Genomic DNA, 119604 nt, shown 5'->3' with positions numbered 1-119604 from the left:
GAGGGTGAGAGTGATGATTTCGCCAGAATCTCCCAATCATAAGGAATGTGTCTATGTCCATGAGCAATGGAATCTAATAATGTCCTCATATAAGGGGAGTTGAGTCCATATGCTTTACTCCCTCTTTCATATCTTTGAGCATTTTCATAGAAAATGACTCATGTGGCCTCAGCTAGGGGAGGCTCTCCCTCTTGGGCCCCTTCTCCAGGTTGTACCTAATATTACTCTAATATTACTGGGAACCTCAATATCTCCTTGTTTTCTTGCCTTGTCAATAATCTTATATAATGCACTACCCTGTCCACTAGGTGGTGATACAGGATTAAGTCTCATAGTGGGCGCTGAGGCTGTAGAGCCCTGCCCTGTGGTGCTGGAAACATTCCTGGCTGTCCATACTGATTTTCTGGGGGCAGCCGATACTGAAGTTCAGCTGGCGGCCAGTATTGATAGGCTACTGGCAGTTGGGTCTTATTTTCTACCGACTGTTATTGTGGATACTGTATTTGGATTGGCATTGCCGTGACAGAGACTCTGTCTTTCTCTATTTGATATTCTCTTGGGGTTTGGACTTGTCTAACCTGCATTTGAGGTTGTAATGTTACAGGCATCTGAACTGCTGGAAGAGGAGTTGGTCTTCGTGGTTTAGACTCTGATGGACCCACTAATTCTGGACCTTTTTCTTCTAATTTTAATGTTTCAGGGTATATTACCTCCTGTAATTGATTGTAGTCAACATTTTGCGTTGACCGAGCCATTACAGACTCTGCTACATATTTACAACGTAAACTTTCTGTTCCTTTCCAGGATTCTGTCCCTGCCTCTTCCTCACAATCTATTACACAGCTTTCAGGGGCATCAGAAACTGAAATGCTGTCTTCTCCTGTTTGAAACTATTCTAAAGGTATTTTAATAATGGCCCAATCATTCCATACTGTAAGTGCGACGATTTTACCCTCCCGACTTGCTTGTTTTAATTCTTTGCCAATTTTGTCCCAATCTTTTAGATCTAAAGTTCCCTGTTCTGAAAACCATAGGCAGAATTGTTCTGTCATTTGAGATAGTGTGATTATATTTTCTGTAGAGACTCTACCTCCCCCTCTTCTTAAAAGAATTTTAATTAAGCTGAGATAAGAGGCATATTTACTATCAGTTTGTTCTATTTTTACCCTGGGTTCTTCCGAGTGCACAAGCTTAACGCAAGGCTGACCATGGATGTACTTGGGAATCTCTTGTCGACTTGTCCTCGATGACCACGCTCTAGCGTATTTCACCCACGTTGGGCACCAGATGAAGGGGGCCAGCCCTTCCACACCTGTGGGTGTTTCTCATCAGGTGGGATGAGAGACTGAGAAAAGAAATAAGTCACAGAGACAATAGAGAAAGAAAAGTGGGTCCAGGGGACCAGCGCTCAGCATATAGAGGACCTGTGCCAGCACTGGTCTCTGAGTTCCCTCAGTATTAACTGATTACTCTCTACCATCTCAGAGAGGGGGTAGACTTTTACTAACCATACTGCCTTCAAACACATTTTTATCAAAGCACATCCTGCACAGCCCTAAATCCATTAAACCTTAAGTCAACAGAGCACATGTCTCTGCAGGCACAAGGCTGGGGTTAGGGTTACAGATTAACAGCATCTCAAGGCAGAAAATTTTCTGTAGTACAGAACAAAATGGAGTTTCTTATGTCTACTTCTTTCTACATAGACACAGTAACAGTCTGATCTCTCTTTCTTTTCCCCACAAGTGAGAGCAAATAGAAAAAAAAAAAAGCGTGGCCGGGCGCGGTGGCTCAAGCCTGTAATCCCAGTACTTTGGGAGGCCGAGGCGGGTGGATCACGAAGTCAGGAGATCGAGACCATCCTGGCTAACATGGTGAAACCCCGTCTCTACTAAAAATACAAAAAACTAGCCGGGCGTGGTGGCGGGCGCCTGTAGTCCCAGCTACTCGGAGGCTGAGGCAGGAGAATGGCGTAAACCCGGGAGGCGGAGCTTGCAGTGAGCCGAGATCGGGCCACTGCACTCCAGCCTGGGTGACACAGCGAGACTCCGTCTCAAAAAAAAAAAAAAAAAAAAGAAAAAAAAAGAAAAAAAAAAGCGTAATTCAACATTTTCAGAATACAGTGATTTTGCTAGTAATATGTAAGAAAAGAAACAGCCTCATTCACTACCCATGCCATTCAACAAACCAATACTAATGGATTGCTGATTGAAATTTACAACCAGATAATGCAATTTTGAGAATTACAAAATGAAATATTTGCTATGGTCTTAGAATCTGAGGATGTTTTATAAACAGTATGAAACACATTGATGATATGGGTGAAATGACAAATTAGAACATTAAATAAGAGTAGGCCGCCATCTCACACACACACACACACACACACACACACACACGCGTGTACACACAGCGGGGAGCATAGGTAGGAAGAGTTGTATGTAGCATAAAGAACACATATCACATAATATAATGAAGTATAGGGAAAACATTACATCAGAAACAAAAAAATGGAAATTGTCCAGTGAGTAGTAACTATGAGGAAAGTTTTGATGTCCTCAGTAATCATGAAACTTCAAATACCACCACCTGGTGCCATCATACGCCAACTAGAAGTCTAAAATTAAAATGGCAGGAAATACCAAGTTTTGGCAAACATGTGCCAGGAATTCCATGTGCTGCTGATGGGCGTTAAAATTGGCACAGGCATTTTGGAGAACTGTTTGGCAGTACCTACTTAAGTGGAACAGATACCAACCTCTGTCTCGACAATTCCCCTCTTATAAGTATGCCCCAAATGAATTTCTAAATATATCATCAAAAGACAAATTCCAGAATTTGTATATCAGCACTAGTCATAACAGTCCCAAACCAGAAGACCAACCACTTGCTCCCTCAGAATAGAATGATTCAAATATTTGATATTAACAGAAGGAATGTTATATATCAATGCTAATGGAAATCAATAGTACATTTGAAAAATCATAAAAATTTAAGAGCTAAATATAGACAGGTTCTTGCTGTATGATTTTATTTATATAAAAAACAAAACATACAAAAGCAATGTGACCTCTTAAATGTTGGAATAGATATAAACCTATGTCTCAACAATTCTGCTACTCAAATATACCCAACAGAACTATGCTCTTGGGGGTAGGAATTTAAGAATATGAAATCTTCTGCAATGTAAAAATTCAAATAACAGAAAAACGTGTCATGAGCCTGAGACTGATGTTCATATGTTATTAAACCAGAAGAAATAACACAAGGCATAAATGGTCCTGGCAATGTCATCTGATATCCATAATTAAAATATTACCTTTTCCTTTAATAAGTCCTTAACTTTAAGAGAAAATGCACTCTCCCATAATCATCAGAACATGGATACTTCATTATAGACACAGTTGTGACCTCCATTAACATAATAATAAACCTAGATTTATATAAAATATTTTTTATTCCAGAGATGAATTGACATCATGGTTTTTGTACAGGATTATGTAGTTCTTATAGTTCCATCCTAATCTTTCTTATAAACACATAGGCATTATAAATGTGACCGTAACAATAATTTTGAAAACGTAGTCTATAATTCAAGCAAGGCAATGTGAACAACCTGAATTATTTCATATTACAATTCTTAAGCATCTTCAAAATGAGATATGAGATTTTATCACTTGAATTATTCACTAACATCCTCAGTGAGAGTTTTATTAAATTATAATAGGAGCCATTGAGGACTGGCATATGGTCTAGGACGCCGGTCTTTTTACTAACCCGACTCAGAGCTAAGGTATTATTCCTCCTCCTTGACTGGCCTTGCCACTGAATCTGCTTCTACCCCAGAATACTCCCTTTGTAGACATGAGCATGTAGTAAGACTTCCTTTCCTTGCAGACTCTGCATCTCAGAGTGCAACAGAAAATACTCACTGGACTTCTTCCCTCTGCCAGGACAGTGAGCTCAGTGTGAAGGTTGTGACAGCCATTACATGAGGGAGGGAGGCAGCCACACCTCAAATAAAGGTTTGTGATTCTGTGACCTCACGTCCCCTCAGAACTGCAATTGTCACTTTACCTATAGGGTAAATGACAGTGAAGGCCTGGGGAGCTGAGAACACTTCTGAAATTTTGTTTCCCAGTTGCTAATTACCAACACCAATGACAAGTCTCTTATGTGTGTCTTCAAACAGGCTGCTGCAGTGTTTGGGAAAAGCTCTTACTTTTTCATGATCTCTAGAGGCACACAGGGTCTCATATGGAAGGAACAGGAAATACTGAGGTCTGACCCATGAGGGACCCGCAGAGAGATTTGTGTGTCTCACTGGGTTCCAGGCTTCCCTGAGTTCTACCCATTAGTTAGCTAGATTAGTTAACCCTTAATTTTCAGATGTCTGAGCTATACCACTTTTAAGTATTCAACAGATACACAGAATCGGAAAACGTTCCTGAGAAGGATGTCTCGTGAGGTAAGAGTAAAAGCAAGAACACAATGTCAGTAATTCACATTGGAGGTCACTGGACTTGTTTGTATAATTAAAGGCAAAATAACTTGAAAATGATTATATAGAAATATTCTAGAAAAATGTGCTCCACCAATATTGACCCCTGCAGAGATAAGAAATCGAGACAGAAATTTATCCCTAGAAGAAAGAAAGATGTATAGCATTCTCTCAGAGGTGAAAGCACCAGTATCAGACAGTTTAACCAGAAGATTACATCATTCTTTTAATTGTTACATAAGCCAACTCTACGTCTCAATTCAACAGCATGGAATTGTTATGAAAATTGTCACACTTATTTTTGCCAAAAAGTAAGGAGCATTCATTGGTTATGTAATTAATGAAGACGTGTAAAATTTAATCATCAAAATCAATCCTTTGGATTTTGCAACAGACAAATCTACATTTGACAAGGTCCACTATCTATTCCCTTCATGAGGATTTGTAGGCAAGCAAACTGTAGAAGAAACTCAGTTTTCACAAGGCCACCATTCCTTCTGACACCATTTGTAAGATTTCAGGTCCCCCAATTCACCCTCAGTATTGGTAATTCTCTGAAGGACACACAGAACTCACTGAGAGCTATTTTACTCACTATTCTGGGGAAAGGATACAGATTAAAATCAGCAATGGGAAGAAACATAGAAGACAGACTCCAGGACTAGTACCCAAAACGCTGAGTTTTCAGTTGTCCTCTCTCCATGTTGTCATGATATGTTACTTTATCAGCAGCAATATGAGATAATACTCATGAATGTTTTCATTCAGTAAATCTCTCCTAAGCCTTGGAGACCAGAGTTTTTTTCTGAAGCTTCAGTGCATACTGCCTGCTTGGCTGCCCTTAAGTCTACCTCCTCCAGAGGCTAAGCTGTTACTGTGAGACCCAAAGCCCCCACCATAAGGCAAATTCTTAGACTGTCTGATGGTCAAGCCCATGGGAAAACAAAAATACTTTCTTCAGGCACGACATATGAAAAAAATGGGCATCACCTCCAGGTAGGTAAGGGTAAAGGCCACACTTCCTGTTGGGAATGGTAAATGTTTTGCTACACAGGCCACCTCCAGGTCTCTGCCCACGACTTGTCTTACAGCCAAATGAGCATATTTGTCTGGGTATCTATGTTTAGTATAGCATTTACAGGACAGACATAGCAACTGTGTCATGTATTTCCAGTATGTGGATCAGCCTGCATGGGATAGAGAGTGATTTAAAGAAACAACTAATCAAGTAGGAAGTGGAGAAAGATATTTGAATAAGAGCCTCCATCAATCGTCCTCCCTGCAGGAATTGAGCAGCTATCCACACAAAAGAAGCAGCTTCATAAGAGCCAAAAATCAGGTGAGCAATTACAGTACCTGGTTTTTACTTCATATCACTGAAAGAGGCACTGAGTAGGGTAGAAAAAACAGTCTTGAATTGCCAACACCACCCCACCCCTTCCCCCAGCGGTGGCCGCGTGGTGCAAAGAGAGAACCTGTGCTCTTGGGTTGGGCAGAGAGAGTACAGTGATTGCGGGACTATGCATGTGAACTCAGCGCTGCTCTGTCACAGCAGCCAGCAACACTGAGCAGAACTTAGCTAGCACTCATGGATGAAGCATTTAGATCAGCCCTGGCTAGAATCTCCAGTTTTGTTCTTTTTGCTTAGGATCATTTTGACTATTCTGGGTCTTTTGTGTTTCCATATGAAAAACATAGGAAAACATTAAAAAACACAAATCCCATTTATAACAGCTGCAAATGAAACAAAATACTAGGAAATAACAAAACAAGTGAAAGATCTCTACAATCAAAAAGTATAAAACATTGATGCAAGATATTGAAAACACAAACAAATGTAAGATATTCCATGTTTAGGAATGAAAGAATTGACAGATTAAAATGTTCATACTACTTAAAGCAATCTACAGATTTAATGCAATTCCTCTCAAAATACCAATGACTTTCTCCACAGAAATAGGGAAGAAAAAACTAAAATTCATATGGGAACACAAAAGATCCAGAATAGCCAAAACCAACCTAAGCAAAAAGAACAAAACTGGAGGAATCACAACCTGACTTTAAATTATACCAGAGAGCTATAGTAACCAAAACACCATGCTACTGGCATAAAATCAGACACACAGATCAGTGGAACAGAATAGAGAATCCAGAGATAAATACATACATCTACAGTGAGCACATTTTTGACAAAGGTGCCAAGAACATACCTTGAGGAAAAGACAGTTATCGTCAATAAGTGATGCTGGGAAAACTGGATATTTATATTCAAAAGAATAAAACTGGGTACCTATTTCTCACTGTATACAAAATGTCAAGTAATAGGATTAAATACTTAAATCTAAGACCTCAACCTATGAAACTGCTATAAGAAAGCATTGTGGAAACTCACCAGAACATTGGTCAGTGGAAGATTTCTTAAGTAATACCCTACAAGCACAGCAACCAAAGCAAAAATGGACAAATGAGATCATGTCGAGTTAAAAACTTTGGCACAGCAAAGGAAACAATTAACAAAATGAAGAGAAAACCCACAGAATGGGAAAAATATTTGCAAACTACCCATGTGATAAGGGATTAATAACTAGAATATATAAAGAGCCCAAACAACTCTAGAGGGGGAATATCTAATAATCTGATTAAAAATGGCAAACGATCTGAATAGACATTTCCCAAAAGAAGACATACAAATGGCAAAGGGGTATATGGGAAGGTGATCAACATCAGTGATCATCAGAGAAACGTAAATCCAAAGTACAATGAGGTATCATTTCTCGCCAGTTAAAATGACTTATCCAAATGTCAGGCAATAACAAAATCTGGAGAGGATATGGAGAAAAGCGACCCTCATACACTGTTGGTAATAATGTAAATTAGTACATCCACTATGGAGAACAGTTTGGACGTTCCTCAAAAATCTAAAAATAGAGGTACCATATGATCCAGCAATCCCACTGCTAGCTGTGTATCCAAAAGAAAGGAAGTCAGTATACTGAAGACTTATCTGTACTTTCATATTTATTGTAACAGTATTCACAATAGTCAAAATTTGGAAGGAACCTAAGTGTCCACCAACAGATGAATGGATAAAGGAAATGTGGTACTTATACACAATGCAGTACTATTCAGCTATAAAAAAAGAATGAGATTCTGTCATTTGCAACAACATGGATGGAACTGGAGGCCATTATGCTAAGTGAAATAAGCCAGGCACAGAAAGACAAACTTCACATCTTCACTTATTTGTGGGATCTAAAAATTTAAATAATTGAACTCATGGAGATAGAGAGTAGAATAATGGTTATCAGAGGCTGAAAAGGATCGTAGTTTTGGGTGGGGGATATAGAGATGGTTAATGGATATAAAAATAGTTGGAAATAATTAGGCCTAGTATATGCTAGCACAGCAGGGTGACTCATCAAAAATAATTTATTGTACATTCTAAAATAATTACAAGAGTATCATCAGATTGCTTGTAACATGAAGGATAAATACTTGAGGGGATAGATACCTCATTTACCCTCATGTGATTATTACACATTATAAGCCTGTATCAAAATCTCTCATATAACCCATAAATATATATATATATCTTCTATGTACCCACAAAAGTTAAAAATAAAATTTTTTAAAAAGAGGATTGACTATTGCCTGTACAAGCCTATGTTAACTACAGTTCTTCCTGTGAGACAGCCAAACTATAAAGGGTGGAAATCTGTACAGGATCTCAGAACAATCAATAACATATTAATAACATATGGGGATGGACAGTACTATATGTAGTTCCTCTACATTCAACACTGAATAACACTATATGTAGGTAGCTGCCATCTTAGCTAATGGTTACTTTATGTAGTGCTCTTCTTAGCATTTCTGTTGATAGAGATTTAGTTACTACTTGGCTTCACATGGAAAGACGAACAATGGACATGGATGGTTGTGCCTCAGGGATATACTCAGAGTCCAACTTATTTCTCAGAAAAATTGAAACCAAATGTCTTGTATGCTGCATTTTTTGAAAACTACACTTTAATACAATATGTGGATGATTTCCTTCTTTTTTCAGAAGATGAGAAAGCTGCTATAAAAAGATGGGATTCACTTGTTACAAAAATTGCTTTCAAAGAGACATGGGGTCTCCAATAAAAAATCTTGAGTTCTGTCAACAATGAGTAAAATATTTAGAGTTATCTGTTATCCAAGAAAGGCCTTTTTATTGATCCAGATAGAATAAAACAAATATTTTCCCTGCTTACTCTAAAAACGAAGAAAACAACTAAGAGGATTTCTGGAACTGGAAAATTATTGCAGAAATTAGAGTCTGAATTTTTCATTAAAAGCTCACCTTTCAGGCCGGGCGCGGTGGCTCAAGCCTGTAATCCCAGCACTTTGGGAGGCCGAGACGGGCGGATCACGAGGTCAGGAGATCGAGACCATCCTGGCGAACACGGTGAAACCCCGTCTCTACTAAAAAACACAAAAAACTAGCCGGGCGAGGTGGCGGGCGCCTGTAGTCCCAGCTACTCGGGAGGCTGAGGCAGGAGAATGGCGTGAACCCGGGAGGCGGAGCTTGCAGTGAGCTGAGATCCGGCCACTGCACTCCAGCCCGGGCGACAGAGCGAGACTCCGTCTCAAAAAAAAAAAAAAAAAAAAAGCTCACCTTTCTATACTCTTTTAAAATGAGACAAGCAGACTCTCTGGATTGGACAGAAAAAAATCAATTAATGTTAGAAACAATTTAAAGATCTCATAGATGCCCCAGCACTGGAAAATCCAAATTATAAATTTTGTTTACATTGTTTGTACATGAAAATCAAGAAAACACCCTAGACATTCTGACCAAAAAACATGGGGCTCAAAATAGACCTACATAATACAATAGTCAGCAATTGGATTCAGTGGCTAGAGGACTACCAGCCTGCATGGGGTTAATACAGCAATCACCCTACTAGTAACCCTCCTGGGCTCAAGCAATCTTCCCACCTCAGCCTCCCACCTAGCTGGGACTTCAGGCCATGCACGCCACCATGCCTGGCTAATTTTTCAAATTTTTTTGTAGAGGCAGGGTGGTCTCCTTATGTTGCCCAGGCAGGTCTCAAACTCCTGAGCTCAAGAGAACCTCCTGCCTCAGCCTCCCAGTGTGCTGGGATTACAGGCATTAGCCACCACACCCAGCCTGGAAGCACTTTTAAATTCACTCCATGCTCAGAATTATTTAGTTAGCAGGCTGATACCTTCAGAAGTCCTACTTCTTTTTTTTTTTTTTTTTTTTTGAGATGGAGTCTGGCTCTGTCGCCCAGGCTGGAGTGCAGTGGCCGGATCTCAGCTCACTGTAAGCTCCGCCTCCCAGGTTTACGCCATTCTCCTGCCTCAGCCTCCCGAGTAGCTGGGACTACAGGCGCCCGCCACCTCGCCCGGCTAGTTTTTTTGTATTTTTTAGTAGAGACGGGGTTTCACCGTGTTCGCCAGGATGGTCTCGATCTCCTGACCTCGTGATCCGCCCGTCTCGGCCTCCCAAAGTGCTGGGATTACAGGCTTGAGCCACCGCGCCCAGCCCAGAAGCCCTACTTCTTTCTGCACCTCATATGACACTGCCCCTAAATTTGAATGAAATGCCTCATGATTGCATATAATTTTTTTTTTTTTTTTTTTTTTTTTGAGACAGAGTCTTGCTCTTGTCGCCCAGGCTGGAGTGCAATGGCATGATCTCGACTCACTGCAACTTCTGCCTCCTGGGTTCAAGTGATTCTCCTGCCTCAGCCTCCCAAGTAGCTGGGATTAAGGTGCCTGACACCATGCCCGGCTAATTTTTGTATTTTTAGTAGAGACGGGGTTTCACCATGTTGGCCAGGCTAGCCTCAGACTCCTGACCTCGTGATCCACCCACCTCAGTCTTACACGTATGAGCCACCGTGCCCAGCCTGAATTTTTGAGACATAAAATGTGACGTCATTGATCACTGAAGCCACTACCACACTCACTGCATTTATAAGTTTTTTCCTTTGGGCAAATTGTCTGCTCTCTCCTGAAGGCACATATGGAGCAAGAGACTGTTCCAAAAGAACTATGTTCCTATTTTCTAGGAGTCCACTGATATTTAATGATATCTGAGGAGTTATAGAGGCATTTTAAAACAATCACTGCATTAACAGGGTTTTCCTTATGTGTTCACAGTTTCACTTGTAAGAAGCTGCAATTCTTTGTGCAGGGATTTTCCACCTTCACCGAATTGACATTTCTCCCTTGTATTTTCTCATGTTTAATAACGCAAGGCTTGTAGACAAAAGCTGTCCCATTTGTGATACATTCAAAAATTCTCTCTCCTGTATGAATTCTTTGATGTACAATGAGCTGTGGCTTCCTATGAAAGCTTTCCCACATTCACTACATTCAGGAGTCATCTCTCCTTTATGAATTTTCTGGCATGTAATGACACATGACTTCTGAGAACAGGATCTTCCACATTCACTACATACAAAGGGAGTCTTGTCGATATGAAATCTCTGATGTGAAATGAGACCCAACTTCTGGATAAAACTTTGTCCACATTTACTGCATATACAGGGATTCTCTAGAGTAAAAGTTTCCTGCTGTACAATGAAACTGTCCTTTTGGGTGAAGCCTTTTCTGCAATCATTGCATATGCAGGGTTTCTCTCCAGTATGGATTTTCTGATGTAAAAGAAGATGTGATTTAATGAGGACAGCTTTCCACATTCAACGCATTGGTGGGTTTTTCTTCTCTTTTGTTTCTTTTGTGCATAATACATTCTTTCTATAACATTCATTGCCATATTCAGCACATTCATGGGATTTCTCTCCTGTATGCATTCTGTCATGTTCAGTGAACGTGGACTTTGGTGGTATACAGTTTCCCACATTCACAGCATACATGAGGTTTCTCAATTTGGGGAGCTCTCCAATGCTTAATAAATTGAGACTTCATGCTAATGGATTTTCTACGTCCAGGGAAAGTGATTTTGTATAAAATTTCTCATGCTGTGCATGGAGAAAGGATTTCCCATCTCCATTTCACTCATAAGAACTCTATTTCATGGCTTCCTGTTCTGTTTAAAATTTGAGTTTTTCCATGATTTTGCCTTAAAGGAAAATGATTCTGGCCCAGATGAACCATATTTTCAAAGGCATTATGTTCATAGCATTGTTCCATTCTCTTCAGACATTGTTGATTATCCAAATGTCCCTGAAAAAGATGACCAACATTTTTTATTTCTAGAAAAGGAAAAAACAATAAATGCAAAGGTGTGGATTGGCTCTTTACTGTCTACTACATGATCTCAGTATAATAATAATAATATTGTATAATATTTAATGATATTAGATTCCTTAACATAATAAAATACTTATATAACAATATATTAAGGAATCTAATATAATTAAATTTTATAATATTAATATTGTAATTACTATTTTTTTTAGATGGGGTCTTGCTCCATTGCCCCGGCTGGAGTACGGTGGTGCGATCTTGGCTCACTGCAACCTCCGCCTCCCAAGTTCAAGCGATTCTCCTGCCTCAGCCTCCTGAGTAGCTGGGATTACAGATGCATGCTACATGCCCAGCTAATTTTTGTATTTTTAGTAGAGACAGGGTTTCACTATGTTGGCCAGGCTGGTCTTGAACTCCTGACCTCATGATCTGCCTGCCTTGGCCTCCCAAAGGCCGTGAGCCACGGTACCCTGCCTATAAATACTATTTAATAATATTCCTTATCTATAGGCAACTGATAAATAAAAAAATTACACAAACCATGTGGCAAAAGCAGTAAGTATACAAGCAAGCTTAAATAACTCACAATGAATAAATATAGATTTGGCTACTTTCTAAATATCATCTTGAAAAACATGCAGAGTATTAAAACAAACAAGAAAATCACCTTTAGATGAGAGAAATAGAGGTTGAAGGAAAACCTGATCCAAAATTACGAGGGCTGCATTCAGTTATTCTACAAATCCTTATTAAATGCCCATCAAGTACTGGCCATGGTGCTGATGCTGGTGACACACAAACAAATTCTTTATTCTCAGTGAGCTTACGTTCTGGTTGGGGAAAACAAAATAAAAACACAAGCAAACTAAAAAATGAGGTATCTGCAAATTATGAGAAGTGGTCTGAAGGAGCAAAGGAGACAGACAGAGGGGGAAGAAAGAAGGATATATAATGGAGGAAGACAAGGCTCACTGATGAGTTCAAAATGAGGGGATGAAGAAAGTGAGGAATTAAGGTTTGCTCCTAAGTATTCTGCTTGAGTCAAGAGATAAGTGGAAACTGCGTTTGCGAGAGTGAATATTACTGAGGTTTGGAATGTAGGAGAAATAAGTATACTTTTAAAAATATATACATATTTAGATTTTTATTAGATATTAAAGTACAAAGTACCCAACTGGATACCTAAATGTTGAGAAAGGGCTTGAAAAGGGCAATGTGGAAAATATCAGGACATAAATATTTAAGGATAAAAGACTAGATGAGATCATGTTCAGAGAATGCCAAAACTGAATAAAAATTAAGGCAAAAAACCAAGATGTTAGCCATTTAAACATTTGGCTTGGAAAAGACCACTAAAGGGAACCAAACACTCATCAGGGAAATAAGCAGACACGCTTATTTTAAACAAATATCTTGAGAGAGTCAAGTCAGAATGTCAGATTTTGACTTCAACGTATCTGCGACACTCTTAGATGGTCATCCTGTTTTTAACATGTATCCCTTTTCTTCATTCTGTATCATCAAACTAATTTTCCCAAAGCACCAATCTCACATTTAGAGTGAAACTTATTCTCAGTGTTCAACCTCTAGCTTCACTGTGGGCACATTCTCCTGTGCTTCTAAAGAAAGAGGGAAATATAAGAAACAATGATCATTTGGAAATTTTGTAACAGGCCAATGAACCATGTTGATCTCTCCAGAAGCAGATGTGCTTCTGAATAGGATAAGATGTGTTACTGAATGGGTGCTGCTGCTGGTGCCCAGATGTGTTGTCTGTCACCTTCTTCAGTCACATTTGGCACGTGGTACCTACACAGATGTCACATCGGAATTTTTCCCATTTCATTATCCCTAATACACTGATCCCTTGTCATGTAACTAATAGCATCTTCTATAATTCTACAATTATGTCTTGGATGGCATCACACAAGGGGCCTAAGGGACCACCTTCTTCCTTTTAAACCAAGACTTATGCCACCTTTAAATATTTCTTAGAGGCCGGGCATGGTGGTTCATACCTGTAATCCCAGCACTTTGGGAGGCCAAGGCGGGTGGATCACCTGAGGTCTGGAGTTTGAGACCAACCTGGCCAACATGGTGAAACCCCAGCTCTACTAAAAATACAAAAAATTAGCTGGGTGTGGTTATGGGCACCTGTAATCCCAGCTACTAGGGAGGCTGAGGTGGGAGAATCGCTTGAACCCAGGAGGCGGAGGTTGCATTGAGCCAAGATCACACCATTGCACCAGCCTGGGGACAATAGCGAGACTCCATCTCAAAAAATATATGTAATTTGTATATATATATTTGTGTATATATATATTTATTTATACTTATATATGAAACTCTGGCTGTTCCTTATTATTGCATCATTACTGTCACTGCCTGAAAGATAAGACTACCCATAGGCTAGAAAAATACAAAAGAAACTTATCCCCTACCATGCTACCTCAATTACTAATACAAAATCCAGTCAGCCTGGCAATAAAAGTTAATGTTGCTATGGTTACCCCACTTATCCACATTTCCATTCTACTACTTTCCCTACAGACAGCTTCTAACATTGGCTTTCATATGGCTGGCTTCAGACCAAATCTTTTGGCAGTCTCCGCCATGGCCTGACAAATTTTCCATTTAATCTCTTCATTCTCTGCCCTTAATTCTCTTTATCCAAAATTTAGATATGCCTTTCACATATCATGCCATCATTCCCTATGCTCTATATATCACTTTAACCTTTATTTCCTTTACATTTCTACCATATTCCCTATCTTTGCTAATCATTTTTTAAACTGGCCTGATTTCCCCACAGAACTGATGTTAACAGTCTTTTTGAATAAATATAGACATTGACCCTCCTAGTCTTAAAGCTTGAAACTTATATTTGCCTTATCTGAGTTCGTTTCTCCTGAAACCAACCATCAGGGCTCCCAGATAGTATCAAGGAACTGAAACTTACCAGATCACTGCATCTAGACAATGAGATGGCGGACCTGTCATCCATCATGATTGCCTAACCGACCACCTGATTCCTGTTAGCCAACTCCCCTTCCTTACCCTTCCCTAATTCCTGTTTTATATTCCTTACCTGTTATATAAGCCACCAATTTCGGTTGGTTGTGGGGAGACAGATTTGATATTTATCTTCCTCTCCCACTTGATGTTACCCAAAAAAGGCTTTCTTCTCTCACAATACTCATTATCTCAGTGATTGTCTTTCTGTGTGGCAAGGAACAGGACCTAGACCAAACCCTTGGCATTTCAGTAATATCTTGACATGTAACTTCACACAACCTAGAATTCTAACAATACCTTGTGTTCAAATCCTGTATTAAATATAGATGTTTCATATTTTTTCTACAAAAAAATCATCACTATTAGAAGATATTTTCTTGTTTCTCACAAAATTCCATCCATTTTAGCATATATTAGGGCTGTGAGTTACCAAGTATGTCACAACAACATCCCCTAGAGAATTTTATCAACACTATCAGGGATTGTACTCCAAATCGAATCAACCCAGACTCTCAGAGGAATAGGCCTTAATACATGCATTAGGTAGGCATACTCCAGCAAATATTTGGATTTAAGAAATGCTTGACTAGGAGCAGTGGCTCATGCCTGTAATCCTAGCACTTTGGAGTCTGAGGCAGGTAATGCCTCAGGTGGATCACTTGGGCTCAGGAGTTCAAGACCAGCCTCGGCAACATGGTGAAACTTCATTTCTACAAAAAATAAAAAAATTAGCTGGGCATGGTGGCGAGTGCCTGTAGTCCCAGCTACTGAAGTGGGAGAATCCCTTGAGCCTGGGACATGGAGGTTGCAGTGAGCCAAGATCATACCACTGCACTCTAGCCTGGGCAACAGTGTGAGACTCTGTCTCAGTTTTTTAAAAAATGACTTCCTCTTCTAGAGGAATTATGAAAAAACAGTATAAGCTACTTAAGAATAAATATAACCATAAGGTCTAGGACATAAAATAGTGAACCACAAATCTTGGGGTGGGAACGGAAGAACTTGTGTAATTAAAGAATGAGAATGTTATATATAGAGAGAAAATATAGAAATAGAATTGAGTATTTTATACTTGTCAATTCCATCCTAATTAAGGCAAACATTTAATGTGACTCCATTTACTAAGCCACTGGTACAACCTTCTGATATGATACAGCCATTGAAAAATTTTATATGTAGTCCCAGCTACTTGGGAGGCTGAGCCAGGAGGATCCCTTAAGCCTAGGAGTTGAAGGTTACAGTGAGCTGATGGCACCACTGTACTCCAGGCTGGGAGACAGGGCAAGACTGACTCCCTCTGGATAGATAGATAGACAGACAGATAGATAGATAGATAGATAGAGACACATACATAGATAGATATATAGAGAGATATATACTATATATACATACATACATGTATGTATGTGATGAGAATTTAAGTGATGAAATCAAATATTTACCCAAAATATTGCAATTGTGAAAACTGTAGGAAGAAACGAAAAAAAAAAATGTTCCTCAATAAGAATCAGAAGTGTGGGTAATAGAGATTTTTTTCTTGTGTTGGAATAAATCTGAAAGAAAATATGAAACGACACGGTAAAGTTGGGAACTAAAGAGAAAAAAAACTCGACTTTAGTAGCAAACTCATAATTACCTCGTCCAGAAATTTGTAGACAGTGATATGAATATAGGAAGGGAAATGTTTTTCATTGTTATTTTTAAGACAGACTTGGACTTGAAGAACTAAACTGCATGTAGATCCACTAGGTAAATGTAGCTTTAATCACAACTGTAACCAGCAGTCAATTATTAAGCCTCAACCCACCCACTCTCCAGGGCCCTTGGGCCTCCAAAGCTCCAGCCTCCTCAGGCCCCTAAACCACAGACATGTACAGGCCTCCTCAAACATTGACTCCAAATTAAATCTGAAACCTCTCTCACCAAAACCTTCTCCAGCCCCAAGCTTCTCTATAACATTAAATTGCAAACCCGGACTGGACACCAAGTTCATTCATTGACACACACTTTCCTACTCCATTTCTCAACCACTGATTCCCACGGCATTCCCTCAACGACCATAAACCTTAACAGTTGGGCTATCGATCGTTAATATCTTCCAGTCTCTTAATTACTGACCACCAGTAGCCCTATCACCAAAGCCAGTCTTCTCCAATGAGTAAACCCAGGGAGAACCCCAGGACGCAGGGTCCCACATGGTCTCAGAACAGAGGGCTCCCCTTCATTGACCCCCACAGGCCTTTCACTTGGAGCCACATCCAGACCCCAACCCATCTGATCCTGAGTCTCTCCGGACTCCACCTAACGCTGGGACCAAACACTGAGCCTGCGTCCAAAACGACTTCCATCTCCCTCCGCAGCCGTTGCTAGGGACTTTGAGGGCCCTCGGCATCTGGTCGGGAAACCAGGCCTTCCCAGACGTCAGAGTTCCTCCCTCGGCCTCGCATTGTGACGTATCATGGCCACGCCCATCTCGGCGACTCCCACCAGAGAACCCGGAAGGAAAGGCTGTTACCACGGCGTTGGAAGACAGTGAATTAATTTCAGGGCACCTCAGTCACTGCGCAAACTGGATAAATTATCAGAAAATTATAAAAACTTTTAACAGACGGAGCAAAAAAGTAAGATGGCCGTGCGCTCTACTCCATACTGAGCCGTTAGGAAGAAGCATCATGGCTGCAGTTCATTTTAGGAGGTGTCAGTTTCCATTCAATAGAAAATACAATCTGTTGGGAGTTTAGGCCGAAATCGTATTTCTGAGGGCCTCTTCAGGACCAACAAGGTGTGCCAAAGGCGAATTGGCTGAAGGGGAATGGGGGACAGCGGTCACAGAGTGGACCAAATTTGTGGACATTGTGAATCTCCTTCAAGGGATGTAGAAAAGAATGGGCAAGGCTAGTCTAGCCGAAAATTGTCTTGAGGCCAAATACGGGGGCGATCTCTATGAGGATCAATGCCCACGTGCAACTGCATACAGTGTGTGGTTACCTGTAATAAGGAAAAAGGAATGAGGCCTCAAATTTAATCAAATATTTCCCTAAAACACATGAAGATGGAAATGGAGCATATAAGAGCGTTAAATTACTCAAGAGGCCGGGTGCCATGGCTCAAACCTGTAATCCCAGCAATTTGGGAGGTTAAGTTGGGAGGATCACTTATGCCCAGGAGTTGAGACCAGCCTGGGAAATATAGCAAGACCCTGCCTTTACAAAAAAAAAATAATAATAATACAAAAATTAGCAGAGTGTGGTGGCATGCACCTGTAGTCCCAGCCACTTTGGAGGCTGAGGTGGAAGAATGGCTTTTTTTTTTTTTTTTTTTTTTTTTTTTTTTTTTTGAGACGGAGTTTCACGCTGTTGCCCAGGCTGGAGTGCAGTGGCGCGATCTCGGCTCACTGCAAGCTCCGCCTCCCAGGTTCCCGCCATTCTCCTGCCTCAGCCTCCTGAGTAGCTGGGACTACAGGCGCCCGCCACCGCGCCCGGCTAATTTTTTGTATTTTTAGTAGAGACGGGGTTTCACTGTGGTCTCGATCTCCTGACCTTGTGATCCGCCCGCCTCGGCCTCCCAAAGTGCTGGGATTACAGGCTTGAGCCACCGCGCCCGGCCCGGAAGAATGGCTTTAGGCCAGGAGGTCAAGGCTTCAGTAAGCCATGATCAGGCCACTGCACTCCAGCCTGGGCGACAGACCACGACCCTGTCTCAAACAAAGCAAAACAAAAACAACTGTTTAAATTTTTAAAATTATTAAAATAATGCAGTCACCATTTGACAAACAGCACGCTTAATAAATGTCGGCTACAATTTTTATGAAGGAGAGGGGCGATATGCCTTTTGAAAGAGGCAACCTGGAATTGAGGACCCAGTTAAATTTATTTAGCTGGGATGCCAACTTCTGAAGTGAGTTCAACACCTGGTCCCAAGGACAGGCCTGGGCAGCCCAGTAGTGCACCCTAATTTATGTGTTCAGGGAGTAAGAAGATGCTACGACTGCTATGATAGGATGTGCAGATTCACAAGGCGAGAAATAGAATCTGAAGTCCAGGTTGAAGAAGAGTTCATTTCTTATACTCTTAACTGCAGAGCATCTGTACTGAATCCCTCCTGTTACAGGCCACTACTTTATATTTTGTTCATCAGTATATCCTGTGTGTACAAGTGTTTGCCACAGTGCAGATGCTCAAAAACTATTTGCTGTGATCACCCAATAACCCAGAGTTTGGGTTTCAATTGTGAGGCAGCCACTTTATGGCAAATTTCCAGTTTATTTTTCCTTGTGAGCAGGACTGTTTCTAACATGGACATATCTTTATTAGATCAAAGGAAGGAACTCTGAGTACAGGAGAGGACAAGGGTCTTAACCCCAGGTGAGAAGGAATGATGAAGATAAACCGTATGTTCCAATTCAGCATACCACAGAGGAGTCAGGATCTTTCAAACAGTAGCAACTCTCCAAGGTGAAAGATCTGTAGACAAATTTCAGGGTTCTTCTCCAAGATACCCAAAAGGATCTCACCTTTACTGATCTTACATGCTGTCCTTCATTTTTAGAGAATGAAGTTATTTTGTTATTTTAATTGGGGTTATTCTGTGAATCCTATTCCTTCTCTGTTCTGCCCCTCTTATGACAGAAATGAGTCTCTATTCAGGATTTTTTTTAAGTTTTTTTTTAGAATAATACTAATCCTTAGAATTTTTTTTGGGTCGCTCCTTTCCTTCAATGGCAAAAGTAATTTTATCAATTGTCCACTGGGTTATTCATGCACCTTCATTCATCTTCCAAATCTACATATAATTAATTTATATTTTGGTATCTGCTGTGGTATACAAAGTTCCTATCAAGGAATTTATAATTTAGGCAGAGATAAGACATGAACACTTTTTAGAAAACTATTTGTATTCTGTTTTATGTAAGGAAAATTGAGTCCTTTCCCCTTCCCACTCCAAATATGTCCCCTGAACAAGAAATTATCAGGACAATTTGATCTTTACATTGTACGTCTCTTTCAACGGATACAGGCATATGCATTTTTTAACTACAGCTGCTGGAGGGTAGAATAGCTACGTGCATATAATCCAGCTTTTTAAAAATGCTGGCTTGAAATTTTGCTTTGTTTCCCACTGCCATCATCCACAGTTCCTACATAAAGGAAACAGTTTCGGGTAAAGAAAATAGATCATTCAAACTATTCTGAATGGTGTTTATGCCAACAATAAGACAAACCACAAGGTTAGGATGAGGACTACCTTCTAAATTAAGAGCACGGCCAATTGGTTATTCACAAGTTTTGAACTTCATTCCTCTGGGGTGATACTTATAAACAGATCCAAACTTGTGTTACATGATTAAATTAAATACATTTTTTCCTTTTGAAGAGCTTCAGTAGTCTGAAATAACAAGTGAAGAAATTTGGAATCAAAGAAACATAAGAGCTAATCATATAATGATCTTGGTTGGGAATAGAAGACGCATATCAAAAAAGAAGGAAGAGGTACATTGTGTTATAAATTTAACCAATGATGTGTAACACTGACAACCCCTTTTAATTAGTCATTGACATATACTAGTGATTCAAGGTATATTGTCCTAAAATACACATCCTGTATATTATCTGCTGTATAATGATGTTAGATTTGTGATCGAAATCTCTAAAATATTCCTTTTCACAGGACTTACTTGCTCATGTGTTCTTCCATATTTTGCTTAAGATGTTCTAGTTACTATTTTCATAGTTTTATTTCTATGATTTCCTCTGAGGATAAGGCAGAATGTACCACTAGCAACCCTGCCAGATTCATAGCCTTCAAAGGTCTTCCAACAGTTTCCCTCCTGTGAAAACCCCCTGATACCTACTAGGGTATTATTTCTGAACAAGGACTTTTCCATGATCATTATATTTCTGCCAACTATAAACTCACTGATGATGTGATCTATGGTCACTGATGAGAGGATCTATCTTCCCATAAAAGACTTTCCCAGTCTCTACATCATACTATTTTTCTCTGTAGTATATGCTTATCAGCCATAAGGTTTTACTCAAGGGTTTTCCACCTTGAATGTATCACAGTTTGCTCCTGTTTTTTGTGACATAGATGTAATTGATCACTGAAAGCACTACCACATTCACTGCATTCATAAGGTTTTTATTCTGTGCAAATTCTACTATCTGCTGAGACTAAACTTCTGGCAACAGGCTGGCTCACAATGGCTACTTTGCTATCTGCTTGGAACTCACTGTTAGTTAATGAAGTCTGAGCTGCCACAGAAGGCATGTGCACAGTCACCATGTTAACAGAGTCTTTATCCTGTATGAGATCATTTGTATGTGATAAGCTATGACTCTCTGAGAAAGGATTTTCCAATTTGACTGAACTTACACGTTTCTCTCTTGCATGCAGCATTCCCTTATGATAAACAAGGCATGACAAGTGGGAGAAAGCTTTCCCACAATCAGAGCATCCATAGGGCCTCTCCCCTGTATGAGTTCTCCGATGTCTGTTGAGACATGATTTATCTCTGAAAGCTTTCCCACAGTCACTGCATGTATAGGGTTTTTCTCCTGTGTGAATTCTCTGGTGGTTAATGAGACCCGACTTGTGTGAACAGGATTTTCCACACTCAGTACATACAAAGGGTGTCTTTCCTGTGTGAAATCTCTGATGCGATATTAAGCATGTCTTCTGGCTGAAGCCTTTCCCACATTCATTGCATACATAGGGTTTCTCTCCAGTGTGAGTACGTCGATGAATAAGGAGATTACCCTTTTGGATGAAGCCTTTCCCACATTCATTGCATATATAGGGTTTTTCCCCAGTATGAATTCGCTGATGTACAATGAGATTTCCCTTCTGAATGAAGCCTTTTCCACAATCACTGCATATATATGACTTCTCTCCTGTGTGAGCTTTCTGATGCGCATTGAGCTGTGATTTCCAGCGGAATGCTTTGTCACACTCAGTGCATTCATAGGGTTTCTCTCCTGTATGAGTTCTCTGGTGTTCAGTGAGCCTGGACTTTTTGGAGAAGGCTTTCCCACACAGGCTGCATCCATGTGGTTTCTCTCCTGTATGAACTCTCTGATGATTAATGAGCCGAGACTTCTTGATGAAGCCTTTTCCACAATCACTGCATATATATGATTTCTCTCCTGTATGAATTTTCTGGTGCGCATTGAGCTGTGATTTCCAGCGGAATGCTTTGTCACATTCAGTGCATTCATAGGGTTTCTCTCCTGTGTGATTTCTCTGGTGTTCAGTAAGCCCGGACTTTCTGGAGAAGGCTTTCCCACATATACTGCATCCATGAGGTTTCTCTCCAGTGTGAACTCTCTGATGATAGATGAGGCGAGACTTCTTGAGGAAAGCCTTCCCGCACTCAGTGCATACATGGGGTTTATCTATTTTTTGAGTTTGCTGATGCTTAATGAATTGTGAATTTGTATTCACAGAATTTCCACCTTTGGGGAAGTTCATTTCATTATTAAACTGTTCATGCTTGGCATGAAGGAAGGATTTCCCATCTCCATTAACCCCCACAGACTTCTTGATTTCATACCTTTTGTTCTGGTTGATTAAACGTAAATTTGATTTCAGTATTTTCCCATGTAAGTCAAATGTATCATGATTTTGCCTTAAAGGAAAATCACTTTTCCTCTGATGAATGATGTTTCCAAATGCATTATGTTTATGGCATTGTTCCACTCTCTTCAGACATCTTTGGTTTTGTGAGTGCATCTGTAGATGATTGTCAACTTTCTTGATTTCTAGGAAAGAAGAGAACAATAAATCTTTGCATGAGCATGGAATAGAACTGTTTCACAAATAGCTTTGTACAGGCTGGCTCTACTGACCACACTATTTCCATGATTTAAAAAACTCCAAGTAGATATGCCTATTGTCACTTGGATAAGAATAAACCATTATAATTTAAACAAAGAAAACAAAAAATAAAAGCAGTCAGTGTATAAACAAGGTAAATTTCTCAGGAAATGGCAAGTTAATTCCTGCTCACACTCATGCCAGAAACCTTACTATTATCTTTCATTTGTATGTTTGTCTCACACCCTTTGTCTACTTCAACAGGAAATTCCATATGTCCTCTTTTATAAATATATAGTAATCCCTCATCTATGGGCGATATGTTCCAAGACCCCGCCGACCACGGATGTCTGAAACTTTGAATCACACTAAACCCTATATCCGTTATGTTTTTTCCTATACAGTGCATATACACCTATAATAAAGTTTATAAACTAGGCACAGCAAGAGATTAACAATAACAAATCATGAAATAGAAGAATTATAACAATAGGCCAGCATCACACTCTTGAGCATTGGAGACACTATTAAGTAAAACAAGGGTTACTTAAACACAAGCACTGTGATACCTTGACAGTTGATCTGATAACCAAGATGGCTACTAAGCGACACAGGTGGATAGGGTACACAGCATGGATATGCTGGACAAAAAAATGATTCCTGTTCTAGGATGGAGCAAGATGGTGCAAGATTTCATGCTCCTTGGAATGGTGAGCAATGTAATTAAGAATTGTTTATTTCTGGAATTTCCCATTTAACATTTCCAGGCCATAGTTGACTGCGGGTAACTGAAACTGTAGAAAGAGAAACTGTGGATAACAGGGGACTCCTGTATTCTGCAACTAACTAACACTCACCCCCTCTACCTAGGTGGAAGAGAATCACTCTGTCTGGTACTATAGCAATAGCCTCCCTAGTGGACTTCAGGTTTCAACCTCTGCCTTCTCCTGTATACTTTCTATAAAGTAGTCAAAGTGATCCTTTTAAATATAAATGACATCATGTCACTCTTCTACTCAAAACTCCCTCATGTTTCCTCATCTCATAATGTTTTTTTAAAAAGTCATGGCCGGATGTGGTGGCTCACGCCTGTAATCCCAGCACTTTGGGAGGCCAAGGCATGCAGATCAGAAGGTATGGAGATCAAGACCATCCTGGCCAACATGGTGAAACCCTGTCTCTACTAAAAATACAAAAATTAGCTGGGCATGGTGGCATGCAACTGTAGTCCCAGCTACTCGGGAGGCTGAGGCAGGAGAATTGCTTGAATCAGGTTGAATCACGGAGGCAGAGGTTACAATGAGCCGAGATCGTGCCACTGCACTCCAGCCTGGCGACAGAGAGAGAGACTGTCTCAAAAAAAAAAAAAAGAAAAAAAAAATCAAGTCATTAAAATGACTACCTCAAACTCCAGATCCCATCACACTGTCCTTACCTCCATATTATCTCCAACCACTGCCCCTCTTGTTCACTCCTCTGTATTCACACAGGCTTCCTTAAAAGTTTCTCAAACGCACACCTGCCTTGGGCCTTTGGACCTGCTATTTTGTCTACTTGGAAGGTAATTCACCTGAGGGATGTACTCACATCTCTCATACAGCTGCTCAAAGGCATCTCACCAAAGACCCATTCCCACTCCCAGCATCCCTCATTATGCTTTGTTATTGATCTTCCCAACATTTTTCACCACAAGACATTTATCCATTTTGATTAATTTCGTGCCTCTTCCTTTTAGCATGTAATCTCCAAGAAGAATTCTGTTGTTGTTTTAGATGTTCACAGCTGTCAGGGCCCGTATGTAATAGGCTATCAAAAAATATTTAAGGCAATGAAACAAGGAAAGTATGGGACACACTGGGGAGACTACTTCAAATGTAGCGCTTTAAATATAGTTGGCTTTGAATTTATGAAAATGAAAAGGAAAGCAAACTCTGTGTGAGCAAGATGATAACATATCATGGAGATTCAACTAGAATATCACTTGACAGATGAGAAATTTCCATCTTATATGACTGCTATGATTCACTGGGACTCAATGCCATCAGACTATGGTAAGAACAGAAAAGCTTTAAGGGAATAAGCCCAGCAATATAATTTAAGAGAAACTAAATAATGGGCAGAATTAATGATTCCAAAAGGAAATTGAAGCAAAGCAGGCGTGAGGTTTAGTAATCTGGTTTGGGTTGGAAAGAGAATGAGAATTCTTCAAAAATCAATTGAAAGAACAAGGACTTTAAATACGGGAGCTGAGGAGGCAGGGAAGTTTCAAGGTAGCCCTATGGTGGCCAGGTCGACTCAAGGAGTTGACATGCAAGTGGGTAAAAAATATGGTACAAACATGTAAGTTAGGAAATATTAAGGGAGATGTTAATCTGAGAGTCTCCATAGAGAACAAGAACTTAAGTAATCAGAATGAAGGAAACTTTTAAAGGATATGAGAACAGAGCAAAATAAATGGAAAACAGAACCTCTGGAGGACCTCAGAGTGGGAGAAAAAAGAGAAGCTAAGGAAGCAAATACATGCAAAGCAACAGACCAGGTTACTAAGGGGGCACTGAGTCCAAGATAGTGTGGGAAGACCTTAGGAAGAAAAATCAACATTATCTAAAGGGGCAGAAAGGTATAGTGGCCAGGAGAGAGTGCTGATATTCAAGATCACTCTTTGGAGACAGACATGGAAGGAGGAATTTCACAGCAAGAGAAGTAGAATGAACAGGTAGAGATGCTCTGATGGGGGAACAAGAAATGATGAGATTTGAGAATCCTAAAAAGGAAGAAACCTTGAGAAAAACAAATGAAACCTAGATTAAATGAAGACTGATGAGGCTGGGCGTGGTGGCTCACACCTATAATCCCAGCACTTCGGGAGGCTGAAGCAGGTGGATCACCAGAGGTCAGGAGTTCGAGATCATCCTGGTCAACTTGGTGAAACCCCATCTCCACTGAAAATACAAAAAAAACTTAGCTGGGTATAGTGGTGGGTGCCTGTGATCCCAGCTACTGGGGAGACTGAGACAGGAGAATTGCTGCAACTGGGAGGCAGAGGATGCAGTGAGCCAAGATTGCACCACTGGGCTCCAGCCTGGGTGACAGAGTGAGACTCCATCGCAAAAAAATAAAATAAAATAAATAAAAAATAAACAGTGATGAAATCCAAGAGGAGATAAAGAGGTAGATGTTCCTCTAAACACCTGAAGGAGAAAGAGCTTTTGTGTGGGGAGAGGGATACATGGAGGCCCTGTCCACACAGCCTCAGATGCCCTGACAGCTCAGACACTGCTGAACAACTATCATGTGACTTGCTAGCTACCCTCCTTGCTGGCTCTCACCCTGAACTCACCTGGACAGATTTGGCTGTGGATTTCATTTTCTACTGTCCATGGTTCTCCTTGTTCCAACTTGGAGAGTGCATCTGGCTTGCTGGCTTGATACCCTGTTCATAGGAAATGATAAGACAACTTAGGCTCACTGAATTAAGCTGTGGTCTATCAACATGGGACCATGTTCTGTTTTAGGAACTATGTAATTTATGTGTCTGCAAAGCAAAGGGATTTCCTCTCTGAAGGGGGCACATTATACTCTTTTATCTGGGGCTACGGAGAGGACAGATCTACCACTTGAGAGCAACACAGGCCCTCCACAGCTTTTGAAAGCTGAGAGAGCAAAGGCCTTTGACTGGGTACTCTCTGAGTGACACAGGGCAGCTGTCCTCACCCACTGACACCAGGTTGCTATAGTTCTCCAACATCACATCCCGGTACAGGTCCTTCTGAGCAGGGCCGAGGAGCTGCCACTCCTCCCAGGTGAACTCCACAGCCACATCCTCCAGGGTCAGTGATTCCTGTAATAAGAGAGTCCTGCTTAATATGAAGTATTTCTCTTATTTATATGGAAGCAATGTGAAGGACATTGTTCTGCTCATTTTCACCAAATAGTCTGCATCTATATATCTAGGTGCTGTGATTTTTTAAAAAATAACATTGTCAGCCGGGCGCGGTGGCTTACGCCTGTAATCCCAGCACTTTGGGAGGCCGAGACGGGCGGATCACGAGGTCAGGAGATCGAGACCATCCTGGCTAACACGGTGAAACCCCGTCTCTACTAAAAAAATACAAAAATTAGCCGGGCGCGGTGGCGGGCGCCTGTAGTCCCAGCTACACGGGAGGCTGAGGCAGGAGAATGGCTTGAACCTGGGAGGTGGAGCTTGCAGTGAGTGGAGATTGCGCCACTGCACTCCAGCCTGGGCGACAGAGCGAGACTCTGTCTCAAAAAAAAAAAAAAAAAAAAAAAAAATTGTCATAGAGGCAAAAATCCATCTCCAAAGTCTATCTATATTCAAAATCTATCTCTAGCAAAATATTCTGTAATTGTGTAATTATCTATCATTTAACAAATCAGAAGTTTCTATAAGAACCAATCATTTAATCTTCTTGCTAATCCTCTTTTTTTTTTTGAACACATATTTGCCAGACACTAAATATATTTTAGCAATATCAGGATGAATAAAGCATACTCCTTTATTCACCATGAATCTTCAATGAATCTTCATGTGCACTATCAGAATCAACCAGGAAGAAACCCCAAACACTACAAGATATTACATAATAAATAAGTGTATTTTATATGTTAGGAGGAATAAAAGAACCTTTCCAAAACATGTCCAAAGAACAAGAGACAATTAAGTATTATTACCCCCTACTGCTAAATGTGACTGGCTTAAAAAATAAATAAATAGGCCAGGCATGGTGGCTCACGCCTGTAATCCTAGCACCTTGGGAGGCCTAGGTGGACGGATCACCTGAGGTCAGCAGTTCGAGACCAGCTCGCCCAAAATGGCAAAACCCCATCTTTACTAAAAATACAAAAATTAGCCAGGCATGGTGGCACATGCCTGTAATCCCAGCTACTTGGGAGACTGAGGCAGGAGAATCACTTGAACCCAGGAGGCAAAGGTTGCAGTGAGCCGAGATCATGCCACTGTACTCCAGCCCGGGTGGCAGAGCGAGACTCCATCTCAAAATAAATAAATAAATAATAAAAAAATAAAAAATATTATTCAAAAACCATACACACACATATGGTTTTGAAGTATTTATATTTACATTATCAGGCATGTAAGCAGCCTAACTGAAGAGATAGTCAATGAACTGGTAAGTAGATCTGAAAAAACTACCAAAAATGCAACAAAAGGGCAGAATGATGCAATACATAAAAGACAGATTAATAAATACAGAGGATAGGTAAGGTCTAGCATGTACCAATTTAGTGAAAGAGCAAATACAAGATTCAATTCTGACACCAACTCCTGGAAGACCCATAGGTTAAGGTTTCAGTCCCACAAGACCAACCTTACTTCAGACACCAGTCACAAGTGTGAGGGCCCCAGGTTACAAAGACTTTTGTCCCTTGGCTACAAATGTGGGGATTTCTGCAACCCACCTTGAGGTTCAATAATCTACTAGAACAACTCACAGAACTCAGGAAAGCACTTTACTGTTACTGGTTTATTTACAACCCAGGAACAACCCAATGGAAAAGCTGCACAGGGCACGGTATGGTGGTGTATGGGCATAAATTTCCATGCTCTCTCTGCATGCACAAACCTCCCAGCACCTCAATGTGTTCACCAACCCAGCTCTCCAAACCCCGCTGTTGAGGGGTTTTTATGTTACACAGGCATGGTTGAATAAATCAGTGGCCACTGGTGACTGAACTCAATCTCCAGCCTCCCTCTACTCCCTGGAGATTAGGGGTAGGACTGAAAGTTCCAAGCTTCTAATCAAGGCTTGGTCTTTCTGGCAACCAGTCTCCGTACTAAAGCTACCTAGGGGTCCACTGAGAGTAGTCTCACTAGAAAAAAAGAGCACCAGGCATAGTGGCTCACAGCTGTAGTCCCAGAACTTTGGGAGGCCAAGGGAGACAGATTGCTTCAGCTCGGGAGTTAGAGACCAGTCTGTGCAACATGGTGAAACCCCATCTCTACAAGAAAAATACAAAAAATTAGCTGGGCCTGGTGGCACACAGTCCCAGCTAGTTGGGAGGCTGAGATGGGATGATTGCTTGAGCCCAGGAGGCAGAGGCTGCAGTGAGCCGAGATTGCACCACTGCACTCCAGCTGGGTGACAAAGTGAGACCCTGTCTCAAAAATAAAAAAAAAAAAAAAGACCCTTATCATTCAGGAAATTCCAAGGGTTTTAGGAGCTCTATGCCAGGAACTGCAGACAAAGACCAAATATCTTTCTATGATACCACATGTGAACAATATAGTCCCGATCCTACTTTGCCTAGATGTTGAAATTAAAATCTAAATTTACTGATGCACAAATCCTAGTTTACCAATTTATACTTTTTCACTTAATTCAGTTGACTTTTAAAGTCTTCCAGAAATCAATCATGTGATGAAGGAAAGAATAAAACAAACCAAAAGTCACCTGGGACTTGATCATTTTCTTCTGTTACTGGGAAATAGCCAGTAAGTAGGATGCTGTGTCTGGAGTCTCTCCTTGAGCTGCCCTCAATTTCTGGCTAGAAATCTTGGTCTCTGGTGAATTATATCCCTGCAAAAGATGGGATCCAGGTCCTGGAACCTCCTCCTCACCTCACTTGAAGTGTCTCGCCCCTGGAGTCAGGAACTGCGGGCTGAAGAGTAAATTTATTGGAGTGTACATTCCCTGCAGGCCCAGGTGCTGTCACTGCTGCTGTGTACTCACCTTAATGCAAGGCCATCTCTAACTGTCCCTTTATTTGGGGCCCCAGAAGTTTTTACCCATCCTGGGGCAACAACAAATCCTGGGACAACAAAATATAACACTCTATATGTATGACCAATACATTTACAAACTGTCTTTCTTCTGTGAAATGGAAGTGGGGTGACTGTGAGGAGAGTTGGGAAAGGAGAACCAGCAGCAACATGATGCTGCAACACGAAGACACTTCTTAGATCAGGTTTTAGAAAAAGGACAGAGAAGGTGAGGATTTGGATATTTATTTCTTTAAAACCACATGTCCACATGCCTGCTCAACAGTCATCATACACCTCACATGTAGGCACGCCTCAGTTTGAAGACAAACGTACTAAGCCAAGCAGAGGCACTGTCTTATTTCTCATTACTACCTACTGCGTTATATCCTTATAAGGTATCAATCATTATTTTTCATTCCAATATTGACCTAAGGCTTACAGATTGAACTATATTGTCCAAACACAGAAGTAAAATCTGAACCGACACGGCCTGTCTCCAAGGACATGACCTTAGCCACTCTGAATTCCTTTGGACCGCATACCGTCATCATACATCTTAGCTCTCTTTGCTACTACCTTGAGGGAGTTTCATTCATCATGGAAGATGGCCAGCGTCACGGACATATAATGTGACCTTCTGAAATCAGCACTGCCAACAGTGACACAGGCACAAAGACAAATGGAAAAGCTGCACGCTACACCCCTGGCCTGAAAGCAGCAGGTCAGAGAGTGGCAGCCCCAGAGGCTTTCTTTAGGCCCAATTCTAAAACTCAAGTAAGAGACTCACATGGTGAGAGCATCAACTTGATGGAGTCACCCTGAGCTTTCTTTCTACCTGGATGGAATCATTGTAGCAAGCTCCCGGTGGCCCTCCTGCATGCTCCAAACCCACAGGGCCTGCACTGACTCATCCTCTAACCCACAGCTACAAATGCTCCCCTTCCGTCTGCAGTCTCAGAAGCACATAATTGTGGCAAGAGATGTTTCACACTTTTCTTCTTAGAATGCCACCAGTGGAAAGGTGCGGAACCCAAATGATCTAATATTCCTGGGCAGGAGGCGGTGGATGCAACATTTCAGTGACATCCAGGGTATGCATTTCAAATGGCAAGGCTTCCTTTCCCATGAGCTTCCACAGCCCCTTTCCCAGGAACAGCTGAAGAGCTTCTACTTCATTTTTGACCCTTACGAGCTTTCTGGAGAATGTAATCACACCTGTTTGCTCCAGTGGCTAGGTCCTTTCCCTGGAGGAGTACATTTCCTGAAAACTCATGTATGTATAGGAAGCCATAAAGAAAATTTCCATAAATTCTAAAGCATCATTACCAAACAGGACATGTTCACAAATCATCATCATATGAAAGAAACAACAAAGAAAAGTATATTTAAAAAATTAAAAAACATAAAACAAGACTATGTATTAATTTTGGATATGTACACATTTAATAAAACATGTATTATATGAAATTAGTTCAAGAGAATAGTTATCCCTAGGGATGGAGGAGAAGAAAGGGGGTGGATTAGAGGATATCACTGAAGGTACACTTGCATCAGCTTATTTCTTTTTTAAAAGTACCAACAACAGAAAAAACAAAATCAAGTATACTGTGGAGGAAAATCTCATTGAGTGAAAATAGCAGAGTAGGTAGGTCCAAGAGTCCGCCCCTCTACATAAAAATCAAAAACTCAAGTAAAAACACTATCAAAAAATCAAGTAAAAACAATAAAAAATGAAACAAAAACTTGGTCAGGACTCTGAAAAATAGTCAAAGGTTCACAACAACAGAGCAAATGTTGAGTAAAAAAAAAAGGCAACTGGCCAGGCACAGTGGCTCATGCCTGCGTATAATCCTAGCACTTTGGGAGACGGAGGCAGGAGGATCACTTGAGGCCAGGAGTTCAAGACCAACCTGGCCAATATGGTGAAACCCCATCTCTACTAAAAATATAAAAAGTGGCCGGGTGTGGTGGCACATGTCTGTAGTCCCAGCTACTCAAGAGGCTGAGGCAGGAGAATCATTTGAACCTGGCAGGTGGAGGTTGCAGTGAGCTGAGATCACGCCACTGCACTCCAGTTTGGGCAACAGAGCTAGATTCCATCTCAGAGAAACAAAACAAACAACAACAAAACGGTGACTTAAAAATAGTAGGAAAGTTCTGGGCCATTTTTACTTGTCTTTGCTCCACCCCCTCCCCAGCTCAGTGATGGTCTTAAACATTGCGGCCAACATCCCCAATGTGGGATCCTGGATTCAGGCCCTGGAGGGAACAGAATAGGCTTTATTCACAAATAATTTTGTTTAGCTGGGTGGAGTGGCTCACGCCTGTAATCCCAGCACTTTGGGAGGTTGAGGTGGGAGGATCACTTGAGCCCAGGAGTTTGAGTCTGCGGTGAGCCATGATCTCGTCACTGTACTCCACCCTGGGTGACAGAGTGAGACCCTGTCTCAAAAATAAAAATAAAAAATTGATTGTTGTCTTTTCTAACTACCTGAAGGACCTACGCAACAGGCCCCTTCCTGTTTTGGAACTCACTCAGGGAGGAAAAGTAACGGGCATTTCTCAAAAACTTTGTGAAGCAGAACAACAACCTTCAGCTGCCTGGGGCAAAAGATTACACTTGAGCCATAGAGGAAAGGTTGAGAGAAAAAGCTAGGAGGAAAGTGTCTTGGGGAAATCATGCCATTCAAAAGCACTCGTATAGACTGAGGAATTTATAAAGCCACATGCATGCACAGGGGAGGATGTTGGCTGAGAAAAGACCTGAGAAGACTCTAAACGTTCCTTCTAGTTGATGTCTACAGGTTCAGTGCAAGCAGGAAGTGAAGGGTAAGGCAGGTTTACAGATGCCCTGGCTAATCATTAAAGGAGTAGCCCAGGCCGGGCGCGGTGGCTCAAGCCTGTAATCCCAGCACTTTGGGAGGCTGAGACGGGCGGATCACGAGGTCAGGAGATCGAGACCATGCTGGCTAACACAGTGAAACCCCATCTCTACTAAAAAATACAAAAAATTAGCCGGGTGAGGTGGTGGGCGCCTGTAGTCCCAGCTACTCGGGAGGCTGAGGCAGGAGAATGGCGTGAACCCGGGAGGCGGAGCTTGCAGTGAGCTGAGATCCGGCCACTGCACTCCAGCCTGGGCGACACAGCGAGACTCCGTCTCAAAAAAAAAAAAGGAGTAGCCCAGCACACAACCCACAACCACAAAAACATTATACTAAGTGAAAATGTCAGACACTCAGGTGCAGGAGCTCACACCTGTAATCCCAGCACTTTGGGAGGCCAAGGCGGGGAGATTGCTTTGAGCTCAAGAGTTCAAGACCAGCCTGGGCAACATGAAGAAACTCCATCTCTATAAAAAGTTAAAAAATTAGCCAAGCATGGTGGTGTGCGCCTGTAATCCCAGCTATTAGGGTGGCTGAGGCATGAGAATTGCTTGAGCCTAGAAGGCAGAGGTTGCAGTGAGCCAAGAGTACACCACTGCACTCCAGCCTGGGCAACAGAGTGAGACCCTGTCTCAAAAAAAAAAGAAAATATCAGACACTAAATGTCACATTATATGATTTCATTTATATAAAATACCCAGATTAGGTAAATGCATAGAGACAGAAAGCACACTGGCCGGGTGCGGTGGCTCATGCCTGTAATTCCAGGACTTTGGGAGGCCGAGGTGGGCAGATCATCTGAGATCAGGAGTTCGAGACCAGCCCGACCAACATAGAGAAACCCAGTCTCTACTAAAAATACAAAATTAGCCGGGTGTGGTGGGGGCATGCCTGTAATCCTAGTTGAGGCAGAATTGCTTGAACCCGGGAGGCAGAGGCTGCGGTGAGGTGAGATCAAGCCATTGCACTTCAGCCAGGGAAACCAGAGTGAAACTCTGTCTCAAAAAAAAAAAAAAATGTTGGGAGCTGAAAAGGCCAAAGGGATGGTGATCAACTCAGCATTCCACTGGAGGCTACATGATCAAACAGCAAACTGTTTATCATAAGTATAGAATGTGGGCAAACTTGCTTCTGTACCTGTCCCAGAAAGTTTGCTGAGGGCCATCACTCCCTGGCGCCAGGCTCCTTGAGGCCATCTACGGGGGCATCTAGAGTCTATTGTTAAAGGAATGCAGTCTCACAAGCCTGCTGTGAACCAAAGGGCCCGACTGACAATTACTCAACAATCACCTGCCTCCCCCGCAACCACTCCCACCGCCACCCCCCCTCCCCTCCCCCACCCCGCTTCTCTCTATCTCTTTTGGCTAATAAATACAGAGGGCTGCGTAAAGCTCAGGGCCCTTGTCCACTAGAGGCAAGGTGCCCCCACCCCTTCTTCCAAATATACTATTTTATCTTTGTCTTTTTGTTTGTTTGTTTGTTTTTTGAGACGGAGTCTCGCTCTGCCGCCCAGGCTGGAGTGCAGTGGCCGGATCTCAGCTCACTGCAAGCTCCGCCTCCCGGGTTCACGCCATTCTCCTGCCTCAGCCTCCCGAGGAGTAGCTGGGACTACAGGGGCCCGCCATCTCGCCCGGCTAGTTTTTTTTTTTATTTTTTAGTAGAGACGGGGTTTCACCGTGTTCACCAGGATGGTCTTGATCTCCTGACCTCGTGATCCGCCCGTCTCGGCCTCCCAAAGTGCTGGGATTACAGGCTTGAGCCACCGCGCCCGGCCTTATCTTTGTCTTTTATTCTAGCATTTGCCCCGCTTTGTTCAGTCCACCAGGGATTGTGGTCGGTTACAAGTGGCGCCCCGAACAGCGACAGAATCAGGCACTCTACAAAAAGAGACAGAAAGCACATGGGTGGTTGCCAGGGTCTACTGGAGGGGAGAATATGAAGTGACTGCAAGTAGTGGTTGTACAACAAAAGGGTACGGGGCTTCTTTTTAAGTGATGAAAATGTTCTAAAATTGACTTTGGTGATGACTGCACATAGTAAAAGCCACTGAATTATACAGTATGTGACTAATAGACCTGTAATTAGGAAAAGCTGTCAGTAGAACTTAATTATGATAAACCTACTAAAATATTTAGGGGCAAATGTATGAATGTCTGCAACTTACTTTGAAATGCCCCCAAAAAACAAAGCAATATTTTACAAGATGGATAAATGTGACCGGGTGAGGTGGCTCACACCTGGAATCCCAGCACTTTAGGAGGCGAAGGAGAGAGGATCACTTGAGGTCAGGAGTTCAAGATCAGTCTGGACAACATAGTGAGATGCCATCTCTACAAAAAGAAAAAAAGATGGATTAATGATGAGTAGAAGGATGATATACAGATAGATATGTAATAAAAGAAACACAATAAAATGATGATAAAATCCAGGTGGTAGGCATACAGGTATTCAATTGTAAAGTTCTTTAAATCGTGTTATATGTTTGAAAAGTTTTGTAACCTGGAGAACAGGGAAGCTTGTTCAGTAAGGTGACCAAAAACAATGTAAATATTTTATAAACTAATTGCTCTTCTATGTAAGAGTAAATTGGAAGAGAACAGAAAGGTCAAAAATAAAAATACACCATTTACAATTGCAAAAAAATTAAAAACCAAGGTGCTGATGAGGGTCAGGGAGAAACATGTTTGGGTAAACACAGAATCATAACCAGTTCTTAAAAGTGATAAGTGAACATTTTAAGTCTTAAAATTCTATCTAAATATATCCATATACTTAGTGATTCAAGTCACAATGGTGCAGTTTTGCCTCTTGATGGTATACTATTACAGAAATCTTAAAAAAAGTTTTTAAACAAAAACATGTATGATATGTTTAGTATAAGAATGTTATAATATAAAATTAAATAGGGCAAATTATACCAATGTTTCAGTAGTTTATCTGAATTGTGAAAAATCAAGCATAGAAAACTGAAATTAAAATATACGAAAATCTTATCAAAAGTCATTACTGGGGAACACATTTTGGGATAAGAGAGATGTTGTTTTACTTGTGTCAGAACCTGAAAGAAAATATTTATGTGTGTGTATACATACATTCACACAGTAAACTTGAGGAAGAAAGACGAAAATCTTTAATAGAAACCGTATCATTTTCTTTTTTTGTTTTTTTCCTTTTCTCTCTGTCTCTCTCTCTCTCTTTCTTTCTTTTTTTCTGTTGAGACAGGGCCTCACTCTGTTGCCCAAGCTGGAGTGCAGTGGCTCAATCATAGTTCACTGCAGCCTAGACCTCCTAAGGGTCAGGTGAGTAGCTGGGACTCAGGCATGTGTCACCACACCCAGTTAATTTTTGTCTTTTTTTGGAGAGACAGGCTGTGTTGTTCAGGCTGGTTGCAACTCCTAGGCTCAAGCAATCTGCCCACGTTGGCCTCCCAAATGCTGGGAATACAGGTGTGAACCACCGCGCCAGATTTGATTAATCTTTGATCTTCCCCAAGGTTTCCTATTTACCAGGATGAGAGGGAGGAGTGATGTGAGAAGTCAAATGAGGTCTGTAAACCAGTCCTTGCAGAGAAACTTAAAAGGGACTGAGAGGGAATTACCATTGGACTTCAGCACACACACCAATCAGCATGCCTCGGCTGCCAAGGCTTCAGCCTTCACAAGCGTCTAGACCTCCCTAACGCTGGTCACACCCCCTAAGATTAATCCTAAAACCTGGACCACACACCCAGGTTCACATGAACCCGGGCTCCTCCTCACTGAGTCACATATTAAATCCTGATTACAGCCTGGAGCGAAGGCTCACGCCCGTAATCCCAGCACTTTGGGAGGCCAAGGTGAGAGGATCGTTTGAGGCCAGGAGTTGGAGACCAGCCTGGGCAACATAGTGAGACCCCCATCTCTGCAATAAGTAGATAGATAGATAGATAGATAGATAGATAGATCTCTGCAATAAGTAGATAGATAGATAGATATAGATAGATAGATAGATCTCTGCAATAAGTAGATAGATAGATAGATAGATAGATAGATAGATAGATAAAATAGATAGATAGATAATTAGATAGATAGGCGTGGTGGCGCTCACCTGTAGTCCAAGCTACTCGGGAAAGCTGAGGTGGGAAGATCACCTGAGCCCCGGGAGATGGAGGCTGCAGTGAGCCACGATCGCGCCACTGCACTCAAGCCTGTGTGACAGAGCGAGACCCTGTCTCAAAAATAAAAAAATAAAATCCCGAATCCACGGCAGACACCGTTTTCCTTGACAAAAACCACTCCTCACTCCAGTCCTCAACCACCGAGCCCTACAGAGTGACCCGTAAAGGCACCAAACCCTGATCACGGACTTCCAAGCGTTGCGCTCGACAGACTGACCACTGACCACTGGGATCCCTCAGGGCTGAATCCTGAGACGCCCCAACTCCAACATCCCGACTCCCACTTGCTCCAGCTTCCCCCACAAACTCCACGACTCCGCACTAAACGGACGCTCACAGACACCCTCCTCCCCTCATCCTGACAGACGGACCCACACACAGACCTGATTTTCCGGGGAACCCACCGACACTTCCCTGAGCCTGCACTTTTCCTGAATTCTTCCACTTCTGGGCCCTCCCACAGCCTCCAAGCCGGCCTACGGCGGCCGACGAAGGTCTGAAGTTGCAGGTGTACGGAGCACGGACGACTGGGCGGTAGTAAGTTCGCGTCCTCTCGTCACGGATACTGAAGGCGGCCATCTTTGAATCCTGCACGTACGGAAGGTAAAGTGGATCTTTTCTGCCCAAGTATGCAGGGATGGCTCGGGACCGTGAAGAACCCCATATTTTGGCACCTAAATCCTGCACTCAAGTTTCATTTATTTTCAGAGGCTCGAGCTTAGCCAAGACAAACACGGGATGGGCTACGTGCACCTTAGCGGGCTGGGGGGAAAAGTCATCCGCTTTGCACAAAGAATGACCGGAATGACACAATGGGTGCGGCCATCTTAGAAGTTAGGTGTCCGTACAAGTGAAAACGCTGTCTCCGCTGAGGAAAAAGAACAATCGCACCCTGAGTTATATACCGCGAAAACGCTTCTAGCTACATGGGCAAGAGGAAGATTTTTTAGGACAAAAAGGGTGTGGAGAAGCAATTGAGGTACCAGGATATTGTTCACCCCGTCAACGGAAAGTGAAAAAACAGCGACCAGCCGGAACCTTATTTACGTTTGAGGGACATGGTCACCGCCCAGTGCAGGTAAGGAGAGCAGCCAGGAGCCAACAGGAAAAGGGAATCCAATGTGGGAGGAGGGAATTTTTCTTAAGAGAGGAGAAGGGCTTCCCTCTGCTGGGGGTGGAGTCAATCTTAAGGTCGGGGCTTTCCGAGAACCAAGTGCCTAAAATTCTATAAGGAATAAATAAGACGACTCTGGGAGAATGAAAAGTTGTGCAAGCCCGGGCGCGATGGCGCGCACATGTAGTCCCAGCTACTGGGGAAACCGAGGCAGGAAGATCGCTTGAGCCCAGTAGTTCCAGGCTGCAGTGAGCTATGATCGCACCTATCAATAGCCACTGCACCACGCAGCCTTGGCAACCCCTTCTTGAGGAAAAAAAGAAAAAAGAAAAAAAAAAAAAGTTATGCAAGAAAAGAAATCATAGGATACTACCTGACTGACCTATAAATATTATTTACATAGTCATCATAATGTAAATTCTAATTCTGATCCAACCTAAATTAAGACAATTCCATTGCAAGAATGAGAAGGAAATTCGCGTGTAGTGGAGTGTTTCTATTTCTAACAGAGTTTTCACGTGTCCTTCATGATAAATCTATAGAAAATGCCCCAAAATGCAAACTCCATTTCAGAAGCATACCATGTTACTTAAAATATCGAATCTGTGAAGAGTAAAAAGCTTTACAGAACTATATGACTCCTTAGGAGAACTGCAAAATAAAAGCAAGAATTTTATGACTCAGGAATTTCACTCCTAAATATTTATTCAACAGTAATGAAACTATATGTCCTCACAAAGTCTCACAAGAATGTTCTTGGTCCTTTTATGCATAATACCCTGAACAGGAAACAGTCCAGGTGTCCATCAGTAGATGAATGTATAAGCAAATGGTAATGTAATCATACCCTGGAATACTACTCAACAATAATAAAAGAACAAATCACAGATGTATGCACCATTATAGATAAATGTCAACAACCTTATGAAGGGGGCCAGCCCCTCCACACCTATGGGTATTTCTTGTCAGGTGGGACGAGAGACTGAGAAAAGAAATAGGACACAGAGAAAGTATAAAGAAAGAACAGTGGGCGCAGGGGGTGCAAGGGACCGGCACTCAGCATATGGAGGACCCGCGCCGGCACTGGTCTGTGAGTTCCCTCAGTATTTATTGATCACTATATTTACCATCTGAGTGAAGGGGATGTGGCAGGACTATAGGGTAATGGTGGGGAGAGGGTCAGCAGGAAAACGTGAGCAAAGGACTCTGTGTCATAAATAAGCTTAAGGAAAGGTGCTGTGCCTTGGTATGTACGTATGCCAGACTTATGTTGGACTTTACACAAAGAGAAGTAAAGAGCAGTATTGTCACCAGCATGTCTCATCTCCAGCCATAAGGCGGTTTTCTCCTTTCTCAGTAAATAGAATGTATGATCCGGTTTTACACCAGGACATTCTATTCCATTCCATTCCTCCCAGACGAGCAGGAGACAGATGCCTTCCTCTTATCTCAGCTGCAAAGAGGCCTTCCTCTTTCACTAATCCTTCTCAGCACAGACCCTTTATGGGTGTCGGGCTGGGGGACGGTCGGGTCTTTCCCTTCCCATGAGGCCATATCTCAGGCTGTCTCAGTTGGGAGAAACCTTGGACAATACGCAGGCTTTCTTGGGCAGAGGTCCTTTCGGCCTTCCGCAGTGCACTGTGTCCCTGGGTACTCGAGACTGGAGAACGGCGATGACTTTTAGCAAGCATATTGCCTGCAAACACATTTTTAACAAAGCACATCCTGCACAGCCCTAAATCCATTAAACTTTGAGTCAACACAGCGCATTTCTGCGAGCACAGGGTTGCGGCTAGGGTTACAGATTAACAGCATCTCAAGGCAGAATAATTTTTCTTAGTACAGAACAAAATGGAGTTTCTTATGTCTACTTCTTTCTACATAGACACAGTAACAATCTGATCTCTCTTTCTTTCCCCCACACCTTATTCTGAGAGAAAGAAGCCAGGCAGAAAGAGAGAAGAGAGAACATGTTATATGATTCCATTTACACGGAATAACAAGTGTAGTGAGGATATGGAAGAACTGGAACCTTCACATACTGCTGGTGGAAATGTAAAATGGTGCAGCCACTTTGGAAAATAATCTGGCAGTTCCTCAAATGGTTAAACATACTGACCATATGATCTGACAGTTTCACTCCTGGGTTTATATCCAAGAGAAATAAAAACATGTCCATACAAAAATTTGTGCATGAATGTTTATAGCAGCATTATTTATAATAGCCTGAAGTGAAAACAACTCAATTATCCATCATCTGATGAAGGGAAAAATAAAATGTAGTATTGTGGGGAAAAGAAAGAGGGATCAGACTGTTACTGGGTCTATGTAGAAAGAAGTAGACATAAGAGACTCCATTTTGTTCTGTACTATAGAAACTCTTGTGCCTTGAGATGCTCTTAATCTGTAACCCTACCCCCAACCCTGTGCTTGCAGAGACGTGTGCTGTGTTTACTCAAGGTTTAATGGATTTAGGGCTATGCAGGATGTCCTTTGTTAAAAAAGTGCTTGAAGGCAGTATGCTTGGTAAAAGGCCATTCGCTAATCTCTAGTACCCAGGGACACAAAACACTGCGGAAGGCCACAGGGACCTCTGTCTAGGAAAGCCAGGTATTGTCCAAGGTTTCTCCGCATGTGCTAGTCTGAAATATGGCCTCATGGGAAGGGAAAGACCTGACCGTCTCCTAGCCCGACACCCATAAAGGGTTTGTGCTGAGGAGGATTAGTGAAAGAGGAAGGCCTCTTTGCAGTTGAGCTAGAGGAAGGCATATGTCTCCTGCTCGTCCCTGGGCAATGCGAAACCCGTGTAAAACCTGATTGTATGTTCTATTTACTGAGATAGGAGAAAACCGCCCTAGGGCTGGAGGTGAGATGTGGTAGTGGCAATGCTGCCGTTTAATGCATAGAAATGTTTGTGGAGATGTTTGTTTACATGCACATCAAGGCACAGCACCTTTCCTTAAACTTATTTATGACACAGAGATCTTTGTTCACATGTTTTCCTGCTAACCCTCTCCCCACTATTACTCTATTGTCCTGCCACATCCCCCTCTCTGAGATGGTAAAGATAATGATCAATAAATACTGAAGGAACTCAGAGACCTGTGCCCACATGGGTCCTCCATATGCTGAGCACTGGTCCCCCGGGCCCACTTTCCTTTCTCTGTACTTTGTCTCCGTGTCTCTTTCTTTTCTCAAGTCTCTCGTTCTACCTGACAAAAAAATGCCCACAGGTGTGGAGGGGCAGGCCACCCCTTCAACTATAGCCATACATTAGAATATTATGCAGGTATAAAAAGGAATGAAGTGCTGAAACATGCTAAAACATAAATGAACCTTGAAAACGTCCTAAAGGAAGAAGCCAGTCACAAAAGACTTAAGATTATATGATTGCATTTATATGAAAAGTCCATATAGACAAATCTAGAGGTGGGGGGAATGGCAGAATTAACAGGTGTTAATATTCACAGTATGAATAAGAAAAAGAGAACCAATATAAAGTTGAAAAAAATACTGAAGTAAATAAACAAGCAACTTATAAAATATGAAATAAAACTAAGGTAAGATTTTTATTCATGAAGGGGCCAGCCCCTCCACACCTGTGGGTATTTCTTGTCAGGTGGGATGAGAGACTGAGAAAAGAAATAAGACACAGAGACAAAGTGTAGAGAAAAGAAAAGTGGGCCCAGGGGACCTGCGCTCAGCATATGGAGGACCCACGCCGCCGGCACTGGTCTCTGAGTTCCCTCAGTATTTATTGATCACTATTTCTACCATCTCGGAAAGGGGGATGTGGCAGGACTATAGGGTAATGGTGTGGAGAGGGTCAGCAGGAAAACATGTGAGCAAAGGTCTCTGTGTCATAAATAAGTTTAAGGAGAGGTGCTGTGCCTCGATGTGTACATAGGCGAGATTTATGTTTGACTTTACACAAACATCGCAATGCAGTAAAGAGCAGTATTGTCGCCAGCATGTCTCACCTCCAGCCCTAAGGCAGTTCTCTCCTATCTCAGTAAATTGAACTTACCATCAGGAGGAGCAGGAGACAGATGCTTTCCTCTTATCTCAACTGCAAAGAGGCCTTCCTCTTTCACTAATCCTCCTCAGCACAGACCCTTTACAGGTGTCGGGCTGGGGGACACTCAGGTCTTTCCCTTTCCAAGAGGCCATATCTCAGGCTGTCTCAGTAGGGGAAACCTTGGACAATACCCAGGCTTTCTTGGGCAGAGGTCCCTGCGGCCTTCTGCAGTGTATTGTGTCCCTGGGTACTCGAGACTGGAGAATGGCAATGACTTTTACCAAGCATACTGCCTGCAAACACTTTTTAACAAAGCACATCCTGCACAGCCCTAAATCCATTAAACCTTGAGTCAACACAGCACATGTTTCTGCGAGCACAGGGTTGCAGCTAGGGTTACAGATTAACAGCATCTAAAGGCAGAAGAATTTTTCTTAGTACAGATCAAGATGGAGTTTCTTACATCTTCCTTTCTCTACAGTCTGATCTCTCTTTCTTTCCCCCGCAATTCACCCTTAAGATCGACAAAATTAAACGGCCAAGGTTGCGAGGAAATATGTATTGCAATAGACCTAGCCTTTCTAAGCGTTTTTTTTTTTTTTGAGACGGAGTCTAGATCTGTAGCCCAGGCTGGAGTGCCTTGGCTCACTGCAACCTCCGCCTCCTGGGTCCTGGTTCAAACAGTTTTCCTACCTCAGCCTCCTGAGTAGCTGGAATTACAGGTGTGCGCCACCATGCCCAGCTAATTTTTGTATTTTTAGTAGAGACAGGGTTTCATCATGTTGGCCATGCTGGTCTTGAATTCCTGACGTGGTGATCTTCCCGCCTTGGCCTCCCAAAGTGCTGGGATTACAGGGGTGAGCCACCATACCCAGCCCCTAAGCCTTTTTAAATATGCAGAATGAAGGTAATATTTATGTCTACCATCTACAGCTTTTATAGTATTATGTCAGATAATGCAAATATTATGCTTGACATAGGTACCTATTCAAAAAAAGTGTATACACTTAAAATATTAACTAGTAGTTTTCAGTGGAGTTCTTGGGAACAATGGATAGCAGCTAGTATAGTATATACACTAATAGAACATTTTTTGGACAACAATCTGGAATTATTTACTCAATTAAAATTTTTCATTTTCTTTGGATCAGCAATTCCAAAACTTAGTAGAAATTATTGATTTGACATGCAGCTTGCACAAAAATTTCTACCAATCCTTTCTGGGCTCCAACTTGGTCAACAGAAAAGCCCCGCCCTCACTATTAGCTCCGCCCCCTACTGTCCCTTTACCTTCACCTTTCACCCTGGAGATGTCACCCAATACCCACCACTAACCCTGGGTGAGGGAGATCTTTTCATTCAGCTGGCTCTGATTACCCTGTGCCCACAGTGATCTCCAAACCCTATACTGTTCCCCATAAGCATTCCTGGAGGTCGTTTCACCTGCTCCCCTAAGGGACGTCGCTGTTTTCTGTACGGATATGTACACCTTCTCCAAGATGGCCGCGCATGCTGTAACGTGGAGCTGCTTCCTACTTACAAGCAGCAAAAACATAGGCCATGCTAAGCTTGGTGCACCTTGCCGGGCAGGATTGGACCTGTGTTGCACAGCGATGGGATGGCGCATGCGCATTGTCGTTGGCGACCCCCACGATGGACTCAACCCGGACCAATAAAATTATCGTGGGCGGGGAGATTGTGTAGGGAGAATCTTTCAAGATGGCGGCCCTGATATGTATCAGTTACGAGAGCACCCCCATACTCTCAGCCTCTGTGTCTTAAAAGACCGGGAAGCTGAATCTAATGGGCCCAAGGTGATGACTGGAAGACTGCAGACTTGGCGGCTCTAGAGATTAAACTTGACCAGTGAGGTGGAGCAGCCAGGCTTGTGAGTCTGTAGCAAAAGTGATGGACCAGGGCGCTTGCGACCCAGCTGGTGCGCCCAGGATCTTTTAAGGGGGCTCAGTTTCACGTTCGCGGAGCAGAATCAGGAGTTGGGTTTGTGGAGATTTGAGATTTATGGTAGGAGAGTCTGGGGCGTCCATGAGGGGAGCTAGCCAGTGTGGGGAAAAGGGATGGTAGGGAAAGCTGCCAGCTTTCCCTGAGATTGGTATTGGGGTGGGCTGGAGGGATTGGGGTGGGCTAGAGGACGTTAGTGCTTGAGGTTAACCTTTGTCTAACCCCAAGGTCGCGGACTAGGGCGACCTTGGAGGCAGATTAGTGATTGGAGTGATCCACAGAGTGATTCAGCAATTGTGATTTTTCCCAGGATGTGATTGACGTGTTATTGAAGGAAATTGCCTATCTTTTGGGGGTGTATCAGTACCTTAGGCCTTCTGGGGGAAGTTCAGTTCTTGGGACAGCATTGAAGGGCACAATGTCAACAGTTGAGACATCCTTGGGGATAAGTCAGTGATTATCCCCAAGGATAATGACCCCCGTTCTTCTCAGGGTCACTAATTGGAGTGTCCAACAGGTGAGGTCAGTGGCTGAAATGTCCCTGAGTTAGATTAGTATTGGGGCATCTTTGGAGGTGGTCAGTGAATGGGGTGGCCTTGTAGGGAGGTCATTGTTGGGGCTGAAGTTTTTCTTGCCTTTGAGGATCTTCAGTGGTTACTGAGAGTTACGAGGGTCTGAGTGTTTGTGTCTCGATAGACCAGTGATAGTTTCCCTGTAGGAATCAACTAGGATGATCTGGGGTGGCCTTGTGCTGGTATTTTAAGTATGACGTAGGCAGGCATGGGTACCCAAGAAATTCGTAGCGGGGTTGGAGCTTCGGAAGTCTTTGGGTTTTGCAAGGCATTGGGATTTTTAAAGTCCCACTGACTTTTCATAAGTTGAAGGGTGCCATCCCCTTCACACCTGTGGGTGTTTCTTATCAGGCGGGACAAGAGACTGAGAAAAGAAATAAGAGATAGAGACAAAATATAGAGAAAGAACAGTGGGCCCAGGGGACCAGCGCTCAGCATACGGAACACATGCGCCAGCTCTGGTCTCTGAATTCCCTCAGTATTTATTGATCACTATCTCTACCATCTCAGAGAGGGGGTTGAAGCAGGACAATAGGGTAATAGTCAGAAGAGGGTCAGCAGGAAAACATGTGAACAAAGGGCTCTGTGTCATAAATAAGTTTAAGGAAAGGTGCTGTGCCTTGATGTGCACGTACACCAACACCTTGGTGCATTGAAGAGCAGTATTGTCGCCAGCATGGCTCACCTCCAGCCATAAGGCAGTTTTCTCCTATCTCAGTAAATAGAACATACAATCGGGTTTTACACCGAGACATTCCATTCCCAGGGACAGGAGGAGACAGATGCCTTCCTCTTATCTCAACTGCAAAGAGGCCTTCCTCTTTCACTGATCCTCCTCAGCACAGACCTTTTATGGGTGTCGGGCTGGGCAACAGTCAGGTCTTTCCCTTCCCAGGAGGCCATATCTCAGACTGTCTCATGGGGAGAAACCTTGGACAATACCTGGCTTTCCTAGGCAGAGGTCCCTCGGCCTTCTGCAGTGTATTATTGTTTCCCTGAGTACTTGAGATTAGAGAATGGTGATGACTTTTACCAAGCATACTGCCTTCAAGCACTTGTTTAACAAAGCACATCCTGCATAGCCCTAAATCCATTAAACCTTGAGTAAACACAGCACATGTCTCTGCAAACATAGGGTTGGGGCTAGGGTTACAGATGAACAGCATCTCAAGGCAGAAGAATTTCTCTTAGTACAGAACAAAATGGAGTCTCTTATGTCTACTTCTTTCTACATAGACACAGTAACAGTCTGATCTCTCTTTTCCTCACACCTGAGCACCAGTTTAAGTAAAACTTTAAGCAACTGCACATAGTATTTTTCTTCAATAGACAAATTCTGCCCCATGTTACCCTGATTCAGAAAACTTCCCATTCCCAGTACTTCTTTAAAGCAATGCTCACAGTGCCTCTTTAGGTACTGACCTCATATCTGCTGCCAGCCAACTCGTCCCGGGGTCCCCATTCATCTTGTCAATTTCAGTTCCTCTGCTCCAGCAGACCTTCTTCATTCATGTCCTTGTGTCCCTGTGTTCGGATGTGACCATGTCATCCAATTCTGTCGCTGTTCATTGAGCCACTATGCCGTGGACCCTGTTGGACTGAACAAAGGAGGGCGAATGAGGGAATAAAGACAAAAGGCAAAAGAGTGTATTTGGAAGAAGTGGTCGGGGGCACCTTGCTCTTAGTGAACAAGGGCCCTAAACTTTGAGCTGTCTTAGGATTTATTGGTAGCGAGAAGGGGGGTGGTTGTCAGTCCAAAGCAGGTCTGCAAGACTGCATTCCTCAAACAATAAGCTCTAGATGTCCTAGTACATAACCTCAAGAATCCCAGCGCCAGGGAGTGATGGCCCTCAGCAAACCTTCTGGGGCCGGGACAGAAGCGAGTTTGCCCACATTCTGCATTCATGATAAGCAATGTGCTGTTTGATCATATAGCCTCAGTGGAAGGCTGACTTGGTCACAATTCCCCAGCCTCTGGCTCTCTACAATTACTAATGTGTTTTATTACTATTATTTAATAATAAATAATATGTTTTATTATTTAGTAATAATATGCATTATTACTAATATGTTTTATTAATATATTACTAATATGTTTAAGTATAGGTTTTCTTTTTTTTTTTTTTTTTTTTTTGAGACGGAGTCTTGCTCTGTAGCCCGGGCTGGAGTGCAGTGGCCGGATCTCAGCTCACTGCAAGCTCCGCCTCCCGGGTTTACGCCATTCTCCTGCCTCAGCCTCCGGAGTAGCTGGGACTACAGGCGCCCGCCACCTCGCCCGGCTAGTTTTTTTGTATTTTTAGTAGAGACGGGGTTTCACCGTGTTAGCCAGGATGGTCTCAATCTCCTGACCTCGTGATCCGCCCGTCTCGGCCTCCCAAAGTGCTGGGATTACAGGCTTGAGCCACCGCGCCCGGCCTTAAGTATAGGTTTTCTAGGGAAGCAGTCAGAACATCTACAGGTAAGTTTGACTCAGCAAAGCATACAGACTTCGGATTTGAGCAGACTTAGGTTTTTATCTGTATTCTGCATTTATACTGTGAGAACATGGGCGAGTGTTTTAACTTCTCTGAGATTCTTTTTTTATTTGTATAAAAACAAAATCATTAATAACTACTCATATAGTAAAAATACATAGCACATAGTAGGTACCCAAGATGGATTAACAAACAGTATTCCACTTCTTCTATCTGTTTCTCTGGATTTTTTTTTTGGCTTTTAAAATTTTCTCCTTTGATTTTTCTCCCCCTTTCTCTTTATAACTGTTTTTTTCCAAATGAAGACCTTTGGGTATAGTTTTTGGCAGGATTTCATAATTTAATGAAGATGACTTTGTTGGTGTTTGCTATATAAAATAATTGTGTTTCTTGTAAAACCAACCATCTGGTACTGTATGTTACTTTTTTTTCCTTTAAATTATTAGATTAACCTATCACCTGAAGAAAACACAGTTAACAGTTAAATAATTGTGTATATGTGTGTATCTAAGGCACACATATACACAACTCAAACAACTCAAAACATCTGTTATAATCATAGTTTACTAAGGCAGTGAATTCCTTTAATCCTCAGGTCCTGGCTTCCTGGGAAAAAATATTTCCTATAAGGGAAGGAAGTGAAGGTATTAAGATCAATACATCATCCTTGACCAGTGACCAGCTTCAGAGAAGAGCCAGAGTCAACAATAGAACAAATATTCCCGTTGCTGGCTGTATCTAAGGGCACCAGAAAATGTCCAAGTCCCAAGTGAGTTATATATGTATATTTTGACTTCCTACTTGGTTTTCCAGTGGATTTGAAGAGGTTTCATAATGATCATAATTAAAAGGATATTATGAGCCTGGGCACAGTGGCCTCACACCTGTAATTTCAGCACGTTGGTAGGCGGAGGTGGGAGGATCGCTTGATCTCAGGAGTTCGGGACCAGCCTGGGCAACATAGTGAGACCTCATATTATATTTGTTCAATATTTATGAGGTGAAGGGGGCCAGCCCCTCCACACCTGTCAGTATTTCTCTTCAAGTGGGACAAGAGACAGAAAAGAAATAAGACACAGAGACAAAGTATAGAGAAAGAAAAATGGGCCCTGGGGCCCAGCACTCAGCATAGAGAGGACCCGCACCAGCACTGGTCTCTGAGTTCTCTCAGTATTTATTGATCGCTATCTCTACCATCTCAGTGAGGGGGATGTGGCAGGAAACAGAGAAAGGTGTGTAGGGCAAGTTTTGGGAGATTCTGTGCAGAAGCTTCGAGTTTTCCTCACCCCATGGAGTTACACAGACAATGTTTGATTGTCCTAGCCATGATGTGTGACAACAGGCATGACATATTGCCAGTCCAGGAAGCCCACTTGAGCCTGGGTGTCCAGGGTTTTTATTTGGCTTTAGTTATTATGGGCAAGGCTGATCACATGAGTGGCTGACCTTATTCTTCAGCCCCTTCAGAGGCCACTATACTACAGTGTGGCCCAAGGCTCCCATCATACATTGTTAGCATACATGATCTTGTGTGACCCAAGGCTCCCAGCAAACAAAGACGCTCATCAGACAGTATATTCCAATGGCTTAGAGTAGGAGTGTCCAGTCTTTTGGCTTCCCTGGGCCACACTGGAAGAAGAATTGTCTTGGGTCACACATAAAATATACTAACACTACCAACAGCTGATGAGCTTAAAGAAAAAAGAAAAAAGAAAAACTAAAATATCTCATAATGTTTTAAGAAAGTTTACAAATTTGTTTTGCATTCAAAGCCCTCCTGGAAGCCAGGCACAGTGGCTTATTCCTGTAATCCCAGCACTTTGGGAGGCCAAAGTGGGCAGACCACTTGAGGTGAGGAGTTTGAGACCAGCCTTGCCAATATGGTGAAACCCCATCTTTACTAAAAATACAAAAAATTAGCTGGGCATGGTGATGCATGCCTGTAATCTCAACTACTTGGGAGGTTGAAGTGGGAGAATTGCTTGAACGTGGGAGAATCGCTTGAACTTGGGAGTTGGAGGTTGCAGTGAGCTGAGATTGTGCCCCTGCACTCCAGCCTGGGCGAGAGAGTGAAACTCTGTCTCAAACAACAACAACAACAACAACAACAAATGAAACAAAGCCCTCCTGGGCCACGTGCACCCCATGGTCCACAGGTTGGAAAAGTTTGATTTAGAAGTTACCTCCCAGGGACAGGCAAAGGCTGAGCCTTTCTTTGGAATGTTCAGTTTATGGGTAACCCAGACTCACTCTGTTAATCCTTTACTGCACAGCTTATCTTCACACCATGATGTCTTGAATCTCAGCTGGAAGACTCAGAAGGTTAGGGACTAGAATCATCTGAAGGCTTCTTCCTCTCTGTTTCTATGTGCCAGGCTGAGATTACTTGAAAACTAGGCTCAGCTGAGGCTGCTAGCCAGAGCACCTGTGTGTGATCTTCTCATGTGGCGTGGATGGGCTTCTCACAGCATGGTGCTGGCTCTGAGACAGCCAAGATGAGGCTACAGGGCCTTTTCTGCCTTAGCCTCAGAAGTTATGTTGTGTCACCTCTGTTGCATTCTGCGGCTAGCTCACCTGGTAGAGCATGAGATTCTTAATCTCAGGGTCGTGGGTTTGTGCCCCACCTTGGGCGCCAGATGAAGGAATCCTGCCCCTCCACACCTGTGGGTATTTCTCGCAAGGTGGAGATGAGAGACTGAGAAAAGAAATAAGACACAGAGACAAAATATAGAGGAAGAAAAGTGGGCCCAGGGAACTGGCATATGGAGGACCCACACTGGCACTGGTCGCTGAGTTCCTTCAGTATTTATTGATTACTATCTCTACTATTCTCCGTGAGGGGGACGTGACAGGCCTATAGGGTAATGCTGGGGAGAGGGTCAGCAGGAAAACATGTGAACAAAGGACTCTGTGTCATAAATAAGTTTAAGGAAAGGTGCTGTGCCTTGATGTGTACATAGGCGAGATTTATGTTTGACTTTACACAAACATCTCAGTGCAGTAAAGAGCAGTATTCCCACAAGCATGTCTCACCTCCAGCCATAAGGCGGTTTTCTCCTATCTCAGTAAATAGAATGTATGATTGGGTTTTACACCGAGACATTCCATTCCCAGGGACGAGCAGGAGACAGATGCCTTCCTCTTATCTCAACTGCAAAGAGACCTTCCTCTTTCACTATTCCTCCTCAGCACAGACCCTTTATGGGTGTTGGGCTGGGAGATGGTCAGGTCTTTCACTTCCCATGAGGCCATATATCAAGCTGTCTCAGTGGGGAGCCCTGCAGCTTCTGTAGTGCATTGCATCCCTGGGTACTCGAGACTGGAGAATGGCAATGACTTTTACCAAGCATGCTACCTGCAAACACATTTTCACCAAGGCACAGCCTGCACAGTCCTAAATCCATTAAACCTTGAGTCAATACAGCTCATGTCTCTGCGAGCACAGGGTTGGGACTAGGGTTACAGATTAACAGCATCTCAAGGCAGAAGAATTTTTCTTTGTACAGAACAAGATGGAGTTTCTTTTTTTTTTTTTTTTTTTTTTCCTTTTTGTGGAGAACGGGGTCTCGCTATATTACCCAGGCAGGTCTCGAACTCCTGGGCTCAAGCTATCCTCCCGCCTCTGCCTCCCTGAGAGCTGGGATTACAGGCGTGAGCCACCGCGCCCGGCCAAGATGGAGTTTCTTATGTCTTCCTTTTTCTACATAGACACAGTAACAGTCTGATCTCTCTTTCTTCCCCCACACTTTTCTGTCTTAGCCTCAGAAGTTATGTTGTGTCACCTCTGTTGCATTCTGTGGGTACAAGCAAATCACCAAGACAAGCCAGATTCGAGGGGGAAGGGAATAGGCTCCATCTTTTTGTGTGGGAGTGGCAAGGTTTTGCAGAAGGTTTTCTTTGGAATGTGAGATATTATTGTGGTCATCTTTGGGAAATGCAGTCTACCACATGGGCACAGTAAGAAATTGTTTCCTTCTCCTGAGGATAAAGCTCCTCTAGAAAAGTAAATATTTCATGTCACTTAAATAAGAAGAAATTTATTTGATGAGTCATCACATAGATCATATAGAAGTTAGTGCCCTCCACAGAGAAGCCAGTGGTGTAATACCAAAACCAAACTCAGTGATCAGAGTGCTTCAGGGCTCCAAAACATTGTAGCCAAAGTTCACAGCCTCCTGATGGTCTGTTTTTTTTTTTCAGGGATAAAATGTAGAGATTTTTAAGATGGATGGATTCTATGACCATTGTATGGTCTTCCACAAAGAGTCCTCAATATTCTGTTTTTTTTTTTTTTTTTTTTTCTCGGTGGTTTCCATTTTCAGACAGTTTTGACCCTAGGTGACATTTGGCAATGTCTGGAGACATTTTTGATTGTCACACCTGGGAAAGGAGGGTGTGCTAATCACAGCTAGTGGATAGAGGCTAAGAATGCTGCTAAGCATCCTGTGATGACACTACCGGGCCTTCACATAAAGAATTCTCCAACCCAAAATGTCAGTGCATGTCGCAGTCTGTTCCTACATGATTGAATGAAGGGGGACGAATGTAGAAGTGAAGACAAAGACAAAAAGATACATCTTAAAATAAGGGGTCAGAGGGCTCCTTGCTTCTAGTGAGCAAAGGCAGCCCTGAGCTTCTACAGCCCTTCATATTTATTAGGTGGAATCAATAGTGAGAGAGAGGTAATGGTTGGTCAGCTGCTTTGACTCATCACAGGTACACATAATTACTTTCTTTATACAACAGTCTTCAGATATTCCTATAGATGACCAATGTGGAGCACCCGATTCTGTCACTGTTCCAGGGTTGGGAGGGCACTATGTACCCTGCCACAATCCCTGGTGGACTGAACAAAGGGGGGCAAATGTGGAAACACAAGACAAGAGACAAAAGAATATATTTGGAAGAAGGGGTCAGGGAGCACCTTGCCTCTAGTGGACAAGGGCCCTGAGCTTTACACAACCCTCCATATTTATTAGGCAAAAGAGATAGTGAGAAGGGGAGTGGAAGAAGGGAGTCAGCTGGTTGGTCCAGAGTAGGCTTGCAAGACTGCATTCCATGAACAACAGGCTCTAGATGTTGCAGTAGATAACCTCAGTGCCAGGGAGTGATAGCCTCCAGCAAACTTTCTGTCGGCAGGCACAGTCATGAGTTTGCTCTTATCCTGCATTCGTGAAATACAGTTTGCTGTTTGATCATATAGCTTCCAGTGGAATTCTGAGTTGATCATGTCCCATGGGCTTTAGGCTGCCTACAAACCACAAGGAACACTGTGCCTGGGGTATGAGTGCCCGTGGCACTCCTTCTGGAGGCAATGCAAATTGTCAGTTTTCCAACATCCTACTTTCATGAGAACAGTTTTCTGTTTGCTCATATAGCCTCCAGTGGTATACTGAATTGGTCACGACCCCATTTTCTTGGCCTCCAACAAATGCAGATTGAGCATCCCTTATCAGAAATGCTTGAAACTGGAAGTGTTTCAGATTTTAGATTTTTTTTTTTTTTTTCAGAATGCTTGCATTATACTTACTAGTTGAGCATCCCTAATCTGAAAATCCAAAATTTGAAATGTCCTGGTCTTTGAGTGTGACCTTTGTGCATCATGTCAGCCCTCAAAAGAATTTCAGAATTTGGAGCATTATAGGTTTCAGAATTTTGAATCAGGGATGCTCAACCTGTAGTGCTGAGGTAGAGAAACTCCTATTTACATTGATTAGTAAACAGTTCCAAGTTATGTTGACAGAGTCTTAGATTTTTCCTTCATAATCTCTTCATACCCGAGAATGCAGTGTCAGCTCTCTGTTCAAAGTCAATACTTATCTACTTCTTTTTTTTTTAAATTCCAATTATATTAAGCTCAAAATATTCACAATGTCAGCTGGGCAGTGGTGGCTCACCCTTGTAATCCCAGCACTTTAGGAGGCTGAGTTGGGAAGATCAGTTGAGCCCAGGACTTTGAAACCAGCTGGACAACATAGTGAGACCCCATCTCTACAAAAAAATACGAAAGTTAGCTGGGCATGGTGGCACACACCTGTAGTTCCAGTTGCTCAGGAGGCTGAGGTGGGAGGATCGCTTGAGCTTAGGAGGTCAAGGCTGCAGTGAGCTGTGATCATGCCACTGCCTTCCAGCCTGGGTAACAGAGCAATACTCTGTCTCTAAACAAAATCATCATCTTTATAATACTTCTCCAACTTGAATGAATTTCAAAAAAGAAAATATTCACAGTATCAAACTTTCAAACAATGTAGAAGTTTATAGTGCAAAACCTGAAAGTTCCCCCTTAATCCTTTTTCACCATCTTTAAAATAATCTCAAAACATTTTTGTGTATTCTTATGGTTTCCTGTATCAGCATTGGCATATCTAAATGTGAATTTGAGTGAATTTTTGCTAAGTGTCTCTTGCTCACCCTCAGGCTGAATGATTCTCTAGAACAGGGGTTCCCAACCCCTGCTACTGGTCCATGGCCTGTGAGGAAGTGGGCCAGGCCAGTGAGCAAATTTTATCTGTATTTACAGCCAATCCCTATCATGTGCATAACCATCTGAGCTCCCCTTCCTGTCAGATCAGAGACAGCATTAGATACTTCTAGGAGCTCAAACCCTGTTATGAACTGCACATGTGAGGGATCTAGGTTGCACACTCCTTATGAGAATCTAATGCCTGATGATCTGTCAGTGTCTCCCATCACTCCCAGCTGGAACCATCTAGTTGCAGGAAAACAAGCTCAGGGCTCCCACTGATTCTACATTATGGTGAGTTGTATAATTATTTCATTATATATTACAATGTAATAATAATAGAAATAAAGTACACAGTTAATGTAATGCACTTGAATCATTCCAAAACCATCCCCTTGCTCTGATATGTGGAAAAATTGTCTTCCACAAAACCAATCCGTGGTGCCAAAAAAGTTGGGGACTGCAGATTAAATACTTTATTAAAGGATGTAAGGAGGTTCTGTTTCTCTTTTGTGAATGAATGATTAAATATGTGAATCAGTGAATGAATGGAAGTACCAAAATAGGATATTTTAACTAAAACATTTTTTCCTATATATTATAATGCAAAACTAGTTACATGGAAGGCAGCCAAATAACTTACTCTGGGAAAATGTATTATAAGAAATTATCATTTATATTAATAGCATTACACAATGGTAATTCTTTAGAATTTGAGTAGGAATGTTCTATTACAGAGCTCACTGTCATTCAAGGATGTAGCTGTGGGTTTCACAGAAGACATCTGTTCAGAAGAATCTGTACCAAGATGTGATGTTGGAAAATTATAGCAACCTGGTATCACTGGGTAAGCATAGTTTTTCTGGGTAGTGTAGGCAATCAATTGCCCTTCCTTTCTGAGTAATTAAAAAGGGTCGGGCCTCACAAATACTTTACTTTTTTTAGACTTCAGTTTAATACATCATAGATTTTTAGTACTTTTCTGGCCTCTAACAGAGTGTTTTTCTCTCATTTCCAAAGGACGTTGAAGGCCTTTACTTGGCCCAGATACAAATTATTTAACTCCTTAAATGTAATCTTTGGCTGGGTGTGGTGACTGACGCCTATAATCCCAGCACTTTGGGAGGCCAAGGGGGGCAGATCATGAGGTCAAGAGATCGAGACCATGCTGGCCAACATGGTGAAATCCCATCTCTACTAAAAATAGAAATATTAGCTGGGTGTCATAGCACACAGCTGTAGTCCCAGCTACTTGGGAGGCTGAGGCAGGAGAATCACTTGAACCCAGGAGGCAGAGGTTGCAGTGAGTTAAGATCACACCACTTCACTCCAGCCTAGAGACAGAGTGAGACTCCAGCTGAAAAAAAAAAGTACATAGTTTTTCAGAAGTCTCGTACCCCTAGTATTTGCGTTCATGTGTCCTTTATGAGTTTCCTTGATGCTTTTCTAGGGTATCAAGTTGCCAAAGCAGATGCATTATTCTGGTTGGACCAAGGAAAACCATGGATACTAGAGGAAGAAATCCAGAGTCAGGTTTGTCCAGGTAAGTGAAAAACCAGTCCTGTAGGGGAACGTGAAGTAATACCCCAGTTAAGCAGAAATAGGGGGGCACCTCTGAAATGCTGTTTGGAGAAATGTTTTTGAAGTTCTTAAAGCTGTGAATGTGACTAAGAACAGCTGACGTAAGCTCCTCACATACCTTAATACTGCCTCCACTTTTTAATCTCTCCATATTAGAACTCTTTTGCTTGACTTTTAAAAGAATCCATGTTCTTCTTTTAGGTACTCTGATCAAATCCCTCTCTGGCTCATCTCAGAACTTGCTTTCCTGGTTAATCTTTCTCCCTGGCATGTTTAGTTTACTTGCTTTTCCCTGTCTCCATCCCCCTAATCCATAGTCATAGCCCCGTTTTCAAGTATTCCTAAATTTTCCTCCCTTATCTTCATTTTATGTGTGTTTCATACCTCTCATAGTTTCTTCTGTTTTTTTCTTCTTCCATTTACAAATGTCTCAGATTTTCATTCTCTACCCAGTTTCACTTCCTCTTCTCTCCTTGGCCCTTGCTGTGAACATCCAGCCCTTTTATTACATGATCAAGTGGATTAATTGGTCTCCTTTCTAGAAGATGTCTGGCAATTCAATGATCACACAGAATGGCACCAAGAAAATCAAAGCAGCCTTGAAACTATGGAGAGGCACCACAAATATCATACATTTGGCAAAATAATATCTCGTCTGAGCTCAAACCTTCATACCCCTTTTGTACTTGGGAAACACCTGAATCCTAATCTAGAGTACTTTATTCAAAATAGAAGCTATGCAAGAAATGAAGATGAATGTAATGGGTATGACGAAGTTTTTCTTTATCCTAAGCATGAGAAAATTCATGCTGAAGAGAAATACAATGAATATAATGAATGTGTAAAGGCTTTCAGTCATAAGTCACAGCTCATAAAACACTGGAAACCTCAAAAACAAAAGAAACAGTATGACTGCAGTGACTGTGGGAAAGGCTTTTCCCAGAAGTCGGACCTCATTAAGCATCAAAAAACACAGGAGAGAAGCCCTGTGGATGCAGTAGGTGTCAGACAGCCTTCAGCAGGAAGTCCTGTCTCATTTTACACCAGAGAACCCATACAGGAGAGAAACCTTATGAGTGCAATAAATGTCGGAAAGCTTTTACTGATAAGTCATGCCTTAATAAACATCAAATAACTCACACAGGAGAGAAATGCTTTGAGTGTCGTATATGTCAGAAAGGTTTTAGTGATAAGTCAAAACTCACTTTACATCAAATAACTCATACCGGAGAGAAACCCTATGGATGCAGCAAATGTCAGAAAAGCTTCAGCAATAAGTCACAGCTCATGAGCCATCAGAGAGCTCACACAGGAGATAAACCCTATGGTTGTGATGAGTGCGGAAAAACATTCCCCCTTAAGTTTAGCCTCATTTTACATTAAAAAAACCCATACCGGGGAAAAACTGTATGGGTGTAATGAATGTGGGAAAACCTTCATCCAGAGATCTGAGCTCAGTAGACATCAGAGAACTCACACAGGAGAGAAACCGTATCACTGCAGTGAATGTGGAAAAGGCTTTAGTGTAAAGTCATTCCTCAATACTTACTGGAGAACTCATACGGGAGAAAAACCCTATGGATGCAATGAATGTGGGAAAATGTTCTCCATCAAGTTTAGTCTCATCCTACACCAAAGAACTCATACAGGGGAAAAACCCTATGAGTGCAGTCAGTGTCAGAAGGCTTTCAGCCAAAAGTCACACCTGAATATTCATCAGCGGTCTCACACTGGAGAGAAACCTTACGAATGTGGAGAATGTCACAAAGCCTTCAGCCGGAAGTCCTATCTCCTGATCCATCAGAGAATTCACTCGGGAGAGAAACCTTGTGAATGCCTTGAGTGTGGGAAGGCTTTCTCTCATAAGTTTAGTCTCACTACTCATCAAAGAATCCATACAGGAGAGAAACCCTGTGGATGTAGTGAATGTGGGAAAACTTTCCCCATCAAGTTTAGCCTGGTTTTACATCAGAAAGCACATACAGGAGAGAAACCCCATGAATGCAGCAAATGTCAGAAATCTTTTGCCCAGAAGTCACATCTTATTATACATCAAAGAACGCATATAGGTGAGAAATCTTATGAATGCACTGAGTGTTGGAAAACCTTCTCCCGCAAATTCAGCCTCATTCTACATCAGAAAACACACAAAGGAGAGAAATAATAAATGAGGTGAATATCTGAAAGTTTGCAGTGAGAAGAGCTAGCTCATTATACCACAAGGTTAATATAGGAGTGAAACCTCGAGGCTGCAGAAAACGTGAACAAACTTTAATTTCAAGCTTACACATCATTTCTTATCAGAGAATAGTGCTGGGCATGATGCCAGTCAGGAAGTAATACCTTTTCCAATAAATGTCAATTGAATATAAGCCAGTGGGAACAAACAGGAAGGAACATCTATGTATTATTGATTGTGGGGATGTTGTTGGGATAAAAGGCAGTTACATCAGTTTCAGATAATTGACACTAAGGGAGAATTTCTGTACTTTAGGTGAGGTGCAGTGACTCACACTTGTAATCTCGGCACTTTGGAAGGCCAAAGTGGAAGGATCGTTTGAGCTCAGGAGTTCAAGACCAGTGTTTTCAACATGGTGAAACCCTGTCTCTACAAAAAATACAAAAATTTTCTGGACATGGTGGTGCACATGTGTAGTCCCAGCTACTCAGGAGGCTGAGGCAGGAGAATTACTTGAGCCAAGAGGTGGAGGTTTCAGTGAACCAAGATTTCACCAGCCTGGGTGATAGCCTGTCTCCAAGAAAGAAAATAAAAGAAAAAATAAATTTGTATGTTAATGAATCTGGGAAATCATGCTTTTTCATAATTTTTTTTCTGCTCTCATATAATCAGCATTATAGAAAGTATTAAATATGTAAATAAATATGCTTGTCAGAAAACAAAGCAAAAAATATCAGAATAATACCAAATATTTAAGTGTTTTGTACCTATTTTTATTATAAAAAATGATTGTTCATATTTGGGAACTGCATGTGTTAGCATCACAATTGTGAATTTGTAGTATGTATGCTTAAATGTGCATAAAGCCTTCCCATAGAATATCTGCATTGAATCTTTGTATAATGCTATGTAAATTATAATTGAACTGTGCCATGGACCCTACTGGACTGAACAAAGGAGGATGAATGTGGGAATAAAGATAAACACAAAAGAATATGTTTGGAAGAAGGGGTCAGGGGCTCCTTGCTTCTAGTGAACAAGGGCTCTGAGCTTCTACAGCACTTCCTATTTACTGAGTAAAGAAAATGAGGAGGGGGTGGTTGTCAGTCAGCTGCTTGATTTAGTACAGGCCTGCATGACTGCATTCTTTGAACAGTAGGCTCCAGATGTCCCAACAGATAATCTCAAGGAGCACAGCACCAGGGAGTGATTGCCCTCAGCATACCTTCTGGCGGCAGGTGCAGATGCGAGTTTGCTCACATTCTGCATTCATGGTAAACAGTTTGCTGTTTGATCATAAAGCCTCCAGTGGAATGCTGAGCCAGTCATGACCCTCAGGCTTTCGGGTCCCCACAGAACTGCAGTGGTTCATTGTTTTAGTAAAAAACTCATTACAATACTATATATCTTTATGCCCCTAGTGTTTGCTAGTATTTGTAAATGGGTCTGGAAGATGTTGTGCTGCTCTTGGGTAAAACTTTGTCTCATGAATTCTAAGGTAGACATTTTTCCAACATATTACCACTGCTAAAATAATGTGGCATACAATTGATGGCTTAATGTATTTAAATGGAGAACTTGGTGTATAAAATTGTGGTGTGCCATACAACCAAAGGTATCTCAGATTGGATGAAATATAGTAGAAGTCATCATCTTTATACAGGGTTTTGTTTCTTGTAAACCAACGAAATATTTGGGGATTGAGGAACATGAGTCTTCCAGGTTTCATGCCCCTTCTGAATTCTAAATAGTTTGAGAAATAGTCCCTGATATCAGAGAGATGGAAATTAAATAATTGTTGCAGTCCTGGTTCTATTGCATGAATGGATAATGTGGCTTGATCCTATAGTCAAATAAAATAAGCTCTTTCCTTCATAGCCACAAGGTGTGCAAGATGTGTTTCCCTTTGAAACATCATAAGCCAAATGTAAGACATGTTTTTTTTAATCCCTCTCTAGAATGTAGCAGGAAAGTCTCCTAAACTGTTTTCTTAAATTGAGAATAAATTCTAAAATACATTGAACTTGATTTTAATTTTACAAAAATATGTTTCCTTTTCAAGCACGATGTTTTTCCTTAAAATAGGTGACTGCAATTATAGCAGTTACTCAGGGTAAGATGTTGAACAGTCTCACATGACTCCACAAGTTATATTTACATAAGACTCCAAGAAAGGCAAAGGTTACAGTATAGCATGAAAAATAAAATCCAATGAAATAAAATACAGGTAAATATGACGGTGTTCTGAGACATACAGGCACAGATTCCAGGGATCTTTTTCAGTCACACAGGATACTATTTGTCTCCAGATAACCAACAACCAAATATAGGTGAGGTATCTGTTTCAGGGGAACCAAGGCACAAGATTGCTGAGAGGTCTTTTATATACACAGTTGCAGCCAAAATGAGACTTTTTAAACAGAGATCATCTATCTATTTTCAAAACACAGGCCAGGTACAGTGGCTCACACCTGTAATCCCAGCACTGTTGGAGGCTGAGGCGAGTGGATCACCTGAGGTCAGGAGTTTGAGACCAGCCTGGCCAACATGGTGAAACCCTGTCTCTAATAAAAATACAAAAATTAGCTGGATGTGGTGATGCACACCTGTAATCCCAGCTACTTGGGAGGCTGAGGCAGGAGAATCACTTGAACCCAGGAGGCAGAGGTTGCAGTGAGCTGAGATCGCACCACTACACTCCAGCCTAGGTGACAGCAAGACTGTCTCAAAAAAAAAAAAAAAAAAAAAGATAGTGTAAACAAACTGGTAAATGCACCTCAAGGGGAGTTTTGGGATTTTTTTTTTTTTTTTTTGCTTTTTTGAGTTGGAATCTCACTTTGTTGCTCAGGCTGGAGTGCACTAGTGCAATCTCCACTCACTGCAACCTCTATCTCCCAGGTTCAAGCAATTCTCTTGCCTCAGCCTCCCCAGTGGCTGGGATTACAAGTGCCACTTCATATCCTACATAAATCAGTATTTCCTGTATTAGACTATAAAAGTCAGCAGACTATTTTGGAGCAAGACCAGATAGTAAGTATTTCAGGCTTTGCGGGCTACATATGATCTCTGTTGTATATTCTATTTATTTTACTCTTTAAAAATATTAAAATCCAATCTTAGCTCAAGGGCAAAGCAGGCTGTGGACTGGATATGGCTCATGAGCAGCAGTTTGCTAACCCCTGGAAACCTGAATTGAACAGCAAAACTCTAAAAGTGTTAGAAGAAAATATAAGATAATGTTTCTATGATCTTAATGTGGGGAAGGATTTCTTTAAAAAGAGTTAACATAAACGATAATAGAAAATATTAAGGCCAAGCGTAGTGGGTCACGAGATTGCAGTAGCCAAGATCATGCCATTGCACTCCAGGTGACAAGAGTGAGAGAGACTCCCCATCTCGGGGGAGGGGGGAGGGAAAAATGGGGAGTTGTCTGTTTTGAATTCCCAACATGTACAGAGCACCCTTGACATTGACATAACTAACTCCATTTTACAAAAAAACTTCATCTTACGTTTCTTTTTTTTTTTTCTTTCTTTTTTTTTTTTTTTGAGATGGAGTTTCGCTCTGTCACCCAGGCTGGAGTGCGGCGGCCGGATCTTGGCTCACGGCAAGCTCCGCCTCCCGGGTTTACGCCATTCTCCTGCCTCAGCCTCCCGAGTAACTGGGACTACAGGCATGTGCCACCACACCTGTCTAATTTTTGTATTTTTTTAATATATACTTTAAGTTCTAGGGTACATGTTCACAACGTGCAGGTTCGTTACATAGGTATGCATGTGCCATGTTGGTTTGCTGCACCCATCAACTCGTCACTTACATTAGGTATTTCTCCCAATGCTATCCCTCGCCCAGTCTGCCACCCCCTGACAGGCCCCAGTGTGTGATATTCCCCTCCCTGCGTCCATATGTTCTCATTGTTAAACTCCCACTTATGAGTGAGAACATGTAGTGTTTGGTTTTCTATCCTTGTGATACTTTGCTGAGAATGATGGTCTTCAGCCTAATTTTTGTATTTTTAGTAGAGACAGTGTTTCACCATATTGGCCAGGCTGCTCTCAAACTCCTGACCTCGTGATCCGCCTGCCTTGGCCTCCCAAAGTGCTGGGATTACAGGCGTGAGCCACTGCACCCGGCCTTTGATAGCAACTTTTATTGAAGTGGCAATGTACAACAGCAGCAGAGCAATGTACAACAACATGCCCAGAGTAGCAGCTCAGAGGCAGCCCTTCAGTCATATTTCTACCCACTTTTAATTATATGCAAAGTAAGTGGTGGATTATGCAGAAATTTCTAGGAAAAGGTGGTAACTTTCAGGTCATCAGCTTGTCATGGAAAGCAGCAATAACTCCCAGGTGTTACCGTGGAAATGGTAAACATGACATGGCATACTAGCAGGTATGTCTTATGAAAAGCTGCTTCTGCCCTGTTGCTGTTTTAGCTAGTCCTCTTTTTGGTCTAGTGTTGGAGCCTGGCCTCTTGAGTCAAGTCCCACCCCCTGCCTTGATAGTGGCTTTTGTATCCAGTTTTTTCATAGAACACAATTTCAAATTTCTATGCTTGGTGTTTTCCAAACAGCCTGAAGCAAAAAGCAATCTTTAATATGAATATATATATCGATCCTCACTCACAACTTTAAAGTCAGTAACTGAGATGCAGTGACTTGTCATGAGCCTTGACTACTCAAGCTAAGTGGCCTATTTTTCCCCCCTTTCTCAAGGCATGTTCTCTGCTGTAGGGACACCTGAAATTCCCCTAAGATGGCCATGCTCAGTGGGCTGCCTCTTGACAGTTTCCTAGTAGTCAGTCAATAAAGGGTGCAGTCACCTCTCCCCAGCTCACTGAGGTAGACATAGTTGGTACTGTGCTGACCTTGGTTCCATTTGAGCCTCTGAATATCTGTGTGGCTTGTGCAGTGTTGTTGGTGCTCTAATCTCACAGTGCAGGGGTTGAGGTGTCAGGAGAGGGAACACATCAGTGCCATTTCACTGTCTCCTGTGTCAAAGCAAAATTAAAATGCAGACCAGACTTGAAAAACTCCTGAGAAAACAAAACCTGGTAGACCTTAAAAACAGCCTTAACCTTGCTTAACCTGTAAACATAAGCAACAATTCACTTGAGTCATTTCTGGTAAATGCTTGTGTTAGGGAAAGACAAAACTCAATCTCAACCGATCAAAAGCGGCCAATTCACATACTATTATGTCATTAGGGACTTTTCAAGGCAAATTTTAAAATCCATTTTTATAATTGTAACTGATCAAATAATTTCTTTGTTTTACTTCTTCATTCACCCTATGAATACTTGCGTCTAATGCTTTAAGCATAAAAGGACCACGAGACTTCTTTTGGTGTGATGCTTCCCAATTCATGAACTGCTGTTTGTTCAGTAAACTCTAGAAAATGTTTACTGCGCTTCAGATTTTTGTTTTCAGGAGAGCCATCCCGGTTAATGATACAAGAACAACTGTTTCCCGTCTGTACGTCAGATCTACCAAGATGGCCGCGCCCAGAGAGCCGTGGCACAGGGTGCGGACATGTTACGTCCCTGAAGAGAAGCCTAAATCCGGTCGTCCTAGCGCAGCAGAATCGACTCTCGCCCTCGTCGGCCGCCGTAGGCCGGTGCCAATGCCGGGGTTTAAGGGCCAGAAAAGGAAGCAATCACGGAATTTAGGTGTAGCCAGGAGAAAATCAGGTGAGCGTTTGGGTCTCTCCGTGGAGTAGGTTAAAGTGGCAGGGAGCTTCTGAGGAGCCTGTGGGGAGAGCTGGCGGCCTGGGCGGTGGAGCCTTTGGGTTGGGGTGCCTTTGCGGTCCGGCATGGGAGAGTTCTGGTTGTCGGGCGTTAACGGTCTGTCGAGTTCAGCGACTGAGATTCGGCGTCAAAGTTTGGGGTCTCTGAGGGTCACTCTGTTAGTAGGGCTGTCGATCACTGGATCGAGAACTGTAGGGGGACGCTGCCCAGCACACCGGCTTCATCACCGACCCCATTATTATCACTTCAAACGCCGCAGTTTAAAGTCGGTGATGAAGCCGGGGTGCTGGGCAGCCTACGAGGGTGTCTGGTGTAGGTTTTAGGGTGAATCAGGGATGTGTGTTAAGTGTTTAGGGAAGGTCCAGGTATATGGGGCTCAGAGTCTTGTAAAATCTGATATTTTACAAGCCCAGGCCCCTGGCTGGTGGTTGAGTTGTGAAACTATAACCGCCCACCCTTGCCGGCTGCCTAGACAGAACCGATTTGTCAAGATAGGGAAATTGCAATGGAGAAAGAGCAATTCATGCAGAGCCGGCCGTGCGGGGAGACCGAAGTTTCATTATTACTCAAATCAGTGATGAAAGAAAATTTTCAGCGGAATTAATTTTAAAGGAGTTTAAATGAGCAATGAACGATTCGCGAATTGGGCAGCCCCCAGAATCACAATAGATTAACAGAGACTCCAGGGGTGCCTCGTGGTCAGAACAAATTTATAGACAAAAAAGTGACATACGGGAATCGGAAGCGAGGTCCAGAAACAGTGAGATTGGTTACCACTCGTCGTTTGCCGTATTTGAACGCCATTGGAACATTCAGCATTCTATCACTATGGCCGCTGGGATTGGCAACGCTCAGGTATTGTTACAGGTGCATACGATTAAGTTCGGTTTTCAATTTTGTCTGCAGTTTATCCACAAGGACTCAAATATAGAAGTATGGAGCCCTTCTCAGGCAATATTTAGTTTGCTTAAGCATCAGTCTCCTTGAGTATTTGAGGATCAAAGTTTCCCCCCATCCCCCAGACGGAATCTAGCTCTGTTGTCCAGGCTGGAGTGCAGTGATGAGATCTCAGCTCACTGCAACCCCCGCCTCCTGGCTTTGAGCGATTCTTCTGCCTCAGCCTCCCGAGCGGCTGGGAGTACAGGCCCGCACCATCATGCCCGGCTAATTTTTGTATTTTTAGTAGAGACAGGATTTCACCATGTTGGCCAGGCTGGTCTTGAACTCCTGACCTCAGGTGATCCGCCCGCCTCAGCCTCCCAAAGTGTTGGGATTACAGGCGTGAGCCACTGCACCCAGCTATGATTGTTATGATTTATAAGAAATGTGTGCTTGATCTTTATCCTGTTTCCTGGCACATGTCTCCTAAAACCCTTGGAACCTCTTCAGGGATAAGTGTCTTCGTGTGGCATTGAGATGGCAGGTGACTGGGTGCTTCTGGCTGACCTTAGGATGGGGGAGGCTGCTTGCCAGGGCAACTAACTGTGTGATTTGAGGGTTGGAAATTTTAGCTCTGTCTGGCAACAGGGAGGTTGAAGGTTGAGTTGATCACCAGTGGTTAGTGTTTTAATCAAGTATGCCCATATAATGAAACTGGCATAAAAACTCAAAAGGATTGGTGAACTTCTGGGGAACTTACAGATTCTTGAGCAGGTGGAGGTGCCTGAGGGGTGGTGCACTGAATCTCTAATAAGCTGCCTTGGAGGGCATGGAAGTCCAACGCCCCTTGCTACAAACTTTGCCCTGTTCTATCCCTTCCATCTGGCTCTTCATCTGTATCCTTTGTAATATCCTTTATTCCTTTTCCCATTTGCCCTGAGAATATTCACCGTCGATGCTTGCAGCTGGAGCATTTACCCCGAGATAACTTTGTCATGAACGGTCTCGCTTTTATTATTTTCATATTGTTCTAGTAGATGGACTTTGGAAATAAAAGACATCATTCTGGCCGGGCGCGGTGGCTCAAGCCTGTAATCCCAGCACTTTGGGAGGCCGAGACGGGCGGATCACGAGGTCAGGAGATCAAGACCATCCTGGCTAACACGGTGAAACCCCGTCTCTACTAAAAAATACAAAAAATTAGCCGGGCGCGGTGGCGGGCGCCTGTAGTCCCAGCTACTCGGGAGGCTGAGGCAGGAGAATGGCGTGAACCCGGGAGGCGGAGCTTGCAGTGAGCCGAGATCGCGCCACTGCACTCCAGCCCAGGCGACAGAGCGAGACTCCGTCTCACAAAAAAAAAAAAAAAAAAAAAAAAAAAAAAAAAGACATCATTCTATTTATAGCATTCTGTTTTTAGTAGTGGTATTTCCATTTACAAAATGTGGTAGTTCTTGATCACTGAAAATGTCAAATCCTAAAAAACATAGCATTCCTACACGTGATGTTAACATCATTCTCAAGCAGTTCTTGGCTGAAGACTCGCTAGATGGAGCCGATTTTTCCAAATAGACAATTCTGATGATTCAGATGATTCTGATGTTAGTTCTGATTAGAAATAACTCCTAGAACAGCTTTTATATTTTATTTCCACATTGAAAATCAGATTTACTGCAGCCTCAAAGAGCATATTTATGACAAGTTAAATAAGCGCTGGCAGCAAGCTGCACTTCGTTTTTCTAGACAGGAAAAGAGTTAAAATAAACCAGTAAATGTTAAGTGTTTTCCTGAGTTCTGTGAGCAATCCAGCAAATTAATCAAACCTGAGGAGGAGGCCGTGTGAATCCTGATTTATAGCTGGTCTATCAGAGATACAGGTGACAACCTGCTGCTTGCAACTTGCATCTGAAGTTGGGGGCAGGCTTGAACTGAGCACTTAATCTGTGGTATCTGACACTATGTCCAGATACACAGTCTCAGAATTGAATTAAATTGTAGGATGCTGTCTTAGTCTTGTTGGTGCTGCTATAACAACATAGCTGAGACTGGATAATTTATAAACAACAGAAATTTATTTGTTATAGTTCTGGAGACAGGGAAATGTAAGATCAAAGCACCAGCAGGTTTGGTGTCTGGCGAGGGCCCAATTTCTGCTTTCAATATAGTGTTTTGTCCCTATTTCTCTGGAGGTGAATAATGCTGTGCCCTCACGTGGCAGAAGGCGGAAGAGCAAAAAGGGCCGATGTGTGTGTGAAGCCTCTTTTATTTTTATTATTACTATTATTCTTTCTTTAGGTTTTTTTTTTTTTTTTTTTGGATACAGAGTCTCACTTTGTCACCCAGCCTGGAGTGCAGTGGCACCATCATAGCTCACTGCAGTCTCAACCTCTCAACCTCCCAGGCTCAAGCAATCCTGCCTTGGCCACCTGAGTAGCTGGGAATACAGGCATATGCCACCACGCTTGGATAATTTTTGTATTTTTTGTAGAGATGGGGTTTCACTATGTTGCCAAGTCCTGAGCTCAAGTGATCTGCCCACTTTTGCCTCCCAGAGTACTGGAATTACAGGTGTGAGCCACCACACCTGGCCTTTTTTTTTTTTTTTTTTTTTTGAAGAGACAGGGTCTTGCTGTGTTGCCCAGGCTAGAGTGCAGTGGTGCAGTCACAACTCACTGCAGCCTCAAACTCCTGGCCTCAAGCGATCCTCCCACCTCAGCCTTCCAAAGTGCTGGGATTACGTGCATGAGCCACTGTGCCTGGCCAAAGCCTCTTGTGTAAGGGCCTTAATGCCACTCACAAGGGAGGAGCTCTCATGACTTAATCACTTCCTAAAAGCCCATCTCTTGATACCACTGCATTGGAGAGTAAGTTTCAACATGAATTTTGGAGGGCACAAACATTCAAACCATAGCATCTGGCGTTTGGAAGCTTAGATTTTTGGAGGCTGTCTCACCATTTCCTAATAAGAGTGACTCACTGTGCCTAAGTTGTTTTTTCTTTTTTCTTTTTTTTTTTTTTTTTTGAGACGGAGTCTGGCTCTGTCACCCAGGCTGGAGCGCAGTGGCGCGATCTCGGCTCACTGCAAGCTCCGCCTCCCGGGTTTACGCCATTCTCCTGCCTCAGCCTCCCGAGTAGCTGGAACTACAGGCGCCCGCCACCTCGCCCGGCTAGTTTTTTTTTTTGTATTTTTTAGTAGAGACGGGGTTTCACCGTGTTCGCCAGGATGGTCTCGATCTCCTGACCTCGTGATCCGCCCGTCTCGGCCTCCCAAAGTGCTGGGATTACAGGCTTGAGCCACCGCGCCCGGCCTGTTTTTTCAAACAATGTGGTTTATCCTGAACACCTGCTTTCCTCTAGGATTCTGGAGTTTTGGTGTATGTTAGCCAGTAAGCACCTTCATGATCAGCCCCCAATAAAAACCATGGGCACACAATCTCTCTCTAATAAACTTCCTTGGTCTGTAGTGTTTCACGTGTGTTGTCACAACTTGTGGCTGGAGGAATCAAGTGTATCCTGTGTGACTCCAAAGAGACTGAACTTGCAACTTGTGTCAGGCTTCCTCCAGACTTTGCCACATGTACCTTTTCCCTTTGCTGGTTTTGCTCTGTATGTTTTCACAGTAATCAGTGGTTGCCATGAATATGATTACAAACTGAGTGTTGTGAGTTCACCTAGTGAATCACTGCATCTGGGAGTGGTCTTGAGGGACCCCTGGCACAGCTGTCTGCATTCATTCACCTGTCTCCCGTTTTCCAACAGACTCTCAGGTGTCCTTGACTTGTGGCAGCATCACTCCAGTCTCTGCCTCCATCTTCACATGGCCTTGTCTTTTCCCTGGGTGTTTCTTCTCTGTGTGTCTCAAGATTGTTGGGAAAAAGGCTTGTAGGGTGCCGGTATAAACTGGTCATAAAAGTATGGGACAATAAATTGTGGAAAGCCTCAGGAGGCCTCTGAGGAGGAAAGCCGCCTTATTGCCATCACGTTGACCTGCTCTTTTGTCTATAAACACTGTGCTTAAGGAGAAAGACACTCCTTTGAAGCACTGGAATGTGGTCAGATATGCCGGCTGCTAGTTAAGCCCACTCCCATATGACTCTCCACATTCAGAGTGTTGTTTTATTGCCCTGGGATGTAAAGACGTGGAGACACCTGACAAAGGGATGCTTAGATGTATTGCTTGGCCTTGACTTCAGGAGAGTTTAAGCAGCAGAGACAGCATCTGGGCCCAGAGGGAATGTGTCACCAAATGAACTTGATTTTTACTCCACAGATCCTGGCTCCCCAGAAGCAAGAGACTTCAAGTGAAGGAAGGAGGAGGTTCCTGCATGTGGATGTCATCATTTCTGGGAACACTCTTAAATGGATTTCTTAGCCAAAATTTAGGGAGGATCCAGAAGAAACCAAAGATGAAGCATCCCAGTTCTTGGGTATTTCCTGAAACAGAAGAAAATGACAGAGGCCCAGGTGACTTTTGGTTTGTTTTATTCTTAACTCGATTCCCTGATGGATTTGTGGAAGTCTAAAGAAATCAGTTCCTTTACATTAAAAGTATAAATTGGAAAAAATGAGCTCTGGGGAGAAACAGACTTAGACTGTACCTTTCAACCAGGACAAAGCGGGATCATGAATACATTGTTCACATAGCTCACATGTGACCAGTGTTGGAATATAATGTGTGACTCTGCCGGACCCTGTTGGTTACATTAAGTGTCAACTTGTGTCCAAAATCTTTGGCCACCATCACACCCAGAGAATCATGGTAAGTTACATGATGTGCACTGATTCTGAGGAGAATGTGAGTCCCTTCCTCAGGGGATGTCAGTATTTCATGGCACTTAAATCTTGGAAAATTCGTTTGATGCTTTCTGCTAGAGGTGACAAGATAGACTTTTTGTCCTTAACAGCTTTCTTCCAAAAGATACACAAGCAAGTTTCGTGTGGCTGTTTCTACACGATTATTCTCAGTCCTCTCTGGGACTATACCAAGCAGAATTTAATGAACACAGTATTTCAGGAGCCCTCAGCACCGCGGCCTATATACCCAACCTTGTTGCAGTCTGTTTAGTCTGTGAATAAACCTAGTTGCCTAAACAATACAAGGTTTGCTTTCAAAGGCGCTCCTTGAACAGGTCACTAAACTGGCGTTTAAGTACAGATTTGACCATAGGGAGTTGAAAGTTCCCTTTGGCAATGGCTTGGGTTGTTGAGATCCACAGGGTTTGCTTTAGAATGTCATGTTGTCTCAGAAAATACAGATCCCTTCCCTGTTTTCAAATCCAGTTGTTAACCTCTCACCTCTTTTAATGCCTTAACTTGAAAAAATTATGCAAATGACTCATTATAGTTTTAAATGTGTATATATTTGGTTTCTATCTCTGGTTCCTGGCACAGAGCTCCTAAAACCTTTAGAATTTCCTGAGTGATAGGAGTGTTATTTTGTTCTTCATAACCAGCCCCTTTCAACCATACCTGAGTTTATGGTAATGAGGTGACTCAGGGTGGGCTCCTTTTATAGTAATGAGGTGACCTCAGGATGGGGCTGGTTGCCAGAAAGACCAAGCCTTGATTACAGAGTTGGAACTTTCAGTCCCACCCCTGACCTCCAGATTCTGTCACCAATGGTTGATTATTTCTTTTTTCTTTTTCTTTTTTCTGAGACAGAGTCTCGCTCTGTCGCCAGGCTGGAGTGCAGTGGCACAATCTCGGCTCACTGCATCCTCCACCTCCTGGGTTCAAGCAAATCTCCTGCCTCAGCCTCCTGAGTAGCTGGGACTATAGGTGGGCACCACCACACCCAGCTACCCTTTTTTTTTTTTTTTTTTTTTTCAGTAGAGACAGGGTTTCACTATGTTGGCCAGGATGGTCTCGATCTCTTGACCTCATGATCCGCCTGCCTCGGCCTCCCCAAGTGTTGGGATCACAGGTGTGAGCCACCATGCCCAGCCATGGTTGATGATTTAATCATGCCCACATCGTAGAATCTCCATAAAAACCCCCATGGGGTTTGGAGATCACATGTGGAAGTGGGGGGTGGGGGAAGGGTGTGCTGCAATTCCACAGGAACAGAGGCTTCTGTGCTTGGCACCCTTTGGACCTTGACTTCTGTACCTCTTCACCTGGCTGTCATTTGTATCCTAGATAATAAACTGTAATTGTGTGACATTTTCCTGAGTTCTGTGAGTCATTCTAGCAAATTATCAAACCTGAGCAGAAAGGTTGTGGCAGCCCCCAATTGTGGTCAAGTTGGACAGAAGTGCGATAATGTGGGGACCCCAGAGCGGCACATGATGTGAGGGCAGTCTTGTGGGACCGAGCCCTTAAACTTGCAGAGTCTGATGATAACCCTCAGTGGTTAGTGTTAGCAGAGGATCGAACTCTAGGATACCCAGTTGGCATCAGAGAATCAAAGGGTTGGAGAAGTGTTGCTGGAAAAGACACTGTGTATTTGGTATCAGAAAGAACCACAGATTCATGGATAGTTTTTTTTGTTTGTTTGTTTGAGATACAGTCTTACTTTGGTGCCCAGGCTGGAGTGCAGTGATGTGATCTCCACTCACTGCAACCTCTGCCTCCTGGGTTCAAGCGATTCTCATGCTTCATCTAGGCGCCACCATGCCCAACTAATTTTAGTATTTTTAGTTGAGACCAGGTTTCGCCTTGTTGGCTAGGCTGGTCTCTGATTCCTGACCTCAGGTGATCCACCCGCCTTCACCTCCCAAAGTGCTGGGTTTACAGGCATGAGATACCATGCCTGACCTCATGGATAGATTTTTCAATGTGAAAGACTCAAGTTAAATAGTACACAAAGTTCCCCCTCTGTATACTTTTTTACCTAATTCCCTAGTCTGTCATTAACAAATGCTTGTCTTCCTGTTCTAGGGATTTACCTGTGAGGACATCTATGTCTGCATGTGTGTGTGTGTGTGTGTGTGTATGTACACATGCATTTGTATACATATACATGTATCTATGCATGTCAATGTTTACATGTATGATGGCTTATTTTTTACAGCCACTGCATAGTTTGTTGTTTTGCTAAACATCATGGTATAGTTCACATGAAGGGAATCATGCTAGATTATTCTGCTCATGCTATATGACTATAGCATATAGTTCAGGGTTGCGAGTAGGTGCTGAAAAACACTGCAGATGTTCTTATGTTAGCAAGAGGATTTAATGGCTGCATATTACAGAAACTTACGATTTGTTGGATTAATGGATGGCTGCATGGTTATTATAAAAGAGAATATTTTACTATGACTTTGCTTCTGTCACAGTATATTGAAAGAACTAGGAATACAGTTTATTTGTGAACATGCTGAGTTTGTACTGCAAGGGTCCACTTATGTACAAGCTTGAATCAAAAATATAAAATTCTCAGGATGTGCAACTCACTTATACAGAGTGCCATAAGCAGATTCCACCAGGCCAACTGTGGGTCATGAGTATGCACAGTTTCAGTATATGTGGGGCATCCTGAAACCATTCCATTGGGTATACCAAGGGACAACTGTACAGGTGCAACTTATATGGTGAAAATGGGCAGAACAACTTCATATTTCTTCCATGCCAATAAAAGAGAAACACTTCATATTAAGCAGGACTGTGTTATTACAGGAATCACTGACCCTGAGGGATGTGGCTGTGGACTTCACCTGGGAGGAGTGGCAGCTCCTGGGCCCTGCTCAGAAGCATCTGTACCGGGATGTGATGTTGGAGAACTACAGCAACCTTGTGTCAGTGGGTGAGGACAGCTGCCCTGTGTCACTCAGAGGGTGCCCAGTCAGTGGCCTTTGCTTCCTTAGCTTCTGGAAGCTTTGGTGTGTCTGCTGTGCTCCCAAATGGCAGATCCTCAGGCCCCTCTGTGGTCCCAGAGGAAGAGGCACTATCTTCCTTCATCTTAGAAAAAAACGCTTTAATTTGCTAACATGCAAATTATGCAGTCCCTAACATGTACCTTTCTCCTATCATCAGAGCCATGTAGTGCAATTCAGTGAGCCTAAGTCTTCTCCCATTTCCCACAAACAGGGTTTCAAGCTAGCAAACCTGATGCCCTCACCAAGTTGGAACAAGGAGAACCGCTATGGGCATTAGAAGATGAAATCCACAGTCCAACTCATCCAGGTAAGTGAGAGAGAACCAGCAAGAGAGGAAGGCAGTGAAAGTCACATTCTGGTCGTTTAGAGAAGGCATGACAGTTGTGAAAGTGTTTAGGGAGACAGAAACAGCTGCCACATATCCTTCTCCCCATATGATACAAGAGCTCTTTTTCTTATAGGAATTTAGAGAAACATACATACCCCTTTATCCCTTCTTGGAACTGAACTGATCCCTATTCATTTCTTCTTAGATGTTGTTTCCCGTAAGTTCTTCTTGCTTGGATTTTCACATCTTCCCATTCTTCTTCATCACTTGTCAGAGGATCATTTTGTGTTTCTGAGGCAAAAACAACAAACTGTTTTTTTTTTGTCTCACATAGTCACTCAACCCAGCATTTATGCCACTGGATATATAGGGTTGTTTTCTCACACCTCAGACAATTCTCCAGCAGACATCAGCTGGGTGTCCTCTATTTCAAATCAGCTCTGACACTATCTACCTGATGCGGCATCAGATCCCACAGGTTAAGGGATCAGTCCAAGACTGTCTCCCACTTCAAATGCCAGTGGCAAGTCCCAGGTTGTCACCTCAGCTTCTGATCAACCAGCTGTAAAGTAGAGGTTCCCAAGACCCTCTCCTCAAGTTTGATTAATTTGCTAGAACAGCACTTATATGTATATGCATGTGTGTGTATATATATATGTGTATGTGTCTATATATGTGTATATACATTTATACATATACTTTATATCTATATATACATTTATATAAGAGAGAGAGAATGCCATAAGCATTGTCTAGAGTTGCTGATTCATCAAATGAGATAAGAACTGAGGCACAGGAGGCCAGGCATGGTGGCTGTAATCCCAGCAGTTTGGGAGGCCGAGGCAGGCATATCATGAGGTCAAGAGTTTGAGACCAGCTTGGCCAACATGGTGAAACCCTGTTTCTACTAAAAATACAAAAATTATCCGGGCGTGGTGACATATGCCTGTAGTCCCAGCTATTTGGGAGGCTGAGGCAGGAGAATCACTTGAACCCAGGAGGTGGAGGTTGCAGTGAGCAGAGATCACGCCATTGCACTCCAGCCTGGGTGACAGAGTAAGACTCCATCTCAAAACAAAAAACAGAATAACAAAAAAACCTGAGGCATAGGTATGTGACTATGGTTTGTTTTTTGCATTCTGACAGTATGTATTTTTCACCTTGAATTTTCTTTTCATGACATGGTTTATAATACACTACAATATAATAATATCTTCCGGCCGGGCGCGGTGGCTCACGCCTGTAATCCCAGCACTTTGGGAGGCTGAGGCGGGCGGATCACAAGGTCAGGAGATCGAGACCACGGTGAAACCCCGTCTCTACTAAAAATACAAAAAATTAGCCGGGCGCAGTTGTGGGCGCCTGTAGTCCCAGCTACTCGGGAGGCTGAGGCAGGAGAATGGCGGGAACCTGGGAGGCGGAGCTTGCAGTGAGCCGAGATCGCGCCACTGCACTCCAGCCTGGGCGACAGAGCGAGACTCCGTCTCAAAAAAAAAAAAAATATCTTCCATCTCTAGATTCCCATTCTACTTTGCACCCCAATCACACACAAGCCACTCCCATAGATATCATATCAGTGGGATTTGGTGGTGCTTGAGGTTCCTTTGCTACTCTGGAGTCAAGGGCCTGGTTTTCGTTCTTCCTTGTATAAGACTGAAATACATCTTGGTCATTCATGCATTTCTTTATCGAAGGACAGATTAGCCAGGCTGAAGAGAGATCATACTTTTCTATCTATTAAGCATTTCTTAAAGGCAAGATCTTTATTAAAGGAGTTTTCATGACACTATCCATCCCAAGGCCTCTTGCTCTGCGAGTCTGGTTTCGTTAGAATTGGGTTGGGGGCCTGGGCTTGTCTCTCGGGGGCTGTTTCCATGAGTTGATGAACTGTAGCCATAATACACAGTAGAAGAGACTGAATTTACTGAGAAACAGAAATGTCTCTCTTGAGCAAAGATTTTATTAGCAAAAATAGGGCAAATTTTTATGTAATATTTACAAATTAAACTTTTGAACATATGAAATGTTTTTGTTACAATTCAGGGCTATACAAAGATAAAGTGAATAGTAAATACAGAAAGAATTGTAGGACTTTAGAAGAAATGTAACCTACAGTGGTCTAGACAAGATGGAGAATGACAGACTGATATGCAAGAGACATAGCTAGGTATTGAATTAAGATGAAGAACTATGACAAGACAAGAAGTTGTAGAGCTGGAAATGCAAGGCCATGTGGGGACTGTCAGAAGATTAGCCTGAAGGCCAGGTGCGGTGGCTCATTCCTGTAATCCCAGCACTTTGGGAGGCCGAGGTGGGCAGATCACCCGAGGGTCAGGAGTTTGAGACCAGTCTGGCCAACGTGGTGAAACCCTGCCTCTACTTAAAATACAAAAAATTAGCCAGGTGTGGTGGCACACGCCTGTGATCCCAGCTGCTCAGGAGGCTGAGGCAGAACTGCTTGAACCCGGGAGGCAGAGGTTGAAGTGAGCTGAGATCGTGCCACTGTACTCCAGCCTGGGTGACAGAGCAAGACTCCATCTCAAAAAAAAAAAAAGAGATTAGCCTGAAACTGGTCACATGGAGGCCAGTGTTAGAAGATATTTGCTGGGAAACGGTCAAGTGGGAACTTAAAGTGGATGCATCTGTTAATGGTAAAACTTTTATTGTTCAGCTCCTGCTGTGAGTTTTCTGTGCCAGTAATTTAGGATGGTGGTGGAGGTAAAGTTGTGTATTTTTCTAGCTCTACGTAGAGGTTACCTTTCACCTGGTGGCAGTATTGTAGCAATAATACTGTGTAGTTGATGTTCTAAGAAAAACTAAAAGTAAAGCTGCCTCAAGTCTTGATTCAGAAGTAGGACCGTGTTCCTTAAGGGTTCCCTTCACCGATGCCAACAGAGACATAAGTACAAAATTCAGGAAGTAGAGGCTGTTAGTGGCAAGGTGAGGGATTAGTATATTAGGGACAGTAAAGTGGAAAAAAAAATTCTAATATGACATCTATGCAAGTAGGGCATGATAAAGAAGGTGACAGTTTCCACATGTGGTGCAGTGGCAGAGCTGTGCGGAGAGGACTGCGTGTTCCGCTTGCATATTCTGAAAGTCCATAGGGATCGCTGTGTTTCTCTTTCTGTTGGAACATAAGAGAATGTGTCATAGCCAGGTAGATACAAGGTGTTAATTGAAAAATCGAGGAGACAAAGAGAAACTTTATATTCTAACAAAAGATGATTCGCAAATCTCAGTAATGTGACCTTGGGGAAGTGAAAGAAACACACATCACTGAAGAGAGGGGAAACTCTTTTTTTTTTTTTTTTTTGCCTTGCAGGAGGCTTTTTGCCTTGCAGAATTTGCTTTGCATACCTGTTCAGTGAGAGATGGGGGAGTCTTAGGAATATCTTTATGAGAATCAGCAAACGTGTGCATAGCAAGCAAACATATATGTAACATATCCATGTTCATTTTGGAGTGGAGTTTTAACATTAAAATGAGGTGGAATTTGACTCTATGCTAGGAGGTCTTTTACAGGATATAAGAAAAGTCTGCACAGACTCCAGCAACTGACCAAAACAGCCTCACTGATGTTTCTCAGGAGAAAGATACTGAGATCAGTCTCCTGTCCAATCATAGCTGCAGTTCGGAATGCTGTTGGGGGTGAGGGGCATCAGTTAGTCAGCGTCTGGTGGTCGGGGAGCTGCAATTGTTTCAATATTGCTTGTCCCAAGGTCAGTGTTTGTTTAGCTGCTACAGAAAAAGAAAAAAACAGAACAAAAAAAGTCGTAGCAGTTAGAACATAGTTTATTCTTTAAATGTAGGGGGTGTACGACTTAACTGTTGCCTGTGTTTCCTTAGGCCTAGTTTATAATTTGGTATCTTATTGCCACAAAGAGTCTGTTCCATCAGTCTGTGATCTCTATTTTAACAAAGGTTAGAGTACTGACTGCAATTTTCCTTCACATGTGAGATTGGCGCTCTAGGAAAGTTAGTGTGATGATGGTCTACAGAATGGAGAAGGGCATATTTTAGCACCCAACAGTCTAATAGAATTAGGATGAAGTCAAATGCTGTGTATCTAACATTCTAACGTGACTTTCTATTTATTCTAATCCCTATGTTTGCTGTTTCCCTACTCAGGATTATTCTTTTTCAAATTAAAAAAAAATGTTTCTGTAGAGACAGGGTCTCCCTATGTAGCCCAGGCTGGTCTCAAACTCCTGGGCTCAAGCAATCCTCCCACCTCAGCCTCCCAAAGTGTTGAGATTAGAGGCATGAGCCACTGTGCCTGGCTGGCAAATTTTTTGTTTTTTTTTTTTTGATGGAGTCTCGCTCTGTTGGCAGGCTGGAGTGCAGAGGCACAATCTCGGCTCACTGCAACCTCCTCCCAGGTTCAAGCGATTCTTCTGCCTCAACCTCCTGAGTTGCTGGGACTACAGGCGTGTGCCATCACGCCAAGCCAATTTTTTCTATTTTTAGTAAAGACGGGCTTTCACCATCTTGACCAGGATAGTCTCGATCTCTTGACCTCATGATCCACCTGCCTTGGCCTCCCAAAGTGCTGGGATTACAGGCATAAGCCACCGTGCCTGGCCGGCAAATTTTATCTTATGTGTATTTAACTGCAATTCTTAAAAGGTTTTTAACAGATAGGGAACGTTTATACTTGGAATTCCTTCCATGTTGGTATCATAGGGTTTCCAGTAAAAAGCCAGCCAACCCCGAGGCATCTTTGAAGCAGTTTTATTCCATGTGAGGATCATGGAAGGATTTATTGTTCTGTCTCTTAGAAATTGAGAAAGCTGATGATCATCCGCAGCAGCACTTGCAAAACCAAAGAATACTGAAGAGGATGGGACAACACTATGAACATGGAAGAACTTTGAAATCATATTTAGGTTTAACCAACCAGAGCAGAAGATACAACAGAAAGGAGCCTGCTGAGTTTAATGGAGATGGAGCTTTTCTCCTTGATAATCATGAACAAATGCCTATGGAAATTGAATTCCATGAAAATAGAAAACTCATCAGCACTAAGTCACGATTCCTTAAACATCAGCAAACACGCAATATAGAGAAAGCCCATGAATGCACTGACTGTGGGAAAGCTTTCCTCAAGAAGTCTCAGCTCACTGAGCATAAGAGAATTCATACAGGAAAGAAACCCCATGGGTGTAGCTTGTGTGGGAAAACCTTCTACAAGAAGTACAGGCTCACTGAACACGAGAGAGCTCACAAAGGAGAGAAACCTCATGGGTGTAGTGAATGTGGGAAAGCCTTCCCCAGGAAATCTCAGCTTACTGAACATCAAAGGATTCACACGGGAAATAAGCCGCATCAATGCAGCGAATGTGGGAAAGCTTTCTCCAGAAAATCACTACTCATTGTACATCAGCGAACTCATACAGGAGAGAAGCCTTATACATGCGGTGAATGTGGAAAAGGCTTCATTCAGAAGGGCAATCTCATTATACATCAACGAACTCACACTGGAGAGAAACCTTATGGTTGCATTGACTGTGGTAAGGCCTTCAGCCAGAAGTCTTGCCTTGTAGCACATCAGAGATATCATACAGGAAAGACTCCCTTTGTATGTCCTGAATGTGGACAACCCTGTTCACAGAAGTCAGGACTCATTAGACATCAGAGAATTCACTCAGGAGAGAAACCCTATAAATGCAGTGACTGTGGGAAAGCCTTCATTACAAAGACAATGCTCATTGTACATCACAGAACTCACACGGGAGAGAGACCCTATGGCTGTGATGAGTGTGAGAAAGCCTACTTCTATATGTCTTGCCTTGTTAAACATAAGAGAATACACACAAGGGAGAAACGGGGGGATTCAGTGAAGGTGGACAGTCCTTCCACAGCAAGTCATAGCTTAAGTCCTAGTGAACACACGCAGGGGAAAAGCCCTGTTAATATGGTGACTCTGCAGATACCTTCTGTGAACCCGCAGATGCCATTTAACACCAGCGGGCTCCTAGCAGATAGGAACGTAGTCCTTGTGGGACAGCCACTTGCCAGATGTGCACCCTCGGGAGATAATAGAAGCTTTGCACAGGACAGAAGCCTTACAAATGCAGTGAACGTGGTCGTGCCTTCAGTCATCAATTACATCTTCTTTTATGTTATAAACACGTAATTGAAAACTGTATATTAAATGCGGAAAAGCCTTGACCAAAAGTATCTAGTTGATTACCTGGTTAAGTCCTCCATAAGATTTCAAGCTTATGGTTCAATACAAAGCTTGAAATCCTGTGAATGCAGAAAGTAGGAAAGCCTCTTTTGGAAGAGGGACCCTATCATTGGTGATCACCATGGCAACAGTGAGCTCATAGTGGGTAGAAATACAGTGATGGTGGGAGAGCCTTTGTCCTTAAGAGGTGTCAGTACACACTGGAGAAAAACTCCTGGAAGGTAGTTAATGTGACAGCATTTTCAGTGGTACATTCTGCCACATCCTTTAGCAGGTGAAATATAGAAATAAAACACTGTGAACCCACTACTGTGAAGTGCCTTTATCAAAATATTAAAGTACTCTTGAAACAAAGAAGCCCTGCGGAAATGAGGATTGTTTGAGAGCTTTCTGTTCCATTCCTGACTTCATCATATGTCAGATAGTATAACTGATGTCTATTTTTAGACAGAATATCTTGAACTATTACTATTTACTGCATTAATTATTCCAAAAGTTAAAGGAGATAGTGTCTGCCCCACATCACTGGTTAAGGTTATCACATTGAGGGAGGAAAAAAGGAAAAATTAATTGGGCAGACAGCTAAAGCTGGCCTTTGGCAAAATTCTTTTAAACAGAAAGCCTGAAAAATCAAGCACAGGCACGAAAAGAGCAGAGTGGGGGAAAACTCAGGCAGCAGCTACTCTGATAAGAAAGTAAGGCCCAGCATAGAAGCCTTTTGTTCTTTGTGTGATTAGTGGGCTCCCAGGAAGAAGTTTCCTCCCCTTTTCAGGCATGTACATGGTGAACTCCATGGGAGCTTGCAGGGGGAGTGAGGAGTCTTACTTAAAACAGACCCACAGTGGCCGGGCGCGGTGGCTCACGCCTGTAATCCCAGCACTTTGGGAGGCCGAGGCGGGCGGATCACAAGGTCAGGAGATCGAGACCACGGTGAAACCCCGTCTCTACTAAAAATACAAAAAATTAGCCGGGCGCGGTTGTGGGCGCCTGTGGTCCCAGCTACTTGGGAGGCTGAGGCAGGAGAATGGCGGGAACCCGGGAGGCGGAGCTTGCAGTGAGCCGAGATCGCGCCGCTCACTCCAGCCTGGGCGACAGAGCGAGACTCCGTCTCAAAAAAAAAAAAAAAAAAAAACAAAAAAAAAAACAGACCCACAGTTACACAAACAGGAGAAGCTATGCTTTGTGCTTGCCTAAAGACAGCTACACAGATAAGGGGAGTTGCACAGACAGCTTCACAGATAAGTTATACAAATAGCTACAGAGATGAGTTTCGTAGAAAAGCTTTTGAATTCAGTTGTAAAAATGGCAACCCATTCAGGCTCCCTTTCTGCTGTGGAGAGCTTTCTTTTTTCACTTATTAAACTTTCACTCCAACCTCTCCCTTTGGGTCCATACTCCTTAATTTTCTTGGTTGTGAGACAAAGAAGTCTGGATGATACCTCACAACCAGGGACTGCTACATTGTGATGCATCGGTGAGACTGTAACGACATTATATTCACTTCTCCCATTTGTGGGTTCCTTTTTTTAATTGTCTATCTTCAGTGCCCAACCAAGATCATGTGATGATTAGCTGTTAAATTTCTGACCCTAAAGTTAATTCAATATTATTTCAGAAAATGAGTCCTTCAAAAAGAAAGGGTAAGGGACAGGACCAAGCAATACTACAGTGCTAGGTTCCCTCTAGTGGGGCCAGAGACAGCTGATCTTTCTAGTTAAGTGTGCAACATATCAGATGTCAAGTTTATATAGGATGTGACCTCCCTTCCTGGACTAGGCAACTGAAGCTGAAAGGTTTGGGTCAATCAACAGGGACTGGTATAAACAGACTGGGTTCCTACCCCAACTCAGCTCAACCCCTATCCAATAGGTAGGGAACATCTGAGGCCCCAGGAGAGTTAGGGGGAGGGCACTGATCTGTCAATATGCTTTTTTCACAATGACAAGGCAGCAGAGACCTGGAAACATAAAGCTTTCCTTATGCTCTCCCAAGCTCTGGCCACCAAGGGTAACCTGATGAAGCCCTGCTGGATCTGCCATCCTGGCCCACCTGTCACCACCTAGAGTGACCCTCTCATCCTACCAGTGATAAACTACACCAGTATACCTAACATGACAGCATATACCAGCAGAACTCGAGTGGCTTACTGGCTTACCAAACATGGAAAGGAAGCAGAGGTGCCCTGTTTTAACGTAATCAACTATGACAAAATGCCACAGCCACAACTAACAAAACCTTGGTGGGCTGGCACTTTGATGCACCACACTTTTGATTACATGAAGAGTGTCCCACTGGTGATGATGAAAAGAAAGACTGGAGTGTTGTTAGCCATTTGTGCAGGGGCTTCATGAACAACATTGTGTGGGAGAAACTAAGTTCCTGTAACAGGTTTGAGACTTGGATGGCAAACCACAAATGGGCCACTGAACAAGAAAATGGAGAAGGGGTGTTGTGTGCACCTGAGAGCTACACCTACATTTTTCTCTGTGGGTGGTCTGGGGTTTATATAAATACAGGACAGGCAATGTCATGCCTGATCCAAATTGTTGTTTTCAGAATCCTGGGAATATGAACTTGTAAACTCCTAGATAACTGACCAGCTGCAACCTTCCTTGTGGAATGGAACAGACCCAACATTCTTCCTGGCATCTACCCTCATTTCCTTGCACTGCAGAAGTACTCGCAGGTAAGTATCCTCGTGCCTTATGAAAAGAGATCTTTAAAGGAGAATCAACTGTGTTCTGGTATCTCATGTTCCACAGAGAGCTGAAGAGGCTGAACAGGATTAGGGGAAGACAAAGAGGTTGTGGAAGAGCTGAATCTAGTTGTAAACTGGAATACTGCAGGCCTTTGTCCAATCTGGATGATATTTTCAGAGGCTGATAGATATAATAATTGAACTGTGGTCAGTGGTAATGTCAATAGGTGCTGGCACAAAACTGATGCTAGCTTAAGGCTGAGGTCAAGTCTATTACTGCAAAAGTGATATTTGAGGAAGGGCTTGAGGTCTTATCACTTAGGCCTGTCAGTAGGTAAACTGTCTTAATTAGGGCAAGTTTAAAAAAAAAATCAGTGTATTGTGGGGAAAAGAAAGAGAGATCAGACTGTTACTGTGCCTATGTAGAAAGAAGTAGACATAAAGAACTCCATTTTGTTCTGTACTAAGAGAAATTCTACCTTGAGATGCTGTCAGTCTATAACACTAGCCCCAACCGTGTGCTCGCAGAGACATGTGCTGTGTTAACTCAAGGTTTAATGGATTTAGGGCTGTGCAGGATGTGCTTTGTTAAAAAAGTGCTTGAAGGCAGTATGCTTGGTAAAAGTCGTGGCTGTTCTCTAATCTCAAGTACCTAGGGACACGATACATTGTGGAAGGCCGCAGGGACCTCTGCCTAGGAAAGCCAGGTATTGTCCAAGGTTTCTCTCCATGTGATTGCCTGAGATATGGCCTCATGGGAAGGTAAAGACCTGACCATCCCCCAGCCCGACACCCGTAAAGGGTCTGTGCTGAGGAGGATTAGTGAAAGAGGAAGGCCTCTTTACAGTTGAGATAAGAGGAAGGCATCTGTCTCCTCCTCGTCCCTGGGAATGGAATGTCTTGGTGTAAAACTGGATCGTACGTTCTATTTACTGAGATAGGAGAAAACCGCCTTATGGCTTGAGGTGAGACATGCTGGCGGCAATACTGCTCTTTAATGCACGGAGATGTTTGTGTAAAGTCAAACATAAATCTGGCCTATGTGCACATCGAGGCACAGCACCTTTCCTTAATTTATTGATGACACAGAGATCTTTGCTCACATGTTTTCCTGCTGACCCTCTCCCCACCATTACCCTACAGTCCTGCCACAGCCTCCTTTCCAAGATGGTAGAGATAGTGATTAATAAATACTGAGGGAACTCAGAGACCAGTGCCGGGCAGGTCCCCTGGGATGACTTTTCTTTCTCTATACTTTGTCTCTGTGTCTTATTTCTTTTCTCAGTCTCTCGACCCACCTGACGAGAAATGCCCACAGGTGTGGAGGGGCAGGCCACCCCTTCAACCTCCAGTCTTAAGGCGGTTTTCTTGTATATCTCAGTAAATAAAAAATACAATCGGGTTTTACACCGAGACATTCCATTGCTCTTTAATGCACTGAGATGTTTATGTATGTGCACATCAAACCACAGCACCTTTTCTTAACCTTGTTTATGACACAGAGACATTTGTTCACATGTTTTCCTGCTGACCCTCTCCCCACCATTACTCTATTGTCCTGTCACATCCCCCTCTCTGAGATGGTAGAGATAATGATCAATAAATACAGAGGGAACTCAGAGACTGGTGCAGATGTGGGTCCTCATCCGTATGCTGAGCACCACTGGGTCCACTTTTCTTCCCCTATACTTTGTCTCTGTCTCTTATTTCTTTTCTCAGTCTCTGGTCCCACCTGACGAGAAACACCCACGGGTTGTTGAGGAGCTGGCCCCCTTCAGTTCCCCACTTTGGTCGGCCCGCTGATCAACCCTGTTCTCCATTCTCCACCCCAATTATAACCTAAGCTTTGCCGTCGTTTTACCCATTCTTTGACTGACTCCTTCCTCTGAGGCTACATCTGATGTAGATGTAAAGATACTTCTCAGGCAGCTCTCAAAGGCAGCTTTCTCCATAAGGTCCCTCCAGCCAGAAGCATCCTCAGGATAATAGCCCCTCCGATTGTTGCTCAGGTCCCTTCCTCTTGAAATTCCTCTCAGATTGCCGCGCCCACATGGTTTCTTTCCATTCTTCTTAGGATTAAAGTGCCTAAATGTCTGTAACTATCTCTACCCAGCCTGCAGACAGATCAGGGCAGGCTTGAGCTTTCGAGAAACTAAGAAGTTTATGTAGCGCCCCTGGCGAATGTTGCAAAGCCAAAGTCCAGCAGTTCACGTGGAATGGAAAAAGGGTGGGTCGTTTTCAATCGCTTTTCATTGGCAGAGCCTACCTGTCTTAAGGCGCGAAAAGGGGAACTCCGCCTGCTGTACGGCAGTAGGGTTGAAAATGGCTGCTCCCAGCAAGCATCCCTTGGGCGCAGACATATTGCATCATGAAGCGACGGCATTCGCCGGATTCCGCGTCTCTGGAAAGACGCTGTGTGGCCCTCGCCGGCCGCCATCCCTGAAACTTGGGAGTGTCGCGTCTGCAGCTTGCGGGGTTTGCGGGTCGGCTGGCAGAGGCGAGTGTTTAGGGATTTACGGTCCGTGACTCACCTCCAGCAGTGGACACAGAGGGTCATCGATCTGGTCTACGTGGGCTTCTGGGAATGTTTCAGAGCCAGGGAGAGCGCGTTGAGTTTTTTTTTGGTTGTTCGCTAGCGCGTGGGGTCCGTGTTGCGGGGAGCTCGTGGGGAGTCCTCGCTGGGGGTTCGTTTCGCAGAGTCGTGTTGTGGTTCCCAGAGTCTGGGAGCTCATGCGCTCCGCATTGGAACAAGCGCTTGGGAGGTCTTCGTTTCACGGTAGCACTAGGGCGTCGTGGTGGGGAAGCGAATCGTGTCGGTGTTGGAGACAGCTCTGGGCAGTTCGTGTTCATTGCTTATCACATGCGTGCTTAAAAAGGGGTCTGCTGGTCCCCTTGCTTCCCTGCTCCTGTATATTCTGTAGAAAATTTGCTTTCAGGATCATTGCGACTCAAGTAATAACATCCCCATCATTTTAAATACTCTCCAGAAAATAACTCTGGTTTAGTGTATTTCATGTTTAGCGTTGGGATCAGATGTCTAGGTATTGGTATAATTTTACTCGTATTTTGGGTTCAGGTGTCTACGTATTGGTATAATTTTATTCGTATTTAATCTAACATCTTGTCAACTACATATTCCCATATTACATTCTCTTTGAGAGTTTTCTTTTTTAAACTGCTGCGGTTCCGTCAGGTGGTTGCTTTAATTTGGGTAGAACTGATGTAGATCTAGATACAACACTTTCAGGAACATGCGATGGATTTCCATTAACCCAAGGTTTTTATTTCTTCGACTAGCTGTAGTGTTTTCCATACGTGTCTTGGACATTTCTGGTTATGCTTATTTCTACATAGTTAATACTTTTTGATGTAAATCGTGACTTTTTTTCGCATAAGACCCCTGCCTCTTTACTTTTTTCCTTTCTAATTTTACTTAGTGGACAAGAACAGAAGTTAAAAATATATACGTTTATTCTGTCACTTCATTCTACTCATGTCATTACACATAACTTATAAATTGATGTCTTTCTTTTTTCTAGTTGAGCATTTTTGTCATCTGCTAATAATTTTAGCCAGGTGGCAAGTGGATGGACTGTGGAGTAAGAAGTACCTGCCTCTGCCTCTGACTTGGGTATGTTAATCTCTGAGTCAGTTTCCTTATTGGTGGAAAAAAAGCTGTCCTAGTTTCTTTTTCATGGAATCGTTATGAAGATTAAGTGAGCAAATGTTCTTTAAGTATGTTCAAAGTGTAGTACTAGGTACACAGTATGGTCTGAATAAATAATGATTGTGATTTATCAAGTTTTTATTTCTCTTTCCTAAGGGCTTTTGACCTTTACAATTATTTTCATTTATATTTTTTTCTCTTTAAAATTTTCTTGGCCGGGCGCGGTGGCTCACCCCAGCACTTTGGGAGGCCCCCAGCACTTTGGGAGGCCGAGGCGGGCGGATCACGAGGTCAGGAGATCGAGACCATCCTGGCTAACACGGTGAAACCCCGTCTCTACTAAAAAATACAAAAAACTAGCCGGGCGAGGTGGCGGGCGCCTGTAGTCCCAGCTACTGGGGAGGCTGAGGCAGGAGAATAACAGGAACCCGGGAGGCGGAGCTTGCAGTGAGCCGAGATCTGGCCACTGCACTCCAGCCTGGGTGACAGAGCAAGACTCTGTCTCAAAAAAAAAAAAAAAAAAAAAAAAATTTCTTTATGTTGCTTTATTTCCCAATTTCATGTATTCCTGAGGAAAAACCCATACTTGTCAATAATGGTTTGTTCTTTTAATATGAGACTGGATTTTATTTGCTAAAATTTTATTTAATATTTTTGCATCAAGAAATGAAAAGAGATCTTGGATGAGCTTGGGAATAATCCATAATCCATTGGTGGAGAGGGACTGAATGGTGGTATAGATAAAACAAAATCAGGTGTGAGTTCATCATTCTTGAAGTCACATGATGAATATGTGGAATTTGAGTATACTGTTCTTTTGCTTGAAATTTTTCACAGTAGAAAATTTAAAAAATTTTTTTGCCTATACATTTATAAGAGAAATTGGTCTGTAGTTTTCTTAAGTTTTTTTCCCAAATGATTATACTTGAAAAATCACCAGGTTAAGAAAATAGAATAATTTTATCTTCCCAGAAGCCTTCGTCTTCTCTGTCCTCTCCAGAGGTAATTGTTATCCTGAAAACATCATAGATGTGCTTGGTTGTCACCTTTATGTGAATGAGATCCTAAGGTACACATTCTTTTGTGGCTGGCTTCTTTTGCTCAGTATTTTTGTTGTGAAATTCATCTACGTTGCTGCATATAGCAGTAGCTCATTTCTTCTTCATTGCTGTGTAGTATTCCATTGATGATTATACCCCATGTTTTTTATCCATTCCAGTATCAAGAGACATTGTTATGGCTTATGGGAGTTATGAGAATTGTTGATATGAATGTTTTTGTACATGTCTTTTGGTGCATAAAAGTTCTATTCAGGGCTGGGCGTGAGAGCTCACGCCTGTAATCCCAGCACTTTGGGAGGCTGAGGCGGGTAGATCACCGGAGATCGGGAGTTTGAGACCAGTCTGGCCAACATGATGAAACCCCGTCTCTACTGAAAATACAAAAATTAGCCGGGCGTGGTAGCGGTTGTCTGTAATCCCAGCTGCTCAGGAGGATGAGGCAGGAGAATCACTTGAACCCAGGAGACAGAAATTGCAGTGAGCTGGGATCATGACATTGCACTCCAGCCTAGGCAACAAGAGTGAAACTCCGTCTCAAAAAAAAAAAAAAAAAAAAGTTAATTAAGCATATACTTAGTGTGTTAAGTGTAGAGAAATGGAGTATGCTAGACACAAGGAGAAACCACAAATGCCCAATCATAATGGGAAATTCTTAACATACCTCTCTCAGTAACTGATAGAACAGGCAGACAAAAAGTTAAAAGGGCATAGATTAACCATTGCTGGCAAACTTCCTGTCTGCAATTATAGAATGAAGGTAGCTATACAGAATGTATAAACAAATGGGTGTGGCTGTATTCTGATAAAACATTATTTACAAAAATGGGCAGCTAACCCACAATAGTCCCAACCCCTGAAAGGTTAGAAAGACCTACATAATTAACAAATTTGACCAATCTAAAACACTGCACTCAATAATTTTCCTCAGATGCACATAGAACATTTATAAAAAGTCACCATATGGTTGGCCCTCAGGGAAGTCTACATAAATTTAAAAGGATTAAAATCATACAGAATATTTTCTCTACAGTGGAATTAAGCTGTAAATCAATATCAAAATGATTTATTTGCCATAGAATAGTCATGTGACTTTTTGGAACTATCAAATCAGAACATGCTGTTTTCTTGTCAGAATGATTGGCAGTTATGCCATACACTTCTAAATAATCTGAGTTCAAAAAAAAATCACAGTGGAAATATTTTAAATTGCATTTTAATAAGAATTCTACATGTAAACACTTGTTGAATTTAACCTAAGCAGTCAGTGGAGGAAATTTATAACCTTGATTGCAAGTATTAGAAAAGGAAGGATGAAAATCAATGAATAAGCACCTATCTCTATAATTCTTTTTTTTTTTCTATTCTATTGATTCGTGTTTGGAAATGCTGGTTTTATGTAATTGTTAGAGAGGCTTCACTTTTTCTGTGATTTGTGAATGTTACAAAATGTTGGAGTCATCTGTATTGTAAAGATTAGATAGAACTCATCAGGCTCTGATGACTCTTTTTAACTTTTTTTTCATGGAAATTGAGAGTATAGTATAATATTTGCCTATAACTTAGCTTCAACAGTAATCAATTCATATCATCTGTCGTATCAGTCATATTTATCTGTGCCTCCACTTTTGTTTTACTCTGGAGAATTTCATAGCAAATTCAAGGCTTCATGCCTTGAAACTTGTAAGTATCCCAGTATGAATCTCTAACCAGTATGGTCATTAAAAAAATTTATAACCACTAGACCATTTCCTTTTTGTTTTTTCTTTTAGAGACAGGATCTTGGTGTGTTGCTCAGGCTGGTCTTGAACTCCTGGGCTCAAGCAGTCCTCCTGCCTTGGCTTCCCAAAGTGCTAGGATTACAGGTGTGAGCCACTTCACCCATCCTAGACCATTTTCAGTGTATCCAAGTTAATAATAATTTCTTTCCTTATCGTTTTGGGCGGACGGACTTTCGCTCTGTCACTGAGGCTGGAGTGTAGTGGCACGATCTTTTCTCACTGCAATTCCCGCCTCCCGGGTTGAAGCAGTTCTCCTGCCTCAGCCTCCTGAGTAGCTGGGCTTATAGGCATCCGCCATCACACCAGGCTAAGTTTTGTATTTTTTGTAGAGATGGGGTTTCGTCCTGTTGGCCAGGCTGGTCGTGAACTCTTGACCTCAAGTGATCTGCCCATGTTGGCCTCCCACAGTGCTGGGGTTACAGGCGTGAGCCACTGTGCCCAGCCTATTTCTTTAGTTCATTGAATAGCTAGTCCGTATTCAGTTTTTTCTGATCATCTCATCATTGTCTTTTAACATTGGATTGTTTAAATCATGATCCAAATGATGTGGGTGCTTTCGATTTGCTTGTTGTATCTCTTAGATCTCTTTAATTTTATAACAACTCCCCTTTTTTTATTTTTTATTTTTTTGTTTTTGTTTTGCTCTCATACCTCTTCATGTGTTGTGGTGGGAAGTACACAGCACCATCCACGAAGGATTCTTACCTAAAAAAATTGAACATGGGACTAATCAAACCTCTAAGTTGAGCTACTCACTTAATTAAAAGGAAAAATTGGGAGTTGGGTAGGTAGAGAACAACAAGTTAAACTATACCATGAGGCTGGGACCAGTCACTCATGCCTGTAATCCTAGCACGTTGGGAGGCTGAGGCGGGAGGATTGCTTGAGGCCAAGAGTTGAAGACCAACCTGGCCAACATAGCAAGACCCTGTCTCTATTAAAAAAAAAAAATTTAGCCAGGTGCAGTGGCTCACGCCTGTAATCTCAGCACTTTGGGAGGCTAAGGCAGGTGGATCATGAGGTCGGGACTTCAAGACCAGCCTGGCCAAGATGGAGAAACCTTGTCTTTACTAAAAATACAAAAATTAGCCGGGCGTGGTGGTGGGCACCTGTAATCCCAGCTACTCAGGAGGCTGAGGCAGAGAATTGCTTGAACCCGGGAGGCGGAGTTTGCAGTGACCTGAGATCGCGCTACTGCACTCCAGCCTGGTGACAGATCGAGACTCCTTCTCAAAAAAAAAAAAGTTTTGAAAAACCCACACAAAATGATACCCTGATACAGCAGTCAGCCAGATCCAAAGGTAGGCCATCATATGAGAGAAATTACCTGTTTCCTTCCTCTCTGCTTCATTCCTCTCAAAAGCAGATGAGGCTGAGGGCTTGTAATGGTTTGGAAGCATCCCAACTTTTATTTGAAGTGGAGGGCTTTTTTTTTTTTGCCTTTTTTTTTTTTTTCCCGAGGCAGGATCTTGCTGTGTTGTGCAGGTTGGAGTGCAGTGATGCGATCATAAACTCAATTCAGCCTGGAACTCCTGGGCTCAAGCGATCCTCCTGCCTCACCGTCCTAAGTACCTGGGACTACATGCATGCACCACCATGCCTGGCTAACTTTTAAATTTTTCTGTAGAGGCAAGGTCTTGGTATGTTACCCAGGCTGGTCTCGAATTCCTGGCCTCAAGGAATTCTCCTGCCTTCACCTCCAGAATTGCTGCAATTACAGGCCTGAGCCAACACAGCAGGCCCTAGTTTTTTTTTTTTTTTTTTTTTATTGGATACTGTTGGCTGACAATCTGACATCCAAGCCCCCTTTGTTAAGCAAATTCCTCTTTAATTTAGGTAGCTGTCCCTCTGGACGTTTGACCTGAACCTCAGTTCAGTAGGAAATCCAGATTATTCTTACCAATCAGGGTGCTATATCATTGCCATTCTCGGTTACATTGCCATGTTCTCCGCGTGAGTATCTGGTGCAGTTCTGATGTATTACATATGACGGAAAGTCTGCCATGAGCTTCTGGGAAATGGCTGGATCCTGGATTTTTCAACCCTGGAGATCTCAGCTCCAACCCATTCATGCGTAACTGCCTTTTCTACCTCTTAGCCATCGATACGGATTTCTACATTTGGGTTGGGTACCACTGTTTTTGGACTGGCCCTGTAGGGAGGCTAGACTGAAGGGCCGGGGCTGGGATGAAGCAGTCTCAGGATTGAAGGCAGAGGAGGTTTGCATTTTGACCAGTGTGTTTACCGGTGGGTCAGAAAATGGCTTGGAGATGAGCTCTCTGGGTGTAAAGGATACAGGCTTGCTAGAGAGTCTTGAGAATGACTTGCTGGGGTGACAGCAACATTCAAGTTGGTCTCACAGTGTGGGTGTTCTCAGAGTGTGAGTTTCTAGAGCGGCTCTTGGGGAGACTGATCTCTGAACTGCTGCTTCTGGGGCAAGGATGGGACCCTCTTTGCTTTCCTGCCTGTGTGGAAGGAGCAGGCTAAGCATGCACACTGAATATTGCATTAGGAGATCGCAGGCTCTTGTTTGTGTAGCTGTGACTGTGTGGCCACCCCGCAGTGTAATGCGCTGGGAAGTAGAGTTCTAAAAGTGAGCGGGAAAGAGAACAAATTTGCACTGTGAGGCTGTTGTAGGAGGGAAGTGTCACAAGGGAGAGAGCCAGATGTAGATTCAAGTTCCCACGCTTCTAATTAGGAAGAATGTTAACCTGCACAACACACTTCGTCTCAGCAAGCCTCAGCTTACTCATGTTTAAAATGGAAATAATAACGAGTACCTTATAAAGTAGTATTGAGGGTTTAGTAAGACAGTGCGTATGGTTTGTATGATTAGTAAGACAGTGCAATAAACAAAAAATTTAGGAGCATGTGGCTGCCGGTGAATTTAAGTCAGTTTCCTGAGCCACCACTTCTTTTATGTTTTTGTTTTTAGAGACAGTCTTGCCATGTTGTCCAGGCTGGTCTTGAACTCTAGAGCTCAGGTGAGATCCACCCATCTCAGCCTCTACAATAGCTGGGACCCTAGGGCCTAGGCCACCATGCCTGGCTTTACCACTTCCTTCATTGTCTTACCTAAAACATATATGTGAGAACTTGGCAGTAGACAAGACCATAAGGTGGTTTTAGTTTACTATCTCCTGTTTCACATCCATTCTATTTCTGACATAACCAAAAAAAAAAAAAAAAAAAAAAAAAAAAAAAGGCATTCCTCTTGCTCATTCCGTATCTTCCTATGGACCAGTGCCCCATGATTCCAGGGTGTTAAGGAGACCGATGAAATATTGGAACCTGATGTTAATGTGAGTCCAGATGGCAATTGGAGACTTGTGGTCCTAGGAGCATGTTTCTCATCATTGAATTTGGTCTTGAACCCCCAGGTTCTAGCCTATAGGAACAAGACATTTTCAGTAATGGAAGAAAGAGCTTCCAGGCTGGGGAAGATCATCGTTTCCAGTGGTAGCTTGACCTGAGATGATACCTGACCACAACTTCTGGGAAGGCCCAGAATAGATAGAAGAGAGAGAACACCCTAGAGTTGCTAGCCCCTAAGAGTTGAAGAAAATGGCCAAGGCCCAGGTGAGGTTTGTTTTACCTATTTTGTCTTTTGTTTCCCAGTGGATCTGTGGAAGCTTGTAAAAGACAGTCTGGTTAAATGAGATAGTGTATTCTGATAAAAATCAGGATCTGTCAGAAAATAAGTTTAAGTTGGAATCTTAAAATCCTGGCAAATTAAGAAACGAGATATATAGATCGGGGGGTTTGTGCCAAGTTCTTAATGTCGGAACATAGCTAAGTGACTGTTAAGACCCTGTGGGTTTTCTCTGCTTTAAACTGTGTCTCCTTTTTTTTGGCAGCTGAAATAACAGGAAACACATGAAAAATGCCACGATTGTAATGTCTGTGAGGAGAGAGCAAGGCAGTTCTTCAGGGGAGGTAAATGTGTCATTGCTGTTAGATCTTGAGAAATTTCTTTCCTTCAGAGAGCTTTTGTGGTTCACAGTATCCTCAAAGTCACCCTTGTAATAAAGGCATGGGATGTTTTCTTTGGCTTTTTCCTATTATTTAGGGAGGTAAGCTAAGGAGTAATGCCAAAGGAAAACTGGATTGGACAAAATTCTTTGAAAATAGGGTGCTTTGAAAATAGACGCTTCTGGTCATCTGACTTTGCCCAGGAGTAAAGCCTGGAGCATCCAATAGAATGAATGGGCTGCCTGACCTTTGATCCTCCGTGAAGTAGAATTCTTTCAGCCAGATTTTTGTTATTGATACAACAGGAGACAACTAACAGCTCCATTCTTTGGTAACAGCTTGGAATGCAGATACTGACAATGCTTCTTTCTTACCTTCTTAACTCCAGGTTCAAAAAACAAAGCACCAGTTCTGCTTGTTTTGCTTTTACTATGTTTAATTACTGAAATGATACATGGCTACATTTGCATGCAAGAGATTCAAGCAAATAGAAGCATTTGTATCAAAAGACAGTATCTCCTTTCACCATTTTTCTGTCCAAACTTCAACCCAAAGGGTAATAAATAAGTGTTCATAGTTTGGGTCTCTATCTAGTTCCTCCCTGTGATTGACATCTGATAGAATATATTTATATTTAGGTACATTTCTGTATACATACGTGTGTACTTATATAATTGTATATATTATTACTTTTTTTTTCCCCCAAGATAGAGTCTTGCTCTGTTGCCCAGGCTGGAGTGCAATGGCGCAATCTTGGCTCACTGCAACCTCCGCCTCCTGGGCTCAAGCAATTCTCCTGCCTCAGCCTCCTGAGTAGCTGGGATTACAGGTGCGTGCCACCACACCCCACTAATTTTTCTATTTTTAGTAGAGATGGGGTTTCACCATGTTGGCCAGGCTGGTCTTGAACTACTGACCTCATGAGCCCCCCGCCTCAGCCTCCCAAAGTGCTGGGATTTCAGGCGTTAGCCACCACGCCCAGCCATATTATTGCTTTTTTTTTTTTTTTTTTTTTTGGAAACGGAGTCTTGCTCTGTTGCCCAGGCTGGAGTGCAGTGGCGCGATCTTGGCTCACTGTAAGGTTCGCCTCCTGGGTTCACGCCATTCTCCTGCCTCAGCCTCCCGAGTAGCTGGGACTGCAGATGCCCGCCACTATGCCCAGCTAATTTTTTGTATTTTTAGTGGAGATGGGGTTTCACCGTGTTAGCTAAGATGGTCTTAATCTCATGACTTCGTGATCTGCCCTCCTTGGCCTTCCAAAGTGCTGAGATTACAGGTGTGAGCCACCATGCCCAGCCATATTATTACATTTTTTAAAGTATGTCTTAGATCATATATTATTTGGGAGCTTAATTTTTTGCGTTTAAGAGAATGCCTTGAAGATCATTGATAATCACGTGGTTATGTATACATCTACCTCATTGATTTTAACGTTTTTGTAGTATAGCATGGAGGTGGTGTAATTTAACCTTGTCTGCTTTTGATAGACATTTAGATTATTGATAAGTTTTTCATTATCAGAAACAAAGGAATAATGAACATTCTTATTACACGTTGTTTCATATCTATGTGAATACTGCCTTAGTGCTTTTTTAGGGTAGGAGGTATTGCTGGAATTCCATGGTCCTTTGGTATGTGAAATAGTCATGGTGTGCATAATTTGTCATGGAGAAAAGGATCAAGACGCTTCCCTGTGCCTCTTTTCTGCATCATCTATTGTTATCCACCTCAGATTGCATTGGAATTGCTCTTATAGGGATCATTGTCATTCGAAGATGTGGCTGTGGACTTCACCAGGGAGGAGTGGCAGTTTTTGGACTGGTCTCAGAAGGTCTTGTACAAGGAAGTAATGTTGGAAAACTACAGCAACCTAGTATCAGTAGGTAAGGACAGCATCACAGTCACTTACCTTTTCTTTCTTATTTGGTGACCTCTGTATGGTCCTGTAAATATTTAATGGTTTAGACTAAAGTGTTGTATGTCATAGATTTTTTTGTTGTTGTGGTAAAATGTATAACATAAAATTTACCATCTTAATCATAAGTGTGCAGTTCATTGGGATTCACTCATAGTGTTATGCACCCACCACCACTACCTTCTGTCTTCTAAAACTGAAACTCTGTACTCACAAAACAACTACCCATTCCCCCACTTCTCCCCAGCCCCTTGCAACCACCATTCACTTTCTGTCTTTAGGATTTTGACTTCTCTAAGTACCTCATATAAGTGGCATCATATAGTGTCTGTCTTTTTGTGTCTGGCTTATTTCACTTAGTATGATGTTCTCAAGGTTTATCCGTGTTATCACGTGTGCCAGAATTTCCTTTTTAAGGCTGAATGATATTCTTTTGTATGTATATACCACCTTTTGCTTATCCACTTATCTGTTAAGGAACACTGGGTTCCTTCCACGTTTGAGGGCTTGTGAATCATGTTGCTATGAAATAGGTGTACAAATATCTGAGACCCTGCTTTCCATTCTTTGGGGTATATACCCAGAGGTGGAATTGCTGGGTGATATGGTCATTCCATTGTTAATTTTTTGAGGAAGTTTTCCACAATATCAGTACCATTTTACATTCCCACCAAGAGTGCACAGGGTCCCAGTTTCTCCACATTGTTGCCAACAATTGTTATTTTCTGCTTTTTTTTTTTTTTTTTTTTTTGATAGTAGCCATCCTAATGGGTATGAGTGTGTCATAGACTTGTATTTTCCTCCCTGGCACAAAGTGATTGTGCTCTTTTACTGAGTGAAAGACTTTTACTTTATCAAAGTGCAAATGCTGTGGTTCCTGAGACATAACTCTATCTTCATCCATTCCCCAAGCACACGTGCCAAGTGTTCAGTGATCTCCTGTTTACAGGGTATCAAGGCACCAAGCCAGATTCACTCTTCAAGTTGGAGCAAGGAGAACCCCCATGGATAGTAGAAGGAGCAGCCCACAGTCAAACCTGTCCAGGTAAGTGAGTGAAAACTAAGAAAACGGGGAGAAATGGCACAAAAATCCCAGCTGGGTCAGAGAAGGGTTGATGCTTTTAAAATGTTCTTTAGAGGACTTTGCAGTAGTTGGTGGCCCAGAAACCTAATCAGCCTTTCTGCATCTGTGTCCATCCCTAATAGAACTGTCCCTTCCTGGCTCTCACAGGATCATGTCTTCCTTTCTTCTATTTTCTGGATCTAATTTCAGTCCATATCATTGAAGACCTTGAATTCTTAGCTGGTTCCATTCTTCCCAGCCTGCTCCCAGCTTTTGTCCCTTCCTGCTCCCTACCTTACTTGCTTTGAAACTCTCCTTGTAACCCATCTGATTGTGTTGCCTTTATTTATTTATTTATTTATTTATTTTTTTGAGAGGGAGTCTTGCACTGTTGGCTGGGCTGGAGTGCAGTGGTGCAATCTTGGCTCACTGCAACCTCCAGCTCCCAGATTCAAGTGATTCTCATGCCTCAGCCTCCTGAGTAGCTGGGATTACAGGTGCCGGCCATGAGGCCGGCTAATTTTTTGTATTTTTAGTAGAGATGGGGTTTCACTACATTGGCCAGGCTGGTCTCGAACTCCTGACCTCATGATCCGCCCACCTTGGCCTCCCAAAGTGCTGAGATTTCAGGCATGAGCCACTGCACCTGGCCGGATTGTGTTACTTTTAGCACTTCTGTTGCTTAAAAGCGTACCCCGGCCCCTTTGGAAAGGGCCGATTTCCTTTACTGAAAATCACCTCACCTTAGCTCGTGTCAAAGCGCCCACACCTTGTCTCTCGGGGCATCTCTGTTGACTTACTCACCCACTGCTCCCACCTTTCCAGCTTCTGTTTTCTTTTTATCTTCTGCTGATTCTCCTGGTAGAAGTTTAATTCACCCTCAAGGCCTAAGCTCTCTGGCCCCTGCTGGAGACTCGCAAATAGACATCTCTGCTACTGATGTCTCATCTGCACTCTGACCCTCTGTGTGTCGCCAGCCGCCAGGACAGCTCTCCAAATATTTCCTTATTCCAGTATGTGAAACCGGAATCCTCCTTTCTCCCAGATGTTTCTACCATCATATAGTATACTCATATATACTAAAGATTTCAGTTCTGTCTTCTGACAAATAGTTTCATGCAGATATCTCCTTTTCTGTAATCTCACCTGCCTTATTCTATATTTTGCCAGCACCCAGGACAAGTGTTCTGTGAAATTCTTCTTCCCTCGGCTTCAGGGTTAGAAGCTGGGATTCTCTTTCCTCCTGGAAAATCCTTTCCCTCCCTGTGCATTATATTTAGGTTCTGCTGTATTGCTCACCACTCCGGTTCCTGCTCACCTTGGCGTTGCTTTGAGTCTTCTCGGTTTACTCTGTTGTAAACCGAGTCTTCTCGGTTTACTCGGTTTACTCTGTTGCTTTGAGTCTTCTCGGTTTACTCTGAACGTCTTGGCTGCTCCTGTTAATTTTTATTGTTTTGAATACTCCACTCTCAAGCCCCAAATCACAGTAGGCCATGATAATAGAGGTTCGCATCACCTCCATTGCTGCATGTTTGACTGACTTCCGTTTTTCTGTGAGTTCCATTTGATGTGATGGCTTCATTCCCCTCTGGGCAGGGGCCGTCAAGGCACTGGAACTTGATGAGAAGACGTGAGGAGTGAGTGTTGCTCACTCCTCATGTGGAAGAAACAAGAGGTCCACATATATTCAGAGATTCAGAAGAGAAGAACCCAGCCACATAGGAAAAGTATTAGGGTTGCAGTAGGAAAATCAGAAGATGTCCATGAAATAAGTGACAAAATTATTCCAAGGAGGAGGAAGGCATATGTTTTATTGAATGCTACAGATAATGTCAAATCGTGAGGACTGACATCTGTGCATTTGATCATGTTGCATTTTTACATCCAGATACTGCTCTCTTTCACTGTCAGCTCTTGTTTTACTTCCAAGAAGTAGTTTTTGACTATTGCAGGGTACATTTGGAGCTCCCTCTTTTTTTTTTTGTTTTTTGAAACAGAGTTTTGCTCTTGTTGCCCAGGCTGGAGTGCAGTAGCCCAATCTTGGCTCACTGCAACCTCTGCCTCCCAGGTTCAAGGGATTCTCCTGCCTCAGCCTCCCAAGTAGCTGAAATTATAGGTGCCCACCACCATGCCCGGCCAATTTTTTTTTTTTTTATTTATTTGTAGTAGAGACAAGGTTTCACCATGTTGGCCAGGCTGATCTCAAACTCCTCCCACCTGCCTTGACCTCCCAAAGTGTTGGAATTACAGACGTGAGCCACTGCGCCTGGCCACTCTCTTTTCTGACTTTTATCTCCTTTGTGTCTATGCTGCACTAACTTAGTAATGGTCATGTATTGTTTTGTGCGTGTATTTTACTGGTTGGTATGAGGCTTCTTTTACCCTCATTTTATTAAATGGCACCAGCACCTACATAGGTGTTTAAGCCACATATTGAGCAATTATCCTCAATTCTTCCCTTTTCTACTGGCAATATTTGTTCTAAGAGTGAATCCTGTCTTTCCCTCCTCCATACTTATGTCCTTGTTTTTTCACATTTCTCCATCTCCATTGTAATTATTCCTAATCAAGCCACCTGAATTCTGCCATAGCCTCTGGGGTATTCTCTTCTATAATTTCATCTCTCCAATTCATTCTCCATAGAACAGTCATGTTTTGGAACTGTCAATTCAGAGCATGTTTTCTTGGCAAAAAATGTTTTGTGGCTTACTGCCATTGTTCTTAGCATAAATTCCAATTTCTAACAAAGTCTTCCTCCAAAATCTCTATGTTGTTAATTCTGCCAGCCTTGCCAAACTTTTGTATTTCTACTTCACTCAAGCTCAGGATATTCCAGGTAAACCAGCTTCTCTTACATTTTTTTTTTTTAATCACACCTAAGTTTTTTCTGCCTCTGGGTTTTCACACTGGCTGTTCCCTTTTCTTGGAATGTTCTTTATTTTGTTCTTTGCATAACATTGCTCATTCTTACCCTATGATGTGAGCCACTTCCTTTGTACTGTTCTTCACATTCTGTAATTTTCTTACTTCTTTGCATACCTGTTGATTCTCTATCTTTACCTGAATGACAGGTTCATGGAGAGAGAGAATATATTATTAGTCACTGTAGTATCCCAAATACCAGTCCATTCAGTGTTTGTTGGGTGAATATATCCATCCCCTCCATCTATTTTTGATTTATTCCGGTTACAATGTGTTTCTCTTTCTACTCTGTCTCCATTTGCAAGGTCCAATTTGGGAGGCAGCCCAAGTTGTATTGATTCATTATAGAGTATCCATTGTTGTTGCTAAAGTTGCTATATTTTCCTTTTGCTGTTTTATAGTATCATCCTTTTTCACAGAGGGTGAGGTACACTACTCTGAGACTGAGATCTTATAAAAGCCAGCCAAAACCATGGCATTTTTGTACCTTCTGCTACCTCCACAAAAAATTATCATGGATGTTCTTATTGTTCTTTTTCCTAGAAGAAATTTGGGGGGATTGACCATATGCAGTGGTACCCAGAAAACCAAAATGAGCTTAAACATTTCAAAAGATGTCAGTAAAGTTATGCCCTTGGAAATAAGTTTGATTTATTTAAGAGCATTGTTCCTTTAATATAAAGACACAATAAGTTTGGCTCACATTGTAAAAGTCTGAAATCTCATTTAGGGTTTGTTATCCAGAATAGAAGATACACAGGAAAAGATTCTGATGCATTTGGTGGATATGGGAAATCATGCCTCCATATCAAGCGTGACAAAACTCTTACTGAAGTTAAATACCATAGATGTGTTAAACCCACCAGCCCTAAATCACAGCTCAATGACCATCAAAAAATTTGTGTAGGAGAGAAACCACATGAATGCAGTGTGTGCGGGAGAGCCTTCTCCAGGAAAGCACAGCTTATTCAACATCAGAGAACTGAAAGAGGAGAGAAACCCCATGGATGTGGTGAATGTGGGAAAACATTCATGAGGAAGATTCAGCTCACTGAGCATCAGAGAACTCACACGGGAGAGAAGCCCCATGAATGTAGTGAATGCGGAAAAGCCTTCTCCAGAAAGTCACAGCTCATGGTCCATCAGAGAACCCATACAGGAGAGAAACCCTACAGATGCAGCGAATGCGGAAAAGCCTTCAGCCGGAAGTGCCGGCTCAATAGACATCAGCGATCCCATACTGGAGAGAAACTCTATGGGTGCAGTGTGTGTGGGAAAGCCTTTTCTCAGAAGGCATACCTCATTGCACACCAAAGACTTCACACAGGAGAGAAGCCTTATAAATGCAGTGATTGTGGGAGAACCTTCTATTTTAAGTCAGACCTGACCAGACATCAGAGAATTCATACAGGAGAGAAACCTTATGAATGTCATGAGTGTGAAAAAGCCTTTAGAAGCAAGTCAAAGCTCATTCAGCATCAGCGTACTCACACTGGAGAGAGACCATATTCATGCAGCGAATGTGGCAAAGCCTTTGCCCACATGTCAGTCCTCATTAAACATAAGAAAACTCACATAAGAGAGAAAGCCATACATTCACTGAAGGTGGAGAAACCTTCTTCAAGGAGTCATACCTCCTTATACATGAGTGAACACATGCAAGAGCAAAAGACTGTACCTATAGAAATGCCTGCCTCTGGAACCCCGGCATTGTTAAACAAGAGTGAGCGCCTAGTGGGTAGAAATGTAGTGATTGTAGAACAACCTTTTCCAAGAAATCAAGCCTTTGTAGTTAATCAGGAATTTGAACAGGGAATAAGCCTCGCAAATGAAGTGAATGTGGCCCCATCAGTAATAAATTATATCTTGTATGTTACAGATATTGTATAAGAATAAATCTGATACCAGAAAGGTGGGAAAATCTTTAGTAGGAATCCTGCAGCCACTGTATGCTGGAGAGCTCATTTAGGGCTGAAACACTGGAGGCAGTGGTCGTGGAGGACATTTCTGTGAGAAGTCAAACCTGTTAAATGCCATTGAAATCATGTTGGGCAGAAATGCATCTGTTATGAGGAAGCCTTTACCTGGATATGATATCTCAATTGGTATCAAAAGAATTCTTACAGGAATGTTTATGAAAGATTGTGATGGTGCTTTTAGCACTAAATTGTGCCTTGTGTGCCAAAGAAACAAAGACAACTGTAGAGGCAATGGATATGGAAAACATTTTTAGTAAAATATGGGAGAATTTATAGAAAAGAAAAACTCTTGAAAGTAAGACATGATGGAAACTCACCAAATTAACTCCTGTATCACACTTTTATGTCTTGAGAGTCTTGGAGGGACATGGTTAATAAATGAAATCGTGAACCCCAGGAATGGTATTATGTAATGAAAACCTATGAATATAACAAATATGGAAGTAAAATTATGTTAGTTTGTTATGAGTGCTGCACCAAACTAACACAGATTTAATGACTTAGAACAACACAAAATCATTATCTTAGAGTTCTGGAGGTCTGAAGTCCAAATGCATCTCACGGGGCTACATCAAGCTGTAGACAGGGCTGCTTTTCTTTTTGGAGGCTCTAGGGGAGCATCTTTCCTTGCCCTTCCAGCTCCTAGAAGTTGCCCAGATTCTGTGGTTTGGGACTTCTTTCAAAACCAGCAATGGCCAATCAGTCTGACATCACTCAAACACTTGAGTGTTCTGTCTCCCTCTTCCATGTTTGAGGACCCTTGTGATTACACTGGGAAAACCCAGATAAGCCAGGATAATCTCCCTATCTGATTATGATCCAAATATTTTAACATTTTACTCTATAATCACAGAATGTTATGCTATGATTGTTATATGTGAACATTGTAGATGCTCTTGAAATGTTAAAATTGCATCAGCATGGAAAATAACTCCTAAATGTCCAGAAAGAACATGAGATTTATGATACTTGAAATGTTGCTAAACATAAATTTGTATCTACTCCGAAATTACATAAATTAACATACCCGGCCAGCCATGGTGGCTCACACCTGTAATCTCAGCACTTTGGGAGGCCAAGGCAGGATGATCACTTGAGCCCAGAAATTTGAGACCACCCTGGGCAACATAGTGAGACTCTATCTCTACAAAAAAATAAAAATAAATAATAGCTGGACATGGTGGTGTGTGCCCATAGTTCCAGCTACTTGGGAGGCTGAGGCAAGAGGATTGCTTGAGCCCAGGAGTTCTAGGCTGCAGTGAGCTATGATCGTGCCACTGCACTCCAGCCTGAGTGACAAGACTCTGTTTCTTAAAAAAGGTTGGAGGGGGGTGGAACTAACGTGCCTTATTATGAGTATGGAATGCATATGACATAATGCACCTGGATATTGACTAATCTTTTTCATAGCCAACTCCAACAGTCCCTTTTTCTTTTACAGTAAATGTCTAATATATATAATCTCCTGCCTTAAATGTCTAAAAAAGATACACAAAATGTATGAATGAACTTCATCAGACATTGGGAAGTGAAGGGCTCAGGATGGCTTTCCATGAGAGAAAGGAAGCAATGAAATGAGCCTTATGATTGCCCCAGCTTAGTGCTTGGAGAAAGTTTCCAGCCTGCAGCAATGAGAGGAGAAAGCCAAACAGATCCCAGCCATCTTTCTGAATTGAGACAGAGTTTAGGGTTTGAGGAATTCAAGGTGACGCAAATTCATGAGTTGGATTACTGGAGAAGAGCTGCACTCAGGAATTGAGAGTTCTATCGAGTTTCCCCCACAAGCCTTTGAGTCGTAATCAGCAGATGTATGTGAGGAAAACCCTCCTAGGCTGGAGGAAGAACAGGAAGAAATGAACATGCAGAAAAATCCTTGGATTATACACAAGGTTGGGAGTAATTGGCATTTCCACCAGCTGGAATGGAAACGCCTCTTAACATTTGGAGAATCACAGTGGACCTTAAGTAAGAAGTATTGCCTCTGTGGGTGGCTCAGATTTGCTGTACAGTAAAGGCTGACTGGAACCCTCTTTAGAAAGCATACATGCAATCCACGAAAAGGCCAGACTTTCCAAGTAATTTAGCAGTTTTCCAGACAGAGACTAATAAAGAAATAGAAAGCAGTCTATCAGTCAGTACTTGGCCATGTCTGGCATCCAATCAAAAGTTACCCAGGTGTGCAAAGAAGCAGGAAAATATAACCCCATAACATGAAGAAAAGTCAGTAGAGACCCAGAAGTGACACACTGATAGCAGAAAAGGATGTTAGAAACAGCTGCTATAAATGTCCCATATGAATCAAGTGGATTATAAAAATTATAATTTACTGATGGGTTCCCCCCACCTGAACAAGAGGCAGATGAAGCTCAGTGTAGGCACAGGAGCCAATGCCCCTAGGATGTTCATCCTCCCAGGGAGGCACCAGAAGGAAGCAGTTGCCAGCAGTTGAAACCAGGTTCCCTGGGAGGCAGAAGCAAGCTCAGCTGAATTTGTGGAGCGTAGTCTACCCAGTGTTTAGCCCCTCTTTACCTTTTCTGGGAACTGAGGCTTCTGAGCAGGGCTGCTGAGCTTCCTAGGAAGTGTAGTTTGGCCATGGGCAGTGCCTGAGACACCTGTGCTGGGCTGTTGAGGTTTCTGGGAAGTATAGTTAGGAGGCCTAACAACTGTTACTCTAGGTAGCGGCTGGTGTGTCCTGACTGTTTAGCCCCTGTAGGGGTTTCTGTCACACATCTGCCTTTGGCCATTTTTCTCCACGTGAGTGAATTCTATCTGGGTTTCAAGGCAGTTGAAGAGGGTAACAGTCAGAACCTTAGCCAGTGCTTGCTGGGGCAGCATTATGAGGGAATTGGCCTTGGGCATATTAAGTCTGAGCTCATCTGGCAGTTCTGCTTTGGCCGGGACAGACTTTGGTGGGTCAGACCCAGTCAGTTCATGGTGAGTCTGCCCTGCTGTGTGGCTGAGGTGGGAAGCAGCCCTACAGAATCCCGTTGTTGTGTGGGACATGTTTGCCCTTGTTCTTCCTGCCATCATGGGCCAGATGGATCCCATGTTGGAGGCTGGGGAGGGCACTCAGGGCATGGGTCTTACTTAACCTTACTCTGCTGACTTTCTCCTTTTACACGCCAGATAAAACTTTTTTAGGTGTGTAGGTGTCTGTGTGTCCTATGGGGTGTCCAGAACTGGCCTATTAACTGCATCACTGTTAACAGAAAGCTTCTAGAACAGTGTCTACAGTGCAGTGCTTTGAGGACTAAGTCAGCAACTTTTAAATAGAACTTTTGTTACAAGTGGGAAGATGATTTATGTATAAAGAAATTTGACACACTTAAAAACTTACAACTCCTGGTGCACAGATTTATAGATTCCATCCACTTTGTCTTGATTCCCAGTTTAGAACTTGGGTCTGTAGATTCTAGAACCTGTCAGACCTCAGAGTAGAAGTTCAGTGTCAGCTCTCCCACCAGAACTTGCCTGACTGTGATCCCATGCAAGGGAGAAGACAGTCCAGGTTCTCATTGCCTTGCTCTGTATCTGTATTTAGGGGTGGGGGTAGAGAACTGGAAATTCCTCATTGGTGCTGATTAGTCTGCCCTCCGAAGGCTTTTTTCCAACCCTAGCTTTGTTTTTTTTGTTTGTTTTTGTTTTTGTTTTTTGTTTTTTTGAGATGGAGTTTTGCTCTTTTGTCCAGGCTGGAGTGCAGTGGCATGATCGTGGCTCACTGCAACCTCTGCCTTCCAGTTTCAAGTGATTCTCCTGCCTCAGTCTCCTGAGTAGCTGGGATTACAGGTGCCCACCACCACACCTGGCTGCATTTTTTTTTTTGTATTTTAATAGAGATGGGGTTTCACCATGTTGGCCAGTCTGGTCTCAAATTCCTGACCTTGTGATCCGCCCACCTCGGCCTCCCATAGTGCTGGGATTACAGGTGTGAGCCACCACACCTGGCCAGCTTTGTATTTTTAAAAAGTTGTCCTTCATTAAGGGAGGGAAATTGAGTAATTGTCACAATTCTAAAAGCTGGGCCTCTCTCTGAAATGTCTCCTTTACTCTTGATAAGAGATCTTTTGTCAGATGTTCAGAATCAGAAAAGACAACAGCTAGATCATACCTTAGAAATAATAGCCTTTTCCTAAGAACCGAAGAAAACCATAAAAGCCCTGGTGAGGTTTTGTTTCTTACTTTTGCCTTTCTTTCCAATGGCTTTGCAAGGCTTCAGACAAATAACTATTAAATGGAAATACATTTCTAATTTAAAAATTTCAGAAACCATCAAATCAAGGTTCAGGCAAAGATAGAATGAGGAAATGTAGCTTCATACAGAGTGCCTTAAGTTTGAATACAGGTGAATAAATATGTAAGAATGTATGATGTACTTAAGTTTCTGGTTTTGTTTGTTTTGTTTTTTTGAGACAGAGTCTTACTCTGTTGCTCAGGTTGGAATTCAATGGCACAGTCTTGGCTCACTGCAACCTCTGCCTCTTGGGTTTGAGTGATTATCTTGCCCCAGCCTCCTGAATAGCTGGGATTAAGGTGTGCCACCACGCCTGGCTAATTTTTGTATTTTTAGTAGAGATGGGATTTCACCATGTTGGCCAGGTTGGTCTCAAACTCGACCTCAAATGATTTGCCCACCTCAGCCTCCCAAAGTGCTGGAATTGTAGGCATGAGCCACCACAACTGGTCTGTTTCTGATGTTTCTGGTGTCAATAATGTATTAATTTTCTGTTGATGCCAAAACAGATTCTCACAAACATTTAGCAGCTTGAAACAACACAAATTTGTTATCTCCCAGTTCTTTAGGTCAGAAGTCTGGATTGGCTTGATTGGTTTCTTTGATCTGGATTTCAAAGACTGAAGTCAAGGTGTGGGCCAACAGGGCTCTTACTGGAAGACTCTGGGAGGAATCCATTTTCAAGCTTATTCACGGTGTTGGCAGACTAATTCTGAGATTTGTTTCTTTGCTGGCTGTCAGCTGGGGGTTGTTCTTATTTATTTATTTTACTTTTTTTTTTTTTACTTTTAATTTTTTTTTGAGACAGGGTCTTGCTCTGTCACCCAGGTTGGAGTGCAGTGGTGCAATCTCGGCTCACTGCAACCTCTGCCATAGTAGATGTTGAATCTGCCGAGCTGGAAGTGTGTCAGTTCCAGAAACATTTCTGTGCTGTTCATAGACACCTCCCATCAAGCCCAATTATAAGTGTTCAAGTCTGTCATTTCCCATAAACAGGCTCTCAAGCTACCAAACCAGATATCTTTAATTTTTTTTCTTTTTTTTTGTTTTGTTTTTGAGATAGAGTCTTGCTCTGTCACCAGGCTGGAGTGCAGTGGCACCATCCCGGCTCACTGCAGTCTCTGCCTCCTGGGTTCAAGCAATTCTCCTGCGTCAGCTTCCTGAGTAGCTGGGATTACAGGCGTGTGCCACCACACCCAGCTAATTTTTGTATTTTTAGTAGAGCTGGGGTTTCACCATGTTGGCCAGGATGGTCCTGATCTCCTGACCTCATGATCTTCCCGCCTCAGCCTCCCAAAGTGCTGGGATTACAGGCATGAGCCACTGCACCCAGCCAGTGATATTTAATTTCAAACATGGAGAAGAGTCATGGAGAATAGAGGGTAAAATGCGAGGTCAGTGCATTTCAGGTGAGTGAGAACCAACAAGATGGGAGACCTGGAAAGTAAAGTAACTGGTCATGAGGGGTGGACCCCTTCCAAATGTGTTTAACAGGGCTAAGACTTGGAAGGTGACTACAGATACCTAGATCGTTGATGAGGCTCTCTTGTTTGGCGTTTCAAAGAAAATGTGCCTTTTTTCTCTTTATATTGACTCAGATTCTCACAATTGCCACATCATCACAGCACTACCTTTTTTCCTGGGGTAAGGGTATTTGGCCTGATTTTTGTATTTCCTAGAGACCTCAGTGAGTCATATGAGAATGTATCAAAGCAACCTAGAAGGTGGGAGTGCTCACCACAGTGGTGTTCCTGTAAATATGGTGTTAGAAGTCTTTGGGAAGGCCGGTCTTGGTGGCTCACACATGTAATCCCAGCACTTTAGGAGGCCAAGGTGGGTGGATCACCTGAGGTCAGAAGTTCGAGACCAACCTGGCCAACATGGCGAAACCCTGTCTCTACTAAAAATACAAAAATTAGCTGGGCATGGTGGCGAGTGCCCTGTAATCCCAGCTACTCCAGAGTCTGAGGCTGGAGAATTGCTTGAACCTGGGAGGTGAAGGTTGCAGTGAGCCAAGATTGTGCCATTGCACTCCAGCCTGGGTGACAAGAGCGAAACTCTGTCTCAAAAAAAGAAAAGAGAAAAAAGAAATCTGTGGGAAAGTTCATTGACTGTTGCATTTAGAATTAAAGAAGAATGAATCAGTGAAACAGGATGACTGCACTTACCTTTATGTGAAGAGCTGAGAAGACTTCATTCTATCTTGCTTCCGACAGATGTTGGTTCCTAAGACTTAAGTTGGCCTCTTTTCTTGGTACTCATTGTTTGAACCTGATGGATGGACTTTTTCCATTCTCTGGGCATCTCCTTCTCCTAAAGCCTTCAGAGTCAGACAGCATAAGGGTAGTTCATCATTGGTAGTTTCCTTTCTTTGTTCCCAGTGTGATCTCTTCGATTTCATGGACTTAACAATACTATTTATATGCTGATGACTCACAGATTTCTCTCTACAGGCTAGATATTTCCTTATCCTCCTACATTTGCCTGGGAATTTCTTGGAGATCTAATAGCTGACTCAAACTTCAAGTCATCCTTGCTTCACCATTTCACTCATCCCACAAATGCAGTCCATTTAGCAAGTTTAGTCTTTCTCCTTATATCCCAAGGTCGTCTACTCCTTTCTCTAAGTTATTTTCACTCAAGCTTCGATGTCCATTATCTCTTGCCAAAATTATGATAGTTTTCTCTAATAGACTCTCAGTCCTTTACTCTTGTTTCTGTTCTCCACATAATACCCTTAAGGAATTTATTTTACTATTTTTATTTATAAAAATGAATATGGGAGTCAGGGGCAGGAGTCAATGTTTCTAGCCTCTCACCTCCAAAATCCCTAAACATTAAGATAAATTATCAGAAACATCTTGGTTCTTAAAGACTTCAGGTTCTGACAAAAGTGTGGAAGGTAATTAAAGCTTCATATAAGAAGGTAAATCTTAGTTGGAAGATGGAAATATCTAAATTATGGTCTAAAAATGTTATATGATATAGCAAATCTATACTCATTCACAGGGCACAAGCCTAAAAATATTTATGCTGTAATATTTAAGACAATGGTCAGTGTTAGTTACTGAAAAACATACACACGATGTTGCTTTTAAATTGGAAATCAGGACATGTCATCCTGCTCCCACTATCATTGGGAATGGCATCCTGTTACTGTTAGCACAAGATCCAAATTCTTTTCAGGATCCTCCTACAAGGGAGCATGCCATGATTTCTGCCTAGATGTTTTTGTTTACTTATTAATGAAAAATGTTTTGGTATAACATACATATAATGTAATTCTACAGCTAGGTAACTTTCTAGTCAGCACACTGTGCAACCAGCACCTAGATCAAGAATCAGAGTTCTGTGCAGAATGGCATTGGGTGAATATTACACTGTTTATCTGTTTTACATTCAGGCCATTATACTTAGTGTCCCTATGTATGTTTTTTATGAATATCTTTATTTATTTTTTCTTTTCTGCTTTTGAAAATGCTTATCTCCAAATGGTCTAGACTTAATGAGAAGTTCCAAAATAATATACAAATTTCTTGCACATTCTTTTTGCAAGTTCCCCAAAATATGATATTTTACCAATTTGCTTTATTTTATCTATACACACACACCACACACAGGTATGGTTTTTCTGAACTCTTTACCCTATAACTCAAGTGTGTATATCATAGAAAGAAGGGCATTCTTTTGTATAATCAGAATACTGTGATCAAAATCAAAATATTGACATTGATACAGTATTATTATCTAAACTACAGAGCTTACCAAATTTAACCATCTTACTAATATTTTTTATAGTAAATGGGAAAAGAAGCCCTTTTCTGGACCTCTTCTTGTTATCTCACTTACTCTGTTGTGCATACACTAGCTTTCATAACATCCGGAAGTCAGAGCTTGCTAATTATAACCAATTCTTTTGGAAAGAAATCATACGGATGCAATGAATGTGCAGTGAATACTTGTAAACTACTCATGACTATACCTGAGAGAACTCATGCAGGAAAGAAATCCCAGGAATATCATGATTTTAGGAGAGCCCTTCCTAGTGAGTTAAAGCTCATTGCTCATCAGCAAACTCAAAACAGGAGTGAGACCCTACTGATTTAATCAATGTCATAAAGCCTTCATTGCAAATTCAGGTCTTGTGTATCATCAGAAACCTCATCATAGAGAAGGGAAAGTCTGTACATGCAGTAAATGTGGAGAAGTTTTCCCTTGGAAGTCAAAACTCATTTTACATCAAAGAAATCATTCAGGAGAGAGACCATTCATTTGCAAAGTATGTGATAAAGGCTTCGTGGTTAGGACACATCTCACTGTACATCAGAGCGCTCACACAGGAGAGAAACCATATGCTTGCTCAGATTGTGAGAAAGCCATCTCAAAAAAGGCTTTACTCATGATTCATCAGTGAATCCACACAGGAGAGATACCCTATTAATGTGTTCAATGTCAAACAGCTTTGAAGACCAGATCTGAGCTCAGTTATCATCAGAAAGTTTTTCATAGAAAAGGAAAATTCTAGGGATGCAGTAAATGTGGGAAAGCTTTTCCTTGGAAGTCAAACCTCATTTTGCATCTCAGAACTCATTCAGGAGAGAGACCTTTCAGGTGCAAAGTCTGTCATAAAGCCTTCATTGTTAGAACACGGCTAACTATGCATCAGAGAACTCACACAGGACAGAAACCATATGCTTGCTTGGATTATGAGAAAGCCTTCTTGAAAAAGGCTCAGCCTATGAAGCATCGGTGAATTCACACAGGAGAAAGACCCTATAGATGCAGTGAATGTCAAGAAGCTGTCATCTGGAAGTTGGATCTCAACAATCATAAGAAAACTCATCATGCAGTAAGGAAATCCCATGAATGCAGTGAATGTGGGAAGGTTTTATCCTCCCCAAAAAAACTTTGTTATACATCAGAGAACCCATACAGGTGAGAAACCCTTCAAATGCAATGTATGTGATAAAGCCTTCACATTAAAGGGAAATATCATTGTATATCAGAGAACTCATACAAGAAATAAATAATATGAATGCTCAGACTGTGATAGGGCCTTCTCCAGTAAGGTATATCTCATGAATCATCAGCCAGTTCACTCAGGAGAGAGACCCTATCAATGCAATGAAAGTCAACAAGCTTTCACCCAAAAGACAGGTCTCACTAAGCATCATAAAACTTGCCATTCAAGAATGAAATCTTATGGATGCAGTGAATGTGGGAAGGTTTTGTCCTGTAAGTTAACTCTCATTATATAAATAACAGAGAACCCATACAGGTGAGAAACTCCTCATATGTAGCGTGTGTGATAAAGCCATCATAGTTAAATCCTGTCTCACTCTACATCAGAGAATTCATACAGGAGAGAAACCATATAAATGCTGTGATTGTAAGAAAGCATTCGCTACTTTGTCAACTCTCATTGGTCACCAGAGAACTCACACAGGAAAGAGGCCCTATAGATGCAGTGAATGTCAAAAAGCTTCACTCAGAAATCAGCTCTTATTAATCATCAGAAGACCCAGCATAAAGGAAGAAAGTCCTTCATGCAGTGACTTGGAATATGAGAAAGCTTTTTTGATTAGTCACATCAGCTCAGAGATAATAGAAGTTCCATGAATACTATGATTGTAATGGGCCCTTTTGGAACTCTTGTGGGAGAGAAACCTTATAGATGCAATGAATATTTTAAGCCTTCTTTTTTGAAGATCTCCCTCATTTACCATAGGGATCTCACCAAGAAGAATGATTGGCCAGGCGCAGTGGCTCATGCCTGTAATCTCAGCAATTTGGGAGGCTGAGGCAGGCGGATCACTTGAGGTTGGGAGTTCGAGACCAGCCTGGCCAACATGATGAAACCCTGTCCCCACTAAAAATACAAAAAAAAAATTAGCCAGGTGTGGTGGTGCACGCCTGTAATCCTAACTACTCGGGAGGCTGAGGCAGGAGAATCTCTTGAACTTAGGAGGTGGAGGTTGCAGCAAGCTGAGATTGCACCAGTGCACTCCAGCCTGGGTGACAGAGTGAGACTCTGTCTCAAAAAAAAAAAAAAAAAAAGGGTGGAGGAGAGAGAGAGTCATTATGAGTGCAGTTATTGTCAAAGGAGCTTATTAGAAAATGAGAGGCTTTGCATTTAGTAGGCAGCACCTGTGGATGTAATGAAAATGATGTCATTTTCAAATTATATTTGTTACACATTAGGGTATTCATTCAGGAGAAGGACCCTACAGATCGAGTGAATGCGGGAAAGCTAAGAAGAATCACACCTCATTGCAGGTAAAAATTAAAATCTCATGAACGTTTTTATAATGAGAACCTTCTCCAGAAAGTCAAAACTCTTTGAATATCTTGTTTAAGAGAGAAATCTCATAGATACAGTGAATGTGATTGTGATAAAGTCTTCCCAGTTAATGTTTATCTTCCTTATTGTAGCAAACTCATACAAGAGGAAACCCCTATTAATGCAGTAAATGTGGTAAAACCTTCATGTAGATACCAAAGGTCACTAATTATATCAGCAAACCCATGTAGTAGATAGGTCCTTCTGAAACGGAATGTGGAAAGCTTTTGAAAGTGACGTATACATCAGGTACTTAAATCAGAAGGGAAAATGATAGAGTTAAACTTGGCCATTGGCCACAAAACCCATTGCATAGCAGGAAAGAATTGCAGTGATTGTCTAAAACTCTTATTTAAAATTCAGAGCTCCTGAATTTTCCCCTAACTCACTTATCAGAGAGATCCTATTCTCAAAGAAGGCAATAATATTTAGGTTCAATGAGGTATAAAATCCTAATGGAGCCATATCTATTCTGCTTCAGCAGATTCATACATTTACCTAAAAGCTATGGTTATAGTCACAGGAAATAGTTTCTGTGGAGGATTAGATAGCATTAAGCATCATAAGTTTTTAAATATAGGAGCAGAATTTGCTCCATACAGAGATTTTATGAACACAGTGAAAGTGGTAAAAGCATCAGTGATAAGTTATTTTTTATTTCATGGATTCACTTCTTCACATCCTACCATGTCTTAAATTGTGAAGCATCTTGTGATCTGGAATGTCATAGCAATTGTCAGGGCTTTTTAAATGTGTGATGGCAGTTTAGATTTGAGTAATTACACTTGCCTGTATATATAATTTTACAATGGTTTTGCATTATTACAGAAAGGATTCCAGAAAATATTCTATAAATATTAGACATTTCATTGTCAAATATTCCTTTTGAATATATGAAAAATAAGAATATAATAAGGATTAGTCAAATAGTGACAAAGGATTTTAGGGGTTATGTTGTGGACTGTACTATGTGACATGGACTTTACATATTTATAAACTTTATTGTTTATTTGGAATCACACGAAGAAACAATTTTCAGGGTTAAAGAAATTCTCAACATAAGACAAAATGTTGAATAATACAATGTAGTGCAAATAAAATGTTTTTTTCTTATGAATCAAAATGTCTTGTAATACATAATTTGACTCATTATTAAGGTAATGAGTAAGTGTGAATTCCTTATTTTTACTGTCATTTGTAGTATTTTTGCCAACTGTGATGATCCATCACAAGTAAAAGTTTACATTTTTCTAAAGCCTTGTGACTCTGAAACATCCAAAGATTATAAAAGATTTACCTAAAATTTTTAAAATCCAGCAACACATTAGAGTAATGGAAGAAAAAAGTGTGAGGTTATATGAGGTGAGTTTATGGCTATATATTTCAAGTTTGTGTCACACAGAAACTTTTGATTTGTTATGATAATATGCCATTGCTTTGGTGGTTCCTCAAAAAGTTAAATCCAGAATTACCATATGACCCAGGAATTCCATTCCTAAGTAAAATACCCATGAGAATTGAAAACAGGTACTCAACCAAATATTTGTCCATCAATGTTTTTTAGCACTGTTCACAATAGCCAAAATGGCATTTGGTTGAAAAAACTCAAATGCTTATCGAAGGATGAATAAATAAAATGTGCTACATGCCTGTACACATGAATACATAAATGAATGTTCAGCTATACAAATGAATGAAGTACTGATGACATGTTGCATGAATGAGCCCCAAAAACATTATACTAAGTGAAAGAAGCCAAATGCAAATTCCACATTTTATACTTTCATTTTTATCAAATCCTCTGAATAGGTAAATCCATAGAGAAATAAAGCAAATTAATGGTTATTGGGCACTAGAGGGGAAGGGAGAATGGAAACCATCTGTGTAGTATGTATGGGGTTTTCTTTTAGAATGATGAAAATGTTTTTGAACTAGTTAGAGATGGTGGTTGCATAATATTGTAAATGTACTAAACTTCACTGAATTGTACACTCTGAAATTGTTAATATTTGAATTTTTATATGAATAAAATTATATTTAAAAAGAAAAATATTGCGTGAACTCTGGCACTTCAAATATGGACTTTTTTTTAACAAAATGAGACTTACTTGACTGAATCGTCTATAAAACTTCTAGTGAGTATTCTAGTTATTAAAAATCAAGGTTTTTATTACCTCCATGTGAAATACCTGACCTATTTTAGTTATCAGTGAAACCTATTGTTTTGCAAGGAATTCTATAAAAATGTACCAGCAAAATCTTGCTTATTTTTTTCTCTAGATTTTTGCCCCTTCCCCACTTTGTTTGACAGTTGTCAAGAAACCTTTTCTTCACCATTTTATTATGAAAATCTTCAGACATAAAGATGTTTAAGGAATACTAAAGTAAACACTAATCTGGATTTGACCATTGCAACATTTTTCTGTGTGTGTTTGTGTGTGTCATATATTCTGACAACCTCCTATTCACCCTGGTGGGTGAGGGAGGGATCCCCTACCCTAAATGGTATGGCATGGCTAAACACAACACCTGACACTGGCTAGTTGAAATTGACAGCAGTTTATTAGTCACAGATACTCACAGCCTGAGAGGGATGGTCATTGCATATAGGTATTGCACTCAGGAATAGAGTGAACAGGCACTTAGATTATGGGAAGTAGGCTTTATAGTAATGGAGAGGGTAATGTGCCCATGGTTTCCGTGGAAGAATGCAATTGCTTTGTATAATTCCATGGGCTGAATATCGATTGAGGACCATGTTGGGTGCAGCTTGTTCACCTGATTGGGGAGTTAGTTGGGTGGGAGCCTTTCCTGTGCAGTGGAAGCCTATCTGGTGAGAGTAAGGGAATTCAACGATAGGCCTTCAGGGCTCTGTAAAGCTCAAAGACTAAAAGCAGGCCAGACACAATGGCCTGCACCTGTAATCCCAGCACTTTGGGAGGCCAAGGTCGGAGGGTCCCTTGAGCCCCGGAGTTTGAGACCAGCCTGGGCAACACAGCAAGACTCCATCTCTATAAAATATTTAAAAATAATAATTTTAGGAAGATTTAAAAGCAGCATATGAGATAATAGGTTCTTAGAGTTCAGTGTGTGTGCCTGTGTGTGTGTGTGTGTACAGATATATATGTATCGTGTGTGTGTGTGTGCAGATATATATGTATCTATGTATTTCTGGTGAGCAGCCTGAAAGCTACGGTCACTTGCCACTTGAGCAGTTGTCCGGCAGTCACCCACCTGAGAGCTGGTGGATGGATGAAGTTCAAAGACAGCTTTGAAGAACATTGGTTTCTCCTGTTTTCTGTATTGGTTCACCAACCTACTAATAAAAATCTTTGTTCTTATACATGTGGAGGCCCTTCAGCATATCCCCAATTCTGTCAAGATACGAAATTGTGGTCTGTGCTCTTCTAAAAATCCTGAAACATCTACTACAAAATACATATTTATTCTCTTTTCTTCTTTTTTTTTTTTTTTGGAGATGGAGTCTTGCTCTGTTGCCAGGCTGGAGTGCAGTGGCATGATCTCGGTTCACTGCAGCCTCCGGCTCCCAGGTTCAAGCAGTTCTCCAGCCTCAGCCTCCTGAATAGCTGGGACTACAGGCATGTGCCACCACACCCAGCTAATTTTTGTATTTTTAGAGAGGTGAGGTTTCACCATGTTGGCCAGGATGGTCTTGATCTCTTGACCTCGTGTTCTGCCTGTCTCGGCCTTCCAAAGTGCTGAGATTACACAAAATACACATTTCTGTTGACTTTCCCGGATGTTGTGTTCATGGGACTCATGGTTGGAGCTAGTATCTACATGGTACTCCTCCTACATAGACACCACTGGAGAGTGAGGCATATTCACACCCTCAGCAACTCCTACAGATTCTCCCCTGAGGCAAAAGCCATTCAAATCATGCTGCTTCTAGGAAGTACTTTCATTTTGTTTTACTTCTTCAATTTTGTCCTGCTCATTTATAATGCTGTTCTTTTCCAATCAAGCCTCTGGCTGCAGCATACTACCACCTTTCAGACAGCATGTTATCCCTCCCTCAGCCCCCTGATCGTGATGCTTCGAGGTCCCCGAGCACCATGTTTCTGGTCTTAAATGGTGAAAAAAAAATCCAAAATTACTGACGGTCCTGTTCACAACAGTGTCTCTTCTTCAAAGAATCTGGTTATTGACTTAATAAAGCAAGGATTTGTGAAGGAAGCCAGCTTCTCCACACCTGTGGGTGTTTCTCGTCAAGTGGGACGAGAGACTGCGAAGAGAAATAATACACAGAGACAAAGTATAGAGAAAGAACAGTGGGCCCAGGGGACCAATGCTAGGCATTTGGAGGACCCGCGCCGGTACTGGTCTCTGAGTTCCCTCAGTATTTATTGATCACTATCTCTACCATCTCGGAGAGGGGGATGTGGCAGGACTATAGGGTAATAGTGGGGAGAGGGTCAGCAGGAAAACATGTGAGCAAAGGTCTCTGTGTCATAAATAAGTTTAAGGAAAGGTGCTGTGCTTTGATGTGCACATACACAAACATCTCAGTGCATTAAAGAGCAGTATTGCCGCCAGCATGTCTCACCTCCAGCCCTAAGGCGGTTTTCTCCTATCTCAGTAAATAGAGCACACAATCGAGTTTTACACCAAGACATTCCATTCCCAGGGACCTGCAGGAAACAGATGCCTTCCTCTTATCTCAGCTGCAAAGAGGCCTCCCTCTTTCACTCATCCTCCTCAGCACAGACCCTTAACGGGTGTCGGGCTGGGGAATAGGTCTTTCTCTTCCCACAAGGCCATATCTCAGGCAATCACATGGGGAGAAAGCTTGGACAATACCTGGCTTTCCTAGGCAGAGGTCCCTGTGGCCTTCTGCAGTGTGTTGTGTCCCTGGGTACTCGAGATAGAGAATGGCGATGACTTTTACCAAGCATACTGCCTTCAAGCACTTTTTTTAACAAAGCACATCCTGCACAGCCCTAAATCCATTAAACCTTGAGTCAACACAGCACATGTCTCTGCAAGCGCAGGGTTGGGGCTAGGGTTACAGATTAACAGCATCTCAAGGCAGAAGAATTTCTCTTAGTACAGAACAAAATGGAGTTCTTTATGTCTACTTCTTTCTACATAGACACAGTAACAGTCTGATCTGTCTTTCTTTTCCCCACAGATGTGTGGATGTCTAGAATATGACAGACATGCACCTAAGATATGGATAATTAAAGGATTTGCATGACATTGACTTAGCGACTAGAGGCTTTACTCAGAAGGCAGGCATACAACCAAATAAACACAAAACTGTGTGTTAGCATTATCCTGATGCTCTCTGTATTTTTCCTTTGAGATAACTTGATGGAAGCATGGAGGTGAGGTTGGGTAGAAATAATCTGGGGATATATTCAAATTTTTAATGGTTCATTAGCACAATTATTAAATTGGTGCAGTATTATGTATTGATAAACAGTAATGGCTTTGTGCATCAACTGTATAACCCATGGTAAACCATTTAATCATTAGAAGACTTAGGGTCTTTACTTGTAAAATTAATACATTTTATCCTAGAGATTACTGCGCAAAAAATAAATTACGTGATAAGGCATGATGTCCAGAATAGCAGAGGCAAGGCCTCTGTATATCCATTCTTTCATTAAATCAACATAAATATCATCACAGTCAAGTTTGGAAAATAACCAAAGGCTTACAGTATTTTGAACAGCATTTTTCTTTTTGAAGAAAAACATTTTGAACTTCATTAAAAATACTGGGGTATGTGGAATTTTGGCCTACTTCCATATCCTTTTCCCCAGATCTGCATTACCTTTGGAAAACAGCAGCCTCAGAACCACAGTAGCCATGAAAACCATCAGCCTTGCAATCACCACCCTTACATCAGAGGAGACAAATAAGCATGGAAGTCCTCAAAAAGCCTCATACTCAGAGCAATGTCATTATGTATGTTATCTTACAGCTCCATGATGCAGTTCCATTCTTTGTCCTAAGTCATTCTTTCACCTGACTCAAAGCTGACTTTGAAGGAAAAGTGCGATACTAGGGCACCGGTCAAAAAAAATCAGCTTCAATTGTTTAACGTTGTAGTAGCCTAAGCCTGCAGTACCGTTAGGGAGCAAACAGGAGCTCTGAAAAAATTGTTAAAGGGACATCTGAAGAAGAAGATGTTAATAGGGAGCTCTTGAATACTCTGACATATTCCTGAGGATCTAGAAGGCCCAACACATACACAGGGATGTGTGCATGCCCTTGAGATACCTGAGGGTACCAGTAGTTCACCTCTGGCTGATCTTGAAGCCCTTGAGAAGAAGGAAGAGAAGGCTAAAGTAGACTTATAAACTGCTTGAGCATTGAAGTAGACACACACACACACACATACACACAAACACAGTGCCCTCAGCAAAGAGTGGAAAACTTGCTCGAAGAAATGAAGGAAATCTTGATTAATCATTAGCTAACCAAGAAGAGACTTCAAGTGACTGCACACTGCAGGGAATACATGAATTACTCCAGGAATGCCACTAAACAAACTGCAGCAACAACAGCAACAATAAACCCTGGGCAGAGAGGGAATCTGATTTCCAAAGAAACAACTTTATATGATCTAAAATTTCTGTATTCAAGAAAAATTTGTGACACACAAAGAATCAGAAAAGTGTAGTCCATATTCAGGTAATGAGGTTGTCAACTGAAACTATCCCTGAGGAGGCTCATATGTCAGACTTTATATGCAAAGATTAAAAGTCAGCTATGTTAAATATGTTCAAGGAACTGAAATAAACCATGTATAAAGACCTATGAAGTAGCAACAAAGAGAACAGGTCTCAACAACAGATTCGAGCTGGCAGAAGAGAGAATAAGCAAACACGAAGCTGGGTCAATGGAAGTTATCCAGTCTGTGGAACATGAAGAAGTGAAACAGAAAAATAGTGAAAAACATAAAGAGAATGGACCCTCAGAAACATATGGTATACCTTCCAGCATACCAACATATATGTAATGTAAGTCTCAGAGCATGAATAAAGGGAATAAGGAACAGAATATTTGAAGAAATAATGGCCAAACTTTCCCAAATTTGATGAAAATTATTGTGTCCATCTAAGAAGGTCAATCAATTTCAAATAGGCTGGGCACAGTGGCTCTCACCTGTGAACCCAGTACTTTGGGAAGCCAAGATTGGAGGATTGCTTGAGTCCAGGAGTTCAAGAGAAGCATGGGTAACATAGCGAGACCTCACCTCTTAAAAAAAAAAATGGCTGGGCATGGTGGTGCATGCCTGTAGTCCCAGCTACTCAGGAAACTGAGGCAGGAGGATTGCCTGAGCTCAGGAGGTCAAGACTGCAGTGAGCTATGATCATGCCACTGCACCCCATCTGGAGTGAGATCCTATCTCAAAAAAAAAAAAAAAAAAAAAAAAATCCAAGTAGCATGAATTCATTACCTTCTCCACAGGCTTTCATCCTGGTAAACTAAACAGAAACCTGGTCTTTCCCAGATGGGTGCAGAATGGATTATTATCAGATGAGCACTGAGAATATTTATGCCAATGATATATGATAGACAGAACCTCCACTTTATTCTTGGATTTCCTGCTACACAGAAAACAAGCAACCCAAGAATCAATTACATACAATCCAGTATCAGTCACTGGTAGATTTCTCAAGGATTTTATTATAAAATTTTTCAGACACATAGAAAAACTTAAAAGAATAGTATAGCAGAGACCCTTACATACATCACATAGATTCAACAAATGTTAATTTTTGCCATATTTTCTTTATCTTCTACCTGTAATCTATATCGCTCTTCTATCCAGTTTGCTGCTTTTGACTGAACTATTTGAAGGTAAATAGCAGACATCATAACCCTTCACCCCCAAATGCCTCAACTTGGATCTTACAATAATGTATTGTCCTACAAAGCACAACACCGTCACGATGTCAATCCTTTAAGGGTGTAGTATTTAAGAAAGAAGGGGGCTTACACACTGAAGAAGACTAGCAAGCTGAAAAAGAGAAACTTAGTCTCAATGAAAGTTTCAAGCAAGAAAGCAACAGTGAAACTTTCTGAAGCTAAGAAGCCTACAGATCTGGGGATATTATAGAAGGTAGCAACAGAGCCTTCATTATATTTAAAGATCATATGGCCAGGTTCAGAACCAGGCTGTACTACATAGACTCCCATACAGTTACCTGTTCTGGAAACTGGACAGCCACTATCCTTTAGATTGGTCCAGTTGAGGACTGAAATCCTCTAATGCATCTGTAAAAAGACGAATACAACGCAGATCACCCAAGATCCAGCAGGTAAAAGAGAAAGAGAAAAAATGTTAAATCTTAGGATAGTGCCCTTTTCACATGAGATTACTGGCTCCTGGCTCACTTTTTACTTGTGGCTGGCCAAAAATTGTTGTCCCTATTGGGAAGTTTGAGATAGTGGGTTCTAAGAAGTATCTGTAATTGCTGAGCAGACCACTTAAGACCCAATGGTGTTGAGTTAGAGAAAGGGAGTAAGGAGTAGGAAGTAAGAAAACTGTCTTTTGGGTCAGGGCCCATCACCCGGCTCATGCCTGTAATCCCACACTTTGGGAAGCCAAAACGGTCAGATCACTTGAGTTTAGGAATTCGAGACCAGTCTGGGCAACATGGCAAAACCTTGTCTCTACAAAAAATACAAAAATTAGCCAGGTGGGGCAGCCTGTGCCTGTCGTCCCAGTTACTCTGGAGGCTGAGGCAGCAGAATTGCTTGAGCCTGAAGGCAGAGGCAGAGGTTGCAGTGAGCCAAGATTGTGCCATTGCACTCCAGCCTGGGCAACGGGAGTGAAACCCTGTCTCAAAACAGCAAAAAACAGAAAACTGTCTTTTGAGTAGAGCCATTCACCCTACCTGACAACTAGCTGTGTAAAGACAGGGCGTATGCAATTATTAAAACATTCATACCATTACAGAAGAGTATATTAAACACGATTAGACACACATGACATTTTAACATGTGATGGGAACACCTATATGTGGACAACTGTGTAATACCACTCAGATCAAGCAATGGAGCATTCCCGAAGTCCTTTTTATCCATTCCTATGCTATTGAGCATGGGGGCATTATGGGTGTCAGTGCTAGGAGATCATATAATATTCATCTTTTTCTGCCTGGCTTATCTCACTTAACATAATGTCCTCCAGGTTCACCTATGTTGTCACAAATGACAAGATTTCTTTCTATTTTTATGGCTGAATAGTATTTCATTGTGTATCTGTGCCACATTTTCTTTATCCATTCATCCACTGACAGACACTGCTTTGATTCCATATCTTAGGTATTATGAATAGTGCTGCAATGAATATATAGTACAGATATCTATTCCACACAGTGATTTCATTTCCTTTGGAAATATGCTCAGTAGTGAGATCTTTAAGTTTATTACAATATCCTTACATGCCTATCATCAATAAAAAGCAGATAATAAAACTCCCCTTAAATTTACTGTCTACACCAAAGTATCTGTCATGCATTTTAAAACTGAAGTGCATATTATGGATATTTTTTCTTTTTTTAGTTTATAAAAGTAGGCCTGATTAAATGCATAATTACAGCCTTTGATTTGGTTTTACAACAACTTAAACTTACTTAGTTTTATCACATATTTATGAATTCTTTAAGAATTTATACTCTTTAGTTTTGCTTGTAAGTTTTATAATGAAGGTATTATAATACAGTATTCTGAAGCTTGCTTACTATTTACGAAGTCTAAATTTATTATTTTTTTCTATTATGCAGTGTCCTATTTAAGAAATCATTGCCTAATACAAGGTTACTTACATATTTTTTATGCTTTCTTGTTGAAGTTTTACAGTTTTGATTCTTATATTTGTAATTCATGTGGAGTTAATTTTGGTGTGAAGTGCAAGGCAAAGATGAATATCTAATAGTTTTGATCATATTTGTTAAACATTTTATTTTCCACATCATTCTCTTGCTTTTTTCTAACATCTTGAATATATGGAGTATATATAATATAGCATTTTTTAATGGACTTGCCTGCCAGTTCTATCACTTTTGACATTTTTGGTCTTTCTTGCTTGATTTTCAGCCTGGCAGTAGGTCATTTCCTGCATCTTTGCATGTCTGGTAACTTTTGACTAATTGGATGTCAGACATTGTCAACATTACATTGTTGTTTACTGGACTTCTTTTATTTCTTCAACTGTTTTTGAGGTTTGATGTAGTTAAGCTACATTAAAATGGCTTAATTCTTTTGAGGCTTGCTTGTAAACTTTGTTACGTGGGGGGTCCTAAACAGTCTTTTATCTAGCATTACTTGGTCTCCA

At 42.1% G+C, this 119604-nt stretch overlaps 2 protein-coding genes across 50 annotated transcripts; one reads left to right on the top strand and one right to left on the bottom strand.

Moving 5' to 3' along the window:
* Positions 1 to 11272: 11272 nt before the first annotated feature.
* Positions 11273 to 36806, bottom strand: ZNF613 (zinc finger protein 613). Of its 27 annotated transcripts, XM_074024432.1 has the most exons (9): positions 36722 to 36806; positions 36269 to 36368; positions 34420 to 34512; positions 33858 to 34059; positions 33320 to 33397; positions 28990 to 29197; positions 26273 to 26399; positions 25899 to 25991; positions 20869 to 22503 (listed from the first exon to the last, which is right to left on the bottom strand). In XM_074024432.1, the coding sequence occupies exons 6-9, from the start codon at positions 29002 to 29004 to the stop codon at positions 20885 to 20887; spliced, it is 1854 nt and encodes a 617-aa protein (XP_073880533.1). In that variant the 5' UTR covers positions 29005 to 29197; positions 33320 to 33397; positions 33858 to 34059; positions 34420 to 34512; positions 36269 to 36368; positions 36722 to 36806; the 3' UTR covers positions 20869 to 20884. The 27 variants fall into 27 exon arrangements, with proteins under 27 accessions (XP_073880544.1, XP_073880540.1, XP_073880542.1 ...); XM_074024443.1 differs by lacking the exons at positions 33320 to 33397; positions 33858 to 34059 and adding an exon at positions 11273 to 11704 and having other exon boundaries at positions 21119 to 22503; positions 28990 to 29115; positions 34347 to 34512; positions 36269 to 36388; XM_074024439.1 differs by lacking the exons at positions 33320 to 33397; positions 33858 to 34059 and adding an exon at positions 11273 to 11704 and having other exon boundaries at positions 21119 to 22503; positions 34347 to 34512.
* A 390-nt stretch (positions 36807 to 37196) lies between these two features.
* Positions 37197 to 99164, top strand: LOC107128235 (zinc finger protein 577). Of its 23 annotated transcripts, XM_074024453.1 has the most exons (15): positions 37197 to 37416; positions 47071 to 47244; positions 53175 to 53232; positions 53676 to 53785; positions 54389 to 54481; positions 62184 to 62389; positions 67593 to 68081; positions 70940 to 71066; positions 71351 to 71446; positions 83898 to 83989; positions 90245 to 90443; positions 90722 to 90800; positions 92593 to 92719; positions 93701 to 93796; positions 97467 to 99164. In XM_074024453.1, the coding sequence occupies exons 12-15, from the start codon at positions 90741 to 90743 to the stop codon at positions 98624 to 98626; spliced, it is 1443 nt and encodes a 480-aa protein (XP_073880554.1). In that variant the 5' UTR covers positions 37197 to 37416; positions 47071 to 47244; positions 53175 to 53232; positions 53676 to 53785; positions 54389 to 54481; positions 62184 to 62389; positions 67593 to 68081; positions 70940 to 71066; positions 71351 to 71446; positions 83898 to 83989; positions 90245 to 90443; positions 90722 to 90740; the 3' UTR covers positions 98627 to 99164. The 23 variants fall into 23 exon arrangements, with proteins under 23 accessions (XP_073880554.1, XP_073880555.1, XP_073880549.1 ...); XM_074024454.1 differs by lacking the exons at positions 53175 to 53232; positions 83898 to 83989; XM_074024448.1 differs by lacking the exons at positions 90245 to 90443; positions 90722 to 90800 and having other exon boundaries at positions 67593 to 67786.
* The last annotated feature ends 20440 nt before the right edge of the window (positions 99165 to 119604 follow it).

Source organism: Macaca fascicularis, chromosome 19, assembly GCF_037993035.2.
Source record: "Macaca fascicularis isolate 582-1 chromosome 19, T2T-MFA8v1.1".
Classification (NCBI taxonomy): domain Eukaryota; kingdom Metazoa; phylum Chordata; class Mammalia; order Primates; family Cercopithecidae; genus Macaca; species Macaca fascicularis.
Note: the sequence above shows the minus strand (reverse complement) of the source record. Positions and strands in the feature narration are given on the sequence as shown.

Excerpts from the sequence above, each read along its gene's own strand:
- LOC107128235 (XM_074024448.1), top strand. Across the intron at positions 71,067-71,350 it reads CAGCAACCTTGTGTCAGTGG|GGTTTCAAGCTAGCAAACCT; the intron begins GTGAGGACAGCT and ends TCCCACAAACAG. Across the intron at positions 92,720-93,700 it reads CAGCAACCTAGTATCAGTAG|GGTATCAAGGCACCAAGCCA; the intron begins GTAAGGACAGCA and ends TCCTGTTTACAG.
- ZNF613 (XM_065534815.1), bottom strand. Across the intron at positions 25,992-26,272 it reads TAGCAACCTGGTGTCAGTGG|GGTATCAAGCCAGCAAGCCA; the intron begins GTGAGGACAGCT and ends TCCTATGAACAG. Across the intron at positions 22,504-25,898 it reads CCACAGCCAAATCTGTCCAG|AAATCAAGAAAGTTGACAAT; the intron begins GTGAGTTCAGGG and ends CTTCTTTCCTAG.